Below are 144179 nucleotides of genomic sequence, written 5' to 3'. Positions count from 1 at the left end.
TTGACAGCAGAATCCTGTTAGTGGTGAACACCACTCGTGTTGCTACTGCATAGTAGCAGCGTGAAACACCTGTTGCTCAAATTTCCGTGATACTTTACCCTTCCAGGGTAATCTGAGGTAGACTGGGAACTTTTCAGAGCCAAAAGTGACAGCCTTAGGCCCATTCATGAGTTTGCGTGATATACAGTGTGAAATGATCTGCTCAGGGTAACCATTACCCTGCAGGATGCTTTAATGCGCCCTATTTCAGCATCAAGCTTGCATGCTGAACAAATGGCTCGAGCCCTATTTATGAAGTTGGCGATAAGGCCAATCTTATAACGTGTGGAACCGCAAGAGTCCCAGTGTGTGTATTGACCGGTGAAGGAAGGCTTGTGGTAGACTGTGGTTAGGACCCCCCTGGCAGATTTCTCAACTAGTAGGTCAAGGAAGGGGAGTTCTTCTGACTGCTCCATTTCAAAGGTGAATTTGAGAGCAGGATGGAGCTCATTAAGACATGTAGGGAAATTGTTACATGGAGCTACGGATTTAAATATAGCAAATGTAGCATCCACACATCAGAAATATGCAAGGGGTAGGAGGTTAGGTGTTATTCCATTGACGACAATTTTCTCATGGTACCCAACAAAAATGTTTGTGAGAGCTGGGCCTAGAGGCGGTCCCATGACAACACCATCTATCTGGGCAGACATGGTGTCGTTAAAACTGAACTCAACTGGATAAGTTGCCAGTTCTTGAGCTCAATGAATACTGATTTATACAATGATGGTGGTTCTAGATCACCATGATATAGTGCTGCTGTGAAAATATCTTTGGCTTTCTTAAGTGGAACACTGGTGAATAGGCTGGCAATGTCAAATGAACACATGGACACAGCATTGCTATGGATATGCAAATCCCACATGGTCTTCACAATGTGAAGGAGTCCTGTATGTGGAAGACTTGGTCAAAACTGGTTTAACAATTCACCCAACCACTTGGCCAATTCACTTTGTGCGGAGCCGGTCATAAATAAGATGGTGCGTAGGGGACATCACTTTTGTGTGTCTTGGGCAGCCCATATGTACATGAACACAGCGAGTCGTGAGGATGAACCCTGTAATATATATCACGTGGTAGCTTACTGTTCATACACAAGTCCAGCAAACTTTGTTCAGCTTACCTTGAAGCAAGGCCGTAGACCTTTTCAGTAACTTCTTTCAGTTCCTGCAGGACAGAGAATCAGAAACATTTAAATAAACATACGGTGCTGTTTACATTGTACTTTTTAATGGTGTGTAATCAGTGATTTTAGTAAAACCTGAAGGGATATGGGTGGAGTTTCCATTGATGGGTTCCAGTGACACCACTTCAGTTACCACCACCACCACCCCACCCTGAATATATTTGACAGGGTTTTCTCTGAAAATTTTGAAGATTCAGCGGTCCTTTCTAACGTGTCACTGCTCTCAGGGCTAGCACCCATGAGTTTGAAACAGAAACAAAAACAGGAAATGCTGGAAAACCTCAGCAGGCCTGACAGCATCTGTGGAGAGAGAAACAGAGTTAACGTTTTGAGTCCGTATGACTCTTCTTCAGAGCTAAAGAGAAGTAAAAATGTGCTGAAATTTATAGTGTTTAAGGGGATGGGGGTGGAGCAGGTGAAGCTGGATAGAAGACCAGCCATAGCTGCTCCACCCCTCCCTTAAACGGTATAAATTTCAGCACATTTTAACTTCTTTTTAGCTCTGAAGAAGTCATATGGACTCAAAACGTTAACTCTGTTTCTCTCTCCACAGATGCTGCCAGACCTGCTGAGTTTTTCCAGCATTTTCTGTTTTTGTTTCAGGTTTCCAGCATCCACAGTATTTTGCTTTCATCTAAGTTTGAGTAAGAACACTGACTGCTCTCAGGATTAATAACCAATATTTCAGGATCAATTTGTCATTCATTTAAGGGCAGGGGAGTAGGCAAGAAACCTGAAAGGAACCATTGGCGATATCGAATGGTGACTCAATCGATATTGTAACCTGGTCATCACTGTTGCAGTTCTAAAACAAGTTGGAGTGATAGGACAAGGGCAAGATTAATACATCTCCCTCAGTCAGGCTCTCCTCATCAGCTGCTGGGAAACATTGAGGGATTTCGGAAGCAATAGTTTCTAACCCTGATCACGTCTTACACACAGCTCGGGGTTATACTGTCAACTGCACACTGCAGTCAAACAGGGGAAGCCATAAGCACTGTGCATCTATATTTAAAGATATTGGCTGAGTTCTCAGTATCAGTCTCAGTGTATAGTTTCAGCAAAGAGTGCACTGTCCTCTTGGCACTTTACTAACATTGAAGACATGAAGAGGATCTGCAAGGGGTTCAGTAATTTGCCTGCACCCTGGTTCCAGTTATATCGCAGCCAGTGTGAGGCACTGACAGTGTGGGTAAGTCTCCCTGACACTCTGAGCTCAATCCTGATACCATTTTGTCCTCAGTTATACTGTACATCGGGCATTGTTGAGCTGGCTTTTGAGCCTTATTATAAAATGCTGTTTACAATTACACCAACAGCTTGGGGACGGGGTTATAAAGGGTCACCTTGAGAAAAGAGATATTGTCCTGCTGCTCATTGTCTACACAGAGGTTTGATGCAGTGTCAAAAATCATCAGAGCCCTTTCAATTATTTTCAGGTTCTCCTCCATTTGTCGCAGATCTTCCTCCTTTTGTCTCCTCAGCTCTCTGATCAAATGTTTTTCTTTGTCTTCAAGATATCGATGGATTTTGGCAAATTGTGTGGAGATGTCTTCCTCCAGGGTTCTAGTGAATTCCTAAAATGGTGAGAGAGATCCTTTAAACAGCGGGTTGTTAAAGGATTGCAGTGTTTAAAGGGAAATGAAGTAATACTCACATCCAGTTCTGCAATCTTTCTCTCCTGTAGCTGTGTTAAGTCACTTCCCTGTTTCACGACTTCCTCAATGGAACCCAAGGATGATTTCAGCTTGTTCTAAAAATGGAATCAGATCTCATCATGATCTGTTGTAACGTCTGCTGTTAGATTACAAGCTTGTGAGACACTAGCGAGACTAGTTTTTATCACCCATGAAAGGAGCACCACATAAAAAGAAGCCTGAAAGAGGAGCCTCACTGTGATAGGATTGTGGGTCTAAACTGGGCAAGAAAATAATCATCACAGGAGAAAGGTGGGAGATGGCAAGAATATACTCGTATACCTTTAATTTAAAAAAATCATTAACTATAAACTAAAAGTAGATTAATTAATTAGTATAAAAATCAAAAGCAATTTGGATAATTTAGCGTTTAAGTAAAATGTGTTCGATTAATTAGGGGAGAAATTTAAAAGTAAATAACAGGGACAGTAATACCAAAGGGTTCTGGATTTATCAGCACATTTAAATCTGTGTTAAGAGTTGAGGAAAAACTTTTAAATTATCTCCCTATACAAGAAAATGATATCAGCACAAGGAAAGCAATTGATAGGTGAATGTTTACTTAAGCCTTCAGTTTATTTCTGTTATGTCTAATAAATAGAGGCATGGCAGGGCATGGAGTGCACATCCTGTTCCATGTGGGAACTCCAGGACGCTGCTGTAGTGCTGGATAACCACATGTGCAGTAGGCCTTATCAGTCGGAGCAGCTCGAGCCCCAGGTGTCAGAGACTGATTAGCAATTGGTGTCACTGTGTTGCCTTGTTAAGACTGAGAGTTAGCATGTTTCTGGTTGTGGTCACCAACCCCACCCCCACTTGCAGCTTAAGGGTGTACAGGCAGAGCAAGGATAGGTGACTGTCAGACAGCCATGGATCCTCAGGCAGGCCATGTGGGTGGCTCCTGGGTGTATCCCACTCTTCCAACCAGTATTCCATTCTGAAAACTGGTGAGAGTCATGGCTTGTCTGGGGTGTGCAGCTATAGCTTATACCACAGCAACACAGTGGCTCAGCTTTAAAGGTGGGGCGGGGGAGGGTGAGTAGGAGGAAGATTGGAAGCTTGGAAGATTGGATGGTGTCACTCGGTAGTTAGGGGAGCAGACAGGTCTGTCTGTAGCCACAGGCGTGAATCCAGGATGATGCGTTGCCTTCCTGATGCCTGGGTGAAGGATTTCACTGAGCACTCCGAGCGCAGGAAGGAGAACAGCCAACAGTCATGATCTGCATTGGTACCAACAGCATAGATAGAAAGAGGGACGTGGTCCTGTAGATTTTAGGCAGCTATGGATAGACTGGCAAGCAGCACCTCAAAGTTAGTAATCTCCTAATTATGGCCAGTACCACACACTGGTGAGCATAGAAATAGGAAGCTTTGGTAGATGTATGTGTTGCTGGAGAGATGGTGTAAGATGGGGGGGTTTTAGATTCCTGGAACACTTGGACCAGTTCTGGGGGAGGTTTCTTTTTTAACTTATTCATTCATGGGATATGGACTTCGTTGTCTAGGCCAGCATTTATTACCCATCCCTAGTTGCCCTTGAGAAGGTGGTGGTGAGCTGCCTTCTTGAACGGCTGCAGTCCTTGAGGTGTAGGTACACCCACAGTGCTGTTAGGAAGGGAGTTCCAGGATTTTGACCCAGCAACAGTGAAGGAACGGTGATACACTTCCAGGTCAGGATGGTGAGTGGAGAGGAACTTCCAATTGGTGGCGTTCCCATTTATCTGCTGCCCTTGTCCTTCTAGATGATAGTGGTCATGGGCTTGGAAGATGCTGTCTAAGGAGCCTTGGTGAGTTTCTGCAGTGAATCTTGTGGATGGTACACACTGCTGCTACTGTGCGTCACTGGTGGAGGGAATGAATGTTTGTGGACGTGGTGTCAAGCTTTGTCCTGGATGGTGTCAAGCTTCTTGAGTGTTGTGGGAGCTGCACTCATCCAGGCAAGTGGGGAATATTCCATCACACTCCTGACTTGTGCCCTGTGGTTGGTGGACAGGCTTTGGGAGTCAGGAAGCAAGTTACACATCGCATGATTCCTATCCTCTGACCTGCCCTTGTAGCCGTAGTATTTATATGGCTAGTCCAGTTCTGTTTCTGGTGAATGGTAACCCCCAGGATGTTGATAGTGGGGGATTCAGCGATGGTAATGCCATTGAATGTCAAGGGGAATGGTTAGATTCTCTCTTGCTGGAGATGATCATTGCCTGGCACTTGTGTGGCATGAATGCTCCTTGCCACTTGCCAGTCCAAGCTATGGATCTGTACAGCCAGATGGATTGCACCTGAACAGAGCTGGGAACAACGTTCTTGGGAGGCAGTTTTCTAGTGCAATTGGGGTGGATTTAAATTAACTTGGCAGTGGTATGTGAAGCAGGGGGTAACTTTAGACAGGAAAAGCAGGTTGCAGAAAGCATTGGAAGAGAAACAGATAGCACTAGAGTAAGAATTAGTAAGGTATTCTGCGGAGTCAGAGTAAGTGGAAATGCATGACCTAAGTTAGTTTTACTATGCGTGTATGTGACCCCCTGAGGTGTGACAACTAAGGCTGGTGAGTCGCAGGTGCAAATAGCCACATGGGAATATGATGTTGTGGCAATAACGTAAACTAGGTTCAAATAAAATGACAACTCCAGGTATTAATATTCCTGGAGACAAGGTGTTCAGGAAAGATAGGAGAGAATAGAGGGGGTGGAAGTAATGATTAAGGCTTACATTACAGTGCATGAGGGAGAGGATGCCCTAGAGAGGTCAAGGGCTGGATCTATTTGGTTAAAGCTAAGAAACAGTAGAGGTAACATTACATTGCTGGATTTATTCTATTGGTCACCAACTAGATACAGAGGAACATTCGGGGAAATTACAAAGAGGTGCAAGAATTATGGAGTCATTATTATGGGGAACTTTAATTATCTGAACAGAAACTGAGATAGTAACGGTCTAAGGGGCACAGAGAAAGAAGATTTTCTGAAATATGTTCAGGAGAATTTCTACACCAGTATGTTTCCAGTTCAATGAGGTAGGAGGCATTGCTGAATCTGGTTCTGGGGAATGAGGCAGGACGAGTGGGTCACCTGTCAGTTAGGGACAGCTGTCATAGCTATGGAAAAGGACAAGGAACAATACAGAGGGAAAATGATTAGTTGGAGGAAGGTCAGTTTCACTGGGGTGAAAATGGAGCTGGCCCAGATAAACTGGAATCAAAGATTGGCAGGCAAAACTGCAACTGGGGCAATTAAAGAGGAGAGCTTTCAGGTACGGTTGAGGTACATTCCCGCAAGGTGAAAATTCAAGACAAACAAATTCAGAACTCCCTGGATGATGAAAGAAATAGGAAGTAAGATGAAGCAGAAAAGGAACAGATATGAAAGATGCCAGGTGGATAATACAAGTTAGAACCAGGATGAATATAGAAGATTCAGAGGAGAAGCAAGGAAAGAAATAAGAGCAGCAAACAGAGAGATTGAAAAGCGACTGGCAGCTAATATGAAGGGAATCCTAGAGTCTTCTATAGGCATATAAATAGTAAAAGGTTGGTAAAAAAAGGGAAGGAGCTCTGATTCAGGATCAAAAAAGGAATTTACTCATGAAGACAGGGGAATGGTGGAGGTCCTAAATGAATACATTGCATCTGTCTTTACCAAGGAAGAAGATGTTGCCAAAGTTCTGGTGAATGACATGGTAGTTGAGACATTAAACGGGCTAAAAATTAATAAACATCAGCATGAGAAAGGCTGACTGTAGGTTAAGTCACTGGGACCAGATCAGACGCAACCAAGGATACTGAGGGAAGTAAGATTTAAAATTATGGAGGCACTGGCTCTAATCTTCCAATTAACCTTAGATACAGGGGTGGTGCCAGAGGACTGGAGAATTGCATGCCATGTTTATGTTCAAAAACATGTGTAAGAAGGATAAACCCAGCAATTCTTGGCCAGGCAGTTTAACCTTGGTGGTAGGAAAGCTTTTAGAAAATTGATTCAGGCCAAAATTAACAGTTACTTGAAGAAATGTGGATTAATCAAGGAAAGGCCTCAAATTGTATTTAATTAATTTGATTGAGTTTTTTGCTGAGATAAAATAGAGCATTAATAAGGGTAACCTAGTTGATGTGGTGTACATGGAGTTCCAAAAGGCATTTTAAAAAGTGCCACATAAAAGGCTTGTCAGTAAGGTTGAAGCCCATGGAATAGGAGGGAGAGTGACAGCATGGATATAAAGTTGGCTGAATGACAGGAAACAGAAAGTTCTGGTGAACGGTTGCTTTTGGAATGAAGGAAAGTTTATAATGCAATTCCCCAGGTGCCGGTATGAGGATCACTGTTTTTTTTAATATATGCTGGTGAACTACACTTGGGAACCATTTCAAAATTTGCAGATGACACAAAACTTGGAGGTATTGTGAACCACAAGGAGGATAGTGATAGACTTCAAGAGGACAAAGACCAGCTGTTGGAATGGCAGACATGTGGCAGGTGGAGTTGAATGCAGAGAAGTGTGAAGTGATACATTTTGGCAGGGAGAGCAAGGAGGGGCTATGTAAAATAAAGGATACAGTCCTAAAGGGGGTGCAGGAGCAAAGGGACCCAAGGGTACATTTGAACAGATTATTAAAAGTGGCAGGGCAGGATAAGAACTTGGTTAAAAAGCAGCCTGGATCCTGAGCTTTATAAATAGTGTGCAAAAACAAGAAAGTTACCATGAATCCTTGTAAAAAAAAACTCATTTGGTCTCAACTGGGGTATTGTGTCCACTTCTGGCACCATACTTTAGGGAGGATGTGAAGGCATTAGAGGGGGTGCGGAAAGGATTTAGGAGAATCATTTTATGAAAAAGAGACTTCAGATAAGTAGATAGATTGGAGAAGTTGGAACCATTCTTCTGGGAGGAGAAGAGTGAGAGGAGATTTGATCGAGGTGTTCAAAATCACCAGGGGCCTGGACAGAGTGGATAGGGAGAGACTGTTCCCATCGGAGAGAGGGTGGAGGACAAGGGGAAACCAAATTAAAATGACTGGCAAAAGAGACAGAGGTGAAATGAGGAAAACCCTTTTTAACTCGGTGAGTGATTAGGATCAGGAATGCACTGCCTGACAGTGCGGTGGAGGGAGATTCAATCGAGGCTTTCAAAAGGAAAATAGATCGTAATCTAAAGAGAAAAAATATTGCAAGTTTATGGGAAAGGGCGAGGAGTGGGACTGGCTGTGTTGCCCTGACAGAGGGCCAGCAGAGACACGGCAGGCCAAATGGCCTCCTGTGGTGATTTAATGTAGATACTGTGATGGAACAAGATCCCAGTTACCCACTCCCTCCATCCCGGGCTTCTTCCTCGCTAACCTTGCACTTTTGGATTGCCTTCAGTACCGACAGAGACTCCGGGATTCGATTCCAGACAGGGACCAAGTCATCTTGTTCGACACAGGGACCCAGGGATCGGATTTCCAGACAGGAGCCCAGCGATCCCCTTCTGGACAGGGAACACGAGTTTCAGTTCTGCACCCGTTCTATCCCTGGCTCCATGCCACCATCAGGCCGAGAGTTGGTAAATCTCCCCAGCTCCCCCATCCTCTTGACCATGTCCCTTACCTTGTACTTTTTCACCGCATCCCCAACAGGCAGGAAGCTGTGCTCCGAATGTGCGGGTGAATCTCTACAAATGACACAGATCAGGGACAGATCGTCCTCACAGAAGAGCTTCAGCTTCTCGTCATGTTCCTCACAGTGAGACCCCACCGCCTCTCGGTCCGGCTTCAGATCCAGCTGTCGAGTTTTCTCACAGAGATTAGCCAACACCCTGTTGCTAGTGAAACTTCCCTGGAGGAAAACTACTCGACATTCCGGGCAGGACACAGCCTGACTCTGCTTTCCCCAACACTTCTGGATACAGGATTTACAGAAGTTGTGATCACAGTCCAGCCGCACCGGCTCCACAAACAGAGCCAGGCAGATGGAGCAGGTTAAATCCTCGGACAGGGTTAAGATGTGTTTACTGGCAGCCATCTCCGTTGTTGATCTTAATTTCACTTTCATTTCTCCCAGTGTAGTGTGAAACTCCCTTAAGCTGCCCTTTTAAAGGGCACTCTTTTCAGACAAATTGGTGAAGGTTCAATTTAATTTGCTTGCTTGTCAATTACAAAGCTCAATAACTAAATGGATACTTTCACAGGCCAGAGCTTCCCCCTTCCTTCATATCCCCTCCCTCTCCACCCCTTCATCCCCACCCCCCCACCCTTTCACCACTAGCACCCCCTCCACCCTAACTTCAGTCCCAACGACATTGATAGGACTAGAAAGGAGTTTCTATTGCAAGAATTTGAACAGTTAGGAGCTAAATTAAAAGCAGAACCTCCCAAGGTAATAATCCCGGGATTGCTACCTGAGTCACGGGCAAATTGGCATAGGGTAAATAAAGTCAAGGAGTTAAATGCGTGGCTCAGAGATTGGTGTGGGAGGAATGGGTTTCAGTTCATGGGACACTGGCACCAGAACTGGGGCAGAAAGTAGCTGTTCCAGTGGGATCGGCTTCACTTGAACCGTGCTGGGGCCAGTGTCCTGGCAAATCAAATAACTAGGGCTGTAGAGAGGACTTTACTAATAGAGGGGGAGGTGGGGGGGTTGAAATAAATACAATAACTATCACTAGAGAAAAATTACTAGAGAAATTAATGGGGCTAAAGGCCAATAAGTCACCTGGATCTGATGGGCTGCATCCTAGGATATTAAAGGATTAGATTAGACAGGATTAGACAGTGGATGCACTGGTAGTAATCGTCCAAGAGTCCTTAAATTCTGGAAAAGTCCCAGAGGATTGGGACATGGAACATCCTTATTCAAAAAGGGAGGCAGACAAACAACAGCAAACAATAGGCCAGTGAGCTTAACATCTGTCATTGGGAAAATGTAGGAGTCTAATATAAAGGATGTAGTAGCAGAGCATTTAGAAATACATAATCTAATCAAGCAGAGTAAGCATGGCTTCATGAAGGGGAAATCATGCCTAACAAACTTATTAGAATTCTTTGATGAGGTAAGAAGCAAGATAGATAAAGGGGAACCAGTAGATGTAATATATTTGGATTTCCAAAAGGCATTCAATAAGTTACCACACATAAGGCTACTTAATAAGATAAGAGCCCATGGTGTTGGGGTAGTATATTAGCATGGATAGAGGATTGGCTTATTAATAGAAGACAGAAAGTTGGGATAAGGGGGGCATTTTCAGGATGGCAACCTATAACTAATGGAGTGCCACAGGGATTGCTGCTGGGGCCTCAATTATTTACAATTAATGACTTGGATGAGGGAAGTGAATGTGCTATCGCCAAGTTTGCAGGTGACATAAAAATAGGTGGGAAGGCAAGTGATAAGGATGTCACAAAGAGTCTGCAGAGGGATGTAGATAGGTTAAGTGAGTGGACAAAAACTTGGCAGATGGAATAAAGTGAGAAGATGTGAGGTTATGCACTTTGGCAGGAATAATATAGGTGTTGAATATTATTTAAATGGAGAAAGACTGAAGAAAGCTGCAGTGCAGAGGGATTTGGGGGTCCTCGTGCATGAATCCTGAAAAGCTAACATACAAGTTCAACAGATCATAGGGAAGGCAAATGGAATGTTGGCCTTTATTTCAAAGGGAATGGAGCATAAAATTAGGGAAGTCTTGCTAAAACTATACAAGGCACTAGTTAGACCACACCTAGAATACTGTGAACAGTTTTGGTCCCCTTATCTAAGGAAAGATATACTGGCATTGGAGGCAGTCCAGAGAAAGTTCACTAGGTTGATCCCGGGTATGGGTGAGTTTTCTTATGCAAAGAGGTTGAGTAGGTTGGCCCTGTACTCATTGGAGTTTAGAAGAATGAGAGGTGACCTTATTGAAACATATAAGATTCTTAGGCAGCTTGACAGGATAGATGCTGAGAGGTTGTTCCCCCTTGTGGGAGAGTCTAGGGCCAGAGGGCATAATCTCAGAGTAAGGGGGTCACCCATTTGAAACAGAGATGAGGAGGAATTGCTTCTCTCAGCGGGTGGTAACTCATTGGAATTCTTCACCGCAGAGGGCTGTAGAGGCTGAGTTGTTAATATATTCAAGGTGGAGATAGACAGATTTTTAATCAGTAAGGGAATCAAGGGTTATGGGGAAAAGACAGGAAAGTGGAGTTGAGGATTATCAGATCAGCCATGATCTCATTGAATGGCAGAGCAGGCTCAATGGGCCGAATAGCCTACTTCTGCTCCTACATCTTATGGTCTTATGGTCCTTATATCTTCCCCTGATTATAGATATGGACAATGCAATGCCATAGAGAGAACATGTTCTTTAAGAGGTAATGGAACTAACCAGATGGAAATATCTGCATGACCTCATCCTCACAAACCTGCCTGCTGCAGATGCATCTGTCTACAGCAGTATCGGTAGGAGTGACCACCACACAGTCATTGTGGAGACGAAGTCCCCCCTTCATGTCGAGGATACCTTCCATTATGTTGCTAAAAGGGATGGATTTTGAACAAATTTAAACCTGGGCATCCATGAGGTGCTGAGGGCCATCAGCAGCAGCAGAATTGTACTCAAACACAACCTGTAACCTCATGGCCCAACATATCCCCTACTCTACCATTACCATCAAACCAGGGAATCAACCCTCGGGTTCAATGAAGAGTGCAGGAGGGCATACCAGGAGCAGCACCAGGCATACCTAAATATAAGGCGTCAACCTGGTGAAGCTATAACACAGGAATACTTGCGTGCCAAACAGCATAAGTAGCAAGTGATAGAAAAGCTAAGCGATCCCACAGCCAACAGATCAGATCTTGGCTCTGCAGTCCTGCCACATCCAGTGGTGAATGGTGGTGGACAATTAAACAACTCACTGGAGGAGGACGCTCCACAAATACCCCCATCCTCAATGAGGGAGGAGCCCAGCACACCAATGCAAAAAGTAATGCTGAAGCATTTGCTACAATCTTCAGCCAGATGTGCCAATGGATCCATCTCGGCCTCCTCTGGAAGTCCCTAGCGTCACAGATGCCAGTCTTCAGCCAATTCAATTCACTGCATGTGATATCAAGTAATGGCTGAAGGCACTGGATACTGCAAAAGCTATGGGTCCTGACAATATTAAAGCAATCGTACTGAAGACTTGTGCTACAAAACTTGCTGTGCCCCTAGCCAAGCTGTTCCAGTACAACGACAACACTGGCATCTATCCGGCTATGTGGAAAATTGCCCAGGTATGTCCTGTACACAAAAGGCAGGACAAATCCAACCCAGCCAATTACCTCCCCATCAGTCTACTCTCTATCATCAATAAAGTGATGGAAGGGGCCATCAACAGTGCTATTAAGCAGCACTTGCTTCACATTAACCTGCTCACTGATGCTCATTTTGGGTTCCGCCAGGGTGACTCATCTCCTGACCTCATTACTGCCTTGGTTCAAACATAGACCAAAGAGCTGAATCAAGAGGTGAGGTGAGAGTGACTGCCCTTGACATCAATGCAGCATTTGACAGAGTGTGGCATCAAAGAGCCCTAGCAAAACTGGAATGAATGGGAATCAGGGGGAAAACTCTCCACTGGTTGAAGCCATACCTAGCACAAAGGAAGGTGGTTGTGGGTGTTGGAGATGGTTGTGGGTGTTGAAGGTCAGTCCTTTCAGCTCCAGGACATCACTGCAGGAGTTCCTCAGGGTAGTGTCCTAGGCCCAACCATCTTCAGCTGCTTCATCAATGACCTTCCTTCCATCATAAGGTCAGAATTGGGGAAGTTCACTGATGATTGCACAATGTTCCGCACCATTCACAGCTCCTCAGATACTGAAGCAGTCCATGTCCAAATGCAGCAAGACCTGAACAATATCCAGACTTGGGTTGACAAGTGGCAAGTAACGTTCACACTATGCAAGTGACAGGCAATGGCCATCTCCAGCAAGGCAGAATCTAAGTATCTTCCCTTGACATTCAATGGTATTACCATCACTGAATCCCCCACTATCAAAATCTTGGGCCTTATCATTGAGCAGAAACTGAGCTGCACAAGCCATATAAATACTGTGGCTACAAGGGCAGGTTAGAGGCTCAGAATCTGTGGTGAGTAACTCACCTGCCCAAAACCTGCCCACCATCCACAAGGCACAAGTCAGGAGTGTGATGGAATACTCTCCATTTGCCTGGATGAGAGCAGCTGCAAAACATTGAAGAAGCTGGACACCATATAGGAATTCACCATTTCCCAGACTCAACCCCCAACCTCATCCCCACTCTCCTCCTCAGTCACAATTTCCCCACCAATCCCAATCTCCCCCCCCACCCTCCACCCCACCCAAGCCCAATATCCACCCACATCCCAATCTGTTCCCCCCCTATTCCCAATCCTTCCCTTGGTCCTAATAAATCTCCAGACCACACCCCTCCCCCCCCCCCCCCACCCCCCCCCCCCCACCACATGTCTCCACCCTCCATACGTATATAGGAATGATTCAATCCTGTCTGGTACTGTACGAGCTGTGTGTGTCTCAGTGTCAGCTCCTGTTCAGGTACACGACACAGTGGGTTAAAATTGATAATTCACTCCTGTTTGTTGGTGTGTACTTCACATGTGCCTCTGTGTCAGCTCAAGCAGGTGAAAGGCAATGATTCATGAATGCTTCTGCCATGCCTAAGAATGTTTGGTTTGGTATTTAAAAAAGTGTCATACACGAAAGATGAATGATTGGCTATTCAATCGGTGTTTGTGCCTTAGTGTCGGTGGTCTGATAATATAACCTAGAGTGCCCACTCTTTCCCCTCCTGGTGCCCTGTGTGTGTCAGAGTCACAGGTCCTGTAATGTCACCCAGAACATCCCCGTGCAACCAGAGGTTCGCTTGGAGTCTGCCTCAGAGTTGCTGGTCCCATAACAAAACCTGGGCATCTCCTCGCAATCTGCCCCCCCCACCTCCCCCGCTGTCCCGTGTGTCTCAGGATTCCCAGGTACATCTCATATTGCTCAGCGACTACATTTAAAGAACCAAAGGTCAACTGAATCTGTTCTAAAGATACGCCAGGTGCAAGACTAAAATTGGGGCCGGCACCTTCCTTCTCTTCAGCTCTGCTGGTCTCAGCTTTCCACTGGAGGGTTTAAACTAGTTAGGCAGGAGGGGAGTGGCAGCAGGATGAAGCAATGGGGAGGAGAATCAAGATGCACAGAGGACAGAGAGAGACAAACAGCACGAGGGTAAAGAACAGATTTGAAATAGGAGGGATTAGACATGGTTGGTGGGGTTGGAGGGAACAGGGTGAGGAAGTCCATGGGTTTGGAGGGTATGTGTGTAAATGTACTCAGTATTGCAAATAGGGTTGGTGAGCTGGAGGTACACAGCACCATCCGGGATTGTGATCTAATGGCAATAACAGAGACCAGGCTCAAAAAAGGAAATATGGGAACTTAATATTCCTGACTGCAAGTTATTCAGGCAGTTGAGAAGGAGAGAAAGAGGTGGGTTGAAGATATTGATCAAAGAAACTATGAAAGCACTGGAAAGGGAAAGGAGAGTGCAAGGGGAGGAATCCGGGACAAGCAGTCAGCAGCACCTAGATCAGAGTGTGAGAGGGGACCCTGGGACAGGCAGTCAGCAGCACCTAGATGAGAATGTGAGAGGAGGACCCTGGGACAGGCAGTCAGCAGCACCTAGATGAGAGTGTGAGAGGAGGACCCTGGGACAGGCAGTCAGCAGCACCTAGATGAGAATGTGAGAGGAGGACCCTGGGACAGGCAGTCAGCAGCACCTAGATGAGAATGTGAGAGGAGGACCCTGGGACAGGCAGTCAGCAGCACCTAGATGAGAATGTGAGAGGAGGACCCTGGGACAGGCAGTCAGCAGCACCTAGATGAGAGTGTGAGAGGGGGACCCTGGGACAGGCAGTCAGCAGCACCTAGATGAGAGTGTGAGAGGAGGACCCTGGGACAGGCAGTCAGCAGCACCTAGATGAGAATGTGAGAGGAGGACCCTGGGACAGGCAGTCAGCAGCACCTAGATCAGAGTGTGAGAGGAGGACCCTGGGACAGGCAGTCAGCAGCACCTAGATCAGAGTGTGAGAGGGGGACCCTGGGACAGGCAGTCAGCAGCACTGAGATGAGAGTGTGAGAGGAGGACCCTGGGACAGGCAGTCAGAGCACCTAGATGAGAGTGTGAGAGGAGGACCCTGGGACAGGCAGTCAGCAGCACCTAGATGAGAATGTGAGAGGAGGACCCTGGGACAGGCAGTCAGCAGCACCTAGATGAGAGTGTGAGAGGGGGACCCTGGGACAGGCAGTCAGCAGCACCTAGATAAGAGTGTGAGAGGAGGACCCTGGGACAGGCAGTCAGCAGCACCTAGATGAGAGTGTGAGAGGAGGACCCTGGGACAGGCAGTCAGCAGCACCTAGATGAGAGTGTGAGAGGAGGACCCTGGGACAGGCAGTCAGCAGCACCTAGATGAGAGTGTGAGAGGAGGACCCTGGGACAGGCAGTCAGCAGCACTGAGATGAGAGTGTGAGAGGGGGACCCTGGGACAGGCAGTCAGCAGCACCTAGATCAGAGTGTGAGAGGAGGACCCTGGGACAGGCAGTCAGCAGCACCTAGATCAGAGTGTGAGAGGAGAACCCTGGGACAGGCAGTCAGCAGCACCTAGATGAGAGTGTGAGAGGGGGACCCTGGGACAGGCAGTCAGCAGCACCTAGATGAGAGTGTGAGAGGAGGACCCTGGGACAGGCAGTCAGCAGCACCTAGATGAGAGTGTGAGAGGAGGACCCTGGGACAGGCAGTCAGCAGCACCTAGATGAGAGTGTGAGAGGAGGACCCTGGGACAGGCAGTCAGCAGCACCTAGATCAGAGTGTGAGAGGAGGACCCTGGGACAGGCAGTCAGCAGCACCTAGATGAGAGTGTGAGAGGGGGACCCTGGGACAGGCAGTCAGCAGCACCTAGATGAGAGTGTGAGAGGAGGACCCTGGGACAGGCAGTCAGCAGCACCTAGATGAGAATGTGAGAGGAGGACCCTGGGACAGGCAGTCAGAGCACCTAGATGAGAATGTGAGAGGAGGACCCTGGGACAGGCAGTCAGCAGCACCTAGATGAGAGTGTGAGAGGAGGACCCTGGGACAGGCAGTCAGCAGCACCTAGATGAGAGTGTGAGAGGAGGACCCTGGGACAGGCAGTCAGCAGCACCTAGATGAGAGTGTGAGAGGAGGACCCTGGGACAGGCAGTCAGCAGCGCCTAGATGAGAGTGTGAGAGGAGGACCCTGAGGCAGACAGTCAGCAGCACCTAGATGAGAGTGTGAGAGGAGGACCCTGGGACAGGCAGTCAGCAGCACCGAGATGAGAGTGTGAGAGGAGGACCCTGGGACAGGCAGTCAGCAGCACCGAGATGAGAGTGTGAGAGGGGGACCCTGAGGCAGACAGTCAGATACTTACCTGAGACACCATGATCATGGTTGCCTCTGCATGTGTGTGAGTGTTGTTTTTGTGGGTATCATACATGTTACTGGGGGTTTCAGCAAAGGCTTTGGCCTTTTTGCCCTTTGGTATTGGGAGCTCTTCTGTGGTGTTTGTTCTCCTTTGAAGAGGTTTCAGTGCTGAATATTGGGAACTTAAAGAGGTGATGGCTGCAACCAGTTGTGCCCCAAACCAGGGTGTAATAACACCATTAGGGTGGCAGTGAAAGACAGTGCAGGAGATACACCCATTGACCATGCTTTCTTCATTAGGAGAATCCTTTTGGAGTTGTGTGGATTTGAAGCCATGGAGACCTACTGCCTGCAGGGCTTCTCCAGCGCTGGATACTTTGATGAGACCTTCAAGAATGTTGCTGCCTGCGTCAAGTGCCTGAAGGAGTTCAAGGAGAAGAGATACCAGCCACAGATGAGGAACCTCACGGTGGAGCCACTCTTTGCTCTGCCGTTGCAACGGGACCGAGTGGTGACTGTGCATCTCTACAACCCCCATGTCCCTGTTGCCGATGTGCTCACCTTCCTCACCAGGTACGTCGGCAAGGTTGGGAATTGCACCGAGGTTAAAGATGCCTTCAGGATTGGGACCTGCAAATGCCAGGTGAAGGTCACACTCAAGACAGATAGGAAGGGAGTAATCCTCCACCCTCCTTCCAGCTTCACTATCGGGGGAAGCCGTGGCTACCTTGTCTATGATGGGCAGCCCAAACTTTGTCGCTCATGCGGCAAGTCTGGTCATGTGGCGGCCAACTGCAGTGCCACTCTCTGCTAGAACTGCAAACAGGGAGGGCACCAGACAAAAGACTGCAAACAGGCTAAGTGCTGCAACCTGTGTGGTGAGGCAGGCCACCTCTACAAGACCTGCCCCAAACTTATGCACAGGCAGCCAAAGCCAACAAGGAGCAAGCAGATGAAATGGTCAGTGTCGCTACTACCAAGGACACTTGCAACCCTCCACCCACCAAGGCCTTCAGTGAGCACAGTGGGACAAAGGAGGAGACAGAGAGAGACAAGACGAAGGGAAACATTGAGGCAGCAGACAGCCAGACAACTGCACCGCCCCCTGAACCTCTGTTGTACATTCAACTTCCATGAAAAATATCCTATCGGCTTCTCAATTCCAGTTTCATCTCCTTGTAACAATACAGCACCAACACCTACATCACTTGCATCAATCACCAACTTAAACTGATTGGCGTAATTAGGTGCTGCCAAAAATGGTGTCACAGTCAACACAATTTTCAAACTGCCAAATGCTTTCTGACACTCCTGTATCCATTGACACTTCTTGTTCTTCATTAATAGTTCAGTCAATAGAGCAACCACACTTGCTGGTGCCAAATTCTGATCAAATCCACTCATGCCCAGAAATCTCAAAGCTTCTCGTTTTGTTGTAGGCATGGGGAAATTCATGATGGCTTTTACTTTCAGGGAATGAAGCCGGGCAAGCGGTAGAGGTATCAGTGGGTGAACATTTTGCAAATGGTGATTATGACTCCTTTAGATTCAAGGTTGTTATGGAAAAGGAGAAGGATGGGCCAGAAATCAGTGTTCTAAACTGGGGGAAAGCCGATTTTAATAAGATCAGATATGATTTGGCCAGAGTGGACTGGGAGCAGCTACTTTTAGGTAAATTTGCATCAGAGCAGTGGGACTCATTCAAGAAGGAAATAAGGAGAGTACAGGGCCAACATATTCCAGTAAAGACAAAGGATGGGACAAACAAATCCAGGGAACCCTGGATGTCGAGGGATATACAGGTTTAGATAAAGAGTAAAAGGGAGGCTTATGGCAGGGCTCAAAACAGCGGAAGCCCTAGAGGAATACAGAATGTGTAGGGGGTGGGGGGGCTTAAAAGGAAATTGGTAGAGCAAAAAGGGGGCATGAAGAAACATTGGCAAGTACAATAAAGGAAAATCAAAGTTATTTTACAAGTACATTAAGAGTAAGAAGCTAACTAGGGAAAGAGTAGGGCCCATTAAGGACCATATTAGTAATTGGTGTGTGGAGCCTGAAGACGTAGGTAGGGTTCGAAATGAATACTTTGTGTCGGTGTTCACAAGTGAGAGGGACGATGTGGGTATGGAAATCAGGCAGAAGGATTGTGATATAATTAAAGAAATTAGCATAGAAAGAGAGGAGGTTCGAAGTGGTCTGGCAGGCTTAAAAGTAGATAAATCTCCAGGCCTGAATGAAATGTATCCCAGGCTGTTGAGTGAGGCAAGGGAGGAGATAGCTGGGGCACTGGCAATAATTTTCAATACCTCTCTGGCCACAGGAGAGGTGCCAGAGGTCTGGAGGACAGCCAATGTGGTACCATTATTCAAGAAGGGAGGAAGGGATAAACCAGGGAACGATAGGCCAGTCAGCCTAACCTCAGTGGTGGGGAAACTATCGGAAGCAATTCTGAGGGACAGAATTAATCTACACTTGGAGAGGCAGGGATTAATCAAGGACAGTCAGCATGGTTTTATTAAGGGGAGGTTATGTCTGACCAATTTGATTGAATTTTTTGAAGAGATGACCAGGTGTGTAGATGAGGGCAATGTACTTGACGTACTTGGACTTCAGCAAAGCTTTTGATAAGGTCCCACATGGGAGACTGATAACGAAGGTAAGAGCCTATGGTACCCTAGGAAATTTGGCAAATTGGATCCAGAATTCGCTGAGTGGCAGGAAGCAGAGAGTGATGGTCGAGGGATGTTTTTGTGACTGGATGCCTGTGTCCAGTGGGGTTCCACAGAGAATGGTGCTGGGTAACTTGATGTCTGTGGTATATATAAATGATTTAGACTTGAATGTAGAAGGGTTGATCAGTAAGTTCGCGGATGATATGAAAATTGGTGGGGTGGTAAATAGTGAGCAGGACAGCCTTAGATTACAGGGGTATATAGGTGGGCTGGCCAGATGGGCTGATCAGTGGCAAATGGAATTTAATCCAGATAATTGTGAGGTGATGCACTTGGGCAGGACAAACAAGGCATGGGAATACATGATGAACTGGGAAGTACCGAGGATCAGAGGAACCTTGGTGTGCATGTACACCGGTCCCTTAAAGTAGTGGGACAGGTAGATAAGGTGGTTAAGAAGGCATGGGATACTTGCCTTTATTAGACGAGGCATAGAATATAAGAGTAAGGAGGTTATGCTGGAACTGTATAAAACGCTGGTTAGGTCACATCTAAAGTATTGTGTGCAGTTTTGGAATCCACATTATAGGAAGGATGTGATTGCACTAGAAAGAATGCAAAGGAGATTTACCAGGATGTTGCCTGGGCTGGAGAGTTTTAGTTATGAGAAGAGATTGGATAGACTGGGGTAATTTTCCCTGGAGCAGAGGAGATTGAGGGGGGACATGATTGAGGTGTATAAAATTATGAGGGACATAGATAGGATAGGCAGGAAGGAACATTTCCCCTTGGTGGGGGGATCAATAACCAGGGGGCATAGATTTAAAGTAAGGAGCAGAAGGTTTAGAGGGCATTTGAGGAAGAATTTTTATACCCAGAGGGTGGTGGGAATCTGGAACTCACTGCCTGAAAGAGTTTTAGAGACAGAAACCCTCATAACATTTAAGAAGTATTTGGATGTGCACTTGCAATGCCATGGTATACAAGGCTATGGGCCTAATGCTGGAAAATGGGATTAGAATAGTTAGGTACTTGTTTGACTGGCGCAGGCTTGATGGGCCGAAGGGCCTTTTTCTGTGCTCTGGACCTCTGTGACTATCTCTTAGAGCCACCTTACCATGTCCAATGTTATGGCCTAGATATGTAACTTGCAAATTCATTCTTAGCCAAGTTCACCACCAAATTAGCTTCTTGCAGTAGATCAAACAGTTCTTTCATAAGTTTTAAATGCTCCTTCCACATTTGACTGAAAACTACCAAGTCATCAATATAAACAGCACAATTTCTCAGTCCTACAATTACTTTGTCAGCCTTTGAAATGTTGCAGGTACATTTTCCATACCAAATGACATAACTTTAAACTGATATAGTCCATCTGGTGTTACAAAGGCCGATATCTCTTTTGCTCTCTCAGGAAACGGTACTTGCCAATATTCTTGCAGCAAGTCAATCTTTTTAAAATATTTTGATTGTCCCACTTTCTCAATGCAATCTTCCAACTGTGGAATAGGATATGAATCTGCTTTTGTCACTGAATTTACTTTTTGATAGTCCACACACAGTCTTTGTACTCCATCTGGTTTTGGTACCATCACAATAGCTGAACTCCAGTTACTGCAACTAAACTCAACGTTGTCATTTTGAAGCATGAATCTAATTTTTTCCTGTACTTGTGATAACTTCACTGGATTTAATCTATAAGGATGTTGCCTTATTGAAATAGAATCACCTACATCTACATCATGTGTAGCTAAATTTGCCCTCCTCTGCTTATTCCCACAAATAGGCTTGTGTGACTGCAATAGCTTGTCCAAATCACTGACACTTGCCTGGAAGGTAACTCAATATTATATTTAAATTTTAAGCACCTCCTTATTATCCAATTTAATTAGAGGAAAATCAATTTCAGAATCTTTCATTTCTACCTCTTTCTCCTTGCCTACCACCATTAATATTTCCTTTTGATTATTTTCCCTGTCAAAGTACTTTTAAAGCATATTTACATGACACACCCTCTGCTTCTTTCTTCTATCTGGAGCATTTATTAAATAATTTACTTCACTCAGTTTCTTTTCAATTCTGTAAGGTCCACTAAACCTTGCCTTCACCCAATACTGGTAACAAAACTAACGTTTTCTCCCCAGCAACAAAATTACGAGCTTTGGCTTTCATATCTGCCTTCGTTTTCATCACTTGCTGTGATATCTTTAAATGTTCTTTAGCTAACTCACATGCTGTGTAGAAACTTTCCCTGAAGTTTGCCACATAATCCAGGAGAGTAGCTCCTGAATTTTGACTCAGTAATTTCTCTTGAATCAGCTTCAGTTGTCCCCTTACTTCATGACCATAGATTAATTCAAAAGGACTAAATCCTGTTGATTCATTAGGAGCATCCCTAATAACAAATAACTAGAATGGAATTCCCCGAACCCAATCCTGTATGCACCCTCTATCCTATACACCCTCATCATGGTTTTTCAGTTTGATGCCATCTCTCTATCGCACCTTGTGATTCAGGATGAAAAGCTGATGACTTAAATTGCTTTAACCCCAGGTCATTCATTGCTTCCTTAAACAGCTGTGACATGAAATTTGAACCCTGATCTGACAGTACTTCTTTCAGTTATCAATATCTTGTAAAAAAAAACATTCAGTCAGCTCATCTACAATTCTCTTTGATGCAATATTTTGCAAAGGTCTTGTTGTGGTCCCTTCTAAGGATCAACCACAGGAGATTCAGATTCAGGCTAACAATTGTTTAAAATGTTTCCTTACTCTTTAGGAAGACCCCCATGTTAACAGGGATCTCTGTCTCTATCTCCCTCTGTGCAGTTCCAATATCTCAGGCAATGGCCAGCTGATCAAATTCAGTTCTCTTAAAATAGTTTGTATCTTGCGCCCTCTTTCCCTAACCCTATCTCCTACCCTTAATCATTCCCCCATACCACTTTACACATGCAGGCCAGCACCTTATCTCATTCAGGTTGTCTGGAGAGACTTTACAATACAGTAAAATAGCCTCATAACTTTTAAGATGGAAATCACACATTTCTACTTGATTCCAGGCATTAACATGTTTTGCTTCCTTATCTTCTCTTCAAACAACATTTTATTTTCTCAAAAGTAACCCACTAGATTGTGTCTGACCTTTTTTTCATTTTAGAAATATCTCACATTCATTAACTGTCAAAAATTGGATTTCTGCCAAACTTTGTCAAGGTCTTGAGCTTAACTTTTTATTTTGGGAACAAACTTACATATACAGAAAGTTGCAACATTTGAATTAGTGCCAATTGTCAAACCTTTTAAACTAAAAATTCCCTTTTGAGGACTTTATCGGGGACCAAACCTCAAATTTCTAAACCTTGTAAGAACTGCAATTCATACTATCAAAATTAAAACAGCCTCTTTCTCATGTGTATAAATTTGTATCCAGATGTTTATCAACACATATTCTTTTCCAGGGATAGCATCCTAATTATTCAAAAGTAACCTGCTAAATTCCACTGCACTTTTCACACCTCAAGATTGTCCCAAATATAAATAACAGTGCTGTTGGGCTGCAGATTTCCTTTCCTATTTAATTAATCTCTTCAAAAGAAACTCATTTTTATCCACAGAAACCACCAAGACCATGTGTTTACGTCTTTTGGTTTTCCTAGAATCCTTCTGAATTTCAGGTGATTTTTTTTACAAAGACTGGTTCTCATCAAACAAAGGAAAACCCTGATTTATCTTTACAATACATTGGAATTGCGATTTTGCCAAAAGTCTCAACTCAAACCCTATGCTCAAAACATTGGAATGTTTGAGTACACTTTTCCTTTAACCTAATATGAGGCTTTTGACTCTGAAGTGCTGAACTCTACACGCAAATGACAATTTAGGGAAGGAAACACATTAAAGCTCACTGACAAATGCTTCCTTGCACACAAACACTTCATTGCACACAAATACACACATATACAAAGGTATGTATTTCCAGTCTTATAACATTGAACCTAATGTCTTAAAACTTTCATACTCTAAACAAAACTTCAAGTAGCAGTGGGGGGGAATAAAGGAATCTTGGAGGCTCCACCTATAGGGATAATCAAACCGACTGAAGCTCACATTTCCTCTGCTCCTGCCTGTTACTGCTCATTAACCCCCCTAAGGGTACCCCACTCTCTCTCTCCCTCTCTCCAGCACAAACTGTGGCTTAGATCAATTCATTTTTAAGTAATTTACCAAAAATTTAGTGGGGGACCTTTCAGATTCCACCCTTCCTTCCGCATTTTCTTCATATTTTTTGACTGTCGTTCCGCTGTAAACCTCGTGATGGAGCCCCCTAACCCCCAATCAAGATCTATCATGCTGCCTTTCTCCTTCTCCCTCCCTGCATTTTACTTATTTATTCGTACTCTGCACAGATGCCAACAGCATGGTTTTCTATTATAGCCCCTGCATGGATACCGCCAGCCCTTCACTAGCAACTTTCCTTCTCTCAGCGCTTCCAATACTGAGTTCCCCTTTTGATTCTTTGATACTTGACCAGACAATCCTGAGGTGCTGAAGGAGAAAGAGAGAGAGAAAGAGAGAGGGAGGGGTACCTCCTAGGGGGGTTAATGAGCAGTGACAGGCAGGTGCAGAGGAAATGTGAGCTTTAGTTGGTTTGATTGTCCCTGTAGGTGGATCCTCCAAGATCCGTTTACTGCACTAACTGTGGGTGGTAAATGAACTTTACTCACCCGTTTTTCAGCGCCGCTCTGATGGTTTGAGACAAGTACCCCGTTTGCAGCACCAGATGCTGTGATGTCTTTGAAGGATCAACCACAGGAGACTCAGATACGGGCTAACAATCATTTATTCAAGCGAACACGGGGAGAGTCAGCCATGGACTGGCTAAAACAGAACTCTACCAGTTACAGGAAAACTGTCTTTTTATTCACAACTAGTCATGTACACATTGCATCAGTCAAATTCTGATCTTGTCAGTGCATAATCACATGATAAGCAGATGTCTCCAGCCCAAGGTACTTAACTTTACTCACCCAAGCAGGGCCTTTTTATTTCGTTCTAGCCTGGTTCCATCCTAACATGGTACTGTTTGTCTTTACCCTTATCTGTTTATCCTCACCGTTCCTCCACCCTCCCCCCACCCCACCACCAGCCCCCCCCACCTCCCCACCCCCCCCTCCCCCACCCCCATCTCCTAACCAGTTAATCCCTTATGATTCTCAGGGTCTTCCTGGAGAGTTCTGCTGATATCGGCCTTTATGGTGTACGAGGTTCACCTGGAGAATTCTGCTGGCCTCTGGTTTAACTAAAAACATAGAAGTCCCTGTTTAACTCTTACAGTATCACTTCCAGTAGACCTTCTGACTTAATTTAGCATGGATCTAGGGTCCTCTCCCAATTCCAGCACCTCCTCTTTCCAACTGTAATCCGCTTGAGACACACCCCAGGAATGTCAGACACACAGGGCTGGTTTGTCCACTTAGACTCGGGAATAATGACTGTTCCTGACTTCTGAACATTGGGACACTTGCCACAAGATTTTGGTCTCTAGGTGTCGGAGTTGGTCTGGAGTCAGGAATGCTGCCCCCCAAAGGAGGTCTCAGGCAGTAACAGAGTTGGGCGAGATGGCCTGCTTAAAATGCATGACTTGTTTTGCCGGGACATTGAACCCAGTCCTGTTAATGGTTATTAGGCCCCCTAGCCCTTATGCCTCACCTCCCCACCTAATCCCAAGCTCCTTCCATGCCTCATCATATGCCCTCCATTTCCCATGCCCTCTCCAGCCCCATGCCTTTCCTAACCCTTCCATTAACCCCGTATCCCTTTTCATACCCTCATTCCTACTGTGTACACTAGCCACTATGTACAGAGCAAATGAGCCAGTCTGACAAGCCTTTGAAATCCTCCTTAAGATGACACAACAAGTAAAGAGCCTTTGAAAATCTCCTGTGCAAATAAACTTTTCAGTTTACAATCTCATAAAAGTGTCAATCAACCTTAGCCATTCGTAGTAACAATGAACAAAGCTTTAACCCTCTTAACACCTCTCAATCTTGTCCAAATAAACAAAAGGCATGGAAAAGTCATATCAAAGAAAGAAAAGCCTATTACAACTTCTTAATGCTATCAAATGAACAAAGTTAGCACTACCTTGACTTCTGCTGTGCTGAGTGCATTAGCCATTCTTGGAGCTCAGTGTAAAAAACAAATGTTTGTCCATCTGTGCAAACTGCTTCTGTTGATCCAGCAGCTCAGCAGTGATGCAATGCTGTCATCCACAGAAGCGTTGTCTGACTGGGACTGAATCCTTGCTCCTCTTTGTTGACAAGCAACGTGCTATAACAGCACTTACGGAAAAGTAAACACTGCAGATGCTGGAAATCTGAAATAAAATGAAAGCTCATCTTGACCTGGAACATATATTCGGTTTCTTTCCACTGATGCTGCCTGACTTGCTGATTTTTTTTTTCATTCCTGGAAAAGTACTCCCAGCTTGATCTGATCACTTCCATCTCCATGAAGCTCCCAGTTTTTCCACACCCTGGGAAACCCAAATTGACAGCATTAAATTTCAATGAGGTTCCCAATGGCACTGAGAGGACAGGACACAGGCAAGGCAGTAACCCACAGCTGCAACAATGGTGGCAAGTGTTAACATTGTGGGCTGGGTCACATTTTGTGAAATTTTAGTTTTACACTTCCCCGCCCCCCAACCCTGATCGTCTCTCTCACCCATCATCAGACTAAACATCAATCCAATTTCCCTCAATATGGGACACATCACTCTAAGAGACTACAGTTTGGAATGATGCAGTTTAAGAGGAGCAGCATTTTTACCATCATTGTACGTTCCAGTGTGTAAATAAGGGAAGAGTTTCTCAGCGAATGTGTCAGTGAAAATGTGGAGAACAGACATATCATCAGCATTGTAAAAGGTCACCTGCCCTCCCTCATAGTCCAGGTAAACTCCGATGGTCTTGGGTTTACACTCAGGGTCAGGGTGACTGATAGGCTTTCAGTAGCTTCATATTCATTTTCATCTTTCAGCAACACAGCCCAGTATCCATGTTCAGGACCCAGTGTTAAACCTCCCTTCCTATTGGCTGACTCTCTGGTCACACCCATGTCCCACTCAGTCTTGTGCCCGACCTCCACCTTCCAGTAATGTTTCGCTGATGTGAATATGTGACCCAGTGCACGTGGAACCATGTTAAATCTCTCTGGATTATCTGGAAGCTGTAATTCTGTGTCACTGCGTCTCACACCTGTTAGATCCTCAGACAGGGTGAGGCCATGATGCACTTTGTTTGGGTCCAGGGTCAATGAGGCTGGAATTGTGGAAATAAAAAAAGACACCATGTTAAGTATTTTAGACAGATGAAGATGAATGGACACAGAGTAATATCTGATGTCTTTAAAACTGGACTTAGCACCAAGTCCACAATTTCTGCAGTAAATACCGCAAACAGGGTACAATGTAAAGTTAGATATATTCCCAGACCTCAGTAAGAACAGTGAACAGATATTACAGATTGGGTACAGCGTACAGTTAGATATATTCCCAGACTCTATTGTGTACAGTGAAGAGATATTACAGACTGGGCACAGAGTGCAGTTAGATATATTCCCAGACTCCAGTGTGTACAGTGAACAGATATTACAGAATGGGTACAGAGTGCAGTTAGATATATTCCCAGACTCCAGTGTGTACAGTGAACAGATATTACAGACTGGGTACAGTGTACAGTTAGATATAGTACAAGACTTCAGCATGTACAGTGAAGAGATATTACAGACTGGGTTCAGTGTGCAGTTAGATATATTCCCAGACTCCAGTGTGTACAGTGAACAGATATTACAGCCTGGGTACAGTGTACAGTTAGATATATTCTCAATCTCCAGTGTGTACAGTGAAGAGATATTACAGACTGGGTACACTGTGCAGTTCGATATATTCCCAGACTCTAGTGTGTACAGTGAAGAGGTATTACAGACTGGGTACAGTGTGCAGTTAGATATATTCCCAGACTCCAGTGTGTACAGTGAACAGGTATTACAGACTGGGTACAGTGTGCAGTTGGATATATTCCCAGACTCAGGTGTGTACAGTGAACAGATATTACAGACGGAGTACAGTGTGCAGTTAGATATATTACAAGACTCCAGCGTGTACAGTGAACAGATATTACAGAGTGGGTTCAGTGTGCAGTTAGATATATTCCCAGACTCCATTGTGTACAGTGAACAGATATTACAGATTGGGTACAGTGTACAGTTAGATATATTCTCAGACTCTAGTATGTACAGTGAAGAGAATTTACAGACTGGGTACAGTGTGCAGTTAGAAATATTTTCAGACTCCAGTGTGTACAGTGAAGAGGTATTACAGACTGGATACAGTGTGCAGTTAGATATATTCCCAGACTCCAGTGTGTACAGTGAAGAGATATTACAGACTGGGTACAGTGTACAATAGATGTATTTTGACAAATTGTGTGGAGGTGCCTTGTTCCTAAAGTGGCGAGAGAGATCATTTAAACAGTGGATTGTTAAAGGATCATTGTGTTTAAAGGGAACAGAAGTAATACTCACATCCAGTTCGGAAATCTTCCTCTCCTGCTGCTGTTTTAATTTACTGATATCTTTCTTTTCATTCTCCATGGAATCCAAGGATGATTTCAGCTGGTCCTAAAAATGGAATCAGACCTCACCATGATCCATTGTAATGTTTGCTGTTATATCACACACTTTGGGGATTGGTGTTCAGGCTTTTGCCAAAGACCGGTTTTTATGTTTTGTATTAACTTGCTTATCTGGGTCATGTAGCTCTATGGAAACTTTTGCAAACAGTTCCGATGGGAATTCCAAGGCTTGAAACAAATTCCATATAAATATTTAAAATAATTGTCATAATTTAACATATTACCTATAATTTTTTTTCATTCTTTCACAGGATGTGGGCATCGCTGGCAAGGTGAGTCTTTGTTGCCCATCCCTAATTGCCCTCGGACTGACTGGCTTGCTCGGCTATTCCAGAGGGCAGTTATTATTCAACCACATTGCTGTGAAGTGAGAGTCACATATAGGCCAGGATGGCAGATTTCCCTCCTAAAGGGCAATAGTGAACCAGATGGGCTTTTAAAAACAATCGATGACAGTTTGATGGTCACCATCACTGAGACCAGCATTATATTCCAGATTTTATTAACTGAATTCAAATTCCACCAGCTGCCGTGGTGGGATTTGAACTCATGTCCCCCAGAAGATTAACCTGGGTCTCTGGAACTGCACACAGTACTCCAGCTGTGGCCTCACCAAGGCTCTATACAACTCCAACATGACCTCCCTATTTTGTAATCTATGCCTCGATTGATAAAGGCAAGTGTCCCAAATGCCTTTTTCACCACCCCACTAACATGCCCCTCTGCCTTCAGAGATCTATGGACACACAGGCCAAGGTCCCTTTGTTCCTTGGAACTTCCTAGTGCCATGCCGTTCATTGAATACTTCCTTGTCAAATTACTCCTTCCAAAGTGTATCTCCTCACGCTTTCCAAGGTTAAATTCCATCTGCCACTTAACTGTCCATTTGACCATCCTGTCTATATCTTCCTGTAGCCCAAGACACTCAACCTCACTGTTAACCAACCAGCCAATCTTTGTGTCATCCGCCATGTAATTTTGTTCTATTCTTTATTGGAATGTGGATGTTTTTGGAAAGGTCAACTTTTGTTTCCCAGTGAAATTTAGTGATATTTTATTGGGACTAAACTTGGGAATGGGCAGGTTGTCTTATGAGGAAACGTTGGGCAGGTTAGGCTTATATCCGCTGGAGTCTAGAAAAGTATGAGTCAACTTGATCGAAACATATAAGACCCTGAGGGGCTTTGACAGGGTGGTTGTGGAGAGAATATTTCCTCTCATGGGAGAATCTAGAACCAGGAGTCACTGTTTTTAAAAATAAGGGGTTGCCCACTTAAGACAAATGAGGAGAAATTATTTCACCAGGATGGTGGTGAGCTCTTGGATCTCTCCTCCTCAAAAGGCAGTGGAAGCAGCGTCTTTGAATATTTTTAAGGCAGAGATAGGGAGATTCTTAATTAACAAGGAGGGTGAAAGGTTATCGGGAGTAGGCAGGAATGTGGGGTTGAGGTTACAATCGGATCAGCTATGACCTTATTGAATGGTGGAGCAGGCTCGAGAGGCTGAGTGGCCTACTCCTGCTTCTAATTCATATGATCCAAGGTTAATCTAAACAGTGGCCTGGCACATCTTGATGTCAAACCTTCAGAAGTTATCAAATTCTCTGCAAATCACTGCAAATCCTTTCTCAGAAAAATGTTCACCTGCCTTTCTTTGTTCACTACCTGAAGTCTCAAATTTCAATGTAAAGTTTTTGAAGGGTTTTTTGACATTGGTCAAAATAACACAACTAAATTTAACAATTGCGCCTTTAAATGCTTTCATGAGTGGTTTTAGTTTGAAAGCCTCAGCCTTTTGCGAGAGACTGAGCTTGCAGTTGATTGTTGTGCCCTGACTTTTGACTTTGCTTGCTGAATACAGGTTATGTGGAGGACAGTGATCCCAATTTTAAAGCGTTGCATGAAAACCATCCAGGCTGGTCGGCAGCTGGAATATTCGACTGTAAATTTCACTCATTTGCGTTCAGTGGATTTTTTTTTCTCAAAAATTTTGAAGAATAGCTGGAGGACAAATTTCAAAAGCTTTCAGGTGAAGATTGTATTCAGTCTCTGTTAAACAGAACGTGAGAGAGTGAGTGAGCCACAGACAGAACACTTGAGATTCTTGAGGCTAGGATGTAAATTGTTGCTGCCCACAGGCAGAGTTTTTCCCTGGGATTACCGGGCATGTTGTAAGCACCTGTACTTGAATATGATTCCAATATATTTATATTTATCTTCAATATTACAATGATTCTCACATATTTGTATTCAAATATTGTAGTGAAAATGATCCCATATCATTAATTAATTCAGAGATTGCAATGAAAATGATTTTTTTTAAAAATTCATTCACGAGATGTGGGTTTCGCTGGCTGGGCCAGCAATTATTACCCATCCCTAATTGCCCTTGAGAAGGTGCTGCTGAGCTGCCTTCTTGAACCGCTGCAGTCCGTGTGATGTAGGTACACCCACAGCGCTGTTAGGGAGGGAGTTCCAGGATTTTGACCCAGCGACAGTGAAGGAACAGCGATATATTTCCAAGTCAGGATGGTGAGTGACTTGGAGGGGAACTTCCAGGTGGCAATGTTCCCATCTATCTGCTGCCCTTGTCCTTCTAGACCATGCTAGTCCAGCCTTTTCACTCAGGGGTGGGGTGGGTGGAGGGTGGGGGGGGAGACATTTCAATTTTTTTTCTCATTCAAGGAGCTGATGAGCAAATTTCAGAACATTATGGTTTGGCACAACATTAAAAATGAATTTCAACAAAATGTTGAAGTATGAGGAAAAGAAACAGCTTGCTGAGCCAGGATAAAACCATGTCCGAGCAATAAATTGATCATTTTGAAAAATTAGTGATTAATAAAGATGATTTTTGAGTGTGAGAGAGTCAAATTGTGTTTGAAGAGCTCACTCTGAGTCTCAGGGTGCTTATTCACTCACCCTCTGTAAACTCACTGCGTGAATTGGTACAAGGGTGTTGATGCGTGGGGGTGAGTACGAACCTGAGAGGTGGAGTGAACCACACTCTCTCGCATGCACACACTATCTCGCATGCACACACACAATCTCTCACATGCACAAACACAATCTCTCACATGCACACACACTATCTCGCATGCACACACACTATCTCGCATGCACACACTCTCTCTCGCATGCACACACTCTCTTGCATGCACACTCTCTCTCGCATGCACACACTCTCTCTCGCATGCACACACAGTCTCTTGCATGCATACACACTCTCTTGCATGCACACACACTCTCTCGCACATGCACACACACTGTCTTGCACATGCACGCAAATACTCTCGCGTACACACTTTCTCGCGCAAGCACTCTCTGGGGCACGCACTCCCTGGGCACGCACTCTCTGCGGCATTCACTCTCTTGCACACACACACACTCACTCTCTCGCACATGCACTGACTTATTCTCTCGCACATGCACTGACTCACTCTCTCACACATGCACTGACTCACTCTCTCACACATGCATGCACTCACTCTCTCGCACATGCACTCAGTCTCTCGCACATGCACTCACTCACTCTCTCGCACATGCACACACTCACTCTCACATGCACACATTCTGTCACACATGCACTCACTCACTCTCTCACACATGCACACAAACACTCTTGCGCACACACTTTCTCGCGCACGCACTCTCTGGGGAATGCACTCCCTGGGTACGCACTCTCTGCGGCACTCACTCTCTCGCACATGCATGTACTCACTCACTCACACATGCACACACTCACCCTCTCGCACATGCACGTGCTCACTCGCTTGCATATGCACTCACTCACTCTCTCAACATGCACGCACTCACTCCCTCACACATGCACTCACTCACTCGCACATGCACGCACTCACTCTCTCATACATGCATGTACTCACAATGCACACACTCTCACACATGCACACACTCTGTCACAAACACTCTTGCGGACAAACTTTCTCGAGCACGCATTCTCTGGGGCACACACTCCCTGGGTACGCACTCTCTGCGGCACTCACTCTCTCCCACATGCATACACTCACTCTCTCACACATGCACACACTCACTCTCTTGCACAGACACACACTCACTCTCTTGCACAGACACACACCCACTCTCTTGCACATGCACTCACTCACTCTCTCGCACATTCACTCACTCACTCTCTCGCACATGCACACACTCTCTTGCACATGCACACATTCACTCTCTTGCAAATGCACACACTCACTCGCTAACACATGCATGAACTCACTCTGTCGTACATGCACTCATTCACTCTCTCGCACACGCACTCTCTCACACAGACACACACTCACTCTCTCGTACATGCATACACTCACTCTCTCACACATGCACACACACTCTCTCGCACAGGTACTGACTTACTCTCTCGCACATGCACTGACTCACTCACACATGCACTGACTCACTCTCTCACACATGCATGCATTCACTCTCTCGCACATGCACTCAGTCTCTCGCACATGCACTCACTCACTCTCTCGCACATGCACACACTCATTCTCTCTCACATGCACACATTCTGTCACAAATGCACTCACTCACTCTCCCACACATGCACACACTCTGTCACAGATGCACACACTCACTCTCTCACACATGCACACACTCCGTCACACATGCACACAAACACCCTTGCGCACACACTTTCTCGCGCTCACACTCTCTGGGGAACGCACTCACTGGGTACGCAATCTCTGTGGCACTCTCTCTCGCACATGCACGTACGCACTCACTCGCTCACACATGCACACACTCACCCTCTTGCACATGCACGCACTCACTCGCTCGCATATGCACTCACACACTATCTCATAAATGCACGCACTCACTCTCTCACACATGCACTCACTCACTCGCTCGCACATGCACGCACTCACTCTCTCATACATGCATGCACTCACTCTCTCACAATGCACACACTCTCACACATGCACACACTCTCACACATGCACACACTCTGTCACAAACACTCCTGCGGACAAACTTTCTCGAGCATGCATTCTCTGGGGCACGCACTCCCTGGGTATGCACTCTCTGCGGCACTCACTCTCTCCCACATGCATGCACTCACTCTCTCACACATGCACACACTCACTCCCTTGCACATACACACACTCACTCTCTCGCACAGACACACACTCACTCTCTTGCACAGACACACACCCACACTCTCTCGCACATTCACTCACTCACTCTCTCGCACATGCACACACTCTCTTGTATATGCACACATTCACTCTCTTGCACATGCACACACTCACTCACTAACACATGCACGCACTCACTCTGTCATACATGCACTCATTCACTCTCTCGCACATGCACTCTCTCACACAGACATACACTCACTCTCTCGCACATGCACACACTCACTCTCTTGCGCATGCACACACTCACTCTCTCCCACATGCATGCACTCACTCTCTCACACATGCACACACTCACTCTCTTGCACATGCACACACTCACTTTCTAACACATGCACACACTCACTTGCCCCACCTGCAGCCACTCTTCCCCCCTCAACCTGCAGCCACTCTCTTCTCCCCCTACAGCTGCCACTCTGTCCCCCTACACCAGGCCCTCTCTCTCCCCGCTTTGTAGTTGCATTCCCCCGCTCAGTAGTCATGCTGCCCTGCTCGATAGTCACTCTCACCCCCCTGCTCAATAGTCATTCTTGTGTAGTTAGAGTCTGGAATGCACTGTCTGGAAGTGTGGTGGAGGCAGTTACAATTGAGGCATTCAAGAGGGCATTGGACGATTATTTAAATAGCAACATTGTACAGGATGATGGGGAAAAGGCGGAAGATTGGCACTAAGTTAAACTGTTCAGAGAGTCGGTGCAGACACAATGGGCTGAATATCCTCCTTCCACACCGAGACAATTCTGTGATTCTTTGAATATAAGGTCAATCCACTGACACCAAGAGAACAAACTCTTTAACTAGCCCATCATTGAACTAGAGCTAAAATTTATCAACGTAACTTAATGGATTTAGGAACTTTATCTAGATGCAAACAATAGAATTATAGCGCATACAACACAAGGTCAATCAGTGTGCCATTATCAGTATTACAGCACCAATATCACAGGGACAGTCACCATGTGATTATCAGAATTACAGCACCATTATCACAGGGACAGTCACTGTGTGATTATCAGAATTACAGCACCGATATCAAGGGACAGTGACTGTGTGATTATTAGAATTACAGCACCGATATTGCAGGGACAGTCACTGTGTGATTATCAGAATTACAGCACCGATATCACAGGGACAGTCGCTGTGTGATTATCAGAATTACAGCACCGATATCACAGGGACAATGACTGTGTGATTATCAGAATTACAGCACTGAAATCGCAGGAAAAGTCACTGTGTGATTATCAGAATTACAGCACCGATATCAAGGGACACTCACTGTGTGATTATCAGAATTACAGCACCGATATCACAGGGACAGTCGCTGTGTGATTATCAGAATTACAGCACCGATATCGCAGGGACAGTGACTGTGTGATTATCAGAATTACAGCACCGATATCGCAGGGACAGTCACTGTGTGATTATCAGAATTACAGCACCATTATCACAGGGACAGTGACTGTGTGATTATCGGAACTACAGCACCGATATCGCAGGGACAGTCACTGTGTGATTATCAGAATTACAGCACCAATATCACAGGGACAGTCACTGTGTGATTATCAGAATTACAGCACCGATATCACAGGGACAGTGACTGTGTGATTATCAGAATTACAGCACTGATATCGCAGAAACAGTCACTGTGTGATTATCAGAATTACAGCACCGATACCAAGGGACAGTCACTGTGTGATTATCAGAATTACAGCACTGATATCACAGGGACAGTCACTGTGTGATTATCAGAATTACAGCACTGATATCAAGGGACATTCACTGTGTGATTATCAGAATTACAGCACTGATATCACAGGGACAGTCACTGTGTGATTATCAGAATTACAGCACTGATATCACAGGGACAGTCACTGTGTGATTATCAGAATTACAGCACCGATATCACAGGGACAGTGACTGTGTGATTATCAGAATTACAGGACCAATATCACAGGGACAGTCACTGTGTGATTATCAGAATTACAGGACCAATATCACAGGGACAGTCACTGTGTGATTATCAGAATTACAGCACTGATATCACAGGGACAGTCACTGTGTGATTATCAGAATTACAGCACCGATATCACAGGGACAGTGACTGTGTGATTATCAGAATTACAGGACCAATATCACAGGGACAGTCACTGTGTGATTATCAGAATTACAGGACCAATATCACAGGGACAGTCACTGTGTGATTATCAGAATTACAGCACTGATATCACAGGGACAGTCACTGTGTGATTATCAGAATTACAGCACCGATATCACAGGGACAGTGACTGTGTGATTATCAGAATTACAGGACCAATATCACAGGGACAGTCACTGTGTGATTATCAGAATTACAGGACCAATATCACAGGGACAGTCACTGTGTGATTATCAGAATTACAGCAATGATATCACAGGAACAATCACTGTGTGATTATCAGAATTACTCTGCCTCATTGATTTGGGCCAGGTCATTGTCTTTGTCAATCAAGGCCACATAAAACCAAGGGTTCACTGAAGATCTCAGCATCCCCTTTGCAAGTTAGTTGTGAACTGTGAGCGTGTTTGACAACTTTAACATTGCTAACTTTGCACTTTCAACTTTAAATGTCCAAAGGGGAATAATTGACCATTTCCTTCTCAAATACTCAATCAGACTTGTTGACTCATTCAGACGTTGAGAATTGTCCTTGGTTGTTATGCTTATAACACGATGTTATGCAGTAAGGGTGAGACCCATGTCTTTGAACTGTGTTCCATTGCACCTCAGAAAAGATTGGAATAAAAATTGTTATAAGTTGCACATTAATGGTACTAACCCATGTGTGCTGGTCAACCTCATTTGTCTGAACTTTCTTTCGTGGGATGTGGGGGTCGCTGATGAGGCCAGCATTTGTTGCCCATCCCTAATTGCCCTTGAACTGAGTGGCTTGCTGGGCCATTTTAGAGGGCAGTTGAGAGTCAGCCATATTGCTGTGGGTCTGGAGTCAGACCAGGTAAGGACAGCAGATTTCCTTCCCTAAAGGGATTTCGTGAGACAGATGGGTTTTGACAACAATTGATGATAGTTTCATGGTCACCATTTCTGAGACTAGCTTTTTATGTTCCAGATTTTTTTATTAATTGGAATTAAATTCCATCAGCTGCCATGGTGGGATTTGAAATTGCGTCCTGGACGTTACCACCAAGCTACCATTAGCCCTACCTCCCAGCTGGATTCAGCTTGTCTTTGGACAGCTTTCTTGATTCGTTTGTTACACTGACACTTGTTTGCCCATTGGACCAGATTTTCATTTACTTAAGACCCATTCACGTGTACAGAGTTAAAATCTGGTGCATTATTATAGTATCTGGGAAGTTGCCCTTTTAACCCAGACACATTTCAGACTCATCATAGTAGCACTGTCATTCCTGGATCACAAGGTTCAGGGTTCAAGTCCCACTCCAGAGGTTGAGCGCAAACATTGAGGCTGACACCCCAGTGAAGTGCTGAGGGAGTGTTGCACTGTCAGCGGTGCCATCTTTCAGAGGTGAGATGTAAAGCTGAGGGCCGGGGGGCAGGGCTCATGGAGCGGGCACTGTGTCCTCCAGCTTGAGTCAATATCAAATATCAAATGGCACAATCTTGAAGAAGTGCAGGGGATTTATCCCTGGTGTTCTGGCCAAAATGCAATTAACAGCACACAAAAAGACCAGATTATCTGGTCACAATCATACTGTCATTTGTGGGAGATGGCGAGGCACAAATTGGTTATTGTGTTTCATATAGGACAACAGTGACTGCACTTCAAAAGTTCTCCATTGACTGAAGAGCACTTTGAGACGTCTGGTTATTTTGAAAGGCGCTATGTAAATGCAAGTCTTTCTTTTGCATTTTTTTAATGATAAAGGAGGAATGGGATCACAGCCTGCAGTGCTTGCTCCATTAGCCCCTCACCTCGGGCCCTCACCACAATCTGTAAATTAGTGATGTTGTAATGTACCATGGTTACCAGGGAGACCCGATAAGAACATAAATAGGAGCAGGAGTAGTCCATACGCCCCATCACACCTACTCCACCATTCAATATTGTCATGGCTGAATTTTGGCTTCAACTCACTAACCCCCCACCCCCGCTTCCATGTCCCTTGATTCCCTGACAGACCAACAATCTGTCTATCGCAGCCTTGACTGTGATGATGAAGCATCCACAACCCTCTGGGTAGAGCATTCCGAAGCTTTATTATTCTTTGAGTGAAGAAATTCCTCCTCACCTCAGTCCTAAATGATCGACCCCCTTATCCTGAACTTTTGCCCCATTTGTTCTAGATTCCGGGGCGGTGGGTGGGGGGGTGGGAAGGAAGCTCTCAGTGTCTGCTCTGTCAAGTCCCTTCAAAACCTTGGATGTGTCGTAGAGACCACCTTCTCATTCTACTAAACTCCAGAGGCCCAACTTACAATATGGTAGGGGTGGAGGGAGAAGATTACAGATTCCATCAGACATACCCAGCCCCCTTGTAGACTTGCTGGTTGTATAAGATCGCTTCCTGAGCCCTTGGTGAACAAAATGCTGGTGTGCCACATAGGGATGATTATTTCTTTCTCTCAAGGGATGTGGCAGCCAACATTTGCTAACTGCCCTTGAAATGAGTGACTTGATAGGCCATTTCAGAGGGCAGTTAAGAGTTAACCACAATCTTATGGGACTGGAGTCACATGTAGGACAGGCCAAGTAAGGGTAACAGATTTCCTTTCCCAAGGGGCATTAGTGAACCAGATGGGTTTTTATGATAATTGATGATAGTTTCATGGTCACCATCACTGATATTAGCTTTATAGTTTCTGATTTATTAATTAAATTTAAATTCCACCAGTTACCAAAGAGCGTTTTGAACCCACGTTCCCAGGATTACTATTTTAGTGGCATTACCACCCTGCTGCCATCTCCCCAACAGATGTTGACACACTCTGGCAATATCTGCAGGGTTAATGGCAGTATTGAGTGGCCCCAGTGGACACAATGTTGAGGGGTCATTGCTCTCCACTGTTCATTCACGCCAAATTAAGGTAGAGGCTTGATAAAATTCATTCTGAGTGCTTCCCTCTGACCACCCCACTGACTACAGGGCAAATAGAAGCCGGAGTCATCACCCAGCCTCGGGGGCGTAAACAATAACATTATTCTTTTCTGGGCCTGTCGCTGTTTACAAGGCCCAATGGTAACAGGTAACTCCGAACGACATCTCAATCAGCTCAAGTGAGTTTACCGGGAAACCACTTAACCAATCGTTCATCCATTAGCCAACTAGGTAATGTGCCCTTAACCGAGCCGCTCAGCTCTTGCCAATGGCTCAGACACATGCTGCCCATCACCATCTTAGAAGCTGCAGATAGAGTGGCCTCTCGATTAGATATGATTAAATAATCCCAGCTTGTGTGGAGGTCCTGGACTATCTCATTAAACAGGAGATCCTCAGACTCTTCACCGATCAGCTCTAAATTACCCTCATTTATCTTTCTTAGTTGCTTCTTCGACGGTCTGGTTATAGCCTCTCCTGATGCCGATACTGGTTTTCCTGGATCCCATTCTGTTAAATGCTGCTCCTGCCACAGCTCCAACACCCATCCCAACCCCCCCTCACCCATCACCACACCTTCCTCCCCCCACTACCACCCAATTTCTGAGGGATCTGTGTGACTGGGTATGTGTGATCCGATCTTCATCCCATTCCTCATTCCATTGTCCATACGCTCTGAGTTAATCGAGCGCCAGATCAGTTAGTGTAAGGCGGGTCCCCCTATCCAACCCTGCGCGAGGGTTCCATTTACTCAGCCGACAATAACCAGGATGGTCTCAGATCTTCCATTTGTCTTGCTGAGCAGCCTGCCCTGCCAGGCTGAGACATAACCTGTCTGAAAGTAAAGGCCTGTCACAACTAGATTGCACTGCCTGATGTTGTTAATGTGGATCAACACATCTGGAGTGACAATGACAATGGGGGTGGGTGGTGAGACTTTACTAGGGCCACGTTCAGGTTACAATAACATTCCACTCCTTATAGTCAACGGAGACAGGGGCCAATGGGAGGGGGGCCTGGTGGGAGGGGGGGCAGGGCCTGGGGCCTGGGTGTGCTGGGGTTCAATATCACCGTGGTTATGTTATTCAACTAGTAATCTAATCTCATAGCCTGGCATAACCTTCAGTCTGCCATCACCGACAACCCTGTTTCAATGATGATTACAGGAGAACATGCCAGGAGCAGCACCTAAACATGAGGTATCAACCTGGTGAAACCACAACACTGGGCTACTTGCATGCCAAACAGTGAAAGTGGCAACAGACAGGGCAAAGCGATCCCACAAGCAAAAAACCAGAGCCAAGCTCTGCAGTTCGGGCACATGCAGTCGGAGTGGTGCTGGACAATTAAATTGATTGGCACCCCATCCACCACCTTTAATATTCACTCCCTCCATCACCAGCGCACATTGGCAGCAGTGGGCACCATCTACAAGATGCACTGCAGGAATGCACCAAGCTCCTTCCACAGCACCTTCCAAACCCACAACCACTACCATCTAGAAGGACAAGGGCAGCAAGTAGATGGGAACACCACCACCTGGAAGTTCCCGTCCAAGCCGCTCACTATCCTGACTTGGAAATATATCGCTGTTCCTTCACTGTCGCTGGGTCAAAATCCTGGAACTCCTTCCCTAACTGCACTGTGGGTGTACCTACAGCACAGCGACTGCAGCGTTTCAAGAAGGCAGCTCACCACCACCTTCTCAAGGGTAACTAGGATGGGCAATAAATGCTGGCCCAGCCATCCCATGAATGAACAAAAAAGAGAACCGGGGTTATATAATGCCTCACCATAACTTCCTTGTTTGTGTCCTCTACAGGACGATTTATAGGGGCCAGGATCCCATTAGCTTTTTTTAAAAAAAAAGCTTCCTCTTGTTCTGCCATCTTCAAAGATTTGTTGGCATGCAACCCATATCTCTCTGTTCGCAACCCCACTGCAAAATTGCACTGTTAAGTTTGTATTGCCTTCCCAAACGCTCCCTCTGCCTTGTAGAATACTTCACTTCACACCTCTCGAAGCTAAGGCAGTCGATCAGCCGTGCCCCCGACCACAGCCTCCTACCGCAGCTCCACCTCACCCTGCGCCCAGTGCGAGCCGAGAGTGTCGGCGCAAGATGTAGAGCTCACAGTCTGGCTGCTCCTGTTACCCTCTCCTGATCCTTTTACCATGGGTTTCTGAGAAAGGGGTACATGGTGCAGGGTGTATGCTGGGCCGTCAATCTGATATCACCTGATGCACCCCTACTCCTTGAGTCATGCTGCATTTAACACCCCAATATCTCAGACTCATTTCGAGTTCGGGGTCACAGGGCCCAGACCAGGACTGTGGCTGGGAGCACTGGACCCTGTTCAGCTCAAACAGTGGGCACCATGGCTCTCTCTGCTGGTTAGCTGTGCCCACAACCTCTCCGCATCCATTTCATTTTCACATGGAATTAGTCCCCATGTGATGAAGAGACCCAGCCTGCTCTCGCCCACCTTGAGCAGATCTTCCACTTCACTGGGTCGTAGACAGCTGCTCTCACTGCCGCAGGACTCTGCACCTTCATTTCCTGCCTCGACATTTATTGATCAGGAGCCCGTCAACTTAGCTGGGATGTAAGTGCAGGGATTTGTGTCCCCTTGTGCCCATACTACTATTTCGGTGATTACATCACACCGAGAGTAACTGAATGATATCAATTAAACAGCCCAGGATTCCAGCCACTGTGAGGGTCAGTCCCTAACCATCAGGGAGGGAAGGATCAGGAATGATACAGAGTGAGGGAGTGTTGCACTGTCGGAAGGTCCGTACTGAGGGAGTGCTGCACTGTCAGAGGGTCAGTACTGAGGGAGTGCTGCACTGTCGGAAGGTCAGTACTGAGGGAATGCTGCACTATCACAGGGTCAGTGCTGAGGGAGTGCCGCACTGTTAGAGGGTCAGTACTGAGGAAGTGCTGCACTGTCAGATGATCAGTACTGAGGGAATGCTGCATTGTCAGAGGGTCAGTGCTGAGGGAGTGCTGTACTGTCAGAGGGTCAGTACTGATGGAGTGCTGTACTGTCAGAGGGTCAGTACTGAGGGAGTGCTGTACTATCAGAGGGTCAGTACTGATGGAGTGCTGTACTGTCAGAGGGTCAGCACTGAGGAAGTGCTGCACTGTCAGACGGTCAGTGCTAAGGGAGTGCTGCACTGTCAGAGGGTCAGCACTGAGGGAGTGCTGCACTGTCAGAGGGTGAGTACTGAGGGAGTGCTGCTCTGTCAGAGGATGAGTACTGAGGGAATGCTACACTGTTGGATGGACCGTGTTGTGAATATGCAGCTTAGCTGCATCCAGTCTATGTAAAAGATCCACGACACTTTTGGAAGAGCAGCCAGTGTGCTCCCCTGATTTCCTGGTGAATATTTCCCCTTGACCATCACCCAGAAATAAAATAGATACTCAGGTCTTTATCATATTGCTGTTTGTGGAAGATTGCTGTGCACAAATTGGCTCCCTTGTTTCTGACATTAAAACAGTGACTGCACCTCAAAAGGCACTGGTTGGCTGTAAAACACGTTGGGATGTCCCAGGACTGAAAGCTGTACTTGCAGTTCTCTGAAATATATGAGAGGTGCACACAAACCACAGGCTATTAAATGTCACTGAATTGATTCGCAACAATCATTTTATTCTGCTTCAACAGCCCACACCTGGAGTCTGTAGAATGGAAACATTTCTGATCTCACAGAATCACATAATACAGCCCCACAAGCATGGGGATTGTACACAGTCTGCTAAATACACCAGGTATTGTTCCCTCTGTATCCCGTTCAAAGGAGGGGGAATGGAGATGGACAATAGCGCTCTCCCTATTTTAGGCTTTCAGCATTAGCTTCAAGCTAATGGTCAGTTAGTGCATAGTTAGCCACAGAGTAAAGCTTCCAGTTCTCCCTGAGGAAGTGGAGTTGAATGCAGGTTCCACAGAGTCTTCAGAGCCTGACAAGCCAGAGAGGGTGAGTTTCAACTTTTCAGCATGATCTGAATTGGAGTCCAGATCCCAGAGGTGAAGAGTCAGTCTTGAGCATGCTGTATATCACACTTGTACCGACCCATCAGTTGACCCCCAGCAGCTGTACACACACAGCAGCCCCTCAGTCAGGTGTATGAATGCCTTAAGTAAAGGTCATAGCAGTGACCCTCAACCTGCACTCGCTCCAGCCTGACCGGTGAGACCCTTCCCCATGTTAAACCCTCACAGATCTAACTCAGCATATGGCAATAGGGCCTTTGTAATCCCACAGGATGACCTGCTTTCGCTACATGCTTTAACATCAAGGAATTAAAAACCATCACACAGGACGTTTCAAAATAAAGATTCAAAATATCTATCATTTCCAGTTAAAATAAATCCAGGGATTGAGAGAGTTTGCAAATGCCGCAGATGTGATTAACCTTCTGTTGAACTGACCTGAAGCAAACCTTCTTCACCGAGTATTTCCAGGATTTTTCTGTTTCCATTTCAGATATCCAGCATCTACAATAAATTGCTTCTATATTGATTACGCTACTGTCCATGTTTGTTAACAGTAGTCTATGAATTAAAGAGTTTGTATATCGCTGAGAATAGAGACAGGCCGTCCCAGCTTCTCACCCTGCACTTTCCCTTTCGATCTGGTATTCTTGCAAGTCTGTCCTGATGAGTGCAAGTCGAAAAGCTTAGACAGCTTGTCTCTTTTCTCAGCAATAATCAAGCTCTGTTCTACCCAGCGACTAATGGTTTGCATATCCCTCCATGGTGAATTATTCCGGTGTTGCTCACTGGCGGGTGCTCTGATTGGTGAAATCTGCGCCACCCGATTGGATGAATGGTTGTCCCAGTATCCAGGGGCTACCGGTCACATTTTGAATGAAATGTACAGTGCGGCGCGGCTCTCCTCTCCCCTAGCCTGCCAGGGGTTTCTATTATAGTTTATGGTGTCGAAACACAACAGCTCCCTCACTATCCAAGCTCGGCATCTCGCATTCTTACCGTGGGGGCAAGGCACTGCCAGCTGCCCAGTGACGTTCGCTGTCCTGTCAACATGCTTAGGCCCAGCCCTCCACGGCACTGGCCGGACATTTTGTTTCATTTCTTGGGAGAGGCTTGGAATTAGACTGAGGACAGGCTCTAACCTATCTCCTATAAGCAATGAATGGTGCTCCAGAGCGTCTGAACGGGATTTTGGGATCCCTGGGGTTCAAAGGTCAAGGTGCTGATCGGTAAGTCAGGGTTCAAAGGACAAGACACTGCACAGGACCCAGGGTTCAAAGGTCAAGGGCAGTGTGTTGAACCCAAGTTCAGAATGGAAGCTGACAAAACATTGAAAAGTCAGTTAGAAAAAACAAAATGAGGCAATGCAAATCGGCAAAAGGTCCATCTCCGAGCAGTTATTATGTTAGAGGCAACGGTGAAGCTGTTCAGTCATTTGTCAGTAGAACAGAGAGAGAGAGTCTCCATCTGGGCAGTTGGTGAGACTCTTGGATTGGTTGAGAGATTAAAGTTTGCCTGGGAAGGAGAAACAGGAGGAGGTTAGAGTTGGAACATTGCCGCTCGATAACCTGTCATTTGCTTTTATTTGATGAACAAGACGTGAGACCGGGATTCCCATCTTTACTCACCTGTGCTTATACCTTATCCTCCATCTTAGCTGCTCTGGGTCCCTAGATCACTCTTCCCATTATTGCCAGCAAGAGGCCGAGGACTGGGCCAGAATGAATGGTCTCACTCACCCCTTCGACACCTGCACACCAGGGAAAGAACACACAGGACGTTAAGGGGCGGGGACAGTGAAAGACAAGGAGCTGACTGCCCAAGCCCACTTCAATGCCCACTAACTAACGGCTCTGACCACAACCCCCAACCCCAGCCCCCTCCCCACCACCACCCCCCACCACCCTACCAAACAGCAATGGCCCAACTGTGAAACCACTCACCTTTCGACTTCTGCATCAATGGGTTTTGACAGGCAGCCAACGGCCCCCATTCCACACCCTGCCTGACATTTCCTTTCCATTGGCTTTGAGCGGGTGGAGCGCAGGCTCCCTATTCACTCGCCACTTCCTGAGTGACTGCACAACGTCAGGATCCTCCCCAGCGAGCTCGAGAGTGGCCCATCTTGGATTGCCCACCAGTTCCCAGTGGGCGCCAACTTCAAGCAGAGTAATCCCGTGGGCTTGCTGTAGGAAATGGGGTTCTGCTGATTACCCGGTTAACGACTGTGTGACCCTTGCTACCATCCCAGATCCTCGACATGTCCACACCATGAGACACCATGAGCAGAATTTTCACCAAACCAACTTGTTCACCTTGGGCTGCCGGGGTGGGGGTTGGCAGGATTGAAGGGGTGGCAGCGGGTTAGATTGTGAGAGAAGAGTGCTTTGCCATTGCTGTTTAACTCAGCCAGGTTTCCTCACTCATCATGGAATGTGACCCGCAGCCATTAATGGTAGGGGTCAGAGGGTCAGAATGGTTGTGTCCGCGTTTGGTCCTGGGGCCTCAGCACAAGCACAAGGAAGGAAACATGACTCGGGAAGGCTGCTCCCCTTGGCTCTCACATTCTTCCAGAGCTCCTACTTTACAATAGAATGGCTGGGAGAGAAGGATTGTGTCCACAGCCGGGACAAAGGGGCCAGCCTCTCAGAATAAGCATGGTGGAAGTGGCAGGAGTGTGGCCCCTGGAGTCAGTGTCTCATCAAATACATTTCTGACTGGCAGGACGTGATGAGTGGAGTCCTGCAGGGTACATGCCGGTGCCTCAACTTTTTTACAATTTATATCAACCACTTCGATGAAGGCAGTGAATGCATGGTAGCTAAATTTGCAGATGACACAAAGATAGGCAAGGAAGTATGTTATGAAGAGGACATATGGAGTTTTCAGATGGATATGGGTAGGTTGAGTGAAAGGGCAAAAATTTGGCAGATGGAGTTTAATGTGAGAAAACGTGAAGTTGTTCACTTTGGCAGGAAAAATAAGAAAAGCAGGGTATTACTTAGAAGGAGAATGACTGCATAATTCTGAGGTGCAGAGGGATCTAGGTGTTCTAGTGCATGCTAGAACAAAAAGGTGGCATGCAGGTACAGCAAGTAATTAAGAATACTAATGGAAGGCTATCCTTTATTGCAAAAGAATTGAACATAAAAATGAGGATGTTATGCTTCAGTTACACAGGACATTGTTGAGACCACATCTCAAATACTGGGTGCGGTTTTGGTCTCCATATTTAAGGAAGGATGTAAATGTGTTAGAAGTGGATTAGAGAAAGTTTACCAGATTGATACCTGGAATGAGTGGGTTGACTTATGAGGAATGGTTAGACAGACTGAGGGGTGACTTGGTTGAGCTTTTTTTCCAGTTCTACTGACCTGCAGTGTTGACATTTATGTTCTGTTAACCTGTAACTCTTTCGAGTACAAACACGTTTCCATCTGTTCCTATTCAGATGAAGTTACATTATTTTTCATAGTCTGCTATTGTGAGAATTGAACTCGTGATCTTGGGGTTACAAACCCAGTACCATAACCACTTGGCTATTTAGGCCAAGCTCAAAGTATACAAGACCATGAATGGTTTTGACAAGGTGATCATTGGAAGGATGTTTTCTTTAGTGGGTGAGTCCAAAACTAGGGGGCGCTGTTTTAAAATTAGGGGTTGCCCTTTTAGGTCAAACATTAGGGGAATTATTTTTCTCTCAGTGGATTTGTGTGACTTTGAAACTCTCTGCCTTAGAAGGTGATGGAGGCACGATCACTAAATATTATTAAGGCAGAGGTAGGTGGATTCTTGTTAGGCAAGGGAATCAAAGGTTATCGAGCTCAATGGGAATGTGGAATTCGAAATGCAAACAGAATGGCGGAGCAGGCTCAAGGGGCCATATGGTCTATTTCAGCTTCTATTTTGTATGATAAGGTGTGTTAATGTCAATTACATTGCTGAGGTTAAGAGAAAAGGTGATGGGTATTAATTGTCCTCAAGCACATATAAATAAGGGATCCTTCCACAACTGGTGGGCACTATGGAGGCTGGAGTGCATCGCCAAGCCCAGTGACATCATGTTAATTTGATTTTGTTAGTTTCTGTTGAAGTTTTCATTTTTGTTACAGTGCCCCACCAGGAGCCATCACCCCTGTCATTAGTTTTGTTTATTGATCATTTGTTTTATTTTAAAAGAACATATAAATGGGAGAAGAAGAGTGAGACTGAACAAGTCAATAAACTCAAAACAAAAACAGAATTACCTAGAAAAACTCAGCAGGTCTGGCAGCATCGGTGGAGAATAATAAAGTTGACGTTTCGAATCCTCATGACCCTTCAACAGAACTGAGTAAAATAAGGGAGGGGTAAAATATAAGCTGGTTTAAGGTGGGGGGGTGGTGGGGGAGAGAAGTGGGTGGGGGAGTTTGGTTGTAGGGACAAGCAAGCAGTGATAGGAGCAGATAATCAAAAGATGTCACAGACAAAAGAACAAAGAATTGTTGAAGGTGGTGATATTATCTAAGAGAATGTACTAATATCACCACCTTCAACACCTCTTTGTTCTTTTGTCTGTGACATCTTTTGATTATCTGCTCCTATCACTGCTTGCTTGTCCCTACAACCACACCCCCCCTCCCCACTTCTCTCCCCCACCCAACACCCGCACAACTCCCCCCCAACCACCCCCCCCACCCCCCTCCCCCCCACACCCCCCACCAACCTTAAACCAGCTTATAATTCACCCCTCTCCTAATTTTACTCAGTTCTGTTGAAGGGTCATGAGGACTCGAAACGTCAACTTTATTATTCTCCACTGATGCTGCCAGACCTGCTGAGTTTTTCCAGGTAATTCTGTTTTTGTTTTGGATTTCCAGCATCCGCAGTTTTTTGTTTTTAAGTCAATAAACTCTCTCAATAAAGAAAAACTCTGTGTCTTGGTTTCTGCTTCACCAACTGGCTTGGATCCTGTTAACACCTCAAACCTGGAGACAGTACCGCAAAAGAGTTCAATGACCTTACGGGAATAGTGAAGCTGTGAGGCCCGCCAATTTCAAGTGTCACCCAGCACACCCTGACCTCCCCAACATTCTCCTTTACAGCAAATTCATCATCCTCAAGTGTGTGTCCAACTTCCTTTTAAAATTATGTAATCATCTTCCACCGCCTTTTCAAGCATAGCATTTGAAATCCCAGAATCTCTTCTCCTCTCTGGATCATTGACCAATGATTGTAAATCTATAACTTCTAGTTCTTGACCTGTCACCAGAGGAAATAGGTTTTCTCCATCCACTCTAAGACCTTTCCTCATCTGGAAAATCTCGACGGTGTCATTGTATACGTCAGCCTGTGAAGCCTCAAAAAATCCCCCCAAAAATGGGGTCAGTTTTTACACTGAGTGTAAAAGTAAATGGCAGGCATAGGTATCTGTGGCTGCCATCTTTGTTGTGGACATAGGGGTTTGCTCTATGTGAGCATGTCTTAAACTCCCACGCACCTTCGCAACACAGTCTGGGTCACCTGTTTGATCCCTTATCAAACATTCACAACCCTTTGCATGAAGAAATTTCTCCTCATCTCAGTCCTAAATGATCCGCCCCTTATCTTGGGACAGTTTAACTTGTAGTGCCACTTTCTTAAAAAGATTTGTGTACATTATCAACATAAGAACCTAATAAATAGGAGCAGGACTGGACCACATGTCCCATCGAGCCTGCTCCGTCATTCAATACAATTATGGTTGATCTTGGGCTTCAGCTCCAATTTCCCAACCAGTCCCCATATCCCTTCGTATCCTGAGAGACTAAAAATCTGACTATCTCACCCTTAAATGTGTTCAACGATGGGGCATCCACAAGCTTCTGGGGTAGAGAATTTCAAACATTCACAACCCTTTGCATGAAGAAATTTCTCCTCATCTCAGTCCTAAATGATCCGCCCCTTATCTTGGGACAGTTTAACTTGTAGTGCTACTTTTTTAAAAAGATTTGAGTACATGGACACCAGGCTTTCACTTTTCAAAATGGTGCCATTTAAGTATACTATTTTTTTCTATTTTAGTCCTCCAAAAGTGCATTGTTTTACACTTCTCCACGTTAAACTCCATCTGCCACGTTTCTACTCTTTTCACCATCCCGTCTGTCACCCTGAAGCCTATAACTAGCCTCATCACCATCCACTGCTTTGCTAAGTTTTTGAGCATCTGTAAAGTTTATAATGCTGCTCCCTACTCTTGAGACTGGTTTGTTGATATAACAAGCGAAAAGATCAATGGACCCAAAACCGGCCCATGTGGAAATCCACTGCAAACCACCTCTCAGACTGAAGCACCTTCACCACCCACACTTTGCTTCCTGTCGCTGAGCCAATTTTGCATGCATGCTGCTTACTTTCCCCTTACTTCCATGGGCTTCCTTTTTTTCCAAAGCCTCCCATGTGGCACTTCATTGAATGCGTTCTGAAAGTCCATTTGTACATCAACTGATCCACTACCTCAATCAAACTTCTCTTCCAACCTCCAGGAATTCAATTGAGTTAATCACAAATAATTTCCCTCTATCGAACCTGTGCTGGCTTTTCTTAAGTGACCCATGTCTTTAAAGTTGAACAATTGAACTCCCCAGGCTGGTGAGTGATAGTTGGACCCTCGACCTTGCCATGATTGACATGTTTATAGTTTAATTCCAGTTGCTGTCCAGTTTGATGCTGGTCAACCTGTATAGTTTAACCTCCCCTCATACTTCCATTTGTTTCACCAAACTCTCTTTCCCTCAAGTTTCTCTCTATTTCAGTTTCCATTGGCAATGAGAGTCGGTAACCAGAGCACACAGATTTAATCTAAGCAGTAAAAGAGCTAGAGGAGAGATGAGGACATTTTGTTTTGATACAGTGAGCTGTTGTGACCAGCACTGCCAAAACAGGCAGAGGATGCAGTAATAAATGTTAAGAAGGAATTAGATGTATTTTTAGGGGATGAATTTCCAAGGCAGTGGGGCAGTGAACTTGGAGGAAACGTGCCTGACTGGATTGCTCTCCCAAAGACCTGTCACAGGCACAATGGACCAAATGGCTGCCTTTGGCGCTTTATCATTCTATGCTGACTTACCCGACTGCACTGTCAGTGTCTTGGGCAGGCTGCTATGTTGAACTTTACAGAAGTAGCTCTTTGGGTTATTGTCCTCAATGTCTACGAGGATCTCCATTCTGTATGTTGCATTGTAGTTTGGCAGAACGGTCACTGTAAGGGCATCCAATACGGGGTCTCCGTTCCGCAGCCAGGTGGCATTGATAGCACGGGGATAGAAGGCAGTGACAAGACAAAGGAGAGATGTGGAGCCATCAGTGGACGTCTTACTGAAAACCAGCACCTCAGGGGCAACTGAGGAAAAAGGAAGAAGTAAAGACACTATTTCTAGAAACTTAATTTGACATTCATCCAACAGAACACACTCAGAATCCGAATCCAGGTCACACTCAGAATCTGAATCCAGATCACACTCAGAATCTGAATCCAGATCACATTCAGAATCTGAATCCAGGTCACACTCAGAATCTGAATCCAGATCACACTCAGAGTCTGAATCCAGATCACACTCAGAGTCTGAATCCAGGCCACACTCAGAATCTGAATCCAGATCACACTCAGAGTCTGAATCCAGGTCACACTCAGAATCTGAATCCAGATCACACTCAGAGTCTGAATCCAGGTCACACTCAGAATCTGACTCCAGATAATGCTCTGAATCCAGATCCAGATCACACTCAGAATCTGAATCCGGATCATTCTCAGAATAAGAATCTAGATCACACTCAGAATCTAGATCCATATCACACTCAGAGAATCTAGATCCAGATCATTCTCAGAATAAGAAAGTAAATCACACTCAGAATCTGGATTCATATCACTCAGAGAATTTAGATCCAGATCATACTCATCACCCAGATCCAGATCACACTCAGAATCAGAATCCACATCATTCTCAGAATAAGAATCTAGATCACAGTCAGAATCCAGATCCACATCACACTCAGAGAATCTAGACCCAGATCATACTCATCACCCAGATCTAGATCACATTGAGAATCTGGATCCATGTCACACTCAGAATCTGGAACCATGTCACATTGAGAATTCAGGCCTAGGTCACACCCAGAATCTAGATCCAGATCATGCTCGTCACTGAGATCCAGATCACATTGGGTTTTGGATCCAGATCACATCGATAAACTGAATCCAGAACACACTCAGAATCTAGATCCAGCTCAAACTCATCACCCAGATTCAGATCACAATGAGAATTTGGTTCCAGATCACACTGAGAATCCGGATCCAGGACACACTTAGAATCAAAATCCAGATCACACTCAGAATCCAGATCCACATCACACTTAGAACCCAAATCCAGATTACACTCAGAATCCGGATCCAGATCACACTGAGAATCCAATTGTACAGTAGAACTTGCCTTTTCGTTCCAGGGCTGCTTTACCAGCTTGAAGATTTGACTGAAGATTTTGGACACAGTTGGTGTTCAGTTTCTGGACCAAAGCGATATTTTGGTTGAGGATGCTTTCAAATTCTTTATTCAGTAAAGCTAATAAACCTATTCCACTGCAACGCATGGTGGTTATTTCACATTGAATCTCTCCATAACTATTTTTCATCTTTACAAGGCCGGTCTTGTTGGCATTCTTGTTGTTTTGTAGCACACAGCTCCAGATCCCCAGTATGTATGTGATACCTGCAAATGATCAACAGGTAAACCAGGCATTAATGGAAGAACTCTCCGTGCACCTCTCTGTTAGGTCGAGCCCCCTTGAGCACCCGTAATGCCTGACTGAGTAAATGTATGGTGTACGTTAATGTAAGTATAAGTGTGACAATGTACAGAGTGGGAGGTCCTGATGAGGGGCTGTGGTCCGTGAGTGCTCTCTTTCTCTAGTTTCTCTTCTGTTTCCCCACATGCTCTCCCTGAGCTCATCTTGTCCATGAGACCCACCTGCACCTTCACTTGCTGCTTATGTAGTTTGGCACGCAAGTAGTCCTGTGTAATTGCTTCACTAGGTTGACACCTCATTTTTAGGCATGCCTGATGCTGCTCCTGGCATGCTATGCTGCACTCTTCTTCGAAACATTGACACCATCACTCTTCCTGGCAATAGTTTGAGGCTAAGCCAGAATGTTCGCAACCTTGGTGCAATATTTGACCTGGAGGTGAGCTTCCAATCAGATATCCTTGCATCATTAAGTCTGTCTATTTCCACCTCTGTAAGATCACCCTGTCTCAGCTCATCTGCTTCTAGAGCCCACATCCTTGTTACCTCTAGCCTTGACTATTTCAATGCTCTCCTACATTCTACCCTCCATAACATTGAGGTCATTAAAGACTCTGCTGCCAACGTCCTAACTCATACCAAGCACTGACCCCCTTTCACCCCTGTGCTCGCTGATCTACATTGGCTCCTGGTCAAGCAATGTCTTGATTTTAAAATTCTCATCCTTGTTTTTAAATCCCTCCATGGCCTTGCCCATCCCTCTCTCTATAATCTCCTCCAATCCACAACCCTCTGAGATAGATATCTGCATTCTATTCATTATGGTCTTTTGAGCATCCTGAACTTCAATTGCTCCACTATTGGTGGTTGTGCTTTAATCCTCAAGCTCTGGAATCCCCTTCCCAACTTTCCGCACCTCTCTACCTCACTTCCCTCCTTTAGGATTCTTCTTAAAAACTACCTCTTTGATTAGACTTTGGACATCCATCCTAATATCTTAAATGGCTTGCTGTCAAATTTTATTCGATGAGGACCATGGGACATTTTACCATTCTAAAGGCCCTATGTACATGCAAGTTGCTCTTGTCCTCCTTTTCCCCTTTTTAATTCTGTAACTGGAGAGGTGAGGAAGCTGTCCTCAATGTCTCCAGTGGGAAGCCTTTGACTTAATGGTGTCAACACAGTTCTATTTTAACCTATAGGGACAGGAAAGATCAAGTGAATCTCACGAAAGCTGTTGAGGAATGGACTAAGGCTGCTGACGAGAATCATGTGAAGAGCGTCTGCGGTCCTGGTCTGCTCCTGCCAGTAGTCATCCGCAAAACAGTCAGCCATCCACTGCTGCCTGGGCTCAGCCTTTCTCAGGGAGCTGTCGTAGTACTGTGTCGGTAGGTCATCCAGCATTCCGACCACCGAGAATTCCGGCACGCCAGGGAGGTCCTTGTAGTAGATGAAGAGTTGCTGAAAGGTGTGGAAGTCTGAGGGAAAGTCACAGAGAAGAAGCGTGAGCAAGGGGCTGACACAAAACCCCAGATCAGAACGCCAACTCCCTTTGTCTCCTCGCCTTCAGGAGATGGGCAGGACATAAACACACGAGCAATAGGAACAGGAAGAGACCAAATGGCCTGTTGAGCCTGCTCCACCACCCAATACAATCTTGGCTAATCCTTGGCCTCATCCCCACCTTCCTGCACACTCCCCATAACCCTTGATTTCCCGAGAAAGCAGAAATCTGTTTATCCCAGCCTTAAATGTATTCAACTATGGAGCATGCATACCCTCTGGGATAGAGAACTCTAAAGAGTCATAACTTTTTGAGTGAAGAAATTTCTCCTCAGATCAGCCCTAAATGATCATCCCCTTATCCTGAGACTGTCATCCTGTGTTTTAGACTCCCCATCTGGGGAAACAGCCTCTCAGCATCGACCCTGTCAAATCCCTTCAGAATGTGCATGTTTCATCTCTCATTCTTCTAAACTCCAGAGATATCAGCCAAATTTACTCAGCCTCTCATCATAGCCCAGCCCTCTCTTCCTGGGGACCAAACAGGTAAACATTTACTCTGCCAATGCAAGTATATTTTTTATTGAGATCAAAACAGCTCTCAAGATTCCAGGTGTGCTCTCAGCATAGCCGTCTCCAAATGTAGCAAGAGTGCGGCAGGTGGTGAGGGAACCAACAAGAAGGAAAAGCATACTTGAACTCACCTTCACCAACATGCCTACTGCAGATGCATCTCTCCATGACAGTATTGCTCACAGTGACTAACGCAGAGTCCTTGTGGAGACGACGTCCCATCTTCACATTGAGGATACCCTCCATCATGTTGTGTGGCACTACCATCGGGCGAAATGGGATAGATTTCAAACAGATCTAACGGCTCAAGATTGGGCACCCATGAGGCACTGTGGGCCATCAGCAGCAGCAGGATTGCACTCGAACAACATCTGTAACCTCATTGCCCAGCATATCCCTTGCTCTGCAGTTATTACCAAGCCAGGGGATCAACCCTGGATCAATGAAAAGTGCAGGAGGGCATGCCAGAACCAGGCATACCTAAAAATGAGGTGTCAACCTGGTGAAGTTATAACACAGGACTACTTGTGTGCCAAACAGCATAAACAGCAAGTGATAGACAGAGCTCAGCTATTCTGCAACCAACAGATCAGATCTAAGTTCTGCAGTCCTGCCACATCAAGTCATGAATGCTGGTGGACAATTAAACAACTCACTGGAGGAGGCGGCTCCACAAATATCCCCATCCTCAATGATGGAGGAGCCCAGCACATCAGTGCAAAAGATAAGGCTGAAGCATTTGCTACAATCTTCAGCCAGAAGATTGAACCATCTCAGCCTCTTCCGGAGGTCCCCAGCATCACAGATGCCAGTCTTCAACCATTTCAATTCACTCCATGTGATATCAAGAAATGGCTGAAGGCACTGGATACTGCACAGGCTTTGGGCCCTGACAAGATTCCGGCAATAGTACTGAAGACTTGTGCTCCAGAACTTGCTGTGCCCCTAGCCAAGCTGTTCCAGTACAGCTACAACACTGGCATCTACCCGGCGATGTGGAAAAATTGCTCAGCTATGTCCTGTACACAAAAAGCAGGACAAACGCAGCCCGGCCAATTACTGTCCCATCAGTCTACTCTCCATCATCAGAAAAGTGATGGAAGGGGTCAACAGTGCTATCAAGTAGCACTTGCTTAGCGATAACCTGCTCATTCATGCCCAGTTTGGGTTCCACCAGGGCCTCTCAGCTCCTGACCTCATTGTAGCCTTGGTCAAAACATGGGCAAAAGAGCTGAACTCCCGAGGTGAGGTGAGAGTGACTGCCCTTGACGTCGAGGCAGCATTTGACCGAGTGTAGCACCAAGGAGCCTGAGCAAAACTGGAGTCAATGGGAATCGGGGGGAAACTCTTTACGGAGTTGGAGTCATACCTCCTTGTTGGAAGTCAATCATCTCAGTTCCAGGACATGACTGCAGGAATTCCTCAGGGGTGTGTCCTTGGCCCAACCATTTTCGGCTGAAACAGTCCATGTCCAAATGCAGCAAGGCCTGGACAATATCCAGGCTTGGGCTGACAAGTGGCAAGTAACATTCGCACCACACAAGTGCCAGGCAATGACCATCTCCAACAACAGAGAATCTAACCATCACCTCCTTGACATTCAATGGTATTACTCTCACTGAATCCCCCAATATCAACATCCTGGGGGTTACCATTGAACAGAAACAGAATTGGACTGGCCATATAAATACTGTGGCTATAAGAGCAGAGCAAGTCAGAGGCTAAGAATCCTGCAGCAAGTAACTCGCCTCCTGACTCCCCAAAGCATGTCCTCCATCTACAAGGCACAAGTAAGGAGTGTGATGGAACACTCCCCAATTGCCTCGATGAGTGCAGCTCCCACAACATTCAAGAAGCTTGACACCATCCAGGACAAAGCAGCCTGATTGATTGGCACCCCATCCACAAACATTCACTCCCTCCTCCATTGACGCACAGTAGCAGCAGTGTGTACCATTTACAAGATGCACTGCAGGAATTCACCAAGGCTCCTTCGACATCCACGACCATTACCAACTAGATGGACAAGGGCAGCAGATAGATGGGAACACCACCACCTAGAATTTCCCCTCCAAGTCACTCACCATCCTGACTTGGAAATATATTACTGTTCCTTCACTGTCACTGGGACAGAATCCTGGAACTCCCTCCTTAACAGCACTGTGGGTGTACCTACACCACATGGACTGCAGGGGCTCAGGAAGGCAGCTCACCACCACTTTCTCAAGGGCAACTAGAGATGGGCAATAAATGCTGGCCCAACCAACGACGTCCTCATCTCACGAATGGATTAAAAAAAGGACTCCTTTATTCTTGTGCCCCAATCACCTTGCAGTCAGAAGCCTGGCATGGTTCCCAATCCAACTATTACCCAGGAGAGGACTAGTTGAAGTGCGGACCAGGGAAGCTGAGGGCAGGATGGGGCTGGGCTCTGATGCCCCCCGACAGTGGAACAGTGGGCACAGCAGCCTCTCCAGACCATTGGGGCGGCTTGGCAGGGGACAAACTTGAGCACAAGGCTTGCAGGCAGCTACAGAAATGCACAGGGGAACTGGGCAGCAACAGTGAGGCGCCAGGCATGTCTGAATTGAAAGAGCTAAAACTGGAGGGGAGACAGGAATTGGACTGGACGTTGCCTTCAAGCCAAAGGGTGCTGGGGGTGGTTGGGGGTAGGGGGGGGAGAGTTTGGCGGTGGTGCAGATGTGGGGTGGGGTGGGGTGGCAGGGACTGGTGGGGAAATTGCCTAACATAGACCCAAGACCAGAAAAATGCCAAACTGGAACTGAGCTGGGCAGAGGAAGTTTGGTTCTCTCACTTCCCCATCGGCGGTCATAGCAATCTCCAGCGAGCCAAAATTTGATCATCACCTGATGAAGGAGCTGAGCTGAGCACAGCAATTTCATTTAACATCTTGAAGTAATGGGGAAGGCAGAATGTAACATGCCCAAGAACTGCTGCTACTGTGTGTTGGTGGTGGAGGGAGTGAATGTTTGTGGATGTGGTGCCAATCAAATGGGCTGCTTTGTCCTGGATGGTATCAAGCTTCTTGAATGTTATGGGAACTGCACTCATCCAGGCAAGTGGGGAGTATTCCATCACACTCCTTACTTGTGCCTTGTAGATGGTGGACAGGCTTTGGGGAGTCAGGAGGTGAGTTACTTGCTGCAGGATTCCTAGCCTCTGATCTGCTCTGCTCTTACAGCCACAATATTTATATGGCCAGTCCAAGCACTCCCTCAGCACTGTCCCTCTGACAGTGCACCACTCCCTCAGTTATGACCCTCTTACAATGCAGCACTGCCTCGGTACTGACCCTCTGGCAGTGCAAAACTCCCTCAGCACTGACCCTCTGAGAATGCAGCACTCCTTCATTTATGACCCTCTTACAGTGCAGCACTCCCTCGGTACTGACCCTCTGACAGTGCAGCACTCCTTCACCGCTGACCCTCTGACAGTGCAGCACTCCCTCAGCACAGACCCTCTTACAGTACAGCACTCCCTCAGTACTGACCCTCTAACCGTGTACCACTCCCTCGGTACTGACCCTCTGACAGTGCAGCATTCCCTCAGCGCTGACCCTCTGACAGTGCAGCAATTCCTCAGACTGGCCCTCTGACAGTGCAGCACTCCCTCGGTACTGACCCTCTGACAATGCAGCATTCCCTCAGCGTTGACCCTCTGACAGTGCAGCACTTCCTCAGCACTGACCCTCTGACAGTGCAGCACTCCCTCAGTGCTGACCCTTGGACAGTGCAGCACTTCCTCAGTACTGACCCTCTGACAGTGCAGCACTGCCTCAGCACTGACTGGCACCCTGGGATCAGTGCCCATACTCGGCACCACCTCACTGCCATTCAGTTCTCCCCAGCAACTCCTACCCTTACCTGCTTGGATGCCGATTGCAGTGCATAGGGACAGCAGGGTGAATCTCAGCCCCGTCATCTGTCTGTTCCAATCCTCCATCCCGGGCATCAGTAGGAGCACGAGTCCTGGGAGTGACAAGCAGGGCAGCAATGCCTGGAGCTGATTAACACTGCACTCTGGCCCGGGACCCTACAGGTGTCGCCTTTTGGGCCTCTCACTCAGCCCCGGTGTGTCTGACAGTCCGAGCAAGGCGCTTGGCTTCGCAAGCGGCACCCACCCACCCAGTCCAACAGGGGATTAAGTCCGGTGTGCACCAGCCCAGGGGAAGGACAGCTCAGAATGAACTCCCAAAAGTGCGAGAACTCACACTCTGCTCAGAAATATCCCCAGTTCTCTGACTTCCCCAATGGAAGTTACGTCAGTCCCGAGTGTGTCAACAGGAGGAACATCTGGGCCACTCTTCTGAACAGTGCCAAGGGCAGCTGCTTCCTGAAATGTTTTGGAAAAACGTCTAAGGCAGGTTGCAGCGCGTCCTTTGCAGTGGAAAGATCAGAATGGCTCAGCTTTTCCCAAGTTATGATGCCCAGAGCCTCCCTCCCCCCAGTCACCACACCCGGCACTTGGCAGGGTGCACAGCGCCAGGCTGAAGCACCCTACGGCTCTGGCTCTTTCACATCTTTTTTACCCTCCCAATCTTTTCCCGTTGCGCCACACCAGAATACATATATTTTTAAAGGCTTACAAAGAACCAATTCAGGAAACGCTAATAGCTGCATTTCTATTGTTGCGCTAAAAAGCCAATCGTTATTCTGCACCTTACAGTTTTTAAAATCATTTTAACAAAAAGCATCATCATGCTCTCAGTAAACCTGCTGGAGTGGTACTGCTTGCACCGCGGTTAGACTTCCACAGCTCTGACGAAGAGTCATACAGACTCGAACCGTTAACTCTGTCTGCCTCTCCACAGTTGCTATCAGACCTGCTGAGTTTTTCCAGCTATTTGTGTTTTTGTTTCAGATTTCCAGCACCGGCAGTATTTTGATTTTAGACTTCCACAGTCTTTGGTTACAGGGAATGGATTTTATTGTTGAGATAGATTGATGTTTCTAATGTAGCTGAGATGATCAGTTAGTCTGAATGCGCTATTTATTTGAAACCTTTTTTTTCATCACCATTGGAATCAATACTTGGGAACATTGTTCTAATTCTCAACGTCTTGAACTATGACTTCACTGACAAAATTATAAATAATGGTCAAGAAATGTGGTAATTCAGAGTTAGGTCGATTTTAATTTCTCTTTATTTCTATCGAACATAACTTCAATGCAAGTATTATCTTTATTGCACAGGCAAACTATATATTCTAGCAGAGGCGGCCGGAAATATGCCAAGTACTTGGTTCAGAAATGCAGCTTTCAATAGTTTTACAACAGCCATTTATGTATATATATATATATATATATATATATAAGGCTTCTCAGGTAAAGCAATTTGTGGCCTGTCTGTTAGTCAGCGGGAAATTGTTCAAATATTAACAAACACCTTACCACAAATATTAACACTCACCTCACCATGCTGCTCACTCCAATACCCCTCACTCTTACACCCCTCACTCCCCCATCCCTCACTGCTCGATGCCTCTCTCCTCCACCTCGCCTCCACCCTTCACTTCTCCAACTCTCACTCCTCATCCCCTCACTCCTTCACCCCCATTGCTGTCCCATCACTTCTCCCCCTCACTCCTCCACCCCTTATTCCTCATCCACTCACTCCTCCCGCCCTCACTCCTGTCCCCACTCCTCTAACCCTCACTCTTCCACCCCTCACCCCTCTGCTTCTAACTGAAGTGTCCCCACTATTGTAGCTTCACCCTTGTAAACATTACTACTGTACTCTTCATTCTTGTAGCCCTCACTTAGAAACACCTCACTCCTGTACCACTTTCCAACCCCCTCCTCACTCCTGCATCCCTCACTCCAGCGCCCTATCATCCTCTGCCAGTTCTGTTGTTTTCACCCTTGTACTCCACCCCACCCTTTCTCACTTGTCTACCTCCCACTCCTGCACCCCGAGATCCTTTGCCTCTGATTGCTTATTCCCACATCCTTCAACGCTGTTCCTCACACTCACGCAGTCCTCCCTCCTCTCCCTTCACTTTTACTTCTCAATCCTTTACCCTTTCATGTTACCACCCCTCACTCCCATATGCCCTCACTCAGCAAAACAATGGTTCCTGCACCCTTCACTCCTTTATCCCATATTTCCGGATCTCTCAATGCTGCTTCCTTCACTCCGCAACACTCATATAAGAATCCCTCACTCTGGCATGCCTCAATTCCTTACCCCTCACTCCACTACTCTTCTTCCTTTGGCCTTAACTCCTCTACCCTGTGTCCCTCGCCCCTTAGCTCTGATTTACGGATCCCTCAATCCTTTATTCTTCACACCTGCATCCATTATTCCTCTACCCTGAACTATTCACTCCCATACTGTTAGGTCCATCACTACAGTGTTCCTCACTCATGGTCCCCTGACTCACACCCCCTCAATTTTGTACCTCACATTTCTAAAGGCTGGGATGGGAGGAGGGGACTGAGCTGATGAGCAGTGTGTTGGGGCGGGGACTGGGAAGTGTATGGGGGTTAGTGCAGAGGCACAGTAGGGTGTTCAGAGTGGGGAGAGGGGCAGTAGGGTTTGCAGAGTAGGGAAAAGGGTGGGGTTGTGAAGTGGGGAGGGGGAAATGGGTGGGTGCAGAGTGGGAAGGGGCAGTGGGGTGGAGAGTGGGAGCTGCAGTTGGGGAAGTGGCAGTGGATGGTGGTGCATTGTAGAGGGAAGGCAGTGTGGGTGGAGCATGGTGGAATGCAGAGTTGCTGGGGGGGGGGGGGGGGGGGGGGGGGGGGGGGGGGGGGGGGGCAGTGGGGGGAATGCAGTGAGCAGCTGACTCTACCCCAAGCTGCTGCTTCCTCTCCTCCATCCAGCCTTAGACAGGCAGGAAACCTGGACAGAAAGAGAAAAGGGGCAAAGCAACATGGTGAGGGGCAGTGGGGGAATGCAGTATGACGAGGTGGCAGTGGCGGGGGTGGGGAAGATGCAGTGCAGAGAGGAGGCAGTGATGGGGGGATGCAGTTGGAGAAGGGGCAGTGATGGGGGGATGCAGTGCGAAGAGGGGGCAGTGATGCGGTGATGCAGTGCGGAGAGGGGGCAGTGATGGGTGGAATGCAGTTGGAGAAGGGGCAGTGATGGGGGGATGCAGTGCGGAGAGGGGGCAGTGATGGGGGGAATGCAGTTGGAGAAGGGGCAGTGATGGGGGGATGCAGTGCAGAGAGGGGGCAGTGATGGGGGGTGATGCAGTTGGAGAGGGGGCAGTGATGGGGGCATGCAGTGCAGAGAGGGAGCAGTGATAGGGGGATGCAGTTGGAGAAGGGGCAGTGATGGGGGGATGCAGTGCTGAGAGGGGGCAGTGATGGGGGAAATGCAGTGCAGAGAGGGGGCAGTGATGGGGGGGTGATGCAGTTGGAGAGGGGGCAATGATGGGGGAATGCAGTGCAGAGAGGGGGCAGTGATGGGGGAATGCAGTGCAGAGAGGGGGCAGTGATGGGGGCATGCAGTGCAGAGAGGGGGCAGTGATGGGGGCATGCAGTGCAGAGAGGGGGCAGTGATGGGGTGATGCAGTTGGAGAGGGAGCAGTGATAGGGGTGATGCAGTTGGAGAGGGGGCAGTGATAGGGGTGATGCAGTTGGAGAGGGGGCAGTGATGGGGGTGATGCAGTTGGAGAGGGGGCAGTGATGGAGGTGATGCAGTTGGAGAGGGGGCAGTGATGGGGGCATGCAGTGCAGAGAGGGGGCAATGATGGGGGGATGCAGTGCAGAAAGTGGGCAGTGATGGGGGGAATGCAGTTGGAGAGGGGGCAGTGATGGGGGTGGAATGCAGTGCGGAGAGGGGGCAGCGATGGGGGGGCGGTTGCAGAGTGGATAGGGGGCATTGTTGGGGATGTTGCAGAGTGGGGAGGCAGCAATGCAAAGGGGGTTTAGGAGTTGGGGAGGAGGCAGTGGGTGACGCAGAGTGCGGAGGGGGTGGGGTTGCAGAGTGGGCGGAGCAGTGGGAGAGTGCAGACTGGGGGGGGGCAGTGGGGAGAAATGCAGTGTGGAGGGAGGGCAGGATCAGAGTGCGGGGAGGGCAGTGGGAGGGGTTCAGAGTGGGGGGGAGGGCATTGGGGGGCTTCAGAGAGTGAGGGGAGGGCAGTTGAGGGTGTTGAGTGAGGGGAGGGCAGTTGGGGGGGGTTCAGAGTAGGGGGAGGGCAATTGGGGGGGGTTTGAAGTGGGGGAGGGCAATGGGGGGGGGTTCAGAGTGGGGGGTGGGCAGTGGGGGGGTTCAGAGTGGGGGGGGTTCAGAGTGGGGGGAGGGCAGTGGGGGCGGGTTCAGGGTGGGGGGACGGCTGTGGGGTTTTCAGAGTGAGGGGAGGGCATTTGAGGGGGTTCAGAATGGGGGGGAGGGTAATGGGGAGGGGTTCCGAGTGGGGGGCGGGCAGTGGGGGGTGTTTCAGAGTGTGGGGGGGGTTCAGAGTTGGGGGAGGGCAGTGGGGGGGGGAGGGCTTCAGGGTGGGGGAAGGGCAATGGGGAGATTCAGAATAGGGGGAGGGCAGTGGCGGGGGTTCAGGGTGGGGGAAGGGCAGTGGGGGGATTCAGAGTAGGGGGAGGGCAGTGGGGGGGTGGGGTTCAGGGTTGGGGGAAATGGGGGGTTCAGAGTGAGGGGAGGGCAGTTGGGGGGTTCAGAGTGGGGGGAGGGCAGTGGGGGGGATTCAGAGTAGGGGAGGGCAGTGGGGGGGGTTCAGAGTGGGGGGAGTGCAGTAGGGGGGTTCAGAGTGAAGGGAGGGCAGTTGGGGGGGTTCAAAGTGGGGTAGGGCAGTTGGAGGGGTTCGAAGTGGGGTAGGGCAGTGGGGGGGGGTTCAAGGTCAGGGTAGGGCAGTGGGGGGGGGTTCAAAGTGGGGGTAGGGCAGTGGGGGGTGTTCAAAGTGGGGGAGGGAAGTGGGGGGGGAGGTTCAGAATAGGGGGTGGGCGGTGCGGGGGGGTAAAGCGGGGGGAGGGCAGTGGTTGGGGGGGTGCGATTCAGAGTGGGGGGAGGGCAGTCATCAGTCACTTTCCACCAAACAGTAAAAAGCAGAGGCCCTTCAGCCCATTCCATCATTCAATTTGACAATGGCTGGTCTGAATCTTCTCTCTAACTGCCCACTTCATTCTGTATCGCTTCAGAGCCTTTCCCAAGAAAAAAATCCCACTCAGTTTTATAATTTTCAAGTGACTCCTCAGCTGCTTCTGGATGAGAAAGGTTCATAATTCCACCACCATTTGAGCAATGCCCTGCTTCCTAACATCACCCTCAAGTGGCCCTAACGTTTTGTGATTCAGTCCATCGACCCGAACTCTCTCTCTGCTCCTCCCCACTGTTCCCAGCTTTTCACTATTGGGAAAATATTCCGATCTTCCTCAGGTGAGCCCACACTCTCTCTCACCTCGAGCCTACGACCTGTTCAATCCAATCTCAGAAGGTTGGTCACTTTAAACTCATGACCATCATTTACTGTTCCCCTGCACCCTCCCCATTTCCCCTCACACCCATATCCCCAATGGCCCCTCTCCATACCACATTCTCCAACACCACTGTCCCTCCCCCACGCTACACTTCCCACCCATATCCCCTACCCTGACTGACCCCTCCCCACTATGCACTTCCCCCTTATCCCTTCCCCACCCTCACTGTCCCCACTCCACTCTGCATCTCCCCCATATCCACTCCCCAACTCTGCACCACCCTCTCTTGACTTCCCAGCCTCCATTCAACAGCCCCATTGGGCACCCCCCTCCATTCCCCTCCCCCACTGCCTTCTCCCCGGTTCGCACCCCCTTTTATCCCCGCCCTCATCCCTACCTCTGACTCTCCCCTCCCCACTGTGCAACACTCCAATATTCCCTCCCACCCACACTGACCATCCCCCTCCCCCTCTCACTCCCCCCTCCTATCTCCCTCCCAGCCCCCATGTACCCACAATTCCTTCCAATTCACTTCAATCGCAACAGAATTTTTTATTGGTTTTCCCACAGGCCAGATTCCCAGTCCAGGCAGAGAGGGAGCTCCCGGAAATACCCAGGAATAACGCAGGATCTGGCTGACAAGGACCCTCTCACACGCCCAGTTCAGTTCGTTTTCAATATCTCTTTATTTGGTTGCACGTCATTACAAAACAAAGTGAAAAGAACAGCAAAAGACAACAGAAAACCTGAGTTATAAAAAGAAGGAACTGTACAGGATTGGGATAAAACAGGAAAATTATGCGCGAGATTCCTGAAGACGTTGGCTTTCCCCACCCTAGCGTTAAGCACTCTCCCTAAGCATTGACACCCCTCTACCACGATGAGCATTTACCCCTCCAAACATTAACCCCCTCTGAACATTCATCTCCTCTGAAGATTAACCCCTTCCGAATGTTAACCCCCATGTCAAGCATTAACCACCCTCTGCGAGCATTAACCCCCAACGAGTATTAGCCCTTCGGACAATTCACCCTCGGGAGCATTAACCCTCTCCGAGCATTTACCACCCACCCCCCTTTGAGCATTAAAACCCTTTTTTAGGATTAAACCACCAAAGCATTAATCTGCTCTCCAAGTGTCAATCTGCCCCTTGAGTGTTAACCTGTCCGGCACATTAAGCACCCCCACCACCAGAATTAGCATATTCTAGATTAACAGTACATATTTACTCATCACTGCCAGGAATTCATGTTGCTGAACTAGTGGATGCACAGTCCCCATCATGAGGTCTGTCAGCACCGATGTCCCACCAAGTGTTAGATATTCCAATGTTAACATGATGCCTGAGGCTCGACCAATTGATGATCTGAATTTGTGGGGGATGTTACAGAGCCTCAGTTAGACCCAGCCGAGAGTTCGCCATGTCACCCTGCCGGTGCTTAGAGCCTTGTTTCCGTCACTCTCACTGCATGGAGATGATACCCACCTGACAAACACCCTGGAGTGAGCCAGACAGGAGGTCAGGCGATCAGTTCAGCCAATGAGGCACAAATATAGAGGTCATGCGGTCATCACTGGCCAATGAAATTACTGCAAGGAATCACTGATCCACTGGGTCATAAGTGACTCAAAGCATTGGGCAGGTCATGTGGTCACTGCTGTCCAATCAGATCGCTCAGACAATTCAGATCCACCCCTATTGGATGAGTCAGGTGATCAGATATTGCCCAGTGAGAATGTTAAGCAGAAGCAAATTGTAAAACTGTGGATCATCACACAGTGACAGAGTAGAGATCAGTCCAATAGCTGAAGGTGTCCATCTAAACAGATCTGTGTCCATAGTGAATGGTTAAAAATCTGGAGTTAAAAGTCTAATGATAACCATGAAACTGTTGTTGATTGTTGTAAAAACCCATCTCGTTCATATCAGCAAGAGACTAAAATTAGAGATAGAAAAAGGCAGGATTGTGTCACAGCGGTGAAGTGATGTTACCTCCTTTCCACCTTCGCCTGTTACTTGGTTGAACCCTGGTCTGATTGTTGAAACAGTGGTTGTTGTATACTCTCAGTAATTGCATTTGAACTGGGAGTGTCTGCTGGAATTGAAACCAAGGTACCTCCACTGCCTATCATCTTGTCAACTGGGGAAGATTGCAATGGCTGCCTGCTGTTAGAACCTAACAAACAGAAAATAACAAAACATCAGAAAATAAACCCAAACAGAGCATCATGTACAGAAGGCCATCTCATTCTGCTTGGGTTAACCCAGGATAGCGCACAGACTGACGATGTTGAACAGATCACTGTCTCTTCATGTCAATGCGACCAGCACCACGTCATTGTGACCTCTGCCATGTCATGTGACTGATGCCATGTCATGTGACCTGTAGCATCATTGTGACTAGTGCCATGACCATGTGATTTGTGCACTGGAATGTGACTAGTGCTGTGTCACGTGACCTGCGCCATGTGAATCAGGGGGTCAATCTGACCAATTTCACAATTGGGAGTCAGGGTCAGGGGCCAGTCTCCCTGCTGTGGCTGCACTTTCCCCAGTCGCCCACCCTCTGATAACTCAACTGCTGGCAATCAGGAAATCCAACGCCATAAACTGCAAGCCTTTCATGAAAAGATCAGGACCGGAAATCTCCTCTACCTTCTCCTGGTAGTGATTTCAGGATAAAGCCCATCGACATGGAAAAACCGGGTATTCACCGAGTGATGGGGAGCAGAGGGATGCTCTCTATAAGATACTCTCAGTATATACACTGACTACAATGTTAGTCTAATCACATTCAACAGACAGCACACGGGCAAAGGCTCCACTCACCTCCTCTCTTATTGTTCATCTGACAACTACCCTCACCACCTCTCATTTGTCACTCCCCTGCATTTTCTCAACTCCCCCCGCTCCCCTCCCCTTAACACATATACACTCACGCTTCCCTCACCACCACCTCACTATCTCTCATCTTCCCCCACCTCCCCTTCTCCCCTCTCCAACTCTCACCCTACATGCCCCGCGTACCTCCTCTTGCCTTCCTTTTCCTCTTCTCCTCCTTTCCCTGCCTTCCTTGTTCCCCATTTACCCCCTGATTCAACAGTCAGGATGAGAAATTTGGATTGACCTCATGATCATTCTCGGGGAGGGCTGTCACTCCCTGAATATCCCACGTTAAAATTTAATCCATTAATCTCGGTATTCCCAATTTACTTACTTTCTGCCACAGAGCCATCACTTTTAGAAGCTGCGGAATAAAAACACAAAGCTTCAGTCATTGAGAAATCAGTGGGAATATATTATAATCAATTATAATCACTGACAGTTTTTCCAAACAGTTCCATCATCTGTGTGGTCAGAAAAACAACCAGGTGCAAATCCTCAGCGATTACTTCCATCAAACTCTGTACTTTCAGGGATTGGGGCAGGAAAAGGAGGGGTTGTGTGGTGGTGGTGGGGTGGGGGGGGGGCAGTGCCCAGTGCTGAGGGAGTGCTGCACTGTCAAAGGGTCAGTACTGAGAGAGTGCTGTCATGTCAGAGCATGAGTATTGGGGGACTGCTGCACTGTTGGAGGACCAGTATTGAGGGAGTGTTGCACCGCTGCAGGGACGTTATTGAGGGAGTGTTGTGCCGTTTTAGTATCACTACTGCAGGAATGCTGCAGTGTTGGAGGGCAGGTGATGAGGCATTGCTGCAATGTCAGATGCGTAGCATTGAAGGTGTGCTGCACAATCAGAGGAGCAGCAGTGAGGGAGTGCTGCACTGGCGGAGAGTTAGCAGGGAGGGTGCTGCGCTGAGTGAGTGGCAGCACCTAGGGAGTGCTGCACTGTCAGAGATGCGGCCTTTTGGGTGAGCCATTAGACTGAGATCCAGTCTGTCCTGTTAGGTCAATGTAAAAGGTCCCGTGGTCTCCTGTGAGGAACAACCAGGCAATGTTTCCTGGGTATCCTGGGTAGTATTCAACCTAAACCACCTGCAATACAACAGGTTATTTGGCCACTTGTAGACGGCAGTGTGTGGGATCTTGCTGTGCACCAACCAGCTACTATGTTTCCTACATTACGACATTATCACATTCCCGAGCTTTTTCAGGGTGCTATATAAATGTGAGTCTTTCTTTTTCATAATAGTACGATGTGCTAATTGTAGAGTGTCGAGTGGTGACTGTGAGGGAGCCATCAGTGAATAATGAAATCTTACCAACACCAAAACACCAGCCGAATTTCTCCTTTACTTCCTGTTGGCGCTTCCAGCAGAAAAAGCCAGCAACAACGAGTACAATAAATAGCACCAACAGAGCCACAGCGATAATCACTCCAGATGCTCCACCTTTAACTGATTTAATAACATGGTTAGTCTCAGCTCCCAACCCCCGGACTCCAACTCAAGAATATCCCATCGGAGAGATTAAAATTTGAGCCCGTGTCCTGCTTTCTACCCTTAATGTCACTTATTGGCACATTCCTTAGATAATATCACCACCTTCAACACTTCTTTGTCCTTTTGTCTATGACATCTTTTGGTTATCTCCACCTATCACTGGCCCTCTATCCAGCTCTACTTGTCCCACCCCCCTTAAACCAGCTTATATTTCACCTCCTTTCTATTTTCCTTAGTTCTGTTGAAGGGTCATACGGACTCGAAACGTTAGCTGTGCTCCTCTCCGCAGAGGCTGCCAGACCTGCTGAGTTTTTCCAGGTATTTTTGTTTTTGTTCAAGAATATTCCAACCCAGTGTAATCGGGAATACTTGTTCTACAGTGTTCCCCAGAGCTTTTCTCACTGCCTTTAGGAATGGGGAAAGAGGGATAACTGACCTTAAGCCTCGCTCCCAGTATTGAATCATGGAATCATTACAGGGCAGAAGGCCATTTGGCCCATCGAGGCCCTGCTGGCTCTGCTAAGCAGCAATTCACCTGCTGCCACTCCCCACATCCCTGCACATTCCCCCCTCCAGACATTCAAAAATATGTAGAAAACAACTTATGACACAGAAAGAGGCCATTCTGCCCATCATGTCTGTGCTGGGTGATAAGTGAGCCACCCAGCCTAATCCCATTGTCTATTTTTAGCCCATAGCCCTGGAGTTTATGGGGCTTCAGGTGCAAACCTTTTGAGGGTTTCTGCCTCTGCTACCTCTTCAGGTAGCTCCACACCCCTAACGCCCTCTGGGTGAAATTTTCTTTCCTCATTTACCACCACCCCCCCCCACCCCACTAATCCTTCTAGCGATCACTTTCAATCTATGCCCCCTAGTACTGACCTCTCTGCTGAGGGAAACAGGCCCCTCCCATCCACTCTATCCAGGGCTCCCCTCAATCAAGTCTCCACTCAGCAATAGCGGGGACCATGTGCAGTAGCCCAGGGCATACCAGGTTGCTTTGAGGCAGCTGAAGTCTGCACGATGGGGAGGAATGGTGGGAAGGGGGATGCTGATGTTGAAGGGTCTGCACCTTAATGGGAAGGGCCGAAAGTGCAGGGAGTTAGAGGAAGAGGCAGAGCACAGCCGAGGATAAATATATCTGCAGTTCGCATAGCAACATGGGCAGTCTCTGCAGAGAATTTTCACTCGAAGCAGCCAGGAACCTTCAGAAAAAGTGAATGATTAAAGTGTCTTCCGTCTTTCTCCCAGCGCAGACAAGGATCCCTCCACCGTGAACTCAGTACAACCCGGGAATGTTACGACCATCCCTTATCCTGGAAATTTCCTACTCCTCAGTCCCCTGTTCATATCCAATCCTTCCGCCAGGTTATTCCTGTTGCTTGCTCCATGTTCTTCTCGTTTTATATTCCGGGCTATTCCCATTCCTTCTTCTTCACGAGGTCTCTGCCTGAGGGCGGTTCTGATCCACGAGCGACATGATCTTCACCTCGGGTAGCGCAAGGAGGGTGGTCCCGAATCCAGTCCAGCCGGAACGCCGGTGGCACCGATCTGATCCACGCCAGCCATTCAGCCCTCCCAAAGCGTCTGAGTTGCTATGGCAACACACATTTTTACATGCATGCTGTAGCCTGAAGCTATGGATAGGGACAGTGGATGCAACAATTTCTCTCTATCGCATGGTTGACCGGGAATCTCTCCCGCTCTTCCTGCCTGCCATTGGGGTGTGCTGGAAGGATTTACAAGTTGATATTTAACCTGCTCAGCCATGTTATGAACATACCTTCACAGAATCACAGTGCAGAAGAGGCCCTTCGGCCCATCGAGTCTGCACCAACACGTGAGAAACACGTGACCTACCTACCTAATCCCATTTACCAGCACTTGGCCCATAGCCTTGAATGTTATGATGTGCCAAGTCCTCTTCCAGGTACTTTTTAAAGGATGTGAGGCAACCCACCTCCACCACCCTCCCAGGCAGCGCATTCCACACCGTCACCACCCTCTGGGTTAAAAAAGTTTCACCTCACATCCCCCCTAAACCTCCTGCCCCTCACCTTGAGCTTATGTCCCTTTGGGATTAGCCCTTCAACTAAGGGGAACAGCTGCTCCCTATCCACCCTGTCCATGCCCCTCATAATCGTGTACACCTCGATCAGGTCACCCCTCAGTCTTCTCTGCTCCAACGAAAACAACCCAAGTCTTTCCAACCTCTCTTCATAACTTAAATGCTTCATTGCAGGCACCATCCTGGTGAATCTCCTCTGCACCCCCTCCAGTGCAATCACATCCTTCCTGGAATGTGGTGACCAGAACTGCACCATCAGGTCCTGGAATGGGACTTGAACCCAGAGCTTCTAACTCAGAGGCAGTAATGCTACCCACTGCTCCACAATACCTCAATGCTCCCATTCCTTACCCCAGATTATTTCCATTCCTTATTCCAGGTGATCCAGATTCCTCACCCCGTTAAATTCCCACTCCTTTCCCCGGGCTTCACCCCATTCCTTACCCAACATTATTCCCATTCTGTCCCAATTATTCCCATTCCTCATCCCAAGTCATTCCCATGCCTTTTCCCAGGTTATTCCCATTCTTTATGCCAGGTTATTCGTATTCCTTATAAGGAGGAGGAAGAAGGAATGGGAATAGCCGGGGATATAAAGTGGGAAGAACATGGAGCAAGCAACAGGAATAACCTGGTGGAAGGATTGGATATAAACTGGGGGTAGAGGAGGTTATGCCCATTTCCGACCCCCCCCCACCCCCCCCCCCTCCCCCCCCCCCCGCCCCGGTCAGATTATTCCCATTCTTTATCCTGGTTTATTCCCATTTCTGACCCCAGCGTGTTCTCGTTTCTATGGCAGGTTATCTATTCCCGTTCACTTACCCCAGGGTCTCTCCATTGCTCCAGAAAAGCTGCTGTGTAGGACGCGACAGACATGGTTGCGGCTATCTCCGGGTTTAGTCTGGAAGTGCACCCTGATTTGGTAGGTGCCGTCATGGTTGGGTCGAATGCCGGTGCTTTGGGATTTGAAGAGGGGCTTTCCGTCTGTATACCAGATTACATTGATGGATTGTGGGTAAAAACCAGTGACCAGGCAGTGGAGATTGAGATTCTGGCCATCCAAGCTCTTTGTGTCATAGACAATCAACTCTGGGACAACTGAAGAGAGAGAGAGAGAGAGAGAGAGAAAGGAGGACAGGTTCACTTTGACTGTGCACGGCAGCGGAACCCTTCGACTGGATTAGTCACAGATGAAAACGGACGTGGTAAGCGACTGTGACATGAAGAGGATGGTCTCACAGATCATTCTGTGTGACAGCCTCCCTCACGCGCTGTGCTCTCGGTGAATCAGTGAATTCACCATCGGAGCCTCCAGCCGTCCTCAGCTGCAGCCTCTCCCTGCTGAGGCCTGGCCGCAGTTTACTGGGTTCAAACCTGACCGGCTTCGGGACAGCTCTGGAATTTCCGGTAAAACAACACTCCCCCTCGAGGATGTGGCACAGCCAGGTTCAAACTGGAATAACAGGAAAGTGGAACCAGGATTCAGAGGAAGTGTGTGTGTGTGTGTGTGGGCAGGGTGTGGGGGCGGTCACTGAGGACAGAGTGGGAGGGGCTGGGAAGGGGTCACCAGGGAGAGAGTGGGAGGGGCTGGGGAGGGGTCACCAGGGAGAGAGTGGGAGGGGCTGGGGAGGGGTCACCAGGGAGAGAGTGGGAGGGGCTGGGGAGGGGTCACCAGGGAGAGAGTGGGAGGGGCTGGGGAGGGGTCACCAGGGAGAGAGTGGGAGGGGCTGGGGAGGGGTCACCAGGGAGAGAGTGGGATGGGCTGGGGAGGGGTCACCGGGGAGAGAGCAGGAGGGGCTGAGGGGTGGGGTCACCGGGGAGAAAGCCGGAGGGGCTGGAGAGGGATCACTGGGGGGAGAGCGGGAGGGGCTGGGGTGGTCACCAGGGAGAGAGTGGGGGGTGGATCACCAGGAAGAGTGGGGGGTGGGTCACCGGGGAGAGAGTGGGAGGGGCTGGGGGGGTCACCAGGGAGAGAGTGGGGGGTGGGTCACCGGGGAGAGAGTGGGGGGTGGGTACTGGGGAGAGAGTGGGGGGTGGGTCACCGGGGAGAGAGTGGGAGGGGGTTCACTGGGGAGAGAGTGGGGGGGGTCACCGGGGAGAGAGTGGGGGGTGGGTACTGGGGAGAGAGTGGGGGGGGGTCACCGGGGAGAGAGTGGGGGGTGGGTCCCCGGGGAGAGAGTGGGAGGGGGTTCACTGGGGAGAGAGTGGGGGGGGGTCACCGGGGAGAGAGTGGGGGGTGGGTACTGGGGAGAGAGTGGGGGGTGGGTCACCGGGGAGAGAGTGGGGGGGTGGGTCACCAGGGAGAGATTGGGAGGGAGGGAGGGGGTCTCCGGGGAGAGAGTGGGAGGGGGTTCACTGGGGAGAGAGTGGGGGGGGGTCACCGGGGAGAGAGTGGGAGGGAGGGGGGTCGAGAGTGGGAGGGGCTGGGTGGTCACCGGGGAGAGAGTGGGAGGAGCTTGGGGTGTCTCCGGGGAGAGAGCGGGAGGGGGGCTCACCGGGGAGAGATTGGGGGGGGTGGGTCACCGAGAAGAGAGTGGGGGGGTGGGTCACTGTGGAGAAAGTGGGATGGGGGGGTCACCAGGGAGACAGTGGGAAGGGGGGGGCACCAGGGAGAGAGCGGGAGGGGGGATCACCGGGGAGAGAGTGGGGTGGTGGTTCACTGGGGAGAGAGTGGGAGGGGCTGGCAGGGATGCGTCACTGGGGAGAGAATGAGGTGTTCATTGGAAAGAGTATGTGGGGTCATTCGGGGGAGAGAAGGGGGGGTCATAGGGGAGAGACTGTTGTGGTCACTGGGGAGAGAGTGGGGGTGTCACTGGGGAGAGAGTGGAGGTGTCACTGGGGAGAGAAGGGGGGTGCCATTGGCCAGTGGTTTGATGGATGCTTGTGACAGGAGGTTTGGAGTCAGACCTACCTTTGCGATTCAGTGTATTAGCTCCATAACCAAGGTACGTGTTTAACCAATCAACACACATTTTCTTTGTGTACTGTTTCTTGTACATGTTGTCGGCCTTGTTACTGTTCCACTTGTTCTGGCTGCTCTCAGCGTAAGGGGAGACAGCGAACCAGGTGGCATGCTCCAGGTCGAAGCTGATCAGCTCGCGCCCATTAAAGGCGTATTGCCGAACTCCGCTCACAGTCCCGTCATCACTCACCTCGCAGCCTGAAGTGTACTGCAGGAAGTTCAGACCTAAAGAAAGGTCAAAAACATCAATAATCAGCAGCCAGTCACACCCAATCTCACCAACACATCCTAAATTTGGGTGACAATCTAACACGAGGGTGTGTTCACCGTTACACACTCCCTGTGAACCTGGGTCACTCTCTAACCCGAGAGCGTGTTCACCATTACACACTCCCCGTGAATCCAGGTCACTCTCTAGCACAATGGCGTGTTCACCATTACACACCCACTGTGAACCCGGGTCACTCTCTAACACGAGGATGAGTTCACCATTACACACCCACTGTGAACCTGGGTCACTATCTAACATGTGGGTGTGTTCACCATTACACACTCCCTGTGAACCTAGGTCATTCCCTAAAACAAGAGCTTGTTCAGCATTACACACCCACTGTGAACCAGGGTCAATCTCTAACATGAGGGTGTGTTCACCATTACAGACTCCCCGTGAACCTCAGTCAGTCTCTAACACGAGGGTGTGTTCACCATTACACATTCCCTGTGAACCCGGGTCACTCTCTAACAAGAGGGTGTGTTCACCATTACACACCCACTGAGAATGTGGGTCACACTCTAACACGAGGGTCTGTTCACCATTACACACTCCCTGTGAAGCTGGGTCACTAACACGAGGGTGTGTTCACCACTACACACCCACTGTGAACCCGGGTCACTCTCTAACACGAGGGTGTGTTCACCATTACACACCCACTATGAACCCGGGTCAATCTCTAACACGAGGGTGTGTTCACCATTACAGACTCCCCGTGAACCTCGGTCAGTCTCTAACATGAGGGCGTGTTTACCATTACACACTCCCTGTGAACCTGGTTAACACTAACACGAGGGTGTGTTCACCGTTACACACCCACAGTGAACCCGGGCCATGCTCAAACACGAGGGTGTGTTCACGATTACACACTCCCTGTGTACCTGGGTCACACACTAATGCAAGGGTGTCTTCACCGTTACACACCCAGTGTGAACCCAGGTCACTCTCTAACATGAGGGTGTCTTCACCATCACACACCTAGTGTGAACCAAGGTCACTCTCTAACACGAGGGCGTGTTCACCATTACACACTCCCTGTGAACCCGGGTCACTCTCTAACACGAGGGCTTGTTCACCGTTAAACACTCCCTGTGATCTCGGGTCACCCTCTAACACGAGGGCGTGTTCACCATTACACACTCCCTGTGAACCCGTCACTCTCTAACACGAGGGCTTGTTCACCGTTAAACACTCCCTGTGATCTCGGGTCACCCTTTAACACGAGGGTGTGTTCACCTTTACCCACTCCATGTGAGCCTGGGTAACACAAACATGAGGGTGTGTTCACATTTACACACCCACTGTGAACCTGAGTCACACTCTAACACGAGGGTCTGTTCACCATTACACTCTCCCTGTGAACCTGGGTCACTCTCTAATACTTGGATGTGTTCATCATTACACACTCCCTATGAACTCAGGTCACTCTCTAACAGGAGGGTGTTCACCATTAGACACTCCCTGTGAACCTGGGTCTTTCTCTAACATGAGGGTGTGTTCACCGTTACACACCCAGTGTGAACTTAGGTAACATGAACACGAGGTGGATTCACCATTACACACTCCCTGTGAGCCCGGGTCACTCTCTAACATGAGAGTGTGTTCACCATTACACACTCCCTATGAACCCGGGTTACTCTCTAACACAAGTCTGTGTTCCCCATTACACACTCCCTGTGAACTCAGGTCACTCTCTAACACGAGAAAATGTACACAGTTACACACCCACTGTGAACCTGGGTCACCCTCTAACACGAGGTGTGTTCACCATTATACAGCCCGAGTGAATCCGGCTCACTCTCTAACACGAGGGTGTGTTCACCATTACACAGCCCGAGTGAATCCGGCTCACTCTCTAACATGAGGGTGTGTTCACCATTACACACCCCGAGTGAATCCGGCTCACTCTCTAACACGAGGGTGTGTTCACCATTACACAGCCCGAGTGAATCCGGCTCACTCTCTAACATGAGGGTGTGTTCACCATTACACACCCACTGTGAACCCGGGTCACTCTCTGAAACGAGGGTGTGTTCCCCATTACACACTCCCTGTGAACTCAGGTCACTCTCTAACACGAGAAAATGTACACAGTTACACACCCACTGTGAACCTGGGTCACCCTCTAACACGAGGGTGTGTTCACCATTACACAGCCCGAGTGAATCCGGCTCACTCTCTAACATGAGGGTGTGTTCACCGTTACACACCCCGAGTGAATCCGGCTCACTCTCTAACATGAGGGTGTGTTCACCGTTACACACCCCGAGTGAATCCGGCTCACTCTCTAACATGAGGGTGTGTTCACCGTTACACAGCCCGAGTGAATCCGGCTCACTCTCTAACATGAGGGTGTGTTCACCGTTACACAGCCCGAGTGAATCCGGCTCACTCTCTAACATGAGGGTGTGTTCACCGTTACACAGCCCGAGTGAATCCGGCTCACTCTCTAACATGAGGGTGTGTTCACCGTTACACAGCCCGAGTGAATCCGGCTCACTCTCTAACATGAGCGTGTGTTCACCGTTACACAGCCCGAGTGAATCCGGCTCACACTCTAACATGAGGGTGCGTTCACCCTTACACACTCCCTGTCAACCTGTGTCACTGGTGTGTTCATCATTAAACATTCTCTGTTAGCCTGTGTCTCTCTCTAACATGAGCGTGTGTTCACTATTCCACACTCGCTGTGAACCTGGGTCAGTCTCTAAATAGAGGGTTTGTTCACCACTACACACTCCATGTGAACCTGGGTCATTCTCTAACACGAGGGTGTGTTCACCATTACACACCCATTGTGAACCCAGATCACTCTCTAATACAAGGATGTGTTCACCCTTACACACTCCCTGTGAACCCAGGTCACTCTCTAACACGAGGGCGTGTTCACCATTACACACCCACTGTGAACCCAGATCACTCTCTAATACAAGGATGTGTTCACCCTTACACACTCCCTGTGCACCCAGGTCACTCTCTGACATGAGTGTGTGTTCCCCATTACACACTCCCTGTGAACCCAGGGCACTCTCTATCACGAGGGTGTGTTCACCATTAAACACTCCCTGTGAACCCGCGTCACTCTCTGACACGAGGGTGTGTTCACCATTACACACTCCCTGTGAGCCAGGGTCACTCTCTAACATGAGCGTGTGTTCACCATTACACACTCCCTGTGAACCAGGGTCACACTCTAACATGAGGGTGCATTTACCATTACACACTTGCTGTGAACCTGGGTCATTCTCTACCACGAGTAACACACCCACTGTGAACCCGGGTCACTCTCAACATGAGGGTGTGTTCACCCCTACATACTCCCTGTAAACCTGAGTCACTCTCTAACACGAGGGCGTGTTCACCGTTACATACCCACTGTGAACCCAGGTCACTCTCTGACACGAGGGTGTGTTCCCCATTACACACTCCCTGTGAACCCAGGTCACTCTCTATCACGAGGGTGTGTTCACCATTAAACACTTCCTGTGAATCCGTGTCACTCTCTGACACGAGGGTGTGTTCCCCATTATACACTCCCTGTGAACCCGGGTCACTCTCTAATACTTGGGTGTGTTCATCATTACTCACTTGCTTTTACCCTGGGTCTTTCTCTAACATGAGGGTGTGTTCACCGTTACACACCCAGTGTGAACCTAGGTAACATGAACATGAGGTGAATTCACCATTACACACTCCCTGTGAGCCCGGGTCACTTTCTAACATGAGAATGTGTTCACCATTACACACTCCCTATGAACCCGGGTCACTCTCTAACACAAGTGTGTGTTCACCCTTACACACCCACTGTGAATCCATGTCACTCTGACACGAGGGTGTGTTCCCCATTACACACTCCCTGTGAAACCGGGTCACTCTCTAACACGAGAGTGTGTTCACCCTTACACACCCACTGTGAACCCAGGTCACTCTCTGACACAAGGGTGTGTTCCCCATTAAACACTCCCTGTGAACTCGGGTCACTCTCTAACACGAGAAAATGTTCACAGTTACACACCCACTGTGAACCTGGGTCACCCTCTAACACGAGGGTGTGTTCACCATTACACACCCCGAGTGAATCCGGCTCACTCTCTAACATGAGGGTGTGTTCACCATTACACACCCACTGTGAACCCGGGTTAATCACTAACATGAGGGTGTGTTCACCATTACACACACCTGGTGAACCTCGGTCACACTCTAACATGAGGGTGTGTTCACCCTTACACACTCTCGGTGAACCCGGGTCACTCTCTAGCATGAGGGTGTCTTCACCATTATACACTCCCTGTGAACCTGTGTAACACGAAGATGAGGGTGTGTTCACCATTACACATTCACTGTGAGCCTGGGTCACTCTCTAACACGATGGCGTGTTCACCGTTAGACACACCCTGTGAAACCGGCTCACTCTCTAACACTTGGGTGTCTTCACCATCATACACTTAGTGTGAACCGGGGTCACTCTCTAACATGAGGGCTTGTTCACCGTTACACACTCTATGCGTGCCTGGGTAACACGAACACTAGGGTGAGTTCACCATTACACACTCCCTGTGAGCCCGGGTCACTCTCTAACATGAGTGTGTGTTCACCATTACACACTCCCTGTGAACCAGGATCACACTCTAATACTTGGGTGTGTTCATCATTACACACTTGCTGTGAACCTGGGTCTTTCTCTAACATAGGGTGTGTTCACCGTTACACACCCAGTGTGAACTTAGGTAACATGAACACGAGGTGAATTCACCATTACACACTCCCTGTGAGCCTGGGTCACTCTCTAACATGAGAGTGTGTTCACCATTACACACTCCCTATGAACCCGGGTCACCCTCTAACACGAGAGTGTGTTCACCATTACACACCCACTGTGAACCCGGTTTAATCTCTGACTCAAGGGTGTGTTCACCGTTACACACTCCCTGTGAACGTGGGTAACACTAACACGAGCGTGCACTAACCATTCTTGTCACTGTGTGTTCGCCGTGTTGCTATCTTTACATTGGCGAGGGACAGCTTCTCTCGATCGACCAATCTCTGTGTCTCTTGATCCCAATACTCCTGCTGCAGTGATGAGTTCATCCACGGTTGCCGTGGGACGTCTTTCTTGCTGTGGCTGTCATAGTAGGTTATCTGCACACCGTCGAGAACACCAGCATGAATGAACTCGGGGAGGTCCCCACTGTTAAGCATTGTGGTATAGTAATACCTGAGGGAGTGCGACTCTGCCAAAGGCAAAAAAACATACCGCCTTCAGAATGGGGGATTCACACATGATGGCTCTGCCACTTACCTGTACCCCTGCCCCTCCTCCTGGCTAGGTCATTCCAAACAAGGGCGGGTAATTCCCATCTGAATGGGAGAGTTTACAAATCAATGCTGAAATAATTAAACCAAATGAAACGCAACAAAAGAAACGACCATGAGAGGTTCCAAAAAGGGGAGGGAAGGTGGGAGAGAAAGGGAGAGGAGGGGGGAGAGAGAGAGAAAGGGGGAGGAGGGCAAAGGGAAAAAGGGGAATGGGGGGGAGGGAGAGAGAGAGAAAAGGGAGTGAGCGAGGGGAGAGAGATAAAGGGAGGGGGAGGGAGAGAAAGGGGGAGGGACGGGAATAGAGAGAAAAAGGGGGAGGGAGGGGGACGGTGCAGAGGGAGAGAAAAAGGGGGAGGGAGGGGGAGGGGGGAGAAAGAGGGAGGAGGGAAGAAAGAGGGAGAGAGGGAGGGGAGAAATAGGGAGAAAGGGGGAGCGGGAGGTTGAGGGAGAAAGGGGGAGGGAGAGAAAGAGGCAGGGGGAGGGGAGAGGGGGAGAAAGAGGGAGGGGAGGGGGAGAAAGAGGGAGAAGGGGGAGCAGGAGCTTGAGGGAGAAAGAGGGAGAAGGGGGAGGGGAGAAGGGAGAGGGGAGAAAGGAGGAGAAAGGGGGAGGGGAAGGGGGAGGGGGAGACAGGGGGAGGGGGAGACAGAGGGGAGAGGAGACAGAGGGTGGGGGAGGGGAGACAGAGGGAAGGGGAGGGGGAGAAAGAGGGAGGGGGGAGGGGATGGGGAGAAAGGGGGGAGGGGGAGGGGAGAATGAGGGACAGGAGGGGGAGACAGGGGGAGGGGGAGACCTAGGGAAAGGGAGACAGAGGGAGGGGGAGATGCAGGCAGAGGGACGGAGAAGGGTAGGGGGAGAAAGAGGGCGGGGAGGTGGAGAAAGAGGGCGGGGAGGTGGAGAAAGAGGGCGGGGAGAAAGAGGGAGGGGAGGTGGAGGCAGATAAAGAGGGAGGGGAGGCAGATAAAGAGGAAGGGAAGGGGTAGGGAAGCGCAATGGGGAGGGAGGGGTTAGGCGAGGGGGGAATGGAGGCAGGGAGTGGGAGAAAGAGGGAGGGGGAGGGATGGTGAAAGAGGGGAAGGGAGGAGGAGAAAGTGGGAGGGGGAGAAAGAGGGAGTGGAGGGAAGGGTAGGGAGGGGGAAGAGGCAGGGGAACGGAGGGGCAGAAAGAGGGAGCGGAGGGATGGGGAGAAAGAAGGAGGAGAGGGGGAGTAATAGGGGGGCAGAAAGTGGGAGTGCAAGAAAGATGGAGGGAGAGGTGGTGGGTGGGGGAGAAAGAGGGAGTGGGATGGAGGGAAAGATGGAGAGGGAGAGGGATAAAGAGGGAGGGTGAGAAAGAGAGAGAGGGAGGGGGAGAAAGAGGGATAAGGAGGGGGAGAAAGAGGGATAGGGAGGGGGCAAAAGAGGGTGGGGGAGGGGGTGAAAGAGGTTGGGGGAGGGGGTGAAAGAGGTTGGGGGAGGGGGTGAAAGAGGTTGGGGAGGGGGAGAAAGCGGGAGGGGAAGCAGTGAAAAAGGAAGAGGGAGGGGAGAAAGAGGGAGGGGTGGGGGGAAGAAAGAGGGAGGGGGAGAAAGAGGAATGGGGAGAAAGATGGAGAGTGAGGGGGATAAAGAGGGAGAGGGGGGGTGAGAAAGAGAGAGAGGGAGGGGGAGAATGGGGGAGGCGAGAATGAGGGAGAGGGATTGGGAGGGTGAGGGATGGGGAGAAAGCGGGAGGGATGGATTGAGGGGAATAAAGAGGGGGTGGGAGGGGAGAAAGAGGAGGTGGGTGGAGAAAGAGAGGGTGGCAGAAGGACAAAGAGGAAGGGGCAGAAAGCAGGATGGGGAGAAAGAGGGAAGGGAGGGGAAGAAAGAGGGAGGGGGAGGGGGTGAAAGAGGGAGAGGGAGGGAGTGAAAGAGGGTGAGGGAGGGGGTGAAAGAGGGAGGGGAAGGTGTGAAAGAGGGAGGGGGTGAAAGTGAGAGGAGAGGGGAGGGGGAGGAAGAGGGATGGGGGGGACAAAGAATGAGGGGAGAGGGAGAAAGAGGGAGGGGAGGGTGAGAAAGAGGGAGGGGAGGGGGAGAAAGAGGGAGGGGAGGGGGAGAAAGAGGGAGGGGAGGGGGAGAAAGAGGGAGGGGAGGGGGAGAAAGAGGGAGGGGAGGGGGAGAAAGAGGGAGAGGGAGGGGGAGAAAGAGAGGGAGGGGGAGAAAAAGGGAGAGGGAGGGGAGAAAGAGGGGGAGAGAGGGGCAGAGAGAGAGGGAGGGAGTGGGAGGGGGAGGGAGTGGGAGGGGGAGGGAGTGGGAGTGGGATGGAGGGAAAGATGGAGAGGGAGGGGGATAAAGATGGAGAGGGAAGTTGAGAAAGAGAGAGAGGGAGGGGGAGAACGAGAATGAGGGAAGGGGATGGGGAGAGTGAGAGATTGGGAGAAAGAGGGTGGGAGGGATTGAGGGGGATAAAGAGGGGGTGGGAGAGGGAGAAAGAGGAGGTGGGGAGAAAGAGAGGGTGGGAGCAGGACAAAGAGGGAGGGGCAGAAAGCAGGAGGGGGAGAAAGATGGAGGGGATGGGGAGAAAGAGGGTGGGGGAGGGGTAGAAAGAGGGAGATGAAGCTGTGAAAGAGGGAGAGGGAGGGGGTGAAAGAGGGAGGAGAGGGGTGGGGGAGGAAGAGGGATGGTGGGACAAAGAGGGAGGGGAGAGGGAGAAAGAGGGAGCGGAGGTGAAAAAAGAGGAAGGGGAGAAAGAGGGAGGGGTTGGGGAGGGGAAGAAAGAGGAAGGGGAGGGGAGAATGAGGGACGGGAGGGGTAGACAGGGGGAGGGGAAGACAGAGGGAAGGGGAGACAGAGCGACGGGGAGGGGAGACAGAGAGAAGGGGAGGGGGAGAAAGAGGGAGGGGGAGGGGGAGGCAGAGGGAGAAAGGGGGGAGGGGAGAAATAGGAAGGGGAGGAGGAGAAGGAGGGAGGGGAGTTGGAGAAAGAGGGCGGGGAGGCGGAGAAAGAGATCAGTGAGGGTGATAAAGAGGGGGGAGAGGGGAGAAAGAGGGAGGGAAAACAGATAAAGAGGGAGGGGAGGGGTAGGTAGACACGATGGGGAGGGAGGGATAGGTGAGGGGGGAGTGGAGGGTGGGAGTGGGAGAAAGAGGGAAGGGGAGAAAGAGGGAGTGGAGGGAAGGGTAGGGAGGGGGAAGAGGGATGGGGAGGGAGGGGGAGAAAGAGTGAGTGGAGGGATGGTGAGGGAGGGGAGGAAAGAGGGAGAGAGAGGGAGGGAGAGGAGAGGGAGGGGAGAAAGAGGGAGGGGGAGGGTGAGAAAGAGAGAGAGGGAGGGGGAGAATGGGGGATGGGGATGGGGAGAAAGAAGGAAATGGAGTGGGTGAAAGAGGGAGAGGGAGGGTGTGAAAGAGGGAGAGGGAGGGGGTGAAAGAGGTTTGGGAAGGGGATGAAAGAGGGTGGGGGAGCCGTGGAAGAGGCAGAGGGAGGGGGAGAAAGAGGGAGGAGAGGGGAGAGGAAGAAAGAGGGAGGGGAGGTGAAAAAAGAGGGAGGGGAGAAAGAGGGAGGGGGAGAAAGAGGGAGTGGGATGGAGGGAAAGATGGAGAAAGAGGGGGATAAAGAGGGAGCAGGAGGGTGAGATAGAGAGAGAGGGAGGGGGTGAATGGGGGAGGACGAGAATGATGGAGAGGGATGGGGAGAAAGAGGGGATGGGAGGGGGAGAAAGAGGAGGTGGGGAGTGAAAGAGAGAGTGGGAGAGGGACAAAGAGGGAGGGGCAGAAAGCAGGAGGGGGAGAAAGAGGGAGGGGAGGGGGAGAAAGAGGGAGGGGGAGTGGGAGAAAGAGGGAGGAGGGGGGGTTGAAAGAGGGTAGGGGAGGGGGAGAAAGAGGGTGGGGGAGGGGGAGAAAGAGGGTGGGGGAGCCTTGAAAGAGGGATAGGGAGGGGGTGAAAGAGGGAGGAGAGGGGAGGGGAGGAAGAGGGATGGGGGAGAAAGAGGGAGGGGAGAGGGAAAAAGAGGGAGGGGAAGAAAGAGGGAGGGGGAGGGGAGAATGAGGCACGGGAGGGGGATACAGGGGGGAGGGGAAGACAGAGGGAAGGGGTGACAGAGGGAGGGGAAGGGGAGACAGAGACAAGGGGAGGGGGAGAAAGAGGGAGGGGGAGGGGAGGGGAGGGGGAGGGCAGATTGAGGGACAGGAGGGGGTGACAGGGGGTGGGGGAGACAGAAGGAGGGGAGGTGGAGGCAGAGGGAGGGAGAGGGGGAGGGGGAGAAATAGGGAGGGGAGGAGGAGAAATAGGGAGGGGAGGTGGAGAAAGAGGGAGGGGAGGGGGAGAAAGAGGGAGGGAAGGCAGATAAAGAGGGAGGGAAGAGGTAGGGAGGCGTGATTGGGGGGGAGGGTGTAGGCGAGAGGGGAGTGGAGGGAGGGAGTGGGAGAAAGAGGGAAGGGGAGAAAGAGGGATGGAGAGGGATGGAGAGGGATGGAGAGGGGGGAGAGAGGGGGAGAACAAGGGAGGGGGAGGGGGAGAAAGAGGGAGGGGGAGTGGGTGAAAGTGGGAGAGGGAGGGGGTGAATGTGGGTGGGGGAGGGGGTGCAAGAGGGAGGGGGAGGGGGTGAAAGAGTGAGGGGGAGGGCGTGAAATAGGGACGGGGTGAAAGAGGGAGGGGAGGGGGGGAAGAGGGATGTGGAGGGGGTGAAAGAGGGAGGGGATGGGGAGGGGGAGAAAGAGGGAAGGGGAGGGGGAAAGAGGGAGAGGGAGGGGGAAAGTGGGAGGGGGAGGAGGAGAAAGAGGGGGATAAAGAGGAGGGGGGAGAAAGAGGGAAGGAAGGCAGATAAAGAGGGCGGAGTGGGGTAGGGAGGCGCGATGGGGAGGGAGGGGGTTGGTGAGGGGGAGGGATTGAGGCAGATAAAGAGGGGGTGGGAGGGGGAGAAAGTGAGGGTGGTAGACGGACAAAGAGGGAGGGGCAGAAAGCAGCAGGAGGAGGAAGAGGGAGGGGGAGAAAGAAGGAGGGGAGGGAGAGAAAGAGAGAGGCGAGGGAGAGAAAGAGGGAGGGGAGAGAAAGAGGGAGGGGGAGGGGGTGAAAGAGCGAGAGGGAGGGGGTGAAAGAGGGTGGGAGAGGGTGGGGGAGGGGGTGAAAGAGGGTGTGGGAAGAGGAGAAAGAGGGATGGGGGAGAAAGAGGGAGGGGAGGTGAAAAAAGAGGGAGGGGAGAAAGAGGGAGGGGGTTGGGGGTGAAGAAAGAGGGAGGGGGAAGGGAGAATGAGGGATAGGAGTGGAAGACAGGGGGAGGGGGAGACAGAGGGACGGGGAGGGGAGGCAGAGAGAAGGGGAGGGGGAGGAAGAGGGAGGGGAGGGGAGATTGAGGGTCAGGATGGGGAGACAAGGGGAGGGGAGACAGACGGAGGGGGATGTAGAGGCAGAGGGAGGGAGAGCGGGAGGGGGAGTAATAGGGAGGGGAGGAGAAAGAGGGAGGGGAGGTGGAGAAAGAGGGAGGGTAGGCAGAGAAAGAGGGAGGGGAGGGGGAGAAAGAGGGAGGGGAGGGGGAGAAAGAGGGAGGGGAGGGGGAGAAAGAGGGAGGGGAGGGGGAGAAAGAGGGACGGGGAGGGGGAGAAAAAGGGAGAGGGAGGGGGTGAAAGAGGGTGGGGGAGGTGTAGAAAGAGGGAGAGGAAACTGTGGAAGAGGGAGAGGGAGGGGGTGAAAGAGGGAGGAGAGGGGTGGAGGAGGAAGAGGGATGGGGGGACAAAGAGGGAGGTGAGAGGAAGAAAGAGGGAGGGGAGGTGAATAAAGAGGGAGGGGAGAAAGAGGTCGATGAGGGGGATAAAGAGGGGGGAGGGGGAGAAAGAGGGAGGGAAGGCAGATAAAGAGGGAGGGAAGGGGTAGGGAGGCGCGATGGGCAGGGAGGGGTAGGCAAGGGGGGAGTGGAGGGTGGGAGTGGGAGAAAGAGGGAAGGGGAGAAAGAGGGAGTGGAGGGAAGGGTAGGGAGCGGGAAGAGGGAGCGGGAGGGAGGGGGAGAAAGAGTGACTGGAGGGATGGAGAGGGAGGGGAGGAAAGAGGGAGAGGGAGGGAGGGAGAGAAAGAGGGAGGGGGCGGGGGAAAGTGGGAGGGTGAGCTGGAGAAAGGGGGAGCGGGTGAAAGAGGGAGGGGAGGGTGAGAAAGAGGTAGAGGGAGGGGGAGAAAGATGGAGGGGAGGGGGAGAAAGGGGGGGAGAAAGTGGAAGTGGGAGAAAGAGGGTGAGGGAGGGGGAGAAAGAGGGAGAGGGAGGGGGAGAGAGGGGGAGAATGATGGACAGGGAGTGGGAGAGAGGGGGAGAAACAGGGAGAGGGATGGGGAGAAAGAGGGGGAGGGAGGGGGAGAAAGAGGAAGAGGGAAGGGGAGAAAGAGCGAGAGGGAGGGAGAGGGAGTGAGAGAAAGAGGAAGGGAGAGAAAGAGGGAGGGCGGGGAAGAGGGAGTGGGATGGAGGGAAAGATGGAGAGGGAGGGGGATAAAGAGGGAGAGGGAGGGTGAGAAAGAGAGAGAGGGAGGGGGAGAATGGGGGATGGGGAGGGGGAGAAAGAAGGAGGGGGAGTGGGTGAAAGAGGGAGAGGGAGGGGGTGAAAGAGGGTGGGGTAGGGGGTGAAAGTGGTTGGGGGAGGGGATGAAAGAGGGTGGGGGAGCCGTGGAAGAGGGAGAGGGAGGGGGTAAAAGAGGGAGGAGAGGGGAGAGGGAGAAAGAGGGAGGGGGAGAAAAAGGGAGGGGGAGAAAGAGGGAGTGGGATGGAGGGAAAGATGGAGAGAGAGGGGGATAAAGAGGGAGCGGGAGGGTGAGTTAGAGAGAGAGGGAGGGGGTGAATGGGGGAGGGCGAGAATGATGGAGAGGGATGGGGAGAAAGAGGGGATGGGATGGGGAGAAAGAGGAGGTGGGGAGTGAAAGAGAGGGTGTGAGAGGGACAAAGAGGGAGGGGCAGAAAGCAGGAGGGGAGAAAGAGGGAGGGGAGAGGAAGAAAGAGGGAGGGGAGGGGGAGAAAGAGGGAGGGGAGGGGGAGAAAGAGGGTGGGGGAGTGGGAGAAAGAAGGAGGGGGAGTGGGTAAAAGAGGGAGGGAGAGGGGTTGAAAGAGGGTGGGGGAGGGGGAGAAAGAGGTGGGGGAGGGGGAGAAAGTGGGAGGGGAAACCTTGAAAGAGGGATAGGGAGGGGGGTGAAAGAGGGAGGAGAGGGGAGGGGGAGCAAGAGGGATGGGGGCAGAAAGAGGGAGGGGAGAGGGAAAAAGAGGGAGGGGAGAGGGAAAAAGAGGGAGGGGAGAAAGAGGCAGTGGGTGGGGAGGGTAAGAAAGAGGGAGGGGGAGGGGAGAATGAGGGACGGGAGGGGGATACAGGGGGGAGGGGAAGACAGAGGGAAGGGTAAGGGGAGACAGAGAGAAGGGGAGAGGGAGAAAGAGGGAGGGGGAGGGGAGGGGAGATTGAGGGACAGGAGGGGGTGACAGGGGGTGGGGGAGACAGAGGGAGGGGGAGGTGGAGGCAGAGGGAGGGGGAGGGGGAGGGGGAGAAATAGGGAGGGGAGGTGGAGAAATAGGGAGGGGAGGTGGAGAAAGAGGGAGGGAAGGGGCGAAAGAGGGAGGGAAGGGGGAGATAGAGGGAGGGAAGGCAGATAAAGAGGGAGGGAAGAGGTAGGGAGGCACGATGGGGAGGGAGGGTGTAGGCGAGAGGGGAGTGAAGGGAGGGAGTGGGAGAAAGAGGGAAGGGGAGAAAGAGGGATGGAGAGGGATGGAGAGAGGGGGAGGGAGGAGGAGAACGAGGGAGGGGGAGGAGGGAGAAAGAGGGAGGAGGAGTGGGTGAAAGTGGGAGAGGGAGGGGGTGAATGTGGGTGGGGGAGGGGCTGAAAGAGGGAGGGGGAGGGGGTGAAAGAGTGAGGGGGAGGGCGTGAAATAGGGAGGGGGTGAAAGAGGGAGGGGAGTGGGGAAGAGGGATGAGGGGAGAAAGAGGTTGTGGGAGTGGGTGAAAGAGGGATGGGGAGGGGGTGAAAGCGGGAGGGGATGGGGAGGGGGAGAAGGAGGGTGGGGGCGGGTCAGGGAGCGAAAGAGGGACAGGGAGCGAGAGAGGAAGACAGAGGTAGGGGGACGGGGAGACAGGGAGGGGGGGACAGAGGGAGCGGGGGGGAGATGGGGGAGAAAGAGGGAGGGTGTATGTGGAGCAAAAGTGAGGGGCAGGGGGAGACAGAGAGGGAGGGGGAGGAAGAGGATGGGGGAGGGGGAAGAAAGAGGGAGGGGGTGAAAGAGGGAGGGGGAGGTGAAGAAAGAGGAAGGGCAGAAAGAGGGAGGGGGTGGGGAGGGGGGAAGAGGGAGGGAAAGGGGTGGGGGAGACAGTGGAGGCGGAGACATGGGGAGGAAGAGGGAGGGGAGAAAGAGGGAGGGGAAGAAAGAGGGAGAGGGAGTGGGTGAAAGAGGGAGGGGGAGGAGGTGAAAGAGGGAGGGGATGGGGAGGGGGAGAAAGTGGGAGGAGGAGGGGAGAAAGAGGGAAGAGGAGGGGCAGAAAGAGGGAAGGGGGTGAGGGGTTAAGGAGAGAAAGAGGGCGGGGAGAAAGTGGGAGGGAGAGAAAGAGGGAGGAGTAGGGGGAGAGGAAGACAGAGGGGGGGAGGTGGAGGGGAAGAGGGAGAGGGGGAGGCAGGGAGGGGGAGACAGAGGGAGGGGAAAGGGGGAGGGGGAGAAAGAGGGAGGGGGAGGGAGAGAAAGAGATGAAAAAAAGGGAGGGGAGAAAGAGGGAGGAGGTGGGGAGGGGGAGAAAGAGGGAGGGGGAGGGGTAGAAAATGGGAGGAGGGAGGGGAGGGGCAGACAGGGGAGGGGGAGACAGGAGGATGGTGAGATGGGGGGAAGGGGAGACAGAGGGAGGAGGAAGGGGAGAAAGAGGGAGGGGAGGGGTAGAAAGAGGGAGGGGAGGGGTAGAAAGAGGGAGGGGAGGGGGAGAAAGAGGGAGAGGGAGAGAGAGGGATAGGGAGGGGGAGAAAGAGGTAAGGGAAGAAAGAGGGAGTGGAATGGGGGAAGATGGAGAGGGAGGGGGTGAAAGAGGGAGAGGGAGAGGGAGAGGGAGGGGGAGAAAGCGGGAGAAGGAGGGGGAGAAGGAGAGAGGGGAGGGGGAGAAAGAGGGAGGGGAGGGGGAGATAGTGGGAGGGGGAGAGGGAGCTAGAGGGGTCGGGGGAGACAGGAGAGGGGGTGACGGGGGAGGGGGAGAAAGAGGGAGGGGGAGGGGGAGAAAGAGGGAGGAAGAGGGAGGGGGAGGGGGAGAAAGAGGGAGCGGGAGGAGGAGAAAGAGGGAGGGGAGGGGGAGAAAGAGGGAGGGGAGGGGGAGAAAGAGGGAGGGGCGGGGGAGAAAGAGGGAGGGGCGGGGGAGAAAGAGGGAGGGGGAGGGGGAGAAAGAGGGAGGGGGAGGGGGAGAAAGAGGGAGCGGGAGTGGGTGAAAGAGGGAGTGGGTGGGGTGAAAGAGGGAGTGGGGAGGGGTAGAAAGAGGGAGGGGGAGTGGGTGAAAGATGTAGAGGGATGGGGAGAAAGGGGAGGCACAGTGAGGGGATGAAAGAGAAAGGGAGAGGGAGGGGAAGGGAAAGGGAGGGGAAGAAAGAGGTAGGGGGACAAAGAGGGAAGGACAGGGAGGAAGAGAAAGAGGGAAGGAAAGAGGGAGGGAAATGGAGCAAGAGAAAATGTGAGGGGTAGGGGAGAGAAAGTAAGAGGTGGAAGGAGGGAGAGAAAGAGGGAGAAGGTTGGAGGGGTAGGCATGGAGAGAAAGAGGGAGGGGGAGTGAGGGGGAGAAAGAGGGAGTAAGAGGGAGGGAAGGAGAGGGGAAGAAAGAGAGAGGGAGGGAGAAGGAGGGAGGGGGAGGGAGGGGGAGAAACAGTGAGGTGGAGGGAGGGGGAGAAAGAGGGTGAGGGAGGGAGAGGGAGAAAGAGGGAGGTGGAGGGAGGGGGAGACAGAGGGAGAGGGAGGGAGGGGGAGAAAGGAGGGGGGAGCATGGCTAGAAAGAGGGAGGGGGAAGGAGGGGAACAAAGAGGGAGGGTTGAGAAAGAGGGCAGGGGGAGGGAGGGAAGGGGGAAAGAGGGAGGTGGAGGGAGGAGAGAGATGGAGAGACAGGGAAGGGGGAGTGGGAGGGGGAGAAGGAGGAGTGGGAGGGTGAGGAGGGGGAGAGGGAGAAGGGGAGAAGGAGGAGTGGCAGGGTGAGGAGGTGGAGAGGGAGGGGCGAGAACGGGTCGAGGGGGCGAGAACAGGTCGAGGGCGAGAAAGAGGTGAGGGAGGGGATAGATGGGGGAGAGGGAGGGGGAAAAGGGGGAGAGGGAGGGGGAAGAAGGGGGACAAGGAGGGAGGAGAAGCGAGAAAGGGAGGGCGGAGAAGGGGGAGAGGGAGGTGGAGAAGGGGAGAGGGAGGGGAGAAGGGGAGAGGGAGGGGAGAAGGGGGAGGGGATGGTGGAGAAGGGGTGGAGGGGGGAGTAGGGGGAGAAGTGGGAGAATGAGGGGCGCGATGGGGGAGGGGGAGAGGAGAAGGGAGAGATGGAGGGGGAGATGGGCGAGAGGGTGTGGGGGAGAAGGGTGAGAGGGAGGGTGAGAAGGGCGAGACGGAGAGGGAGAGGGGGAGAAGGGAGAGAGCGAGGGCAGAGAAAGGCGGGAGGGAGAGGGGAGAAGGGCGAGAGGGAGGGGGGAGAAGGGGGAGAGGGAGGGGGAGTAGGGGGAGGGGGAGGTGGAGAAGGGGGGGTGGACAAGGGGGAGGGGGAGAAAGAGGGAGGGGGAGAAGACAGAGGGGAAGGGAGAGGGTATAGAGGGGGAGGGAAATGGGATAGAGGGGGAGGGGTTGTGGGATAGAGGGGGGAGGGGTTAGAAGTGCTGGGGATAGAGGGGGTGGTGGAGGGGATAGCAGTGGTGGGGATAGAGGGGGAGGGAGAAGGGATGGAGGGGGATGGGATAGAGGGGGAGAGAGTAGAAGAGGGGAGATTAGAGGGGGAGGGGAGGAAACGGGAGGGGAGAGAGGGTGAGGGGAGGGTAGAAGAGGGGCGGTTTGAAAGGGGGTGAGAGGAGAGGGAGAGTGAGGGGGCAAGGGGGAGAAAGGGGGAAAATGGGAGATGGCAGGAAGGGGAGAGAGGGGGAGGAGATATGGTGAGGAGGGAGGCAGAGGCAGGAGGGAGTGGGGAAGGGGAGAGAGGGTGAAAGGGAGAGAAGGGGAGGGAAAGGAGTGAGGGGGTGGTGGAAGGTGATTGGGAGTGGTGGACAGGGAGTGGAGGTAGGATGAGGGGGTAGGGGTCAGGAGTGGGGTTAGGGGTCGGGAGGGGGGTTAGGGGTCGGGAGGGGGGTTAGGGGTCGTGGGGGGGTTAGGGGTTGGGAGGTGGGGTAGGGGTTGGAGAGGGGAGAAGGAGAAATGGACAGAGGAACGGAAGTGCCTGCAGAGAGGCAATCGCCCTGTTAAAGACAATTGTTAGTTAAACAGGTGATGGACATTGATTATCCCATTTAAATGGAATAAAGAGATACAGCTGGAACACTTTGTAAGGAAACAAAAATAAAAACAAAAAAACTGCGGATGCTGGAAATCCAAAACAAAACAGAATTACCTGGAAAAACTCAGCAGGTCTGGCAGCATCGGCGGAGAAGAAAAGAGTTGACGTTTCGAGTCCTCATGACCCTTCGACAGAACTTGAGTTCGAGTCCAGGAGAGAGCTGAAATATAAGCTGGTTTAAGGTGTGTGTGTGGGGGGCGGAGAGATAGAGAGACAGAGAGGTGGAGGTGGGGGGGGTGTGGTTGTAGGGACAAACAAGCAGTGATAGAAGCAGATCATCAAAAGATGTCAACGACAATAGTACAACAGAACGCATAGGTGTTAAAGTTAAAGTAGGTGATATTATCTAACCGAACGTGCTAATTAAGAATGGATGGTAGGGCACTCAAGGTATAGCTCTATTGGGGTTTTTTTTTTTATAATGGAAATAGGTGGGAAAAGGAAAATCTTTAGAATTTATTGGAAAAAAAAGGAAGGGGGAAACAGAAAGGGGGTGGGGATGGGGGAGGGAGCTCACGACCTAAAGTTGTTGAATTCAATATTCAGTCCGGAAGGCTGTAAAGTGCCTAGTCGGAAGATGAGGTGTTGTTCCTCCAGTTTGCGTTGGGCTTCACTGGAACAATGCAGCAAGCCAAGGACAGACATGTGGGCAAGAGAGCAGGGTGGAGTGTTAAAATGGCAAGCGACAGGGAGGTTTGGGTCATTCTTGCGGACACACCGCAGGTGTTCTGCAAAGCGTTCCCCCAGTTTACGTTTGGTCTCTCCAATGTAGAGGAGACCACACTGGGAGCAACGAATGCAGTAGACTAAGTTGGGGGAAATGCAAGTGAAATGCTGCTTCACTTGAAAGGAGTGTTTGGGTCCTTGGACGGTGAGGAGAGAGGAAGTGAAGGGGCAGGTGTTGCATCTTTTGCGTGGGCATGGGGTGGTGCCATAGGAGGGGGTTGAGGAGTAGGGGGCGATGGAGGAGTGGACCAGGGTGTCCCGGAGGGAGTGATCCCTATGGAATGCCGATAAGGGGGGTGAAGGGAAGATGCGTTTGGTGGTGGCATCACGCTGGAGTTGGCGGAAATGGCGGAGGATGATCCTTTGAATGTGGAGGCTGGTGGGGTGATAAGTGAGGACAAGGGGGACCCTATCATGTTTCTGGGAGGGAGAAGAAGGCGTGAGGGCGGATGCGCGGGAGATGGGCCGGACACGGTTGAGGGCCCTGTCAACGACCGTGGGTGGAAGAAGGAGGCTAATTGGAAGTCAGCAGCACTGAAGAGCTGTTTCAAAATAAACCAGCTTGAACCAAAGGACCAGTGAGAGCAAGTGGAGACGAAATAGGAGGAAAAAGGGAGTGGTGGAATGGAGGAGGGGAGAGGGTCTGAGGGAATTATAGAGTAGGGGAGTGGGAGTGGCGGAGAGTGGAGGGGGCAGGTGAGAGAGTGGATAAAAGCTGGAGGAAGATGAGGGGGAGTTGGGAGTGGAAAGAGAGATGGAGGGGAGAATGAGAGGTCTTGATAAAATGGGATGGGATGGGAAAAGGAGGAGAGCTTTACTCTGTATCCGACCCTGTGCTATACCTGTCCTGGGAGTATTTGATGTGATAGTGTAGGGGGAGCTTTACTCTGTATCCAACCCTGTGCTATACCTGTCCTGGGACTATTTGATGGGATAGTTTAGAGGGAGCTTTACTCTATATCTGACCTTGTGCTATACCTGTCCTGGGAGTATTTGATGGGATAGTGTAGGGGGAGCTTTACTCTATATCTAACCCCGTGCTGTACCTGTCCTGGGATTGTTTGATGGGGACAGTGTAGAGGGAGTTTTACTCAGTATCTAACCTGTGCTGTACCTGTCGTGGAAGTGTTTGATGGGGACAGCGTAGAGGGAGCTTTACTCTGTATCTAACCTGTGCTGTACATGTCCTGGGATTGTTTGATGGGGACAGCGTAGAGGGAGTTTTACTCAGTATCTAACCCGTGCTGTACCTGTCCTGGGAGTGTTTGATGGGACAGTGTAGAGGGAGCTTTACTCTGTATCTAACCCTGTGCTGTATCTGCCCTGGGAGTGTTTGATGGGGACAGTGTAGAGGGAGCTTTACTCTGTATCTAACCCTGTGCTGTACCTGCCCTGGGAGTGTTTGATGGGGACAGTGTAGAGGGAGCTTTACTCTGTATCTAACCCTGTGCTGTACCTGCCCTGGGAGTGTTTGATGGGGACAGTATAGATCAGTTGTCCAACCTGCAGTATGCGGGCCGGATGCCAGAGTGTTTGATGGGGTAGTGTAGAGGCAGCTTTACTCTCTCTGTAATCCTTGCTCCTCTGCCCTGACAGCACTTGTACCCTGTATCCTTTTGAGGTGAATGCTGAATGAAGTGGCATGAAACCATGAACACTTTCATGAAGTGAAAAACACTACAGCAACAACAACCTGCATTTGTATGGCACCCTAAAAATAGTAAAATGTCTCACATTGCTACACAGGTATGTTATCAGTCAAAATTTGAAACCAAGCCACATAAGGTATTGGGGCAGGTGACGAATAACTTGGTCAATGGGGTAGGGCTTTACATAACATCTTAAAGGAAGAGAGAGAAGTGGAGAGATTAAGGCAGGGATTACAGAGCTTAGGGCCTGGACAACCAAAGGCACGGCCACCAATGATGGAGGAATTAATATCAGGGATGTTCAAGAGACCAGAATTGGAGGAGCGCAGACATTTCAGAGGGCTGTGAGTTTGGAGATTAGAGATAGGGAGGACCGAGGCCATGGAGAGATTTGGAAACAAGGATCTGAACTTATTTGAGGTGTGGCTTGACCGGGAGACAATGCAGGGGTGACTGGGGAACGGACTGCAAGTTAGGATACGGCAGCAGAGTATTAGATCATCTCCAGTTTATTTAGCGTGGGATGTGGGAGACTAGCCAGGAATGTTTTGGAATGGTCAAGGCTCGTGCTAAAGGACTGAACGAGGAATGAGGGCTGGGGTGGATGGTGTATATGTGTGTGTGTGTGTGTGTGTGTGTGTGTGTGTGGGGGGGGGGGAGGGGGGTGTGGTGGTGGAGGGGGCGGAGTGTGGCAGAAGCAACTGATCGGGTAGACTCAATATTCATCACAAGAATGTCCATGAGCTCCTTGCACGTCGTTGTTGGTGAAAATAGAGGGGGCACCTGGAGAGGGGTCCAAGGAGATTATGGAGAAGGGAAGTTAAAGGTTATCTTTGCTCCAGGATCATTCAGAAATGTCATGAATAGTTTTGACTTCGAGACCAGAGGATATTTTCCCACTGCTTTAGGAATACAGGAACAGGAGGCAGTCAATGACCTGCCATTGCCCCATCATCCTTGAAACCCCTTGCCTTAGAAATATCTCTCCATCTAAAGAGGGGATATTGTCGCTGAAATGTCACTTCCAGGCATGGCTCACTAAGACCCAGGGCAGAAACTCGTCACCTTGATAGACATCACCTGCGAGTCGAGGACCAGCCGCAGCAGAGGACTAGTAACACTCTCACCGCTGAGGCAGAAGGTTGTGGGTTCATGACCCATTCCAGAGGTTAGAGCGTATAAACTGAGCAAGTGCTGCACTGTTGGTGGGGCCAGTACTGGGGGAAGGCTGCACTGTCAGAAGTTGGTTCTGAGGGGCATTCCTTCAAATGTGACATTTAACCCAGGCCCCTTCTGCCCTCTGAGGTGGACTTAAAAGATCCAGGGGTAGTATTTCAAAGGTGAGCAGGGGCCTTATATCCTTTGACCTTAGTTAATGTTGATCACTGGACCAATATCAGCAATACAGACTGTTTGGTTATTATAAAAGTGCTGTCCATGGGATCTTGCTGTGCATGAATTAGCTGCCGTGATTCCCAGTTTTCAACAGTGTCTACACTTCACAAATTATATTCAAACAAAAGCCATTGGTGAGACCGCACCTGGAGTGCTGTGCACAGTTTTGGTCCCCTTACTTGAGGAAGGATGTAGTTGCATTGGAGGCGGTTCAGAGGAGGTTCACTAGATTGATTCCAGAGATGCGGAGCTTGTCTTATGAGGAGAGATTGAGCAGTTTAGGCCTATAGTCGCTAGAGTTTAGAAGGATGAGAGGAGATCTAATTGAGGTATATAAGATGTTAAAAGGGATAGACAAAGTATACATGGAGCAGATGTTTCCCCTTGTGGGGTATTCTAGAACGAGAGGCCATAGTTTTAGGCTAAGAGGTGGTAGATTTAGATCAGAGATGAGGAGGAATTACTTTTCTCAAAGAGTCGTGAATCTGTGGAATTCACTACCCCAGAGTGCAGTGGATGCCGGGATGCTGAATAAATTTGAGGAGGAGATAGTTAAATTTTTAATTAGTAACGGGTTGAAAGGTTATGGGGAGAGGGCGGCAAATTGGAGTTGAGGCTGAAATGAGATCAGCCATGGTCGTATTGAATGGCGGGGCAGGCTCGAGGGACTGAATTGCCTACTCCTGCTCCTAGTTCTTAAGTTATGTCCTTATTACCACATTGGCTGTGAAGGACTGTGGGGTGTCCTTGGTTAATAATTCTTCCATGTTATCTACAGCATTGCCTATAATGGCCCCACACCTACCCGAGCCACTCACTTACTCCTTACATGTTTCCACATACTTTTACCATTTGCCTTTAGATAACCCGAACTTTTTCTCTTCCTTAAGCTCTCAGTATAATCTTTCTGTTCCTTTCTTAGTCACACTCTTTATCAGAACCTTCCACATTCCCACCTGTCCCTGTATCTGTGTTAACCACTTCCTCGAGTTTTTATACTGTGTCATGTCCCACATCTGGACATCAGTTACCTGGCTGCATAAGTGAAATTATTGCTCTTTTGGGGAATATTTCAGTCTTGTGTTGTACTAAACACTCCTTTTCAATACCTCCCACTGTTTCTCTGTAGCTCCACCCATGACAGCTCAGCTCAGGCTCACAGGTTCAGCTTAATTCCCATTCTTCAAAGTCTCAGCTTTTCTTCAGTTTAATACATGGTTCGTGTGATTTTTCTCCACCTCAAACTTCATGTTAAACTCTAACATGCAATGTTCACTGTTTGCAAGTTGTTCCCTTACTGTCATGATTTAAATTAATTGTGGTCATTTCCTCGTTACTAAATCGAGTTCAGCCAGTTCCCTTGTCACTTTTAAAAATGCATTGAAAACTGTCCAGAAAACACTGTAGAAATTCACTGTCTTCACAGTCTGTGGTCTTTGGCTTCTCTCAATCAATGTGAAAATTAAAATTGTCCATTTGATCCATTTTCCATTTGTTCCCAACTTCTCTGATCTCGGTATTACACACATACGAATTTGGAGCAGGCGTAGGCCATTCAGCCCCTCATGCCTGCTCCGCCACTTGATAAGGTCATGGCTGATCTGACTGTAGCTCCAATTTCCTGTCTACCCCATATACTCTTTGACTCCCTTGTCAAGAAGCTATCTACCTCAGCATTCAATGACCCTGCCTCTACTGCTATCTGGTGAAGTGTTACAGACTCACGACCCTCTCAGAAAAAACTTTCTCATCATCTCAGTCCTAACTGGGAGACCCCTTATTTATAAATTGTGTCCCCTAGTTCTGGGCTCCCTCATAAGGGGAAACTTCGTCTCAGCATCCACCCTGTCAAGTCCCCTCAGGACATTATATTTCAGTAAGTTTACCTCTCATTCTTCTAAACTCCAACGGACACAGGCCCAACCTGTGCTCATAAGACAACCCCTTCATCCCAGGAATCAGCCAATCGTGTTCCTACATCCTGCTGTCAGGAGAGCTGGACACAAATCCCATCAGAGTCTTACAGACTGTGCTGACTTCAATAGTGTAAAATATCAGGCTGCCTGTATAACAGGCGGCTGATCAAACATCACCCATTTCAAACTCTCACCAAAAGATTCCAATTAACCCGAGAGGGAGAGAGTGAGAGTGAGAATGGAGGACTGAATTCTGTACTTACCGGGAGAGACCCAGGAAAAACACAGGGAGATGGAGAAAAGGATCAGCAACATTCTGGGAATCCACTCTCCCTGTTCCAATCAGGAACTGGGAATGAAACACTCTGAGGGGGGAAACTAATACTTTTTATAGACTGGGAAAAACAAAACCAAAACCAAGTTTATCGAGGATCCAATTCACTATTTCAGTTGCACTTTGATCATTTCCTGATTATAGAACCAGAGGGTGAATGATTGGTTAGTTTCAGAAAAATACCCAATTAACTGGATAAACAGTCACTCGTCACCTGTTACCAGGAGGACCAAACTGAGACAAGTTAAAATTTTGGGTGTAAGCAAACAACAACTTATATTTATATAGCACCTTTCACCGAATGAAACGTCCCCAAGATGCTTCAGGGGAACATTATAAAACAAAGGATGACCCTGAGTCACACAGGTCAATGCCCACAAGCTTTCTCAGGGAAGCAGCTTTTAAGAATGTTTTACAGAGAGGCTGAGAGGTTGTGGGAGGGAATTCCAGATCTATGGGCCAAGGCTGCTGAAGGCACAGCCCCCGTTGTGGGTGATTATAATTCCTGATGCTCACGGGGTCAGCATTAGAGGAGCACAGATATCTCACAGGGATGTGGGGCTGGAGGAGATTACAGAAATAGGGAGGGACAAGGCTGTGGACAGATTGGAATTTTAAAATTGAGGTGTTGCTTGACTGGGAACCAATGGAGGTCAAAGAGCACAGGGGTAATTGAGGAACAGGGTCATGTGCAGAGAGCCCAGTGTGGGAGATTCATGGAGTAAGTCCTGTAGAGAGAGCTCGGCGTGAGGGCTCATGGAGTGGGTCATGTACAGAGAGGCCAGTGTGGGGGTTCTGGAATGAGTCGTGTGCAGAGAATCTAGTGGACTCCCTCTGCTGACATTCCTCCTGTTAGTTTCACTTCCCCCTGTTGCAGGGTACTATTAACGATAGAATTGATCTGCAGACACTTCTTGAGTGGAAACATTAAGTTTTACAATATACTGAGCAACAGCTACACAACTTTCAACTCCAACTCCCTGCTACTCTTCCATTGGTTATGACAGATCACATGATCTTCCTTAACACATCCTATTCTTAAAGGTACATTGCACACTAAATAAAACCATAATTACTACCTTCCTCCCCCTTTAACTCACCTACACCTGTCATATCGACAAGTAGTTATTTTTCAAGGTAACATAATATTTACACTGGGTGAGGAATTTACAAGTTCAGTCTTTTAGATGGTTTCTGGTACATGAGGAACGTCACAGCTCGATAACTTCAGATTCTTTGTCAGGAACCTCCTTTTGCGGAGTTGCCTGAACATCAGGTGCTTCAGTGGGCACTTGCAGTTCTGTATCCTCAACTCTTACAGGAACATCAGGCATGTCAGTCCTGGGTTGAGTATTCTCAACAGGAAACACAGACCTGGTCATGATCACTGGTGGAACCAAATCTTGGTGATTTGACTCTCTCACATAAATGGTCCACAGGTTTATGGATGATCCGCCCTTCCACCTCCACATGGTAAAATAGACATCCAGTCACCACACTTATTTCACCCGGTAACCACTTTGGTCCTTCCCTGAAATTTTTCACGTATACCAGTTCTCCCACGGTAAATTTCCTCTCACGACCATGCCAGTCGTGTCTAGTTTTCTGGCTTCCTTGACTCCTTTCCACCTTCCCCTCTAAATTCAACATTATTAAGCTCAATCTTGTCCTGAGACAGCATTTCAACAATAACTCCACAGGTGTGACACCTGTTCTCATGTGAGGGGTGGCTCTGTAATGAAAAAGCGAGCGTGTTGGCTTGGTTGCCAAGGAATCTCCAGTTAGCATTTTCACTCCTGCCTGGAACGTTTGAACCACCCTTGCGGCCAGTCAGTTTGAGGGAGGGTGGTACGTTGCAGTTTTCTCATGATTGAAACCATTGAGGCTGATAAACCATTGAAACTCAGCACTTGTAAATGCCGTGCCATTATTGGAAACAACTACTTCTGGTAGTCCATGAATGGAGATTCTCAATTGCAGCGCCCGATATTGGTGACTTCATCTCATGTACATCCAACCATTTTGAATGGGCATCGACAATGAGCAGAAACATTTATCCCAAGGAAGGGCCAACGTAGTCAATGTGTAACCGCACCCAAGATCTACCTGGCCACTCCCGGGGGTGTGACAGAGCTGTCACTGGCAACTTTTGCAGTTGCTGACATTGCACACAGTGCTTTACTAAACTCTCTATTTTGCCATCCATCCCAGGCCACCATAGATAGCTGCATGCTATGGTCTTCATTCGGGAAATTCCTGGATGGGCATTGCGTAGTTCAAGTAAAAGTGGCTCCCTTCCCTTTGGAGAAATCATCACTTGTGGACCCTACAATAAGATGCCATCCTGGCTGGTTATTTCATGTCTTCTGTTGAAGTACGGTTTCATTTTGTCAGATATGAGCTCCTGTGATCAACCTTGTAGCACTTGTGGTGGCTCTGTACGTACTGGTGAAATTTCTTGACACCAAAGATGATGGACAGTTCTTCTTTTTCAATCTGCAAGTATCCCTTTTCCACTGTGGTGGGCGTTCTTGATACGTAACCGATGGGCCACTCCATGCTGTCATCCATCTGATGAGAGAGCACTGCTCCCACTCTGTAGGGAGGTGCGTCACATGTCAGCACCAATTCTTTTGTCTCGTTGTAATGCACTATTAAACTGGACAAGAGCAACAATTATTTCACCTATGAAAGCTTCTTTCTGGGCCACCTCCACGACCAAGGTTGGTTCTTTTTGAGTAGAGAATGCAAGGAGGCCAGCACTGTAGACAAATTTGGTAAGAACCACCCATAATAGTTGATCATTCCTGGGAATGATTTGAGCTCTGAGGCATTCTTTGGTGCAGGTGCCTCTCTTATGGCTCTCACTTTCTCCTCAGCCAGGTGGAGGCCCCCTGAATCTACCCGGTGACCCAATTAGATTAACTCCCTCACTGTGAACTTGCACTTTTCTTTTCTCTAGAGAGGACTTTAACCTCGACCTTCTTTATGACTTCACTACTGGCTAGACTTTTCTCAGATGCAGTCTCAACATGTCTGAGCTCAGTGGCTGAGTCTCCCAAAATGTCATTATCTGTCTGCTTCTTGGAAAATTCAGCAACCTTTGCTTCCAAAGCCTCTTTTTGGCTTCATCTACCTGATTCTTCAGCCCTTCTGTCTCTTTTTTGTATTTGTTGGCTGCTTCCTGGACAATTGAACATTGTTGTGTCTTCTCTGCTGACTCATCCTTCAGCTTGTTCAGAGAGATGCTGAATTCTCTCTGTTTCTCTTCATACTGTTCCAGAGGTACAACCTTTGACTTCACAGAATCACAGTGCAGAAGAGGCCCTTCAGCCCATCAAGTCTGCACCGACATATGAGAAACACCTGACCTCCCTACCTAATCCCATTTACCAGCACTTGGCCCATAGCCTTGTATGTTATGAGGTGCCAAGTGCTCATCCAGGTACTTTTTAAAGGATGTGAGGCAACCCGCCTCCACCACCCTCCCAGGCAGTGCATTCCAGTCCGTCACCACCCTCTGGGTAAAAAAGGTTTTCCTCACATCCCCCCGAAACCTCCTGCCCCTCACCTTGAACTTGTGTCCCCTCGTGACTGACCCTTCAACTAAGAGGAACAGCTGCTCCCTATCCACCCTGTCCATGCCCCTCATAATCTTGTACACCTCGATCAGGTTGCCCCTCAGTCTTCTCTGCTCCAACCAAAACAATCCAAGTCTACCCAACCTCTCCCCATAACTTAAATGCTTCATCCCAGGCAACATCCTGGTGAATCTCCTCTGCACCCCCTCCAGTGCAATCTCATGCTTCCTACGATGTGGTGACCAGAACTGCACACAGTACTCCAGCTGTGGCCTCACCAAGGTTCTATACAACTCCAACATGACCTCCCTACTTTTGTAATCTATCCCTCGATTGATAAAGGCAAGTGTCCCATATGCCTTTTTCACCACCCCACTAACATGCCCCTCCGCCTTCAGAGATCTTGATTGTTGAAGAAATCTTGTAGTGTGTGAAGGTCTTTCAACAGGTTTTCTTTCTCTCTGTGAAAGTTGCTCACTTCGTCTCAAACTCTGTCATCAAGCAGGGTCTCTTTGAGTTTCTTCTGCTGTTCTTCCAGGTTTTTGCTTAAGGCAGTCTGCATTTCTTCAGGTTGTTGACTCCTTATCCACTCCTTTTCCAGAACAGGGATGCTTCCAGCTTCTTTTTGGAATCCCAGTGGCCAACCAAGGTTGATTTCCCTTAGCCAATTTTGCCCCAGAACACTTGGTCCTCTGCCTCTCAGTACCAACAATGGTAGCTTAGCCGATTGGCTTCCATAATAGACTGTTAGTCTGCTTATGCCTTTTACTTTAATGCCTTCAGCCATATATGTCTTTAGTTTGGCATTTGTTTCTTCTAACTTAGTTGATGTTTACTATTATTCAATTATCTAAAGGTATGTCTCCCAGTTACAGTAGTGGAAACTCCCGTGTCCACTTCTATTCTAACAGGTTTGCCATTTACTTTCACTGTATCATATGTCCATGCCATTTGAATTTTTTAAACAGATAATCGCTATAAGACTGATTGTTTCCATGTCTATTAAAATTATTCTTCAATTTTGCAGCTAAGTTATTTTTCTTTATTCTTCAACTAGCGGGGGCTGTTTCCTGCCTCTCAACAGAGTCTCACTCCTTCGCACCTCTTTCAGTTGAGGTTTCCTACCTGATGTGGAGTACAGTGCCGTTTTGTGTACTCTGTATTGCTTTTGAATCTCTTTCTGCACTTCCCATGGCCAGCACCATCTCTAGTGCTTTCTTGAAATCCAGATTCACTTTGGACAATAATCTTTTCTAAATAGTGTTCTCTTTCACATCACACACTAAATGATCTCTGAGCATGTTGTTCAGAGTCTCACACCGAGCTCACTGTCCCATTAGCTGCTTCAAGTTTGCCACGAAGCATGAAATTGTCTCACCCAGGGCTCTATTTTGCAAATTAAACCTGAACATCTGCATCATGACTGAGGGCTTGGATTGAAACTGACCCTTTACGAGGTCCACAAATTCATCAACGTTTTTCAAATCTGGGTCATTGGGTGCGGTCAAACTTTGAATCAGTCTGTAGGCTTTGATCCCAAAAGTACTCAAGAGGAATGCTTGCCTCTTCGCTTGCTTGAGAAAATAACATGAGGTGTTCTATGTATTGAGGGCAATCACCTGTGGCTGGTTCAAAAGGATCAATTCTCCCAAATTGTGGCACTTTGAGAGGGGATAATTTCTTCAATTCTAACGGAGCTCGCTACTCACAATCACTGGGCGAGGTACAGTGCTGATTTCTTTCTAACTTGATTTCTTCTGTTCAATCCTGTTATATCCTCATTGCCAGTTTGTTGTAGGTGGCTGAGTTGTACTATTAATGATAGGGTTGATCTGCAGACACTTCTTGGGTAGAAATATTAAGTTTATTTGCAATATACTCTAGCAACAACATGTGTACTTCCAACTCAGTGTCTGTCTCTGCACTGTTTGCCTGTGCTACTCTCCTATTGGTTACTACTGATCATGTGATCTTCCTTAATGAATATTATTCTCAAAGGTACATTGCACACTCAATAAAACCACCATTACTACATCACCCCTCACTCGGATCCTGTTAGTTTGACTCCCTCCCCTCACTCTTCTCCTGTTACTTTGACTCTGTATCAATTATCATATCTGTATCTGATGAAATGAAACCGTACTTCAACAGAAGACATGAAATAACCAGCCAGGATGGCATCTTATTGTAGGGTCCATGAGTGATGATTTCTCCAAAGGGAAGGGAGCCACTTTTAATTGAACTACGCAGTGCCCATCCAGGAATTTCCCGAATGAACACCATAGCATGCAGCTATCTATGGTGGCCTGGGATGGATGGCAAAATAGAGAGTTTAGTAAAGCACTGTGTGCAATGTCAGCAACTGCAAAAGTTGCCAGTGACAGCTCTGTCACACCCCCGGGAGTGGCCAGGTAGATCTTGGGTGCAGTTACATATTGAATACGTTGGACCTTCCTTGGGATAAATGTTTCTGCTCATTGTCGATGCCCATTCAAAATGGTTGGATGTACGTGAGATGAAGTCACCAATATCGGGCGCTGCAATTGAGAATCTACATTCATGGACTACCAGAAGTAGTCGTTTCCAATAATGGCACAGCATTTACAAGTGCTGAGTTTCAATGGTTTATCAGCCTCAATGGTATCACTCATGAGAAAACTGCAACGTACCACCCTCCCTCAAACTGACTGGCCGCAAGGGTGGTTCAAATGTTCCAGGCAGGAGTGAAAATGCTAACTGGAGATTCCTTGGCAACCAAGCTAGCACGCTCGCTTTTTCATTACAGAGCCACCCCTCACATGAGAATAGGTGTCACACCTGTGGAGTTATTGTTGAAATGCTGTCTCAGGACGAGATTGAGCTTAATAATGTTGAATTTAGAGGGGAAGGTGGAAAGGAGTCAAGGAAGCCAGAAAACTAGACACGACTGGCATGGTCGTGAGAGGAAATTTACCGTGGGAGAACCGGTATACGTGAAAAATTTCAGGGGGGGACCAAAGTGGTTACCGGGTGAAATAAGTGTGGTGACTGGATGTCTATTTTACCATGTGGAGGTGGAAGGGCGGATCATCCATAAACCTGTGGACCATTTATGTGAGAGAGTCAAATCACCAAGATTTGGTTCCACCAGTGATCATGACCAGGTCTGTATTTCCTGTTGAGAATACTCAACCCAGGACTGACATGTCTGATGTTCCTGTAAGAGTTGAGGATACAGAACTGCAAGTGCCCACCGAAACATCTGATGTTCAGGCAACTCCGCAACAGGAGGTTCCTGACAAAGAATCTGAAGTTGTGGAGCTGTGACGTTCCACACGTACCAGAAATCACCTGAAAGACTGAACTTGTAAATTCCTCACCCAGTGTAAGTATTATGCTGTCTTGAAAAATATGTACTTGTAGATATGACATGCGTAGTTGAGTTAAAGGGGGAGGAAGGTGGTAATTATGGTTTTATTTAGTGTGTAATATACCTTTAAGAATAATACTAGTTAAAGAAGATCACATGATCTGTAATAAGCAATGGGAGAGTAGCAGGGGCCACCTCAGCTGTCAGTGCAGTGATAGAGTTGGAGTTGAAGGTACACGTGTAGTCACTACTGAGTATATTGTAAATAAATTTAATGTTTCCACCCAAGAAGTATCTGCATTTCAACTCTATCACTAATAGTTCCAACTCAGCCACCCTACAACAGACTACCTCCCCTCACTGTCCTCCTGTTAGTTTGACTGCCTCCCCTCACTCTCCTCCTGTTAGTTTGACTCCCTCCCCTCACTCCTCTGCACAGTGTGTTTCCCTATGGTTTCTCTGTGTGATGGTCACTAAATTAAACGGAGTGTCTGACTGTAACTTTTGTGGTATGATTCCAGTCTGTCCAGAGCCAGTATAACAGTTCCCGGGGGAGTGGGACCCATGTCAATGTGTTTTCTGTGAGTGGGTGGGGGACCCCAGTGTCTCCTCTCTTTACACTGGAGATGCTGGGCGAGCCCTCTTCAATCTCACTCTTAGCCTGTCTCACTTTGATCCACCCGGCTGACAAATAATTGATTATTTATTTAATGGGTATTTTTCTAAGATTAACCAATCATTCACCCTCCGATTTTGAGTTCAGGAAATGATCAAACTTCAAGATAAACAGTCAAATGAAGTCTCTCGGCGTGTTTATTTTGTTGTTTTTTCCCCAGTTTATAAACAGTATTAGTTTCCCCCTCAGAGTGTTTCATTGATTGGAACAGGGAGAGTGGATCCCCAGAATGTTGCTGATCCTTTTCTCCATCTCCCTGTGTTTTTCCTGGGTCTCTCCCGGTAAGTACAGAATTCAGCCCTCCATTCTGACTCTCACTCTCTCTCTCTCTCTCTGGGGTTAATTGGAATCTTTCGGTGAGAGTTTGAAATGGGTGATGTTTGATCAGCCACCTGTTATACAGCCAGCCTGATATCTTACACCATTGAAGTCAGCACCGTCTGTAAGACTCTGATGGGATTTGTGTCCAGCTCTCCTGACAGCAGGATGTAGAAACACCGAGAGCAGAGAAGTTTGGAGCAAATGGAAAATGGTTCAAATGGACACTTTTAATTTTCACATCGATTGGGAGAAGCAAAACAGTTTCATCACTCCTGGTCTAAAGTCTTCAAAACACTACGGAGAGGAGAAGGATAATCCATGTTTCACCCACCCCAGGATCAGCTGTGATGCCCTCATGGTTGAATAGGCCAGGTTATCTCAGACCACCAACATCCTCCTGACCCTGTATAAAGGGGTGATTAAAAAGCTCTGTGAGGGACAGTGGAGATCCTGCTCTGGATTGTCCATCACCCTGTTTGGCAGTCAGACTGTTCATACAGTGACTGTTCCCCCCCATCCCACCACACACACCCCCCCCCCACCCCGCTATACTATCACACTTCATCCTCCCAAATATTCCTCTTTCTCTTCATTTCAATGTGGAATTCACTCACCACATGTTTCCTGGTTATGATGATTAACAACAGATCTGCCCTCAGGTTATCCTGAATTCCTCACTTCAGATGTTCTCTGGTCAGGAGGGTCTGCTCAATATCTCTCTCCAGATGTTCTCTTGTTCCAGGTTAGTGATAGACTGGGTGTGTCACAAATTACTGTTCCAGGTTAGTGATCTTCTGTTTAACACTCTAACCCCGGATTGTGCCCCAGACTCTCCCACGTATCCACACTGACTCCATCGGGTGTCTGAGTGACTCTGATTCTGGGTTTGCCCTCTGTTCTGAGAGGCTGCAGCATCTAATTCTGACCCAGTTTAATCAGATTCTGTTTATAATATCAGACAGGATTCTGACATTGTGATAAAGTGGTGGATTATTGGAGATTGTCCCTGTGTGAATGGGCCCCTCTTTGATCAGGGGGCCGTGTGTGGAAATGTTTATTAACCTGTCCCTTTAATTGTTTACAAAACAAAAACAAAAATACCTGGAAAAACTAGCAGGTCTTGCAGCATCTGCGGAGAGGAACACAGTTAACGTTTCGAGTCCGAATGACCCTTCTGAACTAAGTAAAAATAGAAGAGAGGTGAAATATAATCTGGTTTAAGGGGGGGGTGGGACAGGTAGAATTGGATAGAGGGCCAGTGATGGGTGGAGATAACCGAAAGATATCACAGACAAAAGGACAAAGAGGGAAAGAAGTATTGCTCTTCTCTCCGTCAGGATTTTCGTATCTCTCTTTTGCCTTGTTCACCTTCATTGCTTTCTATTTCTCTCCTGGTGTTTGACAAAGTGTTTACTAAAACCCGCTTTCACAGCCACTGCCTTTAATTGTTTAATTGTTTTACAGGAACTAACACATTTACAGTGATTTTCATGGCATTATTGATATCCCTGAGGTTTCTGTTATTAGCATAGTAAGAGAGGTTCAGGGAGATTATTCTGATGCTCATGTTGGTTTTGATTAAAGTGTCACTTTAACTGTTTGCTTCACAGACACTAACTCACACACAGTGATATACACTGTAGCCTCCGGTAAGGAAGATTTTCCTGAGGTCACTGTTGCTGCGATAGTCAGTGGAGTCCAAACAGGTCATTATGACAGTGATAAAAACAAAAAAACTGCGGATGCTGGAAATCCAAAACAAAAACAGAATTACCTGGACAAACTCAGCAGGTCTGGCAGCATCGGTGGAGAAGAAAAGAGTTGACGTTTCGAGTCTTCATGACCCTTCAACAGAACTAACAGTGCTGACCCATGGGTCACTCCACTCAGCCCATCCCCCAGCTCTGACCCCTGCCTCACTCCAATCAGTCCGTCTGCCAGTGCTGACCCATGGGTCACTCCACTCAGTCCATCTCCCAGCTACGACACCTGGGTCACTCCAATCAGTCCATCACCCAGCACTGACCCCTGGGTCACTCCGCTCTGTCCACCTCCCAGCACTGACCCCTGGGTCACTCCAATCAATCCATCTCCCAGCACTGACTCCTGGGTCACTCCACTCAGTCCATCTCCAACACTGACCCCTTGGTCACTCCAATCAGTCCATCTCCCAGCAGTGACCCTGGGTCACTCCATTCAGTCCATCTCCCAGCACTGACCCCTGGGTCACTCCACTCAGTCCACCTCCCAGCACTGACCCCTGGGTCACTCCACTCAGTCCATCTCCCGGCACTTACCCCTGGGCACTCCACTCAGTCCATCTCCCACACTGACCCCTGGGTCACTCCACTCAGCCTGTCTCCCAACATTGACCCCTGGGTCACTCCACCCAGCCCATCTCCCAGCACTGACCCTGGGTCACTCCAGTCAGTCCATCTCCCAACACTCACCCCTGGGACACTCCACTCAGTCCATCTCACAGATCAGACTGTGACTCTAATCCCCCATTTCTATCTGATACTAGATCCCCTTTCCCCTCTGATCAGACTGTGACTCTAATCCCCCATTTCTATCTGATACTAGATCCCCTTTCCTCTCTGATTAGACTGTGACTCTAATCCCCCATTTCTAACTGATACTAGATCCCCTTTTCCCTCTGATCAGGCAGTTTGTGATTGCCTATTAACTACTGATTCTTGATCCCTGTTTGGTCACTGACAGGAATTCACACTCTTCAATGGATTTGGTCTGTTGAGGTCACTGAAGATGGCTCCATTAAGAGATCGATGCGAGTTGGATTTGATGGAAAGGATTATATTAGTTTAGAGCCAGACAGAATGAGGTGGGTCGCATCCAATCACATTGCAGTGAAGACTAAAGAGAAATGGGATTCTAATAAATCCTGGAACAAATACTGGCAAACCTATCTTCAGGAAGTATATGTTCAGCATTTGAAGAAACATTTTTGAGCTGGAAAGGAATATTTCAAAAGGAAAGGTATTTATATCAGTTTGGATCCCATGTTCTGATCTAACTTCACTGGTCTATGAAAGTGTTCTCCCATTCCATTCAGTGTCTGTCTATTGTTTGTGTTTTCACCCTTTCCCATTACAGTTCAGCCTGAAATGTTCATCTCCAGAAGTGACCCCAATAGTCAGTACAAGCCGCTCACTCTCTCCTGCCTGGTTACTGGGTTTTATCCTGTAGACATCGAGGTGAGCTGGCTAAGGAATGGAGAGGTAATGTCTGAGACACTATCCTCGGGGGTTCGACCCAACCACGATGGGACCCATCAGACCCAGAAAGGGATTGAAATAAATGCTGGGGATGAGGATCAAAACTCCTGTCAAATTGAACACAGCAGCGTGGCAAAGACCCAGCTCTATCAGTGGGGTAAGGAACAGTACTGTGTGTATGTGTGTGTTTATGTGTGTGCTTCTTGAGCCTGTTCCACCATTCAAGATTATTCAGCAGTCCACTAAGTGAAGGATGTGCTTTGGTCTGTCTGAAACTAGCTGCTCTCCCAGTGCCCAGTGTTGTTGATCAGTGAGTGTTGCAGACTGGCACATTCCAAATTCCAGGACTAATGCTGAGGGACATATTAAAACTTGGAGCAGCCGCTGCAGAGGCTCAATGGGGAAAGACCACTGACTAAGACCCTCCGGGGGTCTGAGGGGCTGAAAACCATGTAAAATATTTGGTTTGAGTGATGGACATGAAATGAGTATCTTCAATATAAACTGTAACTGTGGGTGTAGTGAGGCTCCTCAGACTGTCACATTCTATATTGAATGAAACTGTCCTGTTTTGTACCTCAAATCATGTCAAATTTGAAAAGCTATTTCATGTCCCTTTAGAAACTTTATGAATAAAATATATTTACGGAGATAAAACACATTTATATCCTCAAGTGCTAATAATTGTGGTTTGTTGTCAATAAATAATTGTCACTGGTTGACTTGTCTAAATTCTTCTTTACTGATTTCACAAGAAAGGTTTAATTCATCCACTCAGCAGCTTGTGGGTCTTGGAATGGGCAGTTGTTGGGGTTCAGTTCAATGTGAACGGGGTGAGTTCATACCAAATGTCAGCATCATTCACTGCTTTCCATCAGCGTTTATTCACTTGTTTACAGACAAGAAGATGACAGAGCAAAAGACAGATGAGAGGAGGATATGTCATAACTTTAGTGAATCAAACTTCAACACATTTGTCAGTGAGGTGGAGGTGAAGTGTCTCCAGCATCTCAGTAATGGGAAGTGTGGGTTACCGAGTAAAGTTAGTGTCTTGGTGTGGAAGGAAGTGACAGAGAGTGTGACTGCTAACTGCACTGTTCCATGGTCTGCACAGCAATGTCGAAAGAAATGGAATGAGTTCACACAATCTGACAGGGTTTGTAGAGTTCTTGCAGTTTTTATTATTTAATTGTTCATTGAAGATTTAATGGGTAATGAAGTGAAGATCCTGTTAATGGGTTTATGGGTTGGTCAGGGGTGGATGATGTCAAGTGGTGGTAAAATTCAGTTCCCTTTGAAGACACACTCACTAAGTGTTTGTAAAGATCCCTTCTCTGCACCCGACACCGTGAGGGTGTGAAATTGTCCCCAAACTACCCAACAAGTCTTACCCAATCCAACAAAATGCTCTTTATTTGACATTTCTGTTTAGAGTGAGATGGGTCATAATGTCCGGCAGTGTTCATTACCCGCGGGTGGAGTGGTCTTTCTGAAGGATCTGAATGAGGATGAAGAGAGGGTCAGACAGCTGCTGGGAATCAGTAATACTTCACTGAGTGGTGACCAAGCAGATATTGGAGTGAGGAAAGGTGAGTGTCAGCAGCTGGATGTTTAATCCAGGTCTGAGCACACGAGCTTCTGTGATGTGACAAAGGAAGGTGAATCCTCATTGTAAATGTTTTCTCCTGACAGGTGCTGTCTTTGGACACAGTGGCTGGAGGTGGTGCTGAGTCAGTGAGAGCAGCCCAGAGGGCTGAAAGGGAACCTGGTGAAGACACTGAGCCCCGGGTCACAGAGGGAAGTGAGACACTAACTGAGCTGGACAGGGAAGGGGAATGACATCCAGACGAACAGGAGGGTGAGCACACTGGGTGGGAGGGCAGGTGGAATGACACTGTCTCTCCTGCCCCCATGTTGTACCGTCAGTGTGTTAATGCGGGGAGTGTCCGAGTCTGGGATCATACTCTGATCACCAGCTCTCCATCTCCAAGCCCCTCTTGATCTGAGCGAGGCATTAGGACAGACATGAAGATGATGACGTGGAGTTACTGGGAGGATGTGTGATAAACCGGTCTGATCTGTTGGGTGGTGAGGAACCTCCAACATTTCAAGTACTTGCTCCGTGCTCCTCAGTGACTCATGGACCACATGAGCCCCATGTTGACACTCTGGTGGAAGAGGCGTTCATTCCAGAACAGAGGAATGTACTGGTGGCTCCACATGACAAACACATTGAACCCCTGTATTTGAGCAGACAGGAGATGAGGGAGTTTAAGGCAAGTGTTTATCAGCAATTGACCCTTTGTATAAAAAGCATTCCTGACACATTGACCCATCTCAATCCTTATACCCACATGAAGGATGCTGTAAGGCGCCATAACCAGAGCTCAATAACACATGAGCTATATACAGCTGGTCCGGCAGTGATACAAATAACCCCAATAGAGCCACTCCTGACACCTCCAAGTACAGAAACAGAGCAGGACCATGAGACAGCAGCTGGACCTCGAGTGGATGCAGCTTCTGGTCAGCAGCTCCCCAGTGAGGAGTTATCAGCTGCTGGGCATGTCTCTGGGCAGGACACGGGTACGGGGAAGGTGCAGGGGGCATTAGGGTGGCAGCTCTTGCAGAGTGGACATCTTTATCTCCCCCTCTCCCCCTTTGTGACAGTAACCCTCAGGCACAGAGGGTGGAGGGAGGGGGTTTGTTGGTGTTACATTTTGAGGAAATGTTTGTGTTGTCTTATTTAATGAGAATTCGATTTGTAAATTATAAATTGTTGGTGTTCTATTTGAATTTGTTCTTGTTCTATTTACTGGAGTCACTCTAAATAATTCAAAGTAGCTTTTATTGACATGAAACATTTACGATTACAACAATTTACTTCGAAAAATAACTCATTAACATAAATGTTACGTAATGTTTTAGACCAATTTTCTGAGGTTTACATTGTTCAACACTGATTACCTCGAAGGTCTTGCAATGGGGATTTGCTGTTAAAATAAAATGTCACTTGTTTCACTCTCCATCTACACTGTTCTTTGGTCTGATTTCCTGGGGGAGGGAGAGGGATTTTCTCACTCTCAATGTCCAAATGCATCAGCCCCAGCGGCTCTCCAGCTGCCCCGACAGCTGCAGTCGGAGTTTCCTCAGCTTCTCCGTGAGGCCTGGATCCAGTCACATCCATGTTGGATCCTCCATTCCATCGATTTCTGGAATAATCTGATCAGTGAGGTGAAGGGTCAGTCCTTCCTGCAGGAGAAGGTTGTGCAATGGGTAAGAGACCAACACAATCCCCGACAGTTTAACAGGAGAGGGTTGCAGAGCAATTCACCAACCTGATTGTCCTCTCCACCAGTAGCCCATTTGTGCCTTGCTAAACATCAATATACGATTGACAAATAAAATACATTTCAACATTTGAAATGGCTGAACTCACTGTTCTGAAAGTTCTGCTCGCTTCTTACCTGCTTGGAATGATGAGCGCTGGTTCTAAACCTGACTGAAGCACTCTGAACATTTCTTGGGGAAAAACCAACTGTATTTGTGGGTAATGAATCCAAATTCTCGAATTCCACATCCTGCTGTTTTCAGTGGCAGATTGGTGAAAGTTTCAGAGGTTGAACAGGGGAGTGTGGTGTGATACAGCAGCTTCTGGGTTTTGTCATGACAGTGCACGTGTGTGCACATTGGGCAAGGCCCAATGCAGTGATGTCCAATAATGACAAACATTGAATGTGCCTCTGTTACTGCAAATGCAAATAAGGGGCACTGTTCCTGCACCTGACTACATGACTTTCTGTGTGTATGTATACTGATGAATCTAGACATCTGTGTACATATCTCCTTGTACATTAATTTGTGTGTGTATCTGGATATGTCTAACTTTGTAGCTATACGTATTTATATATCTCTTTCACTGTATGTGTGTGTTTATTTGTATTTGTGTTTGTGTGTATACTGATGTCTCAAACTTTGTATCTATATCTGTTTGTGAGCATCTCTCCCTCTCCATTAGTGTGTGTGCGAGAATGTGTGTGTATCTTGTGTGTACTGTGCGTACCTATATCTGTGAGTGTACATCTCTCTCTGTACATTAGTTATGTATGTTTGTGTATCTGTGTGTTTACTGATGTGTATCTAATTTGTATCTATATCCATATGTGTACATCTCTCTCTGTACATTTGTTAGAGTGTATGTGTATGTGTGTCCTTGAGTGTGAGAGTTTTTCTTTATTCATTCACGGGATGTGGGCTTCGCTGGCTGAGCCAGCGTTCAGTGCCCAGCCCTAATTGCCCTTGAGAAGGTGGTGGTGAGCTGCCTTCCTGAACCGCTGCAGTCCATATGGTGCAAGTACACCCACAGTGCTGTTAGGCAGGGAGTTCCAGGATTTTCACCCAGTGACAGTGAAGGAACGGGGATATTTTTCCAAGTCAGGATGGTGTGTGCCACTTGGGAGGACATCTTTCAGGAGGTGGCGTTCCCATGTCTCTGCTCCCTTGTTCTGCACGGTAGAGGTCGTGGGTACGGAAGGTGGCGTCTAAGGAGACTTGGTGAGTTCCTGCAGTGCACCTTGTAGATGGTACACACTGCTGCTATTGTACGTCAGTGGTGGAGGGAGTAAATGTTTGTGGAGTTGGTGCCAATCAAGTGGCTGCTTTGTGCTGGACGGTGTCAAGCTTCTTGAGTGTTGTGGGAGCTGCACTCATCCAGGCAAGTGCAGAGTATTCCATCACACTCCTGACTTGTGCCTTGTAGATGGTGGACAGGCTTTGGGGAGTCAGGAGGTGAGTTACTCGTCACACAATTCCTAGCCTCTGACCTGCTCTTGTAGCCACAGTATTTATATGGCTAGTCCAGTTCAGTTTCTGGTCAATGGTAACCCCCCCAGGATGTTGACAGTGGGGGATTCAGTGATGGTAATGCCATTGAACATCAAGGGGCAATGGTTGGATTCTCTCTTGTTGGAGATGGTCATTGCTGGCTCTTGTATGGTGTGAATGTTACTTGCCACTTGTCAGGCCAAGCCTGGATATTGTCCAGGTCTTCCTGCATTTGGACATGGACTGCTTCAGTATCTGAGGAGTTGTGAAAGGTGCTGAATATTGTGCAATCATCAGCGAACATCCCCAGTCCTGACCTAATGATGGAAGGAAGGTCATTGATGAAGCAGCTGAAGTTGGTTGGGGCTAGGACACTACCCTGAGGAACTCCTGCAGTAACGTCCTGGAGCTGAGATGACTGACCTCCAACAACCACAACCATCTTCCTTTGTGCTAGATATGACTCCAGCCAGCAGAGAGTTTTCCCATGATTCCATTGACTCCAGTTTAGCTCGGGCTCCTTGATGCCACACTCGATCAAATGCTGCCTCGATGACAAAGGCAGACACTCTCACCTCACCTCGGAAGTTCAGCTCTTTTGTCCATGTTTGAACCAAGGCTGCAATGTGGTCAGGAGCTGATTGGCCCTGGCGGAAACCAAACTGAGCATCAGTGAGCAGATTATTGCTAAGCAAGTGCTGCTTGATAGCACTGTTAATCTCTTCCATAACTTTACTGATGATGGAGAATAGACTGATGGGTGTTTAATTGGCCGGGTTGGATTTGTCCTGCTTTTTGTGTACAGGACATAACTGGGCAATTTTCCACATTGCTGGGTAGATGCCAGTGTTGTGGCTGTACTGGAACAATTTGGCTAGGGGCATGTTCTGGAGCACAGGTCTTCAGCACCATTGCCGGAATATTGTCAGGGCCGAAAGCCTTTGCAATATCCAATGCCTTCAGCTGTTTCTTGATATCACGTGGAGTGAATCGAATTGGCTGAAGACTGGCATCTGTGATGCTGGAAACCTCTGGAGGAGGCTGAGATGGATCATTCACTCAGCACTTCTGGCTGAAGATTGTTGTAAATGCTTCAGCCTTATCTTTGGCACTGATGTGCTGGGTTCCTCCATCATTGAGAATGGGGATATTTGTGGAGCCTCCTCCTCCAGTGAGTTGTTTAATTGTCCATCACCATTCATGACTGGATGTGGCAGGGCTGCAGAGTTTAGATGTGATCAATTGGTTGTGGGATCACTTAGCTCTGTCTATCACTTGCTGCTTATGCTGTTTGGCATGCAAGGAGTCCTGTGTTGTAGCTTCACCAGGTTGACACCTCATTTTTAGGTATGCCTGGTGCTGCTTGTGTGTGTGTGTGTGTGTATATATTTTTTATATATATGCATATCTGTGTGTGTATATGTGTGTGTGTATTTTATCCATATATATGCATATCTGTGTGTGTATATGTGTGTGTGTATTTTATATATAATATATGCGTATCTGTGTGTATATATATATATATTTTATATATATATGTATATCTGTGTCTGTAAATTTTTTGTATATCTGTGTGAGTGTATGAGTGTCCATCTGTTTGTCTGTGTATATTTAACTAACATAGATATCCAGATAATGAACATTGTATCTTTCAGCTGCATTTTCACTCCCGAGGTGGACAGAGTGAGCCAGAAAAATTCCCGCTTGCTGCACCCACCTTGGGAAAGAGTTCCCCGTCAGAGCTGATTTTCATTGTGAGGAAGGGGCAGGTACAGGGTGGAGTCAGGTCACAGTGGCTGCCGAGTGCTGAGTTGGACTGCGTAAAAGGCCTGGCTTGATCCTCTGGGACTTTGTCACAGCTGTGTTGATAAAAAATAGCTCGTCCCCACCCCTCCCCCGACTAGTTCCTCCAAGACAATTTATCCCAACCCATACCAACTCACATGTCCCACCTACTCCCATGGCCCCCTAATACTCCCCATGCCAACTCATCCCTTCCCATCACCTCACCCCCAAGGCCCCTCATACGCTTCATGCTCATTCATCCCCTCCCGCCACCCCACCCCATGGCCCTCATACACTGCATGTTAATTTTTCTCGTCCCACCACCCCTCCACCATGGCCCCTCATACCCTCCATGCTACATCATGGCACTTCTATGCCCCTTGACCCATTCTGTACAGTGCCAATGAACCCTACAGTAACAATGTCATGTGTGGAACTGCTTTAAAAAAACCCACCCAAATATCATTTTCTTTTAAAAAATGCCATTGCAACAGCTCCATAAAACTGTCAATCAACCAGACCTTTAAAATATCAATAACAGAAGCAATAAACATCTGACACCACTTTATCCTTTTTAAATAAACATTCAGTCATTGACAAAAGAGATCACAGAAAATTGGTGAAATTAATGATTTAATTAAGGTATTAAAGATTAATGGTACGTTCTAGGTGGTAAAGACTAAAGGTATATATGGGGGTAATGATTAGTAGTCTTTTTAAGATCATAAATATGAATGATATAGTTAAACTAGTTAACAGTAATCATATATTTAAGGTGGCAAAGACGAATGGTACATTTAAGGTAAATAACGGAGTGTTTTAGGGGAGATGGTGGTGTGGTGGCATTGTCACTGGACCCATAATCCAGAGGCCTAGGCTAATGCTCTGGGGTCAGGGGCTCAAATCCCATCGTGGCAGCTGGTGGAGATAAAATTTACTTTGTAAAACCTGGAATTGAAAGCTATTCTCAGCAATGGTGACCATGACAACTATCATTGATTGTTGTAAAAACACATCTAGTTTACTTATGTCCATTCGGGAAGGAAATCTGCCATCCTTATCCGGTCTGGCCAACATGTGACTCTGAACCCACTATGTGATTGACTCTGAAATGGCCGAGCAAGCCACTCAGTTCAAGGCCAATTAGGGGTGGGCAACAAATGCCAGGAATTAATGGTGCATTTAAGGTGGTATGGATTAATGATATATTTAAGGTGGGAAGGTTAATGGTGTATTTAAATTGGTATGGATTATGGTATATTTAAGGTGGTAAAGATTAATGGTGTATTTAAGGTGGTAAAGATTAATGGTGTATTTAAAGTGGTAAAGATTAATGATATATTTAAGGTGGCAAAGATTAATGGTGTGTTTAATGTGGTAAAGATTAATTATATATTTAAGGTGGTAAAAATTAATGGTGTATGTAAGGTGGTAAAGATTAATGGTGTATTTAAGGTGGTAAAGATTAATTATATATTTAAGGTGGTAAAGATTAATGATATATTTAATGTGGTAAAGATTAATGGTGTATTTAAGGTGGTAAAGATTAATGATATATTTAAGGTGGTAAAGATTAATGGTGTATTTAGGTGGATATTGCCTGAGTGCATGTTGGCTGTGGCATTTCCCACACTGCAAGAGCGATGGTAATTCATGTACTTTTGAGAGAGTGAAAGGCATTATATAAATGCATGTCTTCATTCATTTCTGTCTTTCTGCTGAGGTGTGGGCAGTTCCACCTGCTGAGTCCAACACTATTTGTCACTTCAGACTGGGCACTGACTGACGGATGGATTGAACTTAGAGACAAAAACATTGACCACAAGAAAATTGAAATTCACTCACTGAAACACATGCAGCTGGAACAGAGACATCAGAAGCTGAGGAAATAAAAGCAGAACATGAGAAATTCAGTCAAATATTAAATATTTTATCACTTGCTGGGCCCAGGATTCAATCACCTCCCAGCATTAAAAAAACACAAAGTAAATGACCACAGAGGTAGTGGAGGGTGAAGGGGAAGAGGGTGAAGGAATGGAGGGTGAAGGGGAGGAGGGTGAAGGAGTGGAGTGTGAAGGGGAGGAGGGTGAAGGAGTAGTCGATAAGAGAATGGAGGGTGAGGGAGAGGAGGGTGAGAGAGTGCAGGATGAGGGACAGGAGGATGAGGTTCCCCCTGTGTAACCCTGAGTTACTCCCAGGAAAATGTAATTCTACAATTTTCAATCCCTCCTATTTCATTCCCAACAATCTGTCCCTCAGTCACTTACTCTGAGCTGTTGTGTAGGTCACACTTGGTGAATCTGCAGAAGCAAAATAAATGTCAGTTAGAATGGGGAATAATCCATTATCTGAGAGTGAGAACACAACAGGTTGAGGGAATGGAGATTGTGTAAGAAATACTCATTCCCACACTCCCCTCCATCCTTACAATTTATGGAGATCCTGTCGATCTCTTCCATTCCATCGATATTCAGTAGGTGAGGATGTGAGTGTGTGTGGTGGGTTTAATGATCAATATTAGACCTGGTTTGGGCTCATCACACAAAGGAAGATCAGACAGGGAACAAGACATGTTTATACGTGTGTATCTGTGTGTGGGAGTTAAATCAGTTCCATTCAACACAGTGTCCTGTACTTCCAGTACTGGAGATTACCCCACACTCACTCTGTCCCCTCAGTTCCACATTCCCCTCTCTCTCACTCTCCCCTCTCAGTGTCCTGTACTCCCAGTACTGGAGATTCCCCCACACTCACTCTGTCCCCTCAGTTCTACATTTCCCTCTCTCTCACTCTCCCCTCTCAGTGTCCTCTACTCCCAATACTGGAGATTCCTCCACACTCACTCTGTCAACTCAGTTCCACATTCCCCTCTCTCTCACTCTCCCCTCTCAGTGTCATGTACTCCCAGTACTGGAGATTCCCCCACACTCACTCTGTCCCCTCAGTTCCACATTCCCCTCTCTCTCACTCTCCCCTCTCAGTGTCCTGTACTTCCAGTACTGGAGATTCCTCCACACTCACTCTGTCCCCTCAGTTCCACATTCCCCTCTCTCTCACTCTCCCCTCTCAGTGTCCTGTACTCCCAGTACTGGAGATTCCCCTACAGTCACTCTGTACCCTCAGTTCCACATTCCCCTCTCTCTCACTCTCCCCTCTCAGTGTCCTGTACTCCCAGTACTGGAGATTCCCCTACACTCACTCTGTCCCCTCAGTTCTACATTCCCCTCTCTCTCACTCTCCCCTCTCAGTGTCCTGTACTCCCAGTACTGGAGATCCCCCCACACTCACTCTGTCCCCTCAGCTCTACATTCCTATCTCAGATTCTTACCTCTCCTTTGCCATTTCCAAATGATTGTTCCGATTATCCCAAATATAGCAAGCAGTGCTGCGATCACGAGTCCAATTATAATCCCAAGTTGTGAGTGTCCCACACCGTTTTCTGGGATTTCTGAAACACATTGGAATAATACCAGGATTATACGTCTGTTATGGATTCATTCCCAGTGGATTAATCAGGGACAATTTTAACCAAAACATCTGATTGGGAATTGATGGGATTGGTGAGGACATGATGGGATTGGTTGAATATACCTTCTGCAAGTCCATCTGGACCAGATCCATAGACACTCCCTTATCCACCATGTCACTGAGCTCCTCATGAAATTCAATGAGATGAGTCCCATTCACAAATCCATCCTGTCTCTCTTTGATCAGCTGATCCTTGTCTAAATGTCTGGAACTCAATCTCTGGATATTTGTGGAGACTTTTCTGGAGCTGGATTCTCTCATTTATTTCCTGTGTTGACCATGGTGGGTTCACTGCAGTAGTTTAGGACTAAGTCCTGCTGTTGGATTGTACCGAGTGCTTCTTCTGAACTGGTTATTGTCCTGGTCTTACTGCATTTGAACATGGACTGCTTCAGTATCTGAGGGTTCGTGAATGGTGCTGAACATTGGGTAATCTTCAGTGAACATCCCCACTTCTGACCTTATGAAGGAAGGGAATTAAAGGAGCAGCTGCAGATGGCTGGGCCGAGGACCTACCCTGGGGATCTCCTGCAATGATGTCCTGGAGCTGAGGTGACTGACCTCCAACAACCATCGTCCTTTCCGCTCGATATGACCCCAACTAGTGGAGAGTTTTCCCCCTGATTCCCATTGACTCCAGTTTTGCTAGGGCTCCTTGATGCTACACTGGGTCAAATGTTGCCTTGATGTCAAGAGCAGTCACTCTTACCTCACCTCTTGAGTTCTGCTCCTTTGTGAATGTTTGGACTGATGCTGTAATGAGGTCAGGATCAGAGTTCCCCTGATGGAACCCAAACTGAGCATCTGTCAGCAGGTTTTTGCTGTATAACTGCCACTTGATAGCATTGTCAAAACCCCTTCCATCACGTTGCTGATGATTGAGAGTAGACCGATAGGGCAGTAATTGGCTGGATTGGAATCGTCCGACAAGGTTTTGTTACAAGCCTTGGTTTTCCATTGTAGAGTGAGAAGGAGAGAGAAGCTTGTGAAATACCTCCCTTATAGAAACAGTGCCTTGCAGTAATGTTACTGGATGTTTTATAGATTAAAAATCTAAAAAAACTGTTGCCTGGAAAAGGATGTTTATTTGAAAGTCTAGCTAAGTAGGAATCTTTTGGGAAATGCTGGAAGACTAAATTTAGCTGTGTAACTGAAATCTTGTGAGTTTAAGTTTTCTTTTCTTTTGTTAATAAATGTTTTAATTTAATATTTAAAATCTCTAAAAGCGGCAGTGGGATCTTTACCTCTGACTTCAGTACATACACCTTCTCATAATAAATACAAGTTGCAAATCATTGTGCTGGCTTGACCAAGTTTCCCTTTGGGATTTGGTCAGCCTGGCAATTACCACCTGCCATATCAGAGCATCCTCTTCGTAAATAACTGAGATTTTGGATTTCTTCAAGTCAAATAAAAGTTACTGCTCTCTACCGAGATGGTAACAAAGTTAGTGAGCGGCATGGGTTTTTTACAACAATCCAGTTGCTTCATGGTTATCATACTAAAACGAGCTTTTAATTCCATATTTATTAATTAAATTTAAGTCCCTGCAATTGCTGTGGTGGGATTTGACCTTGTGTTCCCCAGAGCATTAGCCTGGGCCTTTGGATTACTTAGGCCTGTAACATCTGGAACAAGACAGTGTAGCCTTAAAATTAGAGCGAGGTCATTTTGGAGCAGAAGCAGAAAGCACTTCTTCACAAAAAGGGTAGTGGAAATCTGGAACTCTCTCCCTAAATCTGTGGATGCCTGGAGGATAGGGGGGATGGGGAGGTGTCAATTGAAATGATCAATACTGAGATGGGGAGATTTCTGTTGAGAAGGGCAGCAAACAGATATAGAGTAATAGTGCGTCATGATATCACACATCCACACAAACATAGACACACTTACGGACAGGAGAGAGATAGGAAAACTGAACACATTTCCTCTTCCCACCTGTCCACAAACAGTAGGTGTTTTAAATTAGTTAGAACTTATTAGGTGGCATCGTTTCCCAATCCCCTGGATTTTCTGATCCAATTTACCAACAACCTGCAGCAAACTCACATTATGACTAACTCAGAAGCTTAGTTTAATTCACATTCAGGAAGAAACCCGGGGAAGGAGTGTCCACAATTGCCCACTCCAAACACACACGCACACATGCACACATACACGCCACACACATGTACGTGCAATCACACACACGAACCACACACACCTGCACATACACACACGTGCACAAACACACACACGCGTGCATACAAACACACATGCGCGTACACACACATCACACACACACATATGCATACACACACACCATACAAACACACGCATACATACACATGCACAGTAAATGGAGGATAGAAGATAAGATTTTTATAGTAGAAGAACCACTGAAATTAATATTGGTTCACGTGATTTCCAGAGCCCATGAGGCAAAGTCCAGAGGGCGTTTCCTTTGTGACAGGGTTCAGTTCTGATTAGTTTCTGGTTTGAGATAACAAGACATAAATCCTTGAAACAAACAATGCTGCAGCACTCTGGGCTTCTGCGCTTACACCGCTTGGCAGGCATCGATCAGAGGTTTTTAAAATTAAGCAGGCTTTGGGGGCTGGAGTGGTGGTAACTGACTGGAATCCTGCCCAGTTGATGTTAAACAGCAGCCTGAGGATTTCTCAGTTCTCAAAGGAATATATGGATTTCAAAATGGTCCCTCAAGTCATGTGACCTTCTTCCTCCTCAATGACTTGAAAAGGGACTTTTACCCAGTGCCAGGAACTGGCTTTGATTTCAGGACTGATTATGACCCAGTCCTTAGTTATTGAAAGGTTTAACATCCCTATTGAGGGTCTGGTGTTGGGAAGCCATTGTCTAGGCAGACTCATTGACTCCACTAGCAAGGTGAGCTTAGCAGACACAAACACCATCTTTGTTCCCCCTTCGAAATGGGCCTGGACAGTCTCAGGTGTGACATGAGTGTGTCAGCAACTCTGCAGGCTCGTCAATTTCTAATGTGTGAGTCTCCTGGTCTTTTGGGATTAAGGGGTCTGTACAATGAGATGTGATATTGCACAGCTGAGAAAATAATTATTTTGTTCTTGTAACTTCTGGGGGAGGGGAGTTGTTGCGGGGTAGCTCCCAGACAAAGAGGCAATATTGTGGTCATGTGACCGAGAGCAGCCAACGTTTATTAGTTCATCAGAAAGTCCATTTTTTAAAAACAGCAAAAGAATAAAGTTCTGGATTTCTTTTCATGACCCAGCACACACACACACACACACACACACACACACACACACACACACACACACACACACACACACACACACACACACACACACACACACACACACACACACACACACACACACACACACACACACACACACACACACACACACACACACACACACACACACACACACACACTACAGTTCCTTACCCCACTGAAAGAGCTTGCTCTCTGCCAGGCTGCTGTGTTCAATTTGACAGGAGTATTGATCCTCATCCCCAGCATTTATTTCAATCTCTTTCTGGATCTGATGGGTCCCATTGTGGTTGGGTCGAACCCCCGAGGACAGTGTCTCAGACATTACCTCTCCATTCCTTAGCCAGCTCACCTCGATGTCTACAGGATAAAACCCAGTAACCAGGCAGGAGAGAGTGAGCGGCTTGTACTGACTATTGGGGTCACTTCTGGAGATGAACACTTCAGGCTGAACTGTAATGGGAAAGGGTGAAAACACAAACAATAGACAGACACTGAATGGAATGGGAGAATGCTTTCATAGACCAGTAAAGTTAGATCAGAACATGGGAACAAAACTAAAGTAAATACCTCTTCTTCTGAGATATTCCTTTCCAACTTGTAAATATTTCTTTAAGAGGCCAACGAGTTCTTCTTCCAACTGCCATTCCCAATGCTTGTTCCAGGATTCATCCAAATTCCATTTCTCTTTAATCTTCACTGCATTGGGATTGGTTGCAACCCATCTCATTCTGTCTGGCTCTAAACTAATATAGTCATTCCCATCAAATCCAAACCGCATCAATCTCAGAACAGAGCCATCTTCAGTGACATTGACAGTCCTTATCCATTGTAGAATGTGAAATCCTGTCAGTAACAAAACAGAAATCAGCAATCAATAATTCACTGCTTGTTAGAAACGCCTTCTTGAAATTCAGACAGGACAATTTCAGCGAAACCCACTTGGTAAGGAAATTGACAGGGCAATGTGCAACACTGGTCCAACATCCCGTTAGATTTTACACTAAATTGAAGCCAGCAGAGAACAACATGGAATGTGGTGCAAATCCAGCTTTCCACTCAGTCTGTTAGCTTGATGGTCTAATGCATTATGTTAAAATTACTGCAGTTTTGGGAAATAATCACACAGGAGAGAGTTACAAACTGATCCTGGCCACAGTCTGATCAGAAGGGAAAGGGGATCTAGTATCAGATAGAAATGGGGGATTAGAATCATAGTCTGATCAGAGGGGAAAGGGGATCTAGTATCAGAAAGGAATGAGGGATTAGAGTCACAGTCTGATCTAAGTGGAGAAGGGATCTAGAATCAGATAGAAGTGGGAGATTAGAGTAACAGTCTGATCAGAGAGGAAAGGAGATCTAGTATCAGATAGGAATGGGAGATTAGAGTCACAGTCTGATCAGAGGGGAAAGGGAAACTAGTATCAGATAGAAGTGGCGGATTAGAGTGACAGTCTGATCAGAGGGGAATGGGGATCCAGTATCAGATAGAAATGGGGGATTAGAGTCACAGTCTGACCAGAAGGGCGAAGGGATATAGTATCAGATAGAAATGGAGGATTAAAATCACAGATCGATCAAAGGGGAAATGAGACTAGTATCAGATAGAAGTGGGGAATTAGAGTCACGGACAGATCAGTGGGGAAAGAGGATCTAGTCGTGGAAAGAAATGGCGGATTAGAGTCACAGTCTGATCAGAGGGGAGGCGGGATCTAGTATCAGATAGAAATGGGGGGTTAGAGTCACAGTCTGATCAGAGGGGAAAGGAGATCTAGTATCAGACAGAAATGGGGGATTAGAGTCACAGTCTGATCAGAGGGGAAAGGGGATCTAGTATCAGATAGAAATGGGGGATTAGAGTAACAGTCTGATCAGAGAGGAAAGGATATCTAGTATCAGACAGAAATGGGGGATTAGAGTCACAGACTGATCGGGGGAAAGGGGATCTAGTATCAGGTGGAAATGGGGGAATAGAGTCACAGTCTAATCAGAGGGGAATGGGGATCTAGTATCAGATGGAGTGGGGGTTAGAGTCACAGTCTGATCAGAAGGGCAAGGGGATCTAGTATCAGATAGAATTGGGGCATTAGAGTCACAGCCTGATCAGAGGGGAAAGGGGATCTAGTATCAGATAGAAGTGGGGGGTTAGAGTCACGGTCTGATCAGAGGGGAAAGGAGATCTAGTATCAGACAGAAATGGGGGATTACAGTCACAGACTGTTCAAAGGGGAAAGGGGATCTAGTATCAGAAAGGAATTGGGTTTTGAGTCAAAATCTGATCAGAGGAGTAAAGGGATTTAGTATCGGATAGAAATGGGGGGTTGGAGCCACAGTGTGTTCAGAGGGGAAAGGGTAACTTGTATCTGATAGAAATGGGGGATTAGAGTTATAGTATGATCACAGGGGAAAAGTGATCTAGTATCAGATAGTAGTGGGGGATTGGAGTCAGTGACAGATCAGAGGGGAAAGGAGATCTAGTATCGATAGAGAAGGGGTTTAGAGTCACAGTCTGATCAGAGGGGAAAGGAGATCTAGTATCAGAAAGGAATGAAGGATTAGAGTAACAGTCTGATCAGAGAGGAAAGGATATCTAGTATCAGATAGAAATGGGGGATTAGAGTCACAGACTGATCGGGGAAAAGGAGATCTAGTATCAGGTGGAAATGGGGGAATAGAGTCACAGTCTAATCAGAGGGGAATGGGGATCTAGTATCAGATGGAGATGGGGGTTAGAGTCACAGTCTGATCAGAAGGGCAAGGGGATCTAGTATCAGATAGAATTGGGGCATTAGAGTCACAGCCTGATCAGAGGGGAAAGGAGATCTAGTATCAGAAAGGAATGGGGGATTAGAGTCAAAGTCTGATCAGAGGGGAAAGGGGATCTAGTTTCAGATAGAAAAGGGGATTAGAGTCACAGTCAGGTCAGAGGCGAAAGGGAATCATGTCAGATAGGAATGGGGGATTAGATTCACAGTCTAATCAGAGGGGAAAGGAGATCTAGTATAAGATAGAAATGGGAGATTAGAGTCACAGTCTGATCAGAGTGGAAAGGGGATCTAATAGCTGATAAAAATGGGGGATAAGGATCCGTGTCTGATTAGACGGGAAAGCGGATCAAGTATTAGATAATAATGAGGGATTAGAGTCACAGTCTGATCAGAGGGCAAAGGGGATCTAGTATCATGTAGAAATGGGGGATTAGAGTCACAGTCTGATCAGAGGGCAAAGGGGATCTATTATCATGTAGAAATGGGGGATTAGAGTCACAGTCTGATCAGAGGGCAAAGGGGATCTATTATCATGTAGAAATGGGGGATTAGAGTCACAGTCTGATCAGAGGGCAAAGGGGATCTAATAGCTGATAGAAATGGGGGATAAGGATCCGTGTCTGATTAGACGGGAAAGCGGATCAAGTATTAGATAATAATGAGGGATTAGAGTCACAGTCTGATCAGTGGGGAAAGGGGATCTAGTATCAGATAGAAATGGGGGATTAGTGTCACAGTGTGATCAGAGGGGAAAGGGGATCTAGTATCAGATAGGAATGGGGGATTATAATCAGTCTGATCAGAGGGGAGGGGGGTCTAGTATCAGACAGAAATGGTGGGTGAGAGTCACAGCCTGATCTGAGGGGAAAGGGGATCTAGTATTAGATAGAAATGGGGGATTAGAGTCAGCGTCTGATCAGAGGGGAAAGGGGATCTAGGTATCAGAAAGGAATGGGGATTAGAGTCATAGTCTGATCAGAGGGCAAAGGGGATCTAGTATCAGATAGAAATGGGGCATTAGAGTCACAGTTTGATTAGAGGGGAAAGGGGATCTAGTATCAGATAGAACTGGGGGATTGGAATCAAAGTCTGGGCAGAGTGGAAAGGGGATCTAATATCAGATAGAAATGGGGGATTCGAGTAACAGTCTAATCAGAGGGGAAAGGGGATCTAGTTTCAGATAGAAATGGGGGATTAGAGTCAAAGACAGTTCAGAGTGGAAAGGGTATCTAGTATCAGATAGGAATGGGTGATTAGAATCTGTCTGATCAGAGGGGAAGGGTGTGTAGTATCAGATATAAATGGGGGATTAGAGTCAATGTCTTATTAGAGGGTCAAGGTGATCTAGTATCAGATAGTAATGGGGGATTAGAGTCAGTTTGATCACTGGGGAAAGGGGATCTAATATCAGATAGTAATGAGGGATTAGAGTCACAGTCTGATCAGTGGGGAAAGGGGGTCTAGTTTCAGATAGAAATGGTGGATTAGAGTCAAACACAGTTCAGAGTGGAAAGGGATCTAGTATCAGATAGGAATGGGTGATTTGAATCTGTCTGATCAGAGGGGAATGGGGGTGTGGTATCAGATAGAAATGGGGGGTTAGAGTCACAGTCTGATCAGAGAGGAAAGGAGATTTAGTATCAGATAGAATTGGGGGATTAGAGTCAGTGTTTTATTAGAGGGTAAAGGCGATCTAGTATCAGAAAGTAATAGGGGATTAGAGTCAAAGTCTGATCAGAGTGCAAAGGGGATCTAGTATCATATATTAATGGGGGATTAGAGTCACAGTTTGATCAGAGGGGAATGGAGATATAATATCCGATAAATATGGGAGATTAGAGTCACAGTCTGATCGGAGGGGAGAAAAGGATATAGTATTAGATAGAAATGGGGTATTGGTGTCACAGTCTGATCAGAGGGGAAAGGGCATCGAGTATCAGATTGAAATGGGGGATTAGAGTCATAGTTTGATCAGAGGGGAGAATGGGATCTAGTATCGGATAGAAATGGGGGGCTAGAGTCACAGTTTGATAAGAGGGGAAAGGGGATCTAGTATCAGATAGAAATGTGGGATTAGAGTCACAGTCTGATCAGATGGGAAAAGGGATCTAGTATCAGATAGAAATTGTTGATTAGCATCACAGTCTGATCAGAGGGGATAGGAGATCTGGTATCAGATAGAAATGGGGGGTTAGAGTCACAGTGTGATCAGACGGGAAAGGGGGTCGAGTTTCAGATAAGAATGGGGATTAGAATCAAAGACAGTTCAGAGTGGAAAGGGGATCTAGTATCAGGAATGGGTGATTAGAATCTGTCTGATCAGAGGGGAAGGGGGATGTAGTATCAGATATAAATGGGGGATTAGAGTCAATGTCTTATTAGAGGGTCAAGTGATCTAGTATCAGATAGTAATGGGGGATTAGAGTCAGTCTGATCACTGGGGAAAGGGGATCTGGTATCAGATAGTAATGGTGGATTAGAGTCACAGTCTGATCAGTGGGGAAAGGGGATCTAGTATCAGATAAAAACGGGGATTGGAATCACAGTCTGATCAGAGTTGAAAGGGGATCTAATATCAGGTAGAAATGGGGGATTCGAGTAACAGTCTAATCAGAGGGCAAAGGGTGTCTAGTTTCAGATAGAAATGGTGGTTTAGAGTCACAGTCAGTTCAGAGTGGAAAGAGGATCTAGTATCAGATAGGAATGGGGGATTAGAATTAGTCTGATCAGAGGGGAAAGGGGATCTAGTATCAGATAGAAATGGGGGATTAGAGTCACAGTCTGACCAGAGGAGAATGGGTATCTAGTATCAGAAAGGAATGCGGGATTAGTGTCATAGTCTGATCAGAGGGCAAAGGGAATCTAGTATTAGATAGAAATGGGGCATTAGAGTAACAGTTTGATCAGAGGGGACAAGGGATCTAGTATCAGATAGAAATGGGGGATTGGAATCACAGTCTGACCAGATTGGAAAAGGAATCTAAAATCAGATAGAAATGGGGGACTAGAGTAACAGTCTAATCAGAGGGGAAAGGGGGTCTAGTTTCAGATAAAAATGGGGGATTAGAGTCAAAGACAGTTCAGAGTGGAAAGGGGATCTAGTATCAGATATGAATGGGGGATTAGAATCTGTCTGATCAGAGGGGAATGGGGGCGTAGTATCAGATATAAATGGGGGGTTAGAGTCACAGTCTGATCAGAGAGGAAAGGGGATTTAGTATCAGAAAGTAATGGGGGATTAGAGTCAGTCTGATCGGAGGGCAAAGGGGATCTAGTATCATATATGAATGGGGGATTAGAGTCACAGTTTGATCAGAGGGGAAAGGATATATAATATCCGATAAATATGGGAGATTAGAGACACAGTCTGATCGGAGGGGGGAAAGGGATATAGCATCAGATAGAAATGGGGTATTGGAGTCACAGTCTGATCAGAGGGGAGAATGGGATCTAGTATCAGATAGAAATGGGGGGCTAGAGTCACAGTCTGATAAGAGGGGAAAGGGGATCTAGTATCAGAAAAGAATGTAGGATTAGTGTCACAGTCTGATCAGAGGGCAAAGGGGATCTTGTATCAGATAGAAATGGGGCATTAGAGTCATAGTTTGATCAGAGGGGAAAGGGGATCTAGTATCAGATAGAAATGGGGGATTAGAGTCACAGTCTGATCAGAGGGGAAAGGGGATTTAGTATCAGATAGAAATGGGGGAGTAGAGTCACAGTCTGATCAGATGGGAAAAGGGATCTAGTATCAGATAGAAATTGTTGATTAGCATCACAGTCTGATCAGAGGGGATAGGAGATCTGGTATCAGATAGAAATGGGGGGTTAGAGTCACAGTGTGATCAGACGGGAAAGGGGGTCGAGTTTCAGATAAGAATGGGGATTAGAGTCAAAGACAGTTCAGAGTGGAAAGGGGATCTAGTATCAGGAATGGGTGATTAGAATCTGTCTGATCAGAGGGGAAGGGGGATGTAGTATCAGATATAAATGGGGGATTAGAGTCAATGTCTTATTAGAGGGTCAAGTGATCTAGTATCAGATAGTAATGGGGGATTAGAGTCAGTCTGATCACTGGGGAAAGGGGATCTGGTATCAGATAGTAATGGTGGATTAGAGTCACAGTCTGATCAGTGGGGAAAGGGGATCTAGTATCAGATAAAAACGGGGATTGGAATCACAGTCTGATCAGAGTTGAAAGGGGATCTAATATCAGGTAGAAATGGGGGATTCGAGTAACAGTCTAATCAGAGGGCAAAGGGTGTCTAGTTTCAGATAGAAATGGTGGTTTAGAGTCACAGTCAGTTCAGAGTGGAAAGAGGATCTAGTATCAGATAGGAATGGGGGATTAGAATTAGTCTGATCAGAGGGGAAAGGGGATCTAGTATCAGATAGAAATGGGGGATTAGAGTCACAGTCTGACCAGAGGAGAATGGGTATCTAGTATCAGAAAGGAATGCGGGATTAGTGTCATAGTCTGATCAGAGGGCAAAGGGAATCTAGTATCAGATAGAAATGGGGCATTAGAGTATCAGTTTGATCAGAGGGGACAAGGGATCTATTATCAGATAGAAATGGGGGATTGGAATCACAGTCTGACCAGATTAGAAAAGGAATCTAAAATCAGATAGAAATGGGGGACTAGAGTAACAGTCTAATCAGAGGGGAAAGGGGGTCTAGTTTCAGATAAAAATGGGGGATTAGAGTCAAAGACAGTTCAGAGTGGAAAGGGGATCTAGTATCAGATATGAATGGGGGATTAGAATCTGTCTGATCAGAGGGGAATGGGGGTGTAGTATCAGATATAAATGGGGGGTTAGAGTCACAGTCTGATCAGAGAGGAAAGGGGATTTAGTATCAGAAAGTAATGGGGGATTAGAGTCAGTCTGATCGGAGGGCAAAGGGGATCTAGTATCATATATGAATGGGGGATTAGAGTCACAGTTTGATCAGAGGGGAAAGGATATATAATATCCGATAAATATGGGAGATTAGAGACACAGTCTGATCGGAGGGGGGAAAGGGATATAGCATCAGATAGAAATGGGGTATTGGAGTCACAGTCTGATCAGAGGGGAGAATGGGATCTAGTATCAGATAGAAATGGGGGGCTAGAGTCACAGTCTGATAAGAGGGGAAAGGGGATCTAGTATCAGAAAAGAATGTAGGATCAGTGTCACAGTCTGATCAGAGGGCAAAGGGGATCTTGTATCAGATAGAAATGGGGCATTAGAGTCATAGTTTGATCAGAGGGGAAAGGGGATCTAGTATCAGATAGAAATGGGGGATTAGAGTCACAGTCTGATCAGAGGGGAAAGGGGATTTAGTATCAGATAGAAATGGGGGAGTAGAGTCACAGTCTGATCAGATGGGAAAAGGGATCTAGTATCAGATAGAAATTGTTGATTAGCGTCACAGTCTGATCAGAGGGGATAGGAGATCTAGAATCAGTTAGAAATGGGGGATTAGAGTCACAGTCTGATCAGAGGGATAAGGGGATCTAGTGTCAGATAGGAATGGGGGATTAGAATCACAGTCTGATCAGAGGGGACAAAGGGATCTAGTATCAGATATCAGTGGGGGATGGAATCACAGTTTGATCAGAGGGGAAAGGGGATATAGTATCAGATAGAATTGGGCATTAGAGTCACAGACAGATCAGAGGGGAAAGGGGATCTAGTATCAGATAGAAATGGGGGTTTAAGATCACATTCTGATCAGAGAGGAAAGGATATCTAGTATCAGAATGTAATGGGGGATTAGAGTCACAGTCTGATCAAAGGGGAAAGGGGATCTTCTATCAGATAGAAATGGGGGGCTACAGTCACAGTCTGATCAGAGGGAAAAGGTATCTAGTATCAGAAAGGAATGGGGGATTAGAGTCATCGTCTGATCAGAGGGGAAAGGGGATCTAGTATCAGATAGAAATGGGGGATTAGAGTCACCATCTGATCAGAGGAGAAAGGAGATATAATATCAGGAAAATATGGGGGATTAGAGCTCCGAGTCTGATCAGAGGGAAGGAAGTGATCTCGTATCACATAGAAATGAGGGATTAGAGTCACAGTCTGATCAGAGGGGAAAGGGGATCTAGTATCAGATAGAAATGGGGGATTAGATTCACAGTCTGATCAGAGGGATGAAGGGGTCACGTTTGCGATTGGTACGAGGACAGGGGGAGGGATTTGGTCATTGGGGTTAAAAGAAAGCTATGGTGATCACGTGAGAAAGAGATGCATATCACAGAATCACAGAATCACACAGTGCAGAAAAGGCCCTTCGGCCCATCGTGTTTGCACCGACACATGAGAACACCTGACTTACCTACGTAATATAGGGTCAGTCTCTGTCTCCAAATAATGCTCAGGCTATTTAGACAAATAAGAGAGGACACTTCACTGTTAATAACAAATAGAGAGGACACTCCACCATTAATAACAGATACAGAGAGAGGACACTCCACCATTAATAACAGATACAGAGAGAGGACACTCCACCATTAATAACAAATGCAGAGAGAGAACACTTCACCATTAATAACAAATAGAGAGAGGATACTTCACCATTAATAAGAAATAGAGGGAGGATACTTCACCATTAATAACAAATAGAGAGGATACTTCATCATTAATAACAAATAGAGAGGATACTTCACCATTAATAACAAATACAGAGAGGATACTTCACCATTAATAACAAATACAGAGAGGATACTTCACCATTAATAACAAATAGAGAGGATACTTCACCATTAATAACAAATACAGAGAGGATACTTCACCATTAATAACAAATACGGAGAGGATACTTCACCATTAATAACAAATAGAGAGGATACTTCACCATTAATAACAAATACAGAGAGGATACTTCACCATTAATAACAAATAGAGAGGATACTTCACCATTAATAACAAATAGAGAGGACACTTCACCGTTAATAACAAATAAAGAAGATACTTGACTAAGGAGCCTTTGTGCATTCCTGCAGTGCATCTTGTAGATGGTACACACTGCTGTTACTGTGTGTCAGTGGTGGAGGGAGTGAATGTTTGTGGAAGGGGTGCCAATCAAGCGGCTGCTTTTTCATGAATGGTGTCAAGCTTCTTGAGTGATGTGGGAGCTGCACTCATCCAGGCAAGTGAGGAGCTTTCCATCACACTCCTGACTTGTGCCTTGTAAATGGTGGGCAGTCTTTGGGGAGTCAGGAGGTGAGTCACACACTGCAGGATTCCTCACCTCTGACCAGCTCTTGTAGCTACAGTATTTATATAGCTAGCCCAATTCAGTTTTGGTCAGTGGTAATCCCCAGAGTGTTGATGGTATGAGATTCAGTGATGGTAATGCCATTGAATATCAAGGGGGGATGGTTACATTCTCTCTTGTTGGAGATGATCATTGCCTGGCACTTGTGACGTGTGAATATTACGCCTCAATTATCAGCCCAAGTCTGAATCTCTTCCAGCAATTAATGCATTTGGACATGGACTGCTTCAGTATCTGAGGAGTCATGAATGGTGCCGAACATTGTACAATAATCAATGAACATCCCAACCTCTGTCCTTAAAATGAAAGGAAAGTCATTGATGAAGCAGCTGAAGATGGTTGGGCTGAGGACACTACGCTGAGGAACTCCTGCAGTGATGTCCTGGATCTAAGATGACAGACCTCCAACAACCACAACCATTTTCCCTTGTGTGAGGTATGACTTTAACCCATGGAGAGTTTCCCCCCAATTCCCATTGACTGCAGTTTTGCTAGGGCTCCTTGATGCCATACTTGGTCAAATACGCCCTTAATGTCAAGGGCAGTCACTCTCACCTCGCCTCGGGAGTTCAGCTCTTTCATCCATGTTTGGATCAAGGCTGTAAATAGGTCAGAAGCTGAGTGGCCCTGGTGGAACCCACACTGTCAGTGAGCAGGTTATTGCTAAGCAAGTGCCGCATGATAGCACTGTTGATAACCCCTTCCATTACTTTACTGATGATGGAGAGTAGACTGATGGGGCGGTAATTGGTCGGGTTGGTTTTTGTGTACAGGACATACCTGGGCAATTTTCCACATAGTCGGGTAGATGCCAGTGTTGTAGCTGTACTGAAACAGCTTGGCTAGGGGCGCGGCAAGTTCTGGGGCACAAGTCTTCAGGATTATTACCGGAATATTATCAGGGCCCACAAACTTTACAGTATCCAGTGCCTCAGCCATTTCTTGATATCATGTGGAGTGAATTGAATTGGCCAAAGACTGGCATCTGTGATGCTGGGGACCTCCGGAGGAGGCCGAGATGCATCATCCACTCGGCATTTCTGGCTGAAGATTGTTGCAAATGCTTCAGTCTTATTTTTTGCACTGATGTGTTGAGTTCCCTCATCATTGAGGATGGGGATATTTGTGGAGACTCCTCCTCCAGTGAGTTGTTCAATTGTCCACCAAAATTCACAACTGGATGTGGAAGGACTGCAGAGCTTAGATCTGCTCCTTTGGTTATGGGATCGCTTAGCCCTGTCTATCACTTGCTGCTTATGCTGTTTGGCACACAAGTAGTCCTTTGTTATAGCTTCACCAAGTTGACACCTCGTTTTTAGATATGCCTGGTGCTGCTCCTGGCATGTCCTCCTGTACTCTTCATTAACCAGGGTTGATCCCCTGGCTTGGTGATAATTGTAGAGTGGGGGATATGCCGAGCCATAAAACCATAAGACATAGGAGCAGAGATTAGGCCATTCGGCCCATCGAGTCTGCTCCGCCATTCAATCATGGCTGATAAGTTTCTCAACTCCATTCTCCCGCCTTCTCCCTGTAACCTTTGATCCCCTTACCAATCAAGAACCTATCTATCTCGGTCTTAAATACACTCAATGACCTGGCCTCCACAGCCTTCTGTGGCAATGAATTCCATAGATTCACCACTCTCTGCCTAAAGAAGTTTCTCCTCATCTCTGTTCTAAAAGGTCTTCCCTTTATTCTGAGGCTGTGCCCTCAGGTCCTAGTCTCTCCTACTAATGGAAACATCTTCCCCATGTCCACTCTATCCAGGCCTTTCAGTATTCTGTAAGTTTCAATCAGATCCCCCCTCATACTTCTAAACTCCATCGAGTATAGACCCTGAATCCTCAAACATTCCTCATATGTTAAGCCATTCATTCCTGGGATCATTCTTGTCAACCTCCCCTGGACCTGTCCAGGGCTAGCACATCCATCCTGAGATACGGGGCCAAAATTGCTCACAATATTCTAAATGTGGTCTGACCAGAGCCTTATAAAGCCTCAGCAGCACATCCCTGCTTTTATATTCTGGTCCTCTCGAAATAAATTCCAACATTGCATTTGCCTTCCTAACCACCGACTCAACCTGCAAGTTAACCTTAAGAGGATCCTGGACTAGGACTCCCGAGTCCCTTTGCACTCCAGATTTCTGAATTCTCTCCCCATTTAGAAAATAGCTATGTCTCTATTCTTCCTACCAAAGTTCATGACCTCACGCTTCCCCACATTGTATTCCATCTGCCAATTCTTTGCCCATTCTCCTAACCTGTCCAAATCCTTCTGCAGCCTCCCCGCCTCCTCAATACTACCTGTCCCTCCACCTATCTTTGTATCATCTGCAAATTTAGCCAGCCATGAGGTTACAGATTGTGTTTGAGTACAATTGTGCTGTTGCTGATAGCACACAGCACCTCATAGATGCCTAGACTTGAGTTGCTAGACCTGTTTGAAATCTATCCCATTTAGCACAGTGGTAGTGCCACACAACATGATGGAGGGTATCTTCAATGTGAAGACCGGACTCCACAAGGACTGTGCAGTGGCCCCTTCTGCCGATTCTGTTATTTACATATGCATCTATGACAGTTACAGTGGTGAGGACAAGATCAAGTAGTTATTTCCCTCTTGTTGGTTCCCTCACCACCTGCCGCAGACCCAGTCTAGCAGCGATGTCCTTTAGGACTCAGCCAGTTTGGTTAATAGTGGTGCTACTGAGCCACTGTTGGTGATAGACATTGAAGTCCCCCATGCCCTTGCCACCCTCAGTGCTTCCTACAATTGGTGTTCAACATGGAGGAGCACTGATTCATCAGCTGAGGGAGTGCGGTACATGGTAATCAGCAGGAGGTTTCCTTGCTCATGTTTGACTTGATGCCATAAGACTTCATGCACTCCCAGAGCAACTCCCTCCCAACTGTATGCCACCTTCGTTGGGCCTGTTCTGTCCTGGGGTTGGGATAGGATATATCCTAGAAAGGTGATGTGGTCATTGTGTGGCAGGTATGATTCCGTGAGGATGACTATGGCAGGCTGTTGCTTCACTAGTCTGTGAGACAGTTCTCTCAATTTTGGCACTAGGCCCCAGGTGTTAGTAAGGAGGACTTTGCAGGGCCTATAGGGCTGAGTTTGCCATTGTCGTTTCTGCTGCCGAGGTCGATGCTGGGTGGTCTGTCCGGTTTCATTCCCTTTTCACTTTTCCGTATTGGTTTTCTGTTACAACTGAGCATCTCGCTCAGCCACTTCAGAGAGCTTTTAACAGTCATTCACATTGCTGTGGGTCTGGAGTCACATGTAGGCCAGACCGGGTAAGGACGGCCAATTTCCTTCCCTAAAGGGCATCAGTGAACCAGATGGATTTTTATGACACTTGACAATGGTTTCATGGTCACAATTACTGAGATGAGCTTTTCATTTCTTATTTATTAGTTGAATTTAAATTCCACCAGCTGCCATGGTGGGATTTGAACCTGAACATTAGTCTGAGTCTCTGGATTGTCAGTCCTGTAACAATGCCAATACTGCCTCCCCTCAGTCCACCGCCTCCGTTCATGCCATGCTTTTCCCCATATCACTCTCTGTCTCCACTATCACCCTGTCTGCTAATGTTTCCTGCTCCTTTCTCCATTTTGGGTGTCTCTCCTTCTCCTTTGTTAACCTTTCTCTAGTCCTTCATGTCTGTCTCTCCCCTCCCCCTCACTCACTTCCCTATTTCCCTCTCTCCACATCTCTATTTTTATCAACTTGCTCAACTTCTCTCCCTCACCTTTTCCCACCATCACCCGATATCATTTATGTTTGAACCGAGAGGTGGGAATAGTCAGGAAGACAGGGCCAGGCTGCGAGGAAGAGGGAGGCCCCAGAAGCAGGAATAAAGCAGGAAGTAAAAAAACCAGGAATGGTCCACGGGATGATATGGGGTTGACTGGGAAAGTGGAAGCAGCTGGGGGTTGGAGAGTGGGCAAAACAACACAAAATCTCATTGCTTCATTACCAATGGGACAGTACCACTCCCGCTGCACATCCCCACTCCACCCCAGTTAACCTGGCCGCCAGTGGGAGATTCCAGTCTGACTGGACATACCAGCCGTGTGGTTCGTCCCTTTCGTGATCGTGTTAAAAGTCTTCTTCATTACGTCGTAACGTTCCTTTCCCAGGCGGTTGAGGTAATCCCAGTTTTCCACATTCAGATAGTCCGTTATGAACTGCTGTCTGGAAGCCATCTGCATGGTGTCACTGTCATAATAGGATAACATTACTTCATTGAGCATTGCCACACCTACAAACTCAGGGTGATCAGGAATGCCGGAGGTTCCCGTGTACAGCACTGTGAAGGAGTCAGTGTCTGTTAAAGAAGCAAATGAAGGGATTGGTTAATAAGGAATCAATGATATTTTCCAAACAGCACCAACTGATCAAGATGAATGACAACCACCTAGTGGCAATCTCCTGTAGTCCCTCACTTCGTTTTAACATCAGGATCCTGTCTGAAATGAGAAACTAGGTTTCTTTTTGATTCATGGGATGTGGGCATTGCTTGGCTAGGCCAGCATTTATTGCCCATCTCCAGAGGGCATTTAAGAACCAACCACATTGCTGTAAGTCTGGAGTCACATGGAGGCCAGAACAGCAGATTTCCTCCCCTAAAGGACATTATTAAACCAGGTGGGTTTTTACAACAATTGACAATGGTTTCATGGTCATCAACAGACTTTTAATTCCACGTTTTTCTTGAATTCAATTTTCACCATTTGCTGTGAAGGGATTCAAACTCAGGACCCTGGAGCATTATTTGGGGTCTCTGGATTACTAGCCCAGTGACAATACCAATACGCCACCACCTCCAGCTCACAGCAGCAAAGGAGATATGAGCAGCAACCTGGTGGATCAGCTCCTGTTCCCAGAGGGTGGAAGATGGGAGGCTGGCCGGGAGGTCATTGGAAAAGTGATTATGCTGGTGACAAAAAGATGGATGAGAATTTCGGCAGGAGGTGAGGGGGCTGTGGAGATGAGAGAAAGACACTGAGCTGGAAATCGATGGCCTCGGTGATGGAGAGGCTGTAATGGAGGACTTTAGAAGTGTAATCACTGTGGGAAACACGGCACTGAATCTGTGCACAGCAAGATCCCACAAAGCCAGTCTGACAATGACCAGATAAGCTGTTTTCGGTCATCCAAAAGGTGGCACATCCAACAGTATCGCACTCCCCCCACATTGCACTGGAGGATCCGTTTAAATAATGTTCTTGACTTTCTGGAGTGGGGTTTGAACCCACAACCTCTGACTCAGGGGCAGTGTGCTACCAACTAACAACCAACAACCAATGGGGCTGGGAGCTCAGCTCAGGGTCAAACAGGTCACCAAGGTTTGATTCAGCCTGAGACAATGATCAGGGAGGAGGGTGGAATCAGTGCAAGGGAATGGAGCTTGTGCTGGTGATCAAAGACATTGACTTCAGATTTTCCAAGGTTTCATTCAAGAAAATTGCAGCTGATCCAATACAGAATGCCAAACAATTTAGAGACTGTAAAGAAGCTGAGAGAGGTCAGAGCAAGGTTGACCTGAATGTTGTCAGTGTACATGTGGAGGCTGATGCTCTTGTGTTTGGATGGGGTCAGCGAGGGGCAGTAAGTAGATGAGAAATAGGAGTGGAGTAAGAATAAATCCTTGGGGGACCCAGAGAAGCCATTACAAGCGGTTCTCTGGCTACAGTTAGATAGATAAGTATTGAATGAGATGAGAGCAGTTCCACCCACCGGACTACAGGCAGTGGAGAGGTGTTGGAGGAAGATGGTGTGATCAACCATGTCAAAGGCTGCAGACAGGTCATGAAGGGATCGTTTACCTTTTATCACCATCACATGGGATGTCATTTGTGACTTTGATTAGAATCGATTCAGTACTGTGACAGGGCAGGAAATCTGACTGAAGGGATTCAAACATGGTGCTCTGGGAAAGATGGGCATGAATTTGGGAGGTGACAGCACACTCAAGGACTTAGGAGAGGAAAGGGAGGTTGGCAGTAGGTTGAAAGGACAGAAGGATGAAGCGGGGAGTTTTGAAGGTGGGGGTTGACCTTGGCAGATTTGAAATGGAGGGTTCAGCACCAGACGGCAGGAAACCATTAACCACGTTGGCTAAGATGGTGGCCAGGAGGGGATGCTGGGTGACCAGCAGTTTAATGGGGAGAGGGTCGAGAGAAGGGGTGGTGGGTCTCATGGACAGGATGAGCCAGGACAGGCCATGAGGGGAGATGGGGAGAAACTACAGAAAGGTGTTGTTGTTGGGGGGGGGGGGGTGTCAGTGGAATGTCTTAGAGGAGGTTTGGCCTGATGTGCTAGGAGAAGGGCTAAGGTGCAGCATTGGGCCAGCTGATGACATTGTCTCAATCTGAGTGATAAAGAAATCCATGAGCTCTTTGGACCCCTGGTGAGGGTGGGGGAGGTGGGAAATTGGGAAAAGGATTTAAGATGATGGTTTTCAGTAGTGACAAGAAGCCAAGGGTTATCTTTGCATTCCAGATGATGGTGGCGTGGCAAGCAGTCTTAGCAGGCGAGAGCATGACCTAGCAGTGGAGTTAGATCTGGCGGTAAATTGTTACATCAGTTACCGGTCATAAACATTCAGATCGATGTCCCTTGGACAGAAGTGGAAATGAAAGTGAAAGAGAGGAATGATTTTAATAGGGACTATGACATCAAAGATAGAGGTGAGGGTGTGATTCAGCAGAATGGCGGCTGCACAAATATCATGGTGAAATTGGAGGGCAAAAGGTAGACAGTTGAGAGTTTGACCATCCGGTTGTGAGTGGGCATATACAGAAGGAAGTGGGACTGAGAGGTGGAAAAGAGGATGTAAAAGGAAAGGTATAAAAGGAAGTGATCGGACACAGCCTCATCCATGATCAAGACCAAGGCTTTATAGAGGCCACGTGATAAGGTTACATGAAGATAAGCGGGAGAGTTTATTTGAGGAGGGGAAAAGATTAACAGAAGATAGTGAACTCGGAGTAGGGTGGGAGGTGGTGGTGGGGGGGTGGGGGGGGGGTGGTGGGGGGGTGGGGGGGGGGGGTGGCAAGTTGAGTTGGTTTCCATTCTTATCTAAGCAGACATATTCAGAGCATCACTTGCAATGTGGCTTCTCTTCCTGCTCCCTCACCGCTGCTCCCAAGGATCTAGCTTTGCTCCGTCCCATTTCTCATCCACAAGCTGCTCCTCGGTGACACCATTGGAAAAGATGAACATCAGGCTCCACATGTTCATTGCTGATGCCCTGCTCTGCTGCCAAGTGAGTTTGCTAGCCTGATGGACTGACGGATCCATTCAGACACTAGAACAACGCTGTTTCCTTGCAGGGTCTGACTGGCCACCTGGGCATTTGGGGCATTTCCTGAGGCCCCGGTGAATGCTTCAATAGCAACTCCCCCCTCCTTTACCAGGTGAATTTCTTTCAGAGGAGTCCCAGTCTGAGTTAGGGCATTGTCCTTGCACAGGTTTTATAAACTGCCCTTGAGCACACTTCTGCACAGGGCACAGTGAATAGATGAAATGATGATGGATCAGTGATCCCTCCTGCTGAACAGGAATTTGTCCTTTACTATGATCAACACTCTGAACATGAAGCCTTGCTTAAAGGGTTTAGATATTTATAAACGGAGTGATTTTATCATAACTTGTGCCACCCCAACCCTGAACTGCCTTGAAGTCCTATGTAAGAAGGCTTTCCAGTGAGTGACTATTTCTAGTTATAAATGTCTCAGCTCTATTCCCCACCACCTATTTCAGCCTCTCCACAGCCTGTGGTTTGTTGTGCCTCTTCGTTGACATCCAACTCCCAATGAGTAGAAATTTCTTCCAATTAAATATCGGGAACTCTGATGCCATTTGCCTTCGCTCCCAGCCACAAACCCAGTTTGCTCATTCCCGACACCATCCCTCTCCTTGGCCACTGCCCGAGGCTGAACCAGACTCTTCACAATCTTGCCGTCACGAGATGAGCACATGATCCAATTTGCACTCGATCATCAATTCTTCCCACTTCCACCTCCATACCATCACCCGACTTCACCCTGTCTCAGCTCATTAGCCTTTGCCACCTCCTGACTTGGCTGCTCCAGGGCGTTCCTGACCGGCACACCACATTCCAGCCTCCATAACATCGAGGTCATCAAAATCTCTGCTGCCTGTGTCCTTACTCGCACCAAGTGCCATTAATCCAACTCGCCCTGTGTTCCCTGGCCAATGTTGACTCCCAGTCAAGCACCATCTTTGGTGATGAGGGAGGGGAGTAAGACAGGCAGGAAAGTGGAGTTAGGCCATAATAATATCAGCCACGACCTAACTGAATGTTGGAGAAGGGTCAAGAAACCAAACTATCTACTTCGGAGAGAGAGTGGTACAGAGAGCGAGAGTGATACAGAGAGAGAGAGTGATACAGAGAGAGAGAGAGTGATACGGAAAGAGAGAGAGTGATACAGAGAGAGAGAGAGTGATACGGAAAGAGAGAGTGATACGGAAAGAGAGAGAGTGATACAGAGAGAGAGAGAGTGATATGGAAAGAGAGAGAGTGATACAGAGAGAGAGAGTGACACAGAGACAGAGAGAGAGTAATACGGCGAGTGAGAGTGATACGGAGAGAGCGAGAGTGGTATGGAGAAAGAGCGATACGGAGAGAGAGTGATAAGGCGAGTTAATGATAGAGATACAGTGATATGGAGAGAGAAAATGACATGAAGAAGAGAGAAAGAATGATATGGCGGAGAGAAACAGAAAGAGAGAAAGGGAAGACGATACAGAGAGAGTGAGTGATACAGAGAGAATGATGCAGGGAGTGAATGAGGGATGGACATGAAGAGAGAAAATTAGAAAGAGAGAAGAGTCAATCATGTGGAACACAGTGAGGAGGGGGAGAGGTTACACCTCAGGAGAGATGGGGTCTCTGATGGGATGGGAAGGGTGTTGGTGAAGTTTATCCTCAGCAGGTGAGCTGGGTGGGAAGGCTGGTGAGAGAGCAGGGTGAAACTGTAAGGCTGGCTGTCTCTGGGCTTGCTGTTTGTAAAGAGGCAGAAATGATTCGGATTTCAGAGAATGTTGAGAGAAGGAGAGTGATATAAAGAGAGAAAGACAGGGAGAGAGAGAGTGGTACGGTGAGAGAGAGCGATGAGGGAGAGCGATACAGAGAGAGAGGGATACGGAGAGAGGGAGAGGGATACGGAGAGAGGGAGCGAGATACGGAGAGAGGGAGAGTGATATGGAGAGAGAGTAATATGGAGAGAGAGGGAGTGATACAGAGAGAGAGTGATAGGAAGAGGGATGCGGAGTGAGGCAGTGGTATACAGAGTGAGGGAGAGGGATACGGAGTGAGGGAGAGGGATATGGAGTGAGGGAGAGCGATACGGAGATAGAGTGATACGGAGAGAGAATGTGACGTGGAGAGAGAGAGTAATATGGAGAGAGAGGGAGTGATATGGAGAGAGAGAGTGATACGGAGAGTGAGAGTGATACAGAGAGAGAGTGATAAGGCGAGTTAGTGATAGAGATACAGTGATATGGAGAGAGAAAGTGACATGGAGAAGAGAGGCCAAAAGATGGAGTAAATCTGATATAGAGGGAGAATGATATTGGGGAGAGAAACAGAAAGAGAGAAAGAGAAGACGATAAAGAAAGAGTGAGTGATACAGAGAGAATGATGCAGGGAGTGAGCGAGGGATGGACATGAAGAGGGAAAATTAGAGAGAGAAGAGTCAATTGTGTGGAATGCAGTGAGGAGGGGGAGAGATTACACCTCAGGAGAGGACGGGTCTCTGATGGGTACAAGTTGTCCGACCAGAAGCCCCGTCTGGCTCTGTCCAGCCATCAGGTTGCGAGCTCTTGATGTGGGCAACTGGTCATTTGGGGTGGTCCTCTCATGCTGTGGGAAAAATCCCAGTGTGGAGAGTGGGGTCCCTGAAGCGGCCATTAATTGGTCCCTGGAAGGAGGGTAGGCAGGTTGCCAGTCACCTCCCCCACTGCGGGTAAAATACTCATGAGGGGAGGGCAGCTGATGGGCATGGCCTCCTTGCCATAGTGCCCAATTTTACATACCCCCTGCCATCCTGTCCCCTGGGGGAAGGGGTGTAAAATTTACCCCCAAGAACCAAATAGAACCTGAAAGTCTGAAACACAGAAAATGAGGGAATGTGGGAATGAGGGAATGTGGGAGTGAGGGAATACGAGAGTGTGTTCTGCTCCGTCAGTGCAATATCATGTTCCACACAGACACTCAAATTCCCAATCCCAGGAAATTTCCTGCCCAGACCCTGAGCTAGAGAAATGAGAGGGAGAGAGAGTGAGAATGGAGGGCTGAATTCTGTACTTACCGGGAGAGACCCAGGAAAAACACAGGGAGATGGAGAAAAGGATCAGCAACATTCTGGGAATCCACTGTCCCTGTTCCAATCAGGAGCTGGGAATGAAACACTCTGAGGGGGGAAACTAATACTATTTATAAACTGGGGAAAACAACAAAAGTAACAAGTTTATCGAGACTGCATTTTGCTGTTTCAGTGTCACTTTGATCATTTCCTGATTACACAACCAGAGGGTGAATGATTGGTTAATTCCAGAAAAACACCCAATGAAATGGATAAACAGTCACTTATCACCAGTTGCCAGGAAGCTTAAACTCATGCAGCTCAAGATTTTGGGGGTCGGTGCAGGGGTATAGGGTTGTGGGGGTGTGGGGCAGAGGGGGGTGAGGGTAGAGTCAGAGGATGCGGGCGGATTGCGGGGGTGGGGGGGGTAGGTTGGAAGGGGACTGGAGGACCTCAGTGCGTAGTGACACTTGGTGTTTACGTACTGAGTGTCTCCGCACAGCTTGAAGCAGCTGCACACAAAGGTGAGGGCGATGTTGGACACATTCTTTTCCCCTTAATCTAGAGATTTGTAATTGTGTCCCTGATAACACAATCCATTTTCGACCTCCAGATAAAGCGAAAGATGGCTCGGGTGATCGCCACCATACAGGAGTGTGGAATGGGCCAGACCTGCGCCACGTACAGCAACAGCGAGAGTGCCTCACACCTGATGACCAGGTTCTTACCCGCAATGGAGAGGGAGCATCGCTCCCACATGCCCAGTTTCCTTTTCACCATAGACACTCGCTCCTTCCAGTTTCTAACGCATGCCCTGGTCCCTCCGAACCATATCCCCAGCACCTTCAGGCCATCAGCCCTGACAGTGAAGGGGACAAAGGATCTGTCAGCCCATTTCCCAAAGAACATGGCCTCGCTCTTCCCACAATTTACCTTGGCTCCTGAGGCCAGTTCAAACTGGTTGCAGATGTTGATCAGTCTGCACACCGACAGTGGATCCGAGCAGAAGACGGCGACATCGTCCATGTACAGGGAGACTTTGACCTGAGTGCCTCCACTACCTGGGATCGTCACTCCTCTTATGCCTGGATCCTTCCTGATGGACTCAGCAAAGGGTTCTATGCAATAAACAAACAGGAAAGGGGAGAGAGGGCAGCCCTGCCTGACTCCAGATTTAATAGGAAAGCTATCTGATTCCCACTCGTTGATTGAGACTGCACTACTGATGTTAGTGTAGAGCAGGTGGATCCAGTTGCAGATTGCCTTCCCAAACCCCATTTTGGAGAGCACATCCACCATGTAGATGTGCAATATTCTGTCAAAGACCTTTTCCTGATCCAGGCTGATGAGGCAGGTGTCCACACCCCTGTCCTGTACATAGGCAATCGTATTCCTGAGTAGTGCGAGGTTATCAGAGATCATCCTGCCGGGCACAGCGCGGGACTGGTCAGGGTGGATCACCAACTTCAGAGCAAACCTGACCCGATTGGCGATGACCTTGCACAGAATCTTATAGTCCACATTCAACAATGAGATGGGTCACCAATTTCTAATTTCCTCCTTTTCCCCCTTCCGCTTGTAGATGAGGGTGATGATGCCTTTCCTCATGGGTTCTGATATGCTGCTAGCCAGGAACATACTCATAGAGTCACAGAGATCTACAGCACAGAAAAATGCCCTTCGGCCTATCGGGTCTGCGCCGGTCAAACAAGTACCTAACTATTCTAATCTCATTTTCCAGCACTAGGCCCATAGCCTTGTATGCCTTGGCATCGCAAGTGCACATCCAAATACTTCTTAAATGTTGTGAGGGTTTCTGCCTCTACCACCCTTTCAGGTAGTGAGTTCCAGATTCCCACCACCCTCTGGGTGAAAAAAATCTTCCTCATATCCCCTCTAAACCTCCTGCCCCTTACCTTAAATCTATGCCCACTGGTTATTGATCCCTTCACCAAGGGGAAAAGTTCCTTCCTGTCTACCTTATCTATGCCCCTCATAATATTATACACCTCAATCATGTCCCCCTTCAGTCTCCTCTGCTCCAATGAAAATAATCCCAGTCTATCCGAACTCTCCTCATAACTAAAACTCTCCAGCCTAGGCAACATCCTGGTAAATCTCCTCTGTACTCTCTCTAGTGCAAACACATCCTTCCTTCAATGTGGATTCCAGAACTGCATGCAATACCCTTGCTGTGGCCTAACTAGTGTCTTATATAGTTTCAGCTCTTACATTCTATGCCTTAGCTAATAAAGGCAAGTATCCCGTATGCCTTCTCAACCACCTTATCTACCTATCCCGCTACCTTAAGGGACTGGTGGACATGCACACCAAGGTCCCTCTGATCCTCGGTACTCCCCAGGGTCCTACCATACATTGTGTATTCCTGTGCCTTGTTTGTCCTGCCGAAGTGCATCACCTCACGCTTGTCCGGTTTAAATTCCATTTGCCACTGATCAGCCCATGTGACTAGCCCATCTATATCCTCCTGTAATCTGGGGCTATCCTCCTCACTATTTACCACCCCATCAATTTTCGTGTCATCCGCGAACTTACTGATCAACGCTCCTACATTCAAGTCTAAATCATTTATATACACCACAAACAGCAAGGGACCCAACAACAATCCCTGAGGAACCCCACTGGACACAGGCATCCAGTCACAAAAACACCCCTCGACCATCACCCTCTGCTTCCTGCCACTCAACCAATTCTGGATCCAATATGCCAAATTGCCTTGGGTCCCATGGTTTCTTACCTTCGTTATCAATCTCCCATGCAGGACCTTATCAAAAGCTTTGCTGAAGTCAAGTAGACTACGTCAAATGCATTGACCTCATCTATACACTAGGACACCTCAGTGGTGGGGAAACTATTGGAAGCAATTCTGAGGAACAGAATAAATCTACACTTGGAGAGGCAAGGATTAATCAAGGACAGTCAACATTGTTTTGTTAAGGGGAGGTCAAGTCTGACCAATTTGATTGAATTTTTTTCAATCCTGTGGCCAGAGAGATGTTTGAAATTACTGCCAGCACCCCTGCTATCTCCTCCGTTGCCTCACTCACCCTGGGATACATTTCATCCAGGCCTGGAGATTTATCTGCTTTTAAGCCTGCCAGACCATTTAGAACTTCTTCCCTTTCTATGCTAATTTTTTCAATTATATCACAGTCCTTCTGCCTAATTTCCATACCCACATTGTCCCTCTCACTTGTGAACACTGACACAAAGTATTCATTTGAACCCTACCTACGTCTTCCAGCTCTACACGGTCCTTAATGGGCCCTAGTCTTGCCCTAGTTATCCTCTTACTCTTAACGTACTTGTAAAATAACTTTGGATTTTCCTTTATTTTACCTGCCAATATCTTTTCATGCCCCCTTTTTGCCCTCCTAATTTCCATAAGTTCCCCTCTACACATTCTATACTCCTCTAGGGCTTCTGCTGTTTTGAGCCCTCGGTACCTGCCATAAGCTTCCCTTTTTCTCTTTATCCAATCCTGTATAATCCCTTGACATCCAGGGTTCCCTGGATTTGTTGTTCCCACCCTTTGTCTTTGCTGGAATATGTTAGCCCTGTACTCTCCCCATTTCCTTCTTGAATGAGTCCCACTGCTCTGATGCAGATTTACCTAAAAGTTGCTGCTCCCAGTCCACTCTGGCCAAATCATATCTGATCTTATTAAAATCGGCTTTCTCCTAATTTAGAACACTGATTTCTGACCCATCCTTGTCCTTTTCCATAGCAACCTTGAATCTAACAGAGTTATGATCACTATCTGCAAAATAATCCCCCACTGATACCTCTACCATTTGCCCGGCTTCATTCCCTAAAATTAAAATTAAATTAAAATGTAGGACCGTTTACCTACTGGCTTAAAAAACTCTCCTGGATGCATTTTAAGAATTCCGCTCCCTCTAAATCTATCACACTACGACTAACCCAGTTAATGTTGGGGAAGTTGAAATCCCCCACTATTAATACCCTATTATTTTTACACTTCTCTGAAATTTGCCTACATATCTGCTCTTCTATTTCCCTCTGACAGTTTGGGGGCCTATAGTACACTCCCAGCAATGTGATTGCTCCTTTTTTGTTTTTAAGCTCTACCCGTATGGCTTCATTTGAGGAGCCTTCTATGATGTCATCCCTCCTTACTGCTGTAATTGATTCCTTGATCAATATTGCGATACCCCCTCCTCTTTTACCTCCTTCCCTGTCTCACCTGAAGACCCTATATCCTGGAATATTGAGCTGCCAATCCTGCCCCTCTCTCAACCATGTCTCTGTGGCAGCAATGACATCATACTTCTTTGTGTTAATTAGTGCCCTAAATTCTGTTTGCAGTACCTCATCCCTCTTTCTACCTTTGCTGTTGGTACCAATATGCATCACAATCTCTGACTGTTTGCCCTCCCCCTTTAGAATGCCCTGCAGCCGTTCAGTGACATCCTTGACCCTGGCACCAGGGAGGCAACATACCATCCTGGAATCACATCTACCGCCGTAGAAATGCCTGTCTGTTCCCCTTACTACCGAGGCTCCTACCGTTATTGCTCTTCCCTTCTTCCTCCCACCCACCCTGTGCCGCTGAGCCGCTCACAGTGCCATGAGCGTGGCTGCACTCCCCAGAGGA

At 48.0% G+C, this 144179-nt stretch overlaps 3 protein-coding genes across 4 annotated transcripts in view; all 3 read right to left on the bottom strand.

Annotated features, from left to right (window-relative positions):
- The window catches only part of LOC121291741 (zinc-binding protein A33-like), a 12700-nt gene extending 3745 nt beyond the window's left edge, over positions 1-8955 (bottom strand). The window contains exons 1-4 of the mRNA XM_041213257.1: positions 8502-8955; positions 2883-2978; positions 2572-2802; positions 1163-1206 (exon numbers count right to left, since the gene is read on the bottom strand). Coding sequence (XP_041069191.1) covers positions 1163-1206; positions 2572-2802; positions 2883-2978; positions 8502-8945 — 815 coding nt within the window. The 5' untranslated portion in view covers positions 8946-8955. The remainder of the gene's footprint in view (positions 1-1162; positions 1207-2571; positions 2803-2882; positions 2979-8501) is intronic.
- A 32606-nt stretch (positions 8956-41561) lies between these two features.
- Positions 41562-57088, bottom strand: LOC121291663 (major histocompatibility complex class I-related gene protein-like). 2 transcript variants are annotated; one of them, XM_041213154.1, is made up of 6 exons: positions 56642-57088; positions 51911-52159; positions 50372-50647; positions 49012-49284; positions 43553-43674; positions 41562-43439 (listed from the first exon to the last, which is right to left on the bottom strand). In XM_041213154.1, exons 1-5 carry the CDS (start codon positions 56727-56729, stop codon positions 43595-43597), a joined length of 966 nt encoding a protein of 321 aa, XP_041069088.1. In that variant the 5' UTR covers positions 56730-57088; the 3' UTR covers positions 41562-43439; positions 43553-43594. The 2 variants fall into 2 exon arrangements, with proteins under 2 accessions (XP_041069088.1, XP_041069087.1); XM_041213153.1 differs by lacking the exon at positions 56642-57088 and adding an exon at positions 52889-53007.
- Positions 57089-62816: 5728 nt separating this feature from the next.
- On the bottom strand, positions 62817-139759 carry LOC121291255. Its single transcript, XM_041212328.1, has 16 exons — positions 139547-139759; positions 133273-133533; positions 119728-120003; positions 119332-119610; positions 115705-115824; positions 114644-114676; positions 114222-114256; positions 99640-99759; positions 97741-97878; positions 94534-94612; positions 76799-77062; positions 71510-71785; positions 69421-69696; positions 66351-66485; positions 65368-65397; positions 62817-64326 (listed from the first exon to the last, which is right to left on the bottom strand). The coding sequence occupies exons 1-16, from the start codon at positions 139596-139598 to the stop codon at positions 64163-64165; spliced, it is 2538 nt and encodes an 845-aa protein (XP_041068262.1). The 5' UTR covers positions 139599-139759; the 3' UTR covers positions 62817-64162.
- Positions 139760-144179: the final 4420 nt, after the last annotated feature.

This window comes from Carcharodon carcharias, chromosome 19 (assembly GCF_017639515.1).
Source record: "Carcharodon carcharias isolate sCarCar2 chromosome 19, sCarCar2.pri, whole genome shotgun sequence".
Classification (NCBI taxonomy): Eukaryota; Metazoa; Chordata; class Chondrichthyes; order Lamniformes; family Lamnidae; genus Carcharodon; species Carcharodon carcharias.
Note: the sequence above shows the minus strand (reverse complement) of the source record. Positions and strands in the feature narration are given on the sequence as shown.

Bases quoted from the DNA above. Each gene is read 5' to 3' on its own strand.
- LOC121291255 (XM_041212328.1), bottom strand. From the start codon at position 139,598: ATGTTGCTGATCCTTTTCTCCATCTCCCTGTGTTTTTCCTGGGTCTCT. The intron at 99,760-114,221 runs GTGAGTGAATTT...TATTTTCTCAAG, and splicing joins TTCCAGCTGCATGTGTTTCA to CAAGCGAAGAGGCAAGCATT. The intron at 69,697-71,509 runs GTAGGTCTGACT...CTCTCTCTTCAG, and splicing joins TAATACACTGAATCGCAAAG to TTGTCCCAGAGTTGATTGTC.
- LOC121291663 (XM_041213153.1), bottom strand. From the start codon at position 53,006: ATGATGGAGGGTATCCTCAATGTGAAGATGGGACGTCGTCTCCACAAG. The intron at 50,648-51,910 runs GTGAGATTCACT...GATCATTTGCAG, and splicing joins TCCATTCCTCAACAGCTTTC to GTATCACATACATACTGGGG. The intron at 43,675-49,011 runs GTAAGTCAGCAT...CCTGGTGTGCAG, and splicing joins GACACTGACAGTGCAGTCGG to GTGTCGAAGGGGTGAGTGAG.